This window comes from Diplotaxodon limnothrissa, linkage group LG13, assembly GCF_057381915.1.
Source record: "Diplotaxodon limnothrissa isolate DT_005_m linkage group LG13, D_limnothrissa_male_GT1.1, whole genome shotgun sequence".
Lineage (NCBI taxonomy): Eukaryota > Metazoa > Chordata > Actinopteri > Cichliformes > Cichlidae > Diplotaxodon > Diplotaxodon limnothrissa.
The window spans coordinates 12742198-12883994 of NC_140608.1; the positions used below are offsets into that span (position 1 = coordinate 12742198).

Below are 141797 nucleotides of genomic sequence, written 5' to 3' on the forward strand. Positions count from 1 at the left end.
TTTTAATGTTTTCTTTTTTGCTATCTCTCCGTCACAGACGTTAAACTTTGCAATATCTCTCTGATCCACTACCCTGTACAGTACATTCGTGGCCAGTATTGCACGTTTACCAGCCGAGTCCACCCTGATACTGCATGGCGAGGACCGTCAGTGCTGAATTTTGTCCTGCGAGTCGACACTAATCCAGTGATGAGATGAGACTGTGACCAGAGAAAAGACTGACTGGGGCTCCATCTGCTGTCACAGTTTGAGCTCGTTGGCAATTTTGCAGGCGATGTTCTTAAAGGCGATGGACGTGCCCGATATCCTCTTGAAGCGCACGCCGTTGAGCGAAAGGCGGGGCAGCTTGCACACCTCCATCTCCCACTGGACCAGATTGTCCTGGCGAGCGTCGCCGTGGACACAGAAAAGCAGGAAGCGCTCGCGCTGCTCGTAGTCGCAGCTGTTGGCGTCCAGGACTTTTCTGATCTCCCTCATCATCTCCGAGGGCTCCATGGAGGAGGTGGTCTTCATGCTCCAGGTGAAACGCAGGGAGCGAGGCTTTGAATCCCGACTGCCGTCCTCCTTAGTGTCACCAGACGCACTCCTGAGCAAGAAACCATCAGGGAGAGAGTGAGAGCGGGGACAGGGGAAGTAGGCAGAGGTGGGTTTCACGTTCTCTGTGAACTTGACATCTCACAAATTCTTACCTTGGTGTTTCTGTCCTGGCACTGGCCTCTCCCTCACTAGGTACCCTGAAATAAACCAGGAACAGACTCGTTATTCCCTTGGGATCATATCAACACATGCAGCCCCGCCCCGACTCACTACTAAACACCACCCCCATCATGACTGGACACAGAGGGGGTGTCAGGCATCATGCCAGGAAAGAATCCACACTCCTGGGTATCAGGGTTCAGCACACAATGAGGTGACTGTGACGGTCTTTGTTTTGAGGGTCATTCTATTATAGCTCACATTAACCAAATGCATCATCCCATCTACAATACGCTACCTTTCCTTAATCCCCACTGATCTGCAAAGAGCGGAAAAGCGTTTCTAGACAGTCCATTCGGCCTCTGGATTTTTGCCTGGTCTTTTCTGTTAAGCTCAGCCAAAGGATGGGGGAGAATAAGGAGAGGAAAGCTAGCAACTTGAGAAGCAGATATCTGGTGGCTTAGTACAGAAGAAGCTGGTGAGCCGTGAGGTTTGTTTAAGAGGCAGTGGACACAAGGGAGGGAAATACTGCATAACAAAGGGTGTCAGTAGGCAAGGACGTGGTGTAGTGGGCAAGTACGCAAGGGGTTAAGGAAACACGGGCCAAGGTCATAGTGGGCACAAAGAGGTTTGGTTTATTTCGGACGGGGGTGACAAGTGCAGCAAGCGTTATGTTCTCCTACCTCTGGGTCGACCTGAAAGACAGAGCTCTAGGCGGGGAGAAAAGGAGAGAAAGCTGTGAGCCTCCACCAGATGGACCAGCGTGAAGGTGCTAACTGCTGTATGGATGACGAGGGGTGGCAGTGTGGATGTGTGATATTCACAGAGGACTGGGGAAACTATGCAGCATTTATAGTAAACAGGCAGAGAGCGTGACGCTTCCTTCATTTTTATACCTGGAAAGTTCGCATAAAGGAATCCGAACAAACGTCGCAACTCCTTTAATCACTTCAGTAACTTTTACACAGAGACACACAGTATGTCCAGGGATGATTTTTGTTGTGTATCGAGATTTGAATGCATCTAATAATTTGTCCAATGACTGATACCTGCAACATAATTCACCTCACCTCAGCTGTACTTTTTATTTTGTTAAACTTACACAGTGACCATGATAAAGCTAACACCTGGTATTGTTAATGTGAGCCTGTTAGCATGTTTTTACCAAGTATAGCCTTACAGAGCTGCTAGCATGGAAGGAAACTCAAGTCCTTTTCTGAACTGCCTTGTAATCTATTTAAAAAATAACTGTATATTAATTTGGTGTCAGACTAGAAAGAAAAGTGACTTTCTGATTTAGATAATTAATGTACAGTACTGTGCAAAAATCTTGAGTTACTGCTCATTTCTTTAGAATTTGTTTTCAAGGAGCGTTTTGGTATAAATTGCCATCAATAAGTATAAAGGATGGCAGGAGAGAGTGTCTACAGTCTTCTGTAAAACATGCTGGAGTCTCCTGTTGTGGTTTAGGGCTGCATTTCAGCCAGTGGGGTTTGGGATCCTGTCAAAAATAGAATAATTTGCATGCAACAGCATCTGAAAAATGTCTGGTTGGCAGGGACTTCATTTTTCAGTGGTACAATGATCCCAAACACACAGCTAAAGAATACTACTTGAATAGAAAACAAAACACAGATTCAGTCGTGGATTTGCCACCTCAGAGCATCAAACCAAACATTATTTCTACATGGCAGGAAAAAAAAAGCAGCTAACACCCAAAGAAGAGCTCTGAATGTCCTTTAGGAAGCCTGGAGAAATATTCCTCAAGACTACTTAAAGAAATTACAAGACAGAGGTTGTGTTGAAAAAATAAAAGTGGTCAAACCAGATGTTATTTCCATGTATGTTTGCACATTTAAGTAAATCACTGCACTTGTCTTCCATTATCCAAGCAAAATAAGAAGAAACGAGCGGTGGCTCATGACTTTTGCACAGTACTGTAAGTTTGAACAAAACAAAGCAGGAAGAACGACTTCCTGATCTGGAAATGGGACTACACCAGGAGCACATGAATGTTTCTCCCTGTAGAACCTGCATTTCCCTTCAATAATAAAAGCACCTTAGCACAAAGGAAGTATAAATTAGTAAAGTATGGCTTTACATCCTGCAGTTTTGAAAGCGTTGAGCTGTTCTCAGTCAAATATTTGTTTAACATGTAGCTCTGAGTTTGAGACCACGGTGGTACAATAACTGCTGGGTGCAACGACTCTAAGGTACAAAGCACTGACCTGCGGACAAACTTGGAGGTGATCTTGCTAATGATCCCTGTAGAGGTGCCCCTGCGTTGTTGAGCGAGAGCCCCCGTATCATGAGACAATGTGGGTGAAGCTGGAGGTCCGTTGTAGGTGGCGCTGCGGCGGTCTCTGAGCTGGGCTCCGTGAAAAGTGCTGCGACTGGTGGTACCACGGGGGAAACGGTTCTTCTCTGGGGTGCTAATACTGTGTGCAGACGGAGAGGTGGAGGGGCCGCGTGGAGACGAGCTGCAGAATAAGAAAAACGCGTTGGAGGAGATGAACATCTGGCACATTTCTGTTTGTATTTTAGAATGAAGTTATGGTATTTCTCGATGAAAAGTACATTTTTAACGCCACTGCTGAATCTGAATGACTGTGTGAGCGTGCAGGGTAAAACAGCAGTTTGTGACCATCAGACTGCTTTTAAAGACACAGACCGTACATTTAATTGTTCCATTTGCTGAGTGAAATCAAAGCAATGAATATAAAAAAAAAATTAACTAAGGTGCAATCACATGATCTGTTCCAACAGATGTTTGTAATTTGTTTCTGAAGTGATGACCCAAGGACATTTGCTCAACATTGTGATTCTCATTGTTAAATGTTGAGGAGCACCTGCATGATGATCTGTGAAAATAAACATCATGATTATTTTTGTTTCATGATTATTTTTGAGCCACAGCTATCAAGGCATATACCAATTCTTACCATTGTTTGGACATACGTACAGCTATTGATTATTATTTCAGTAATCAAGTACTCTATCAGTTATTCCATTGATTAGAAATTGCAACGTTTTGCATGTGTTTAAGAAAAAAATAATCATTTATGTGCCATATTAAATACAATTTTTAAAAGAACATTATGTCAAATGCGAGTCAAAAAAAAAAAAAAGGGGGGGGGGGGGGGGGGGGTGATATTACCAAATCTCCTGAATGAGGTAGATCTGGTGTGTGTTCACGATGTCCATGTGTATCTGTGAGTGTTATATTCTATATTAAGTAACCCAGAAAATTATGTTCCTAAAGCCTTAAACTAAATATGGTCTTTGCCCCCTTCAGAGTCACAGGTATCACTCCAATGAAAAGTAGGACAACTGCCGTCATCCTACAGCAAGCTGGCTAAGTTAAACATCGCGCCAGACTTTAAAAGTTCATCTGTTCATCTCACTTTCTACACACGTGCTTTTATTTTAACCTCTGTAGAATTCATGCTGTGTAAAAGAAACGGTGGTGGATGGGAGCAAAGTTCTCTTTTCTTCACAATGGCGCTTGATGAACACATAGTTTGGTTAACGAGTGCTATCAGCTTCTTCCCAGTAAAGGTTTTAAAGTTGATTATAAGAACGAGCGGGTTTTGGATGCTAGAAAAACGTTTTATTTCACTCCACCTGAGCTCACCATAACACGATAACAGCTGTGTGTGCAGACTGATTCCGGCCCCACGTTAAACTGGTTAGATGGTGACGACTGAGCGCCATACAGTCATGGATTAAACAAAGCACTGAAAGTTTCTTTTAAAATTGAGTTATTTAAGTTACTTGAATCTTTGCAGCCCTACTATGGAGATTTATTTTCTTCCTTTTTAATTGTAAAGTTTGAAAATAAATCTGAGATTTTAAATCATCATGTTGACATTTAACTTAAAAAAAATACACCATTGTAATCTCCATCACCTACTCGGCTGCTCACCTGGCTTTAAGCTCTGTGTTGTCATCGATGGGGGGCAGTGTGCTCTTTGAAGGATGCCCTGATGATGACATAGACTTGGTGTGACGAGGTCGTGTGGAGCTCATTGCAGTCGACGGGGTACTCCCTGACACCTCGGTTAAACTGGAGACCGAAGCAGAGTACAGATAAAGATAAAATGTTCAATTCATATTATTTAAACAGCATATTCACAAATGTGAAACCACAAGTTTCTCATTTGTGGCTTTCATAAAAAAAATAAAATAAAATAAAATAAAAACAGGAATAGTGATGCTCATAAGCATGGAAAAACATGCATGCACGGTGTTTTCACACCTGCCCCGCTTGAAATCAAACTCTGGTTTGTTTTGCTCCTTGTCGAGGGAGGGCGGCTGGTGGCCGAGCCTTAGCCCTAGCCCATGGAGCCCAGTCAGGTGACACCCAAAGAGAAGACATTGGCGTGCCTTCTTGTAGACCAGGGGTGGGCAATTCCATGCCTCGAGGGCTGGTGTCCTGCAGGTTTTAGATCTCACCTTGGGTCAACACACCTGATAACTAGTTGGTTACCAGGCCTCTGGAGAACTTCAGGACATGTTCAGAAGCTAATTTAGCCATTTAAATCAGCTGTGTTGGTTCAAGGACACATCTAAAACCTGCAGGGACACCGGCCCTCGAGGCCTGGAGTTGCCCACCCCTGTTGTAGACCCACAGGAGGTGCTGTTCAGTGTGTGTCAGATGGATGGATAAAGAGAGAAAGAAAACCTTTAAGCTGAGCTAGCTACCAGGTGTGCACTGCAACTTTGGGCTACATGCCTTCCTGTAGCCAGGTAAGCCTTGCATTCTGGGAAGCAGCAGAGTGCACAAAATGTAGCAACTAAGCATAAAATGAACCCACTGCTTGCCAGCCCAGATCACAACTCTTCCATCCTGTTATTAGTTTTGTTGCTGTGCCCCAGGCACTTCCAACCAATAAGCAAACTCAGCGTTCTCATGTGGTTTCTAGTGACGCATTTTAGTTCACTTGTATCTTTAAGTGTATGTGAAGAAACCAACACAAAACAGAGCAAAGTACTACAGGTGTGAAAACTGATCTGTAGATTGATCTAAATGTTAGCACGTACCTGCTGTCTTTGCCATTGGGAATAGCTGAATAGCGGTCAGTGGAGGATCGCTCACACACGTATGTGTTCCTGCGAGTCATAGACCCGTTGGTCTGCTTGTGCAGAGAGACAACAAAAATTTACTTAAAATTACTGTGAATCATATAAAAAGGACAAAACGTTTTCTTGAGTATTAAACACGGCTCTGTCAAAAGTTGTTTATTCAGGAGTACGCAGTGTACAGTGCCCACTTCCTCACCCCCACAGCACTTGTGGTTTTCTTCCTCTCCTGCACCCCCAGGGGTGAGGCAGGAACGTCTCCTTTTGAAGTGCTGAGCTCTAGCCGGCGCGCTCCGTCCCACTCCTCCCTGTGGTCACTTTCCACGCTCAAAGCCTGGCCACGCTTTGTATACGATACCGCCGGCGGCACAGACGGACCCACTAGGAGAGACGCACACACAAACAAACGGGATTGGACTTACTTATGTTTAACCAAGCGCGTCGTTATTTCTACACCTCCAACATTTAAGCTTTCAGGAGAAAAAGAACAGACGAGGACAGTATCAAGCAAAGCCAATCCAAGCCAGGATTTATACATCATCGAATCTTTCAGAGGCAGCATCGAGTTATACAGATACAGAAGCCAAGGTGAGCACATATCAAGCAGAGCTGTTCCCTCCACATGCTTTGAGGTGCTGCTCCTGAGGGAGCTGCAGGAAAGCAGCAAGCCAGAAGATGGCGCCAAACACAATGGCCCCACAAGACTTAGGAGGAAGCTGCTACACAACCAGTGCAGTGTGCAGGCTGAGTCACTGATTTTGAAATTTAAGCGTTGGTTCACTGTTTAGGAAAATTAGACCACATTAAGCAAACAAGTTAGTCTGTCGAGGTTTTAAAGACTTTTTTCCCCCACCATAAATAAATCTGAGAGCACAAGGAATGGAAAGTTCCTAAATTAGTGTCAACGGTGGGAAAATGTTTCTGTTGTAAAGCTTATTGAGGTCTATTCAGCAGTGTACACTCATTCGGCCAATCATCAGTGACTGAGAGTAACTTCCCTCTACACAACACGCAGCACTCTCAGAGCCGGGAAGGATGAGGTTACTTTACTTGGCTTCTCTACGACACCACCACCACCACCACCATCATCATCATCCCCACCATGATCACTGTAGCGGCGCTGCTTCTGATTGGTCGAGATGCTGCGCGTGACCTTGGGATGGGCGGGAGAAATGCTGGAGCTGTTGTTGATGTCACTGGTCGGCCGCTGTCGCTGACCCAGGATGCTGTTAGCCAGAGGCTCGCTCCCTTCGAACTGCAACGTGAAGGCGGATGTGGTCACATGACTCACTGCAGAGGTGATGTAGGCGATCAATGAGTCGCAAGTCAAACAAACTCACCTCCGGGGCTTTTCTTCCCAGGAGCAGGTAAGTGGCCATGACTTCGTCATATTTTTGATTCTGCAGGGAATCGGTGATCTCATCTTTAGGGAAGCCCATCGTCACCATGAGCTCTGAGTGATGGAGTCAGTTAACATTAGCGGCGAGAATCCCAGAATTTTAAATGACAAAGAATGAGATCAACACAAACACAAACACACACCTATTCTAGATGAATCACTGAAGTCCGCCTCAGGCTCGATGTAAGGTTTAAGCTCCTCCTCCTCGTGACCTACATTCATCCAGTGGTCTTTCATGATTTGCTGACAAAGAAAGAAGGCAATTAAAAATCATGCATATCTTCTTTAACGGCTCGTAATTAATCAGTTATGCAACACGCAACAGGAATTTGACGAAAGTCTGACAACATGGCGATCAATTGTTATTATTACTGGAGAAATCTTTACTATTGAGCCTGGGTCTGAATGCAGGGATGATATTGACCTGTAAACAATGAGTGTCCAAACACTATTTGCAAAGGAGAAAAACTCATAATCAGTGATGGGAATAACGCCGTTACAAGTAATGGCATTACTTTTTTCAGTAAGGAGTAATCTAACTAATTACTTTCCTATCGTTACAACGCCGTTACAGTTACTAACAAGGAAATGTGGTCCGTTACTATTTTCCAACAAACAGAAGGTTGAAGCTGTGTTCAGCTTACCGCATCTTATATCAGTTGCACGGAAGTAGCTGTTTACGTAAGTAATCTGGGCGCTACAGCTTTAAGCAGCTGCGCGTGCTCCCGCGGATGATAATCACAATCACTGTCTAGGACAACACCTGGAGCTCAGGGGGCAAAACAATTGCATGAGAGCTGCTGTTTGACTGAGGAAGAATAAAGTAGTCGTGGTAAGCCAATCACATGACCACTTAAAGACAAAGAAACAAGGTGAAATATACCAGTTTATAAATTGTGTTGATAGGCTACGTAAAACCAGAGTCATGATAAAAATGACTCTGGTTTTTTCCTCAATAGCTTAGTCGCGTTTACTGCCTAAGGACAGCGCAGCAAGCACTCTCTGCTTATGAGCAAAAACCCCCCCAAAAAAACAGGGGAAGTTAGGAGTGACGGCGAGAGAGAGAGAGAGAGAGAGAGAGAGAGCAGAAAAAGAGAGAGCGAGTTTTGATATGTGAGAGATTTGTGACGTTTAGCGTGTTTGGAGTGTGTAGTTAATGTGTTGTCTTGTGTAGTTAGTGTGTAGTGTTGTGGATAGTTTTGTGTTGTGTGTCAGAACAATGAGGCGACTGCTGTCTCCAGGTAGAAACAGGAGTGATACACCTGCTGCTGTCAGACCTGCAGGTATCAGGCTGTGATGTTTTCCTTTATAGTGGACAGAAATTATTGTTTTGGAGTGGCACAAATCATTTGTGGCATCTTATTGAATGCAGAACAGCTGATTGTTATGTAAATAGTTTGAAATGGTTATTTAAAAAAATCAAGGTAAAAGGTAAATGGATGCAAATAACTTTGTTTGCAAAACTTGTGCATAGGATTTTAAAATTGACAATTTATATTTGCATTTAAAGTTATGAAATATGATTCATTAAACATGTTTGTGGTTGTTACAGTAAAAATAACTTTTTCTACTCAGATTTTATGTTTTTTGTCTGATTTTAAATCAATTGTGTTAATACAGTATGTCAAAATGAAATTCAGACAGGTGAGGTTGTGCTGAAAAGAATGATACCAAACAAGACAAAGTAAATAGTTTTTAAAGGTAAAATGTGGAGTAGTTAAAAATGGCCAATTATACCCTGGACCCCAGAGGGTTAAACGCTTTTTTAAAGTAACGCAATAGTTACTTTTCAATTAATTAATTACTTTTAGAATATTGTAACTCAGTTACTTTTTTGAAGTAGTAATTAGTAACTATAATTAATTACTTTTTCAAAGTAACTTGCCCAACACACGCTCATAATAATGAATGCACATCGTATAAGGATTTTGCACACAAAATTAAGGATTATTTCCATTCCATTTAGTTTTTCTGTTGATGAAGGCTGTAGTGAAATCAAATTTTAAGTCCACTCTTTGAAGAATATCATTCCTCTGACAGGCTATAAAATTAAAACCATTCTTTTGTTTTCCACCAACCAACAGTGGCAATTACCTGCTTCCATGACATTAAAACAATATCACTCCACATGGTTACGACTGTCTTTTTGACTACTTGCTGGAGAGGAAATAACTGTTAAGCTGCATCAATGCAAACACAGGTATTACCTCCAAACTGCCTCGTTTCACGGGATTGAGCACGAGCAGTTTCTTTAGCAGGTTTTCACAGTCTGTGGACATGTAGAAGGGAATACGGTACTTTCCTCGCAGGACTCTCTCTCTCAGCTCCTGCACACCAAAGTTGCAGACAGACAGGAGGAGAATTTAGCAACAAAGTTTAACAATAAAAGGAACAGCATCATTTTTCCCATGTAAGCCATTTGAAAGGAGCAGACCCCAGCGTAAACAACACAATCGCTCTATAATGTTGCTTATTTACTCATCAAGTGTGCACTCAGTAGCTATTTAGAGTCAAGTGGTGAATGCCAGTCAAATATTTATTCTCCTATGGCTCCGTTTTGGCTGGCTGTGTTCACATGCTGTACTTGTGGCTGTAAAGATATTGATCAATGCGCCTATAACACTGCAGGTCATTCAGCCCTGCTGTGAACATTAGTGAATCTGACTAAATTTAGTCCAAACTGTTGCTTTATTAAAGGAACATGAATTCATGCGCATGTCTCATTACACACAATACACAGTAAATTCCACCTTTAATTTTTTATGGTTGAAGTAACCACCTCGTGTGAACATCATAAGTCTGTCAGAATGGCTCAGATTTTTTTTTGGCCCAACTTCATTTACGGTAATCAGGCTTTTGGAGTTCAAGCTATTTCATACTCAAACAGAAGTATTCAAACTGATGAATAAAAGATCTAATTACTAACACTGTTACGGTTCAGCTATAATTATTTGGACAATAAATATTTTTTAATAAAATGCGCTGAAGTTCAGAGGAAAAGATTTGCATTTGTAGTTTTACTGTTGGTTTCTGTTTTTTCTTCTTTCTATACGACTTGTCTCTCAAAAAGCTTTTCCTCACTCTCAACTGTGATGTGGACAATTAATAAAGGAATTTGTAACTCAACTCAAGAGCAACACCACAGTTGTACTAACCATGATGAAACCTGGTAGAAAAATAACTCCTCCCTTTATGTACACTGTATCAGTGTTTTGTATTGTCTGAATGCACACAACTGAGAATATCTGCAAGACCCAAGTGCAATATGATCTTAAGATCAGATGATTACATAAGCATTTTATCTGAAACACACAGAGCACTTTATCGACATGTGGACAGCCAGAGGTGGAAAGTGCTCACAGAGAAAAAACTTTTCCAAGCTTATCACCAGTTGCAACATTAAAATTTCCAAGTAGTTCCTGAGTCAATATGAACTACTTAGAACAAACAAACAAACAAACAAAACAGCTGCCCACCTTTAGGTTCTGTCCATCAAAGGGCAGTGAGCCGCTGACCAGTGTGTAGAGGATAACCCCTAGACTCCAGACATCCACCTCTGGACCATCGTACTTCTTCCCCTGGAAGAGTTCGGGAGCAGCGTATGGCGGAGAGCCACAGAAAGTATCCAGTTTGCTGCCCACAGTGAACTCATTGCTGAAGCCGAAATCAGCTATCTTGATGTTCATATCTGCATCTAACAACAGGTTCTCTGCCTGCAGTGAAGAGAAAAAGAGGCAAAGCACACCGTGGACTGTCAACACAGACAGGAAGTGACTGATGTGGATAATCGTGAGGAGAAATTGTCTCACAAACTTTCACCTTTAGATCTCTGTGTACTATCCTCCTCTGGTGACAATACTGCACTGCAGACACAATCTGAAATATTAAAAAAAACAAAAAACAAAACAGGCATCATGACAGTTAAATACATGTACAATATCATGTACATTACATAGAAATGCACACAAACTGCAGCCTTTTCTTTATTGATTAATCAAACCGGAGTTTGTTCACAAACTGTTTTCGTAGGACTAGCTGGTGATTCTAAGGGCGCTTTCACACCGATAGCTTGTTTACTCTGAATCAGTTGATGAGTTTGTAAACTAGCAGCTTCATCCCAGGGTTTGGTTTGGTTTCACACAGACAAAAATCCAAGTGAAATCCAAGTGAACCAAAACGCATCACAACAAACCACGTGAGAACATTCAGCGCACTCATTGGCTGGGGCGGGAGCAACAAAGGTATATACAGGAAGAAGGTGTTGGGTGAGAAAACTGAATTTACATTCATTTCAGTTAGTTGCTAGCCCATGCAGACCTTTGCACATCTATAGTATCTTCCTGCAGTTAGAATAAAAAACAAAACAAAAATACGTTTCTACGGGATTTTTGTTTTTTAACTTAAACTTGTAACATACACCAGGGTAGTTGGTTCAGATCGGGGTTGGATTACGTTCACACCATAAATGAACCGTTCCAGACCACCTCCCCCCAGTTGTCACGGTGCGGTTGTTTTGTCTGATCACACCTGCACAAACTAACTGCACGAAAGGGGAAAATTAACCAGAATCAGAGTTCGATTTCCACAGGTGTGGAAACCCCTTAAATTAGCCACAGATGTGAATATAACTGCAAAAGACTAGCTACCTGATCAGGTGCACCTCGCCTCTCATGCTATGCCAGCTGGAAAAGGCTTCAGACCCTCCAGTGAAATTAATATTTGAATTAGCAGTTAAGAAAAATAGAAGGCTGGATATTGTATAAGATTCTTGCAGTGACATTGTTTATCTCAAAACGTGAGACAAACAAACAAAGAGAGCTTTCATGCAAGCAAAACATTTTATTAGTATTTGCACATGATCTTTAATCAAGCTATTATTTAAAAGAGGCCACAAACCTGCATGCACTCAGACATAAATGAACACATCTGGATTTTGACCCTGTCGACGTTACACCGAAGGAAAAAGAATAAAAATAAAATTGAATTCTGTTCACTTTCAGGCCAAGCATGAAAGGAAACTAGTAAATTCACAAACTACTGTAGATGCCTTATTGCTCCTGCAGCACCACTAGATGTCAGAGCAGCATCTAAAAGGAAGTTGTTCCCTCTTTCCTCTGCAGTCAGTGATAAAGCTTGATCTTGGTGCATGCAGTCTTCTCTCAAAAAACAGTAAGGGAATGACGACAGAGGCGTGAGCGCTGCGATACTGATGACTCACCTGTCTGAACTTGGCTCTGGCCTCCTTCTCCTTCATTCTGCCGTGAGCCACTAGATAGTCAAACACTTCACCTGTAGAAAGAAGAAATATATAATTATCAATAAGTATATTGATAAAAATCACATCAATAACCATGTACTAATGCTTGCTTTGAGGTAACCCAACAAATAACATGTTTAATATTTAATTTGAAATGGTGACTAGCTGGAGTGACAGATTTGTAAATAAGCATTTTTGCAATGAATTTTAGAGTTAAACTAACACAACAGAGTGACACTCAGAAAAATTAACAAAATGTCTTGGTGGACATGAATTAATGCTTCACTTACCACCACTGGCATACTCCATCACCAAATAAAGAGTCTTCTCTGTTTCAATCACCTCAAACAATTTCACTGCAGGAGAAAGTGGGGAAAGGAGGCAGAGATGAAGTAAATCAAAAGCTAATTGAAGGTTGTGATTTGGTGTAAGCTGAGCTTGCTGGTCTGGTCTATCCTAATGCAATAAAACTCTTAACAGAGTCTGAATGGTGCCAGCATGGTACAAAGTGGCATTAAACCATTTGCTAACTATGCTTGTACTTTTGTACAGTCAGATCAAGATGTGATCATTTCTTTATATTTTTCTAGGAAAATGGGAAGCAGGTTCTGCGATTTATTTAAACAAGTTCAAACACACAGTAGATAAGACAAAACAGAGTTTCTGCAACTCTAAGGAGCCTAAAAGTCAATATTTGGTATGACTACCTTTATTCTTTAACACAGCCTGAACTGTAGTTTAAGTAGTTGTCAGGAATAGTTCTCAAGACATCTTGATGGACATTTAAAGCTCTTCTTTGGATGTTGGCGGCCTCTTATTCTGTTTACTCTCAAGTTGATCCCACTCTGCTTTTTCACCCAGACTCTGGGGAGGCCAACATGACTGATAGTGTTCCTTTGTGTGTTTTTCTATTCCAGGTATGCTTTTACTGTATTTGGCAGTGTTTTGGGGATCACTGTCACGCTGACGAATGAAAACCTTTGCTTCAATCAGACACTTTCCAGGTGATATTGCATGGCATGGAGGAGATTTCCCTGCAGCCAATGTTCCAAGAAAAACTTTAAAAGTCCTTAAGAAAGCCTAGAGAACTATTGCTCAAGACGAGCTAAGAAGAAAAGAAAAAAATGAGGTGTGGATCATGAGTTTTGGACAGTATTCTAAGTAAAAGAATAATTTGCAGAAGGAAAGTACAATCTTATCAAAGTGTGAGATGTTTTCATGGATAAGGCAGTAACTTAATGGGGATCACTTGTTACACAGTGTGCTTTCACAGGGAAATACTAATCCAAACTCACTGAGGGTCTTGTAGGTTGCTGTTTGGGCTTACCTATATTTGGATGATTCAAAATCTTCATTATTCTGACTTCCCTGAAGAGCTGTAGAGACAGACAGGAACATTTAATGCACCCACAAACATGTCAAATGAAATTACAATCAATGAGCACTTAGTGTCAGCTCGGGCTCTGCTGGGAAAGCACTTATTAAGCACTGATTAGAGGAGTTAAGTGAAGGGAACTCAGCCACAATAAATTACACGGATCTTCGAAACCATAAGAGAACCTGAGGATGACAGGACAACTGGACTGTGTGAAGCAACATGGCGCAGCGACAACATTGTGCTAAACCCTGCCCTACACAGACAGGGTAGAGAATTACATCTCCACCGACACGCTGCAGTCCAGCAAGCCGGCCAATCGGTTGTCCAAACAGCCAGTCAGCAGCATCGCACGCACAGCCAGCCACTGCAGAGAGGCAGTACACAGGCTCAGAGCCAGTCAGACATCTGCTGCCTAATGTAATCATCTTAGCATGCAAAAAAGATGCAGAAATGATGCTGATGCCTTAGTCACATAACTGTAGAAAACAAAATGTAGAAGAAGGTTCCTCTACTGCAGAGGGAGAAAGTTTCTACCCAGCCACAGGAGGCTAAAGGAAAATCTAATTTCTCTGAGCCTCCCTGTGCAACATCTGAGTGATGAGTCAGAAAGCAGAATCATTTAAAACTCAGTCTTGGCACGGCTGTTTATGTCAGACGAGCTTCTGCAGCCACTTAGAGGTGCTGTTGAATCGTCTACATTCTGCTGATTCTCAGCAGAGCTCTGCTGAGGTTGTGTTTGAGTGTTAAATTTCAACGCCAACACGACTGGGATTTCACACCTGAGGCAGAACACAGATTTTTGCCATTTGCTGGCTTCGACTCAGTGAAAACTGAGCGACGCTTTGATCCACGGTCTTTTCTAAAAACGAGGAAAAATATGTCGTTATCGAATGTGTCAAATTAAACGAAGAGAATGGATACTGTATTGTGGTGTGTGTGTCTATATGAGCGTGTTTGTTCGACTTCTTTCAGTGGCCTTTTAGGTCTTACATAAGTGCCGGGATAGTCTATGTTTCTAGGTCATCAAACACAGCTATTACACCAGTGTGAGCAGGCCTGACTCTGTGGGACCTCTGAGCCACAGTCTGGTTCAACAACATGCAGGTACTCACTCTCACTCTAATTCTTTCTTTGGGTCCCTGTCTCTACTTGCTCACCTGCCTCACTTTTTCTTTTCTTCCTCTCATAACATCCAAAAAACACACCCACGCCCACACACGAATAATGCAAGAAAAAGTCTCAAGTTTTCTTAAACCTAAACAACACTTTTCCCCCCAAACAAGTGTGGTTTGAAGACTAGCATAGATTGTTTCCCAGTGCCACAGAGCTCCGTTGTTGTCCGGAAAATATTAAAACCACATCAGTAAGGCACACTCGGTGGCATTTTCCCTCTTTACAATGTAGATGGGCACTGTAGTTTATTCAGAGGCAAGCCCACACTCCTCCCACTGCTCTAAATGTTCTCAACAGTACAAAATAAGCAGTCCAAGACATTTTTTTTGTAAATAAATCTTCATCATAAAGTTTCAAAAATGTCCTTTTCATCGTCATGTTAATGACATTTATTGACAATAGCAAAAAAATGTAATTATATTTCATCCCTATTAAGTAAGCGAGCTTCTTTGGCGTTTCATGACAGATCACAGTAATACAGACATATCTGAATTTCATTTTATAGCTTTTCACCGTTTTAATTATCAGGCCCAAAAGAGATGCACTGGCCAGCTGAGCAGCACCAAAAGGCCCGAAAGACCACAGAAGACAACTAAACCGGATGCTAAAAGAATGATTTCCATTATTAAGAAGAACAACTTCTCAGCAATTAACCAAATCAAGAACACTCCTGAGAAGGCAGATGTATAACTGTCAAAGTCTACAATGAAGAGACGCCTTCATGAATGCAAATGTAGAGGATCTACAAGGTGCAAACCACTGGCTACACTCAAGAACAAGAAGGTCAGGTTAGACTTAGGCAGGTCATACCACATGACCTGTCTAACATGGTGGAGGCTAGGGGTGGGGGGAAAAAATTGATACTGTGTAGTATCGTGATATTTTGTTTGCTAATAATGTATCGATACAGGGACAGCAGAAATCGATATTTTGTTACAAAAAAGGTTTTTGTGCTCTGACTTCAGAGCATGTTGATCCTTTTTCTGAGCAAGAATCCTGACATTCCTTCACTGTCCAAATGTGTTTAACTTTTTCTTTGGCAGCAATAAACATGACAGTTTACTTATTTTAATTTAAGACATGTTTTATTTTAATTAAGTTTAAAACTTTTTTCCATCCATCCATTCGCTTCCGCTTATCCTTTTTTTTTTTTCAGGGTCGCGGGGGGCGCTGGAGCGCTGGAGCCACTAGTGGGGATAGGTTTAAAACTTTTTTATTTAATGTAAAATGATATTTTGTTTTAATTTACTTTCAAATTCTTCAGTTGCTGAATGGGCTGCATAGTTTTCATAAATTTCATAGTTCAAAATAGCTATAATTGTACCAGATGGTTGCATTCAGTTAAGCTGGGCTAGACTGTAATACAAACCGTTCAGTTTGTCAACAATAAAACTGACTGAAATGAGAGAAAGACTGAGTGCGAGACTTTGATATTAGATCAAATGAATATTGATAAAGTTTACCTTTATGTACAGAATCTGAATATCGCAAAATATTTAAAAAAAACTTGCAATAATATCGTATCGTGCGTTAAGTATTGTGATAATATCGTATCGTGGGATGTATGGTTCCCACCTCTAGTGGAGGCGGTGTTATGCCGTGAACATGTATTGCTGCTAGTGGAAGGAGGTCACTGTTGGGTCGCCGGTGTTTACTGATGATGTGACAGCTGATAGAAGTAGCAGGATGAATTCTGAACAAGTGCACAAGGCGATACTCTGTGTGCTCATTTCTGCTCATTTCGCCAAATGCTGCAAAACTGAATTAACAGCACACAACCTAAGAGTTTCTCAAGGCAAAGAAATTGGATATTCTTCAATGCCCAAGTCAGTCGCGTGATCTCAACTCAACAGAGCATGGTTTTCAGGTACTGAAGGCGAAACTGAATGCAGATCAACCCACAAACAAGCAGCATCTGAATGTGGCTGCAGTGACGGGCCCTCACAGAGGATCTCATGGGAGGAAACAGCGTTTGGTGATCTTTAGTGACTGACTGCAAAGGATTTTCATCAAACTATCAAAAACAGTCCTTATATTTAAAATTATGTTAGTTTGTCCAAATACTTGTGAGCAACTATGTATGAAAATTAAATGGTTAATAGGAAATTTTTGTTAAACATCTTTGCATTAAAGCTGAAAGTCTGCACTTCCATCACATGTTGACTGATTTCAAATTCACTGTGCAAAAACTTTTAGCATCCCTCTCATGGCTTTGTACCTAATCTGTGTGATCTATTTCTGTACTAATATGAAAACAGTTTACAGCATATTAACAGGCACAAATATAGAGTTCCTACAGACTGAGTGTATGGTGTTCACTTGTACGATGTACATGTACGATATATACACTCACGTTTATACATTAATGCAACTATTTTGAGATTGACATTTTAAAGGAATGTATGCATGCAGATTTTATAGCCTGAATTTGTTATGGGACAAAAATCTTCCTGATCCAAGTGCCTCAGAATAGCAGGCTTCTGCATGGCAAACCTTGCTCCATACTCATCAACTGCCATGTTGGCCTGAGAGGTTCCCCCGTGGTAACAAAGTCAATTAGAGTGGAAACACACTGACACAATAACCAGAAGATCTACCGCACTACACAAGAATAAAAAACACCCCCCCCCCCCAAAAAAAAAGTTAGAACCTCCGATACACATCCATCCATGCACGTGCTTTAATATCTGATGCATTGGTCAAGACAGAAAATCTGTAATATTCTGGATGAGTGATGAATTATAGAGGCAGTGCTTTATCTCAGTCTCTTATCTCTTCCCGTCTCTGCCTTGTTCCGCCTCTCTTTCTCTCTCTCTCGTTTGCGTCATTGCCCTAAAGCCCCTCACATGGGAAGCACGCGTGCAGCCACTTGGAAACAAAAATTAGAACAAATCTGAGAAGGGCAGTGGAAAACGACAACAACAAACACTGTGTCTGTCGATATAAGCTCAATAAGGATGTAGCCACCATGCAGGCTGACAGGAGATAATGAGTTAGCGGTCTTTGATCCAATCTACTATTAATATCAATAATATCTACAGATGCAGGAAGGGGGGGGGGGGTCACAGCCTGGCATAAAGCAGATTTTCAGGTAGACAAGGATTACAGAAAGAGCTACAAAAACAACAAATTTGCATCGCACACATCATTTGCAATGCGGTTGAATCTCAGTAGTCTGTGCCAGTGACCTACTTCCAGCCACCCAGAGGCACCCAGTCTCCCAAACTAGCCTTAATTACAGCAGTCCCCATACAGAAGGAGCAGATATCAGACTGGGAACACTTACAAGAACTGGCTGGACTATTTCAGTCACAGCAGCACAGCTGCTCATTCAACATGGAGATTATTGATAGGATGAGTAGTCTGGAAGCCCTCATCCCTCTAATGGGTACGTGCGTGCATGTTTAAAGTGCTCAAATATTACATAAAAAACCACATATCAGTAAATAACCATAGCTTTCTGTTTTTCCAAGAAAGACAGTGAGAGACAAAGACAAACAGACAGGCATCACTGATATTCAGGAAACAATCCCATCCTCGACTCCCAAGGTGCTAAAACCCAACAAGAAAAGGCACACATCTTTTTCAATCACTCTGCAACTATGAGCCACTCGTTATTCATAATCCACAAAACCAAAACACACTTTACTTACACCAAAACTCACTTTAACGCTTGTATAATATGTCTTATGGAACAGAAAATATTCACAAACATGTAAATCTGTGCATATCTTAGCCAGCGTTTCAGTTGTGTTATGATTCACCTCAAACACAAGTGCTGCCCGTCCAATCACCTTCCGCTCATCTGAACAAGACCAAAGCTTCGCTAGCCCATAGGCTCAACAGCGTTTCATTGGCTAATGCAGAATGGCAGGCACAAGACAGACATCAACAACACCCATTTACAAGAGCTTGACCCCATAATGAGCTTTTTGTAGAATACACAAACAGAGTCGCCGTGTATTGTTCGGAGCAGTTTCTCACACAGTCACACTCGGATATAAGAGTGAGGGTAAAGGTTGGTACTGCAGCTTTGAGCCATGTTAAAAATAATAACTAGAGAAGCTGCCAGTGTTTCTGGGGTTTAATTTACCCTCTTCATGCTCTTCAGTCTTTTACATGTCATGTGTAACAGAAGAGAACCACATGCCAATCATGCAACCTTCCATATTTCATTGGCGTCTTTTAAGCGATGAAAAAGAAAACAACTCTTATTTACAGATTACAAAGAGAAAGCGCTGGGATGATGGGATGAGCGCAGCGTTTGCTCGGAGGGGATTAGCGGAGAGGCCTATTTTAGGGCTAAAATGCCTAAAACCATGACAACGTCAACAACCCTGACCACAGATGACATGTGATGCATTTCCTGTGGCGAATCTCAGGAGGTGCTTTGGATGCTAAGCTGACCTCATTTCCTGTTGGGGCTGAAACCACCTCAAAGTCACATCAGGGCCAATGGGCCATAAAGAAAAAGAGGGGAGGTTCGCTGTAACCTCATGACTCATTTTGGCCTCTGCTAACCCCTCTTTAAAATCAAGTGATCGGGACACTGTGGGCTCACACAGATATGCTTAAGAAAATAAGTGTTAAAGTGCTGTTTGATGTGAAATAAAGCTAATTCTAATCAGAGAGGATGCTAGCTACACTAATGCATAAATGTGTGCATAATGTTGCCAAAAATGACAAAAAAAATCCCCAGAGATTCTGCCAGCTAGAGCCTTCTGCATAAACCAAATATCTTCTGCTTATGTCTCTGTGTGTCATACAGGTTTGCGTGTATGTGCATGCGTGTGGTAGTAAAAGATCTGACAGGGCGATGGTTGTGCCTACAGTGCCAGATGGTGAGCCCACAGCCTGGCTCCTCTGAGACCATAAAAAGAAATATTAGTAGCATTTTCAAGTTCAAGTTCAAGTTCAACTTTATTGTCACTTCAACCATATACAGTTTAAAAATACACAGTGAGGCGAAACAACGTTCCTCCAGGAACCAAGGTGCTACAAGACAAGTTAGTGCAAAAAAAAAAAATATATATAATATATCTAGTAATAATATTGTGCAAAAGAGCATTTACAGGTTGGTGTGTGCGATGGTTTGGTGGTGTAGGTCAGTGTGTTTGCGCTTGTGTTGGTTAGTCAGTCCAGTCTCAATGTTTTGAGGTATTTGAGTTAAGCTGAGTGATAATGTTAGTGTATGTGTGTGTGTGCGTGTTTATCAGTCAGTCCCTTTTTGCTGAGGAGACGGATGGCTTGTGGAAAAAAAGCTGTTGCACAGTCTGGATGTGCGTGCCCGAATGCTTCGGTACCTTTTTCCAGATGGCAGGAGTGTAAAGAGTGTGTGAGAGGGGTGTGTCCGATCAGCCACAATGCTGGTGGCTTTGCGAATGCAGCGTGTGGTGTAGATGTCCTCAATAGAGGGTAGAGAGACCCCGATGATCTTCTCTGCTGTTCCCACTATCCGCTGTAGGGTCTTGCGGTCTGATATGGCACAGCTCCCAAACCAGACAGTGATGCAGCCGCTCAGGATGCTCTCAATAGTTCCTCTATAGAAGGTGGTCAGGATCGGTGGTGGAAGCCGGGCCTTTCTCAGTCTTCTCAGAAAGAAGAGACGCTGTTGGGCTTTCTTGTGCAGGGAGCTGGTGTTGAGGGACCAGCCGAGGTCCTTCTCCAGGTGTACGCCCAGGAATTTGTTGACAGGCTAACATGAAAGAGTGGCAGGGAGTGTAGGAATAATGTGGCCCAATCAGGCATCTCAAACCCACACTGAAACAGAGTCAGCATGAATGGCTCAAATGTTCTCCATGTTTGCCCTGCGTACAAAAGGTCTAATCAAGTCCAGATTAGTTTTTTTTTTTTTAAATGCACTGGACAATCCTTCTCGATCCACGTATTTAGTGTTGCCTCCAGATATAGTTTACTTAGCTATGCAGACCAGCATTTTAACCATGAAAATCTACATCACACGATAATCAATTTGCTGTCCAGACAGCTGTGTAGTAAAAATACAAAAACTACTATGATACCGATGTCGAAAGGGGGGAATTTGTGTATAGCTGCTTAAATTTTGCATCTACTCATTGGTGAAGGGTCATAGAGCAGCCCAAACAGCCTCAAGCATTACAGTGAAATTAGGTCTAGACTTGTAATTTGAAGAGTGCCTTCAACAAAATCGCTTATTTTAATATACTCACTTTATTAGGTAGACACAAATTCCATTGCTCGCTAATGCAAATATGACATCATTAAATCAACTGGCAGCAACTCTGAGCATTTAGGACATTCAAACCCAGTATAAGAATGAAGAAGAAAGGTGATTTAAATGACTTTAAATGGCCAGAAGACAGGCGAAAAGCGACATTCTGTCTTGAGCTGAATGTAACAGTAATTCAAATAATCACTCGTTACAACCAAGTTGTGCAGAAGAGCATCTCTGAACGCACATGTCAGACCTTGAAGGAACTGGCTACAGCAGAAGACCACAGCAGGTTCCACTCCTGTCAGCTAAGAGCAGGAACCTGAGGGTACAATTTATACAGGCTCACCAATTAGAAGATTGGAAAAATGTTTCCTGGTCTGATGAATCTCGATATCTGCTGCAGTGTTCAGAACCTAGAGTTCAAATTTAGCATGAACAAATGCCACATATCAGTGGTGGTGTAATGGTGTGGGGGATATTTCGTTGGCACACTTTGGGGTCTTTAATACCAAATGAGCATCATTTAAACACCACAGCATAGCTGAGTATTGTTGCTGACAATGTCAATCCCTTTATGACCACAGTGTAGCCATGGTCTGATGGTCGTTTCCAGTGGGATAACGCACCATGTCACAAAGCTCAGATTTCTTGAACATGACCGTGAGTTCACTGTACTCAAAAGGTCTCCACAGTCACCAGATCTCAATCCAATAGAGCACCTTTGGGATGTGGTGGAACAGGAGATTCATGGATCCTGGATGTGTGCTATCATGTCAATACAGACTAAAATCTCTGAGGAATGTTTCCAGCAGCAGAATTAATGGTTCTGAAGACAAAAGAGGGTCCAGCCAAGCGCTAGTAACGTGTACCCAACAAAGTGACCAGGATGAATATTTTGTACACCCAGGAAACATTTAAGAGTGAATGAAAAATCTAAATATCATGACTGACTTTGGTAAGATCATGGTTTGTTTTGTTTTATTTTAATCTTAAATATTGTAAAGGTTTTCTTTTTTGGTTCTTTTTTTTTTAAAAAAACCTTAACTGTGTTTTCTTGAATTTTAATTATAACTGGACTGAAAAATAAATAAACAAACAAATGTGAACCTAACTGAAAATGCGTCAGCCTGCCAGGGTGTGACTTGGGGGATTTTAATGGAGAATAGAACAGAAACATAAAGGGAAATGCTAGATTTATTAGACGACACAATACAAACGCATCATAGAAAAAAAGAATCTCCATAATCTTGTTTTCATCATCGTTAAAAGCAAAAACCACGGCTGAAAATAAAATTAGATCTATGAAAAGCTCTGATAAAATGCGAGATTAAATTATCCACACTACATATTATAGCACAGTGGTGATTTCTCATTTTTGCACTCTCGATGCCCACTTGTTATTATTTTTCCAGCCTTTCAATTGATAATCAGCAGCAATACAAACCTCCAAAAAAACAGGAAACAGAGCAAATGACTGCAATGTTGCTTCTCTTTGGTTTTTCCAAGGCATTATTTGATCAGTCCAAGGTCGAAAGAGTGCCCAAGCAGAAAACTGTATATAAAAAGCACATGTTCCCTTTAATGTATTCGTGATGGAGCTTTTACAAGGGTAGCATAGGACACTCTGGGTCAATGAGACGATCGATTCAGTCCAGGAGACGGCTGCTGCATTACAAGACGAGCTTCTGCATTGCAGATGGCATATCTGTATACTATTACGGGAATCTACAGTATGGAGCAGAGGGCGTGAAAATATATAACTGTGTATATGCTCCAAATAAGGATACATAACAAGACTCTACAGTTGATACAAATACAGAACATTTGACATCATCTGCTAATGTGAATGCAAACGCCAATGTACTGTATGATGTAATATTAAAAACACTTTATCCCCTATATATTAAAAAAAGCTGTATAAGTGCTGCAGCTCACATATGAAAGCCCACTGAATAATTGATCAACTGGGCTGCACGGTCACGTGATACATCTGTCCTGCTACATTCAACACTACACAGCGGACAACCCAACCCATCCGGTATGAAACTCCTCATGACCCAATCTGGCAGTGTCCCAGTCAGTTTCTATGCAGAATATTAATCCACCACATACGCACAAAACAAAATGTTCATTACCCTCACTTTGTGCACAGATTAGAAACCACACAATAGGCTGCGACACAAAAGAGCTCAAACAACGAGAATTATCTCGGTCAGATTAGATGAGCGTGGAACTGAGAGCTTGAAACTCTCACAGCAACTACACACTGATTGGCTAAAGAATTGCCGTCGGATCCCATTAAGATCCAAGACAATTGCAGGAATATAATCGTGTTAGAAATGCCCTGATAGGCGAAAAACCACCGTGTTTTACAGATGCCAAAGAAGGACTTCGGCAGTGAACCAGATTTGGTCTCACAATAGCCCTTTATGATTACACTCTGCTTGATTAGGCCAGCCTTCACTCACTCACCGAGTTCACTCATCTCATCTCCATTCAGACCAACATAAGGTGGAAGCACTATTTAGAAGCTAATCGCAATTATTTTGTCATTAAGAAGCTTGTAGGGGGCAACATTTTCCCACCCTGGTGGCCTACAAAGACACCATCAAGTGTCATTTATGTAGGTGTGGTTGTTATAATTGTCCATTATCAAAATGAGTCAGTCAGTTGCTAGGTAATTTTTTCATCTTTTACAAAAACCGGAAAGTAAAAGAGCAGCAGCGCTGGTGAGCCGCGCTACGATAATGTCATGATCATGAAAAGAATTCCAGTCAGTCAGCTGCACACCTGATTTATTTTTAGACTCGCAGTAGGTGATGTTGGCAGCTCTTGCTTTCCTTCCACATGTTCTAATCTGCGATGATGACTGTATGTGTACCGGTCTGTGCATTTACTTGGATAGCTTTCTTTGTGAGGACTGGCTTAAGTTTAAAACCACTGGAGTGACGAAATTTAGGGAAAGTGAGGAGCTTTTGAGCACTCCTGGGGAGTGGGGAGAACTCGGGAAAGTCTATCGGAAAAGCCCACGAACACTGTAACCAAGACATCAATGTTACCATGTGGTCATAAAACATAAACTCACCTTCTGTAGGCTGGTTGGATTCAGCTGGGTTTTGTCTATTATCTTCACCGCCACCTAGAGAGAGAAAAGACAGGAAGACAGGGGAAGTAAAAGAAAGGGAGGGAAGGGGGGAGAGAGAGCGGGATGCAGACAGGAAAAAAATAAAAGATAACCAAGATGTCAAAGCTAATTCCAGTTTTGTATTTGTGCAGTTAAAACTTTCATTGAAATGAATTCTTATTATTTCACTATTGTGCGGTGAGGTGACTTTGTCAAAACATGTCACAGCTGAATCATCCATTCAGCCTGAACACACCTAAAAGCTTCTCTATTCAGTAATTCATTAAGACGTGAAGCATTGATTTGCAGAGATCAAAGCAGAAATACAAATTCCCTCTTGACTATGACTATACTGTGAATCAAGAGCCTTTACACACTGAGAAAGGCAACTTAAAGCAGGGAGCAAGAAAAGTTTGGGTAAATATTCTCAATTGGCAACCATGTCAGCAGTTATTTGCATCCATCTCAATAATCACCCCAAAGTGCTTGAGGAAACTGACATAGTCTCCTCACTTTGAGAGCTCAGCAGCTTTCACTGACTATCTGTGCCATACTGCAGAGTCAAAAGCGAGCCACTATATTATCTTGAGAAGTTTTAGTTTTTCATACACTGATATGTTGCCCCCACCCCTTAGCTCCCTTGTAGCACACATAAAGTCATCCTGTACTACTAAATTCTCAGGTTAAACACCATTTAATGTCTGAGCTGATTGCTCACACACAAGTCTAGAAAAGTTCACAGCTGCATGTGTGAAAAAAGTGCTATGCTAAGCTTTTTTTATATGCGTAAATAAATTAGAATGACAGTTTTTATAGCCTAACCACAGGTAATTACCATAAAATCTTTTCTTAGCCTGACTACAGAGAGCAAAGGGGTCTAAGGATCAAACTAGTAGCTGTTTGCTGACTTGATATTTGAAATCCTTCACGCGTTTTACAGCCTCCATATGTCTCTTGAGACTCTTCAACCAACTGACAGTATCAAAGCTCTTAAACATGCGTTTGTTCCTTCTTTTTGCACTGTACTTTGTACTGAATGGATGCTGTTGTCTCAATTCAGAACTGGAAAGGAGAAGCTGCTGTTGGCTTTGGTGCTAAGATAATATATTCATAAAATGCATTAATAAAGCAAACAGAAAAATATCGAATTAACATCTGTGCAGTTAAAAATTAACTTAGTCTGTCAAAGTTCCACTTTCCTGATCGAATAAACCAGTAGGTTACAGAACGCTGTGTTGTTTGCCCAACTTTATTGCACCAAATGGCGCATGTAAATGTACGTACTTTTTATTACATTGCACAAAGTTAGCATATCACACGTATGGGGACAGAGCATGAGTCCAGCTATAACTGTGAATGCTGTCCATGGCTGCAGTTTGGACTTAACCAAAAGAATCTGTATCTTGGATTTACACTAAGTAACAATACAGGAGAATTTAAAGATGCATAAACGTATTTGCTCGTCTGCCATTCTTATAGGGTTTAATGTGATTTCAGCCCACCCTTAGCAGCAATAAAAACTTCAACTCTTCTGGGAAGATTTTCCACAAGGTTTAGGAGTGTTTCTGGGAATATTTGATCATTCTTCCAGAAGTGCATTTGTGAGATCAAACACTGATGTTGGACGAGAAACAACCCCACTAGGGCTGAACGATATATCGCATTTGCGATAATATCGCGACATGATCAAGTGCAATTTTCTAACCGCAAAGGCTGCGATTATACTCTGGACATGTCCAAATTCATGGGCTGCATCCTCCTGAGGCCGCATTTGTAGACCGATTACGTCACAGCGACGCGCCGAAGGCTGTCCAAATTACTACCATATCCCAGAATTCATAGCGCGGCCCAGCCAAACTCCAGTTTCCAGCAATGGCGGCCGCTACTAAGTTTTAAAATTACTCATACTAATCTTTCAGGGTCACAAAATAAACTTTTAACATATTTTCAGGCGAGAAAGTAGTTGTGTAAACATCAAATATCTGCTCGGTTTATCAAGATATCCCATATTTGCAAAAGTGCTTCGACGTTTTCAGAGGCGTCTGCTACCCACCAGCTCAACAGCTAGCCGGGAGCTCGAGGGTTACTGATGCGGCCGAGAACGGCACAACTCCCGGCACATCATTTTCAGATCACCGCGGAGTTTCGCTGCTCGGGTTAACACTGGGATTTCCAGGCTTCTACCGTTCTACCTTTAAAAGCCGGAGAGCAGTCAAATGCTGGAAGTGGAAGCTAAATTGGCTAGTCATTCATATGTATATTAGGTCGTTACCTAGGAATTCTGGAGGGAGGGGAGTGGGGGTGAGTGATTGAGGGGGTGGGGGAGTGGAGTGTTTCAGTTTGCCATCTTAGGGAGAAATCAACACATGTCCTTTGTATGTCCTTTGTTGCTGACATTTATTGATGAAAACAGTACAAAAAACCAACCATTTGTACACATATTTACAAATAATGATAAAAAGTGAGTGAGTACATTTCAACATTTTCAGCAATCACTCACAATCCTGGCACTGCCACGGTATCTGTCGTCTGCATTTACCACATGTGTACCTGTAGCAGTGAACACATCGCACAGTGGCCTGATTTTTTTTGCATCTGTGTTCGACCTGACACGTGGCCCTTTTTCCAGGGCTCGGTGTGGAGGGTTGTGTCCGAAGCAACTGATCTTTTCTTGCCTTCTTCGCAGCTACATGAGAGCGAGCCAACTCCCTTGCAAGCTCCACCAATGAACATGCTCCATTTGCTGTGCATGTTGAATAGTCCATTCTTGAATGCTATGAAGCATGTCAAGAGTGATGAAACACAGGAAGCTCTGAAGGCGACTCGAGATACTTCTCCTGGCCTTAGCCGTTGGCTCTCCATCTGCAGTGTACGGTTCTATTGGGGTGAAAGGGAGACGGCACAGCAAACGGAGCATGTTCATTGGTTCATGGACCTCCCTGAACTAATGGCATTTATTGCAATTGTCATCTTGCGGGGGGTTTACAGGGTTCCATCGGTAAATGACTGCTGGTCAGCAAACCTGGGAAACCCACAGATAATTGGAACTATGGCACGAAACCGCTTCCAAGACATCATGCAACACCTACGCTTTGATGACAAGTCCACCCACAGTGATCGAGCAAAGACTGATAAGTTCGCTGCAATTTCCAGTGTGTGGGGATCATTTGTCACCAACTGCATCACGTGCTACAACCCTGGTCTACATATCACCGTTGATGAACAGCTTTTCCCATCAAAGACTCGGTGCTGTTTCCTGCAGTATATTGCAAGTAAACCGGACAAGTTTGGGATCAAGTTTTGGGTGGCCTGCGACCTAAAATCCAAGTACATTTGCAATGTCTTCCCATATCTTGGCAAGGACCCCAATCGTCCCACTGGGGAGAGACTTTCTGAAAATGTAGTAATGAGGCTGATGGAACCATTCCTAGACAAGGGCAGAAATGTTACCACGGACAATTTCTTCACATCGCTTTCACTTGCGCAAAAACTTCTTGGATGGAAAACCACCATCCTCGGCACAGTCAACAAGATTCGCAGGGAAATTCCTCAATCCACTAGACAGACAGATCGCAATGAATTCACCACTCAGGTATGTTGCAGGTCTTTTGTGGTTCTATGTTTATGTGTTTCATTGTGTGTAAAAGGGCTATGGAAATAACAATTTATCTTATTTCTTAGGTGTTTTCAACCTCTGCTGCCACGCTGACGGCGTATGCGGCCAAACGGAAGAAGACAGTCTATATTCTTAGCAGCATGCACAGCGTGGTTCAGACTGATAACACTACCAAAAGGAAGCCAAACACTGTCACCCTTTACAACAAAACAAAGTGTGGCGTGGATGTGATGGACCAGATGGTTCGGGAGTACACTGTCCGCAAAGGAACACGGCGCTGGCCAGTCGCCGTGTTTTATAACATGATTGACATGGCAGCACTGAATGCACATGTGCTGTATCAAGCATGCACCGGGACGAAGGAAAGACGGGTGGACTTCCTGGTGGAGCTTGCAAGGGAGTTGGCTCGCTCTCATGTAGCTGCGAAGAAGGCAAGAAAAGATCAGTTGCTTCGGACACAACCCTCCACACCGAGCCCTGGAAAAAGGGCCACGTGTCAGGTCAAACACAGATGCAAAAAAAATCAGGCCACTGTGCGATGTGTTCACTGCTACAGGTACACATGTGGTAAATGCAGACGACAGATACCGTGGCAGTGCCAGGATTGTGAGTGATTGCTGAAAATGTTGAAATGTACTCACTCACTTTTTATCATTATTTGTAAATATGTGTACAAATGGTTGGTTTTTTGTACTGTTTTCATCAATAAATGTCAGCAACAAAGGACATACAAAGGACATGTGTTGATTTCTCCCTAAGATGGCAAACTGAAACACTCCACTCCCCCACCCCCTCAATCACTCACCCCCACTCCCCTCCCTCCAGAATTCCTAGGTAACGACCTAATATACATATGAATGACTCCAGCATTTGACTGACTGCTCTCCGGCTTTTAAAGGTAGAAACGCAAAATGATGACTCCGCGGGGGTCTAAGGTAGAAAACCAAAATGACTGCTCTCCGGGGGTCTAAGTTTAAACGTAATATATAAGTCACTTAGACAACCTAAAAATGTTATTGTTGGGCTTTTTTCAGTGTTTTGTTTGTTCGTGAGTAAATCGGTTTGGCTGAGATTAAAGTTATTAGATTAGATAAAATAAAACTTTATTAATCCCCCGGGTGGGTTCCTCCTTGGTTTTCACACAGCTGACTAAACGTCAAACAGAAAACTTATTAAACAGAAGTATGAGACAGTCGAGAATTTACACCAGTGTCTGGTTATATTTTAGATAGCAAGAAGCAGACGGCCGAGTTTATTAAACTCCACCGAGACAGCGGTGACGCTAATCAGAAGGCTAGACCGTCCAATTTCACGCCTTTAAATTTTAAAGGCGTGTTTGTGTGTGTGTTTATACAATTGCTATTATGTTTGCACTTTATGTGTAATGTTACTGACTGCAGAGATCAGTAAGATGTGTGTATTTTTTATTTATTAGTTTTATTTATTTAATATTATTTTTTAATTGAATGACTGTCTAGTAGTTCACAGATGTCGAAAAACTGAGTGTGGTAAAGCCACTGATTTTTTTTTATGTATATTTCTGCAATCTGCACATTGTACTGACTTTCATTTTAATGTTTACACCAGGGTTCCTTGTCAGCACTTTATGCTCAGATGTTTGTAAGCTAAAAATAAACTATTGTGTATGTTCAAATATACTGTTGTGATTGAAGAAGTTAAATAAAAATGTCAGTCATCAATTCATGCATCACCTCATGTCATCATAACAGAGGTCTGTCTTCCAGGAAAGAACAGTTTAAAATTAATGTAATATAGTATTGGCCATACTATATGATGTATTGCTTGTCTTTGTTTAATAATACAGAAGACAAAGACCTTAAAAAATAATCGCATATCGCATCGCAATCGCAATATTGGGGGAAAAAAATCGCAATTAGATTATTTTCCATAATCGTTCAGCCCTAAACCCCACATCATAATTCCATCTCCACCAAAACTTAACACTTGGCACAACGCAGTCAGAACAGTACCATTCTCCTGGGAACCCCCAAACACAAACTCATCCATTTGATTGTCATATGAACAAGCATGATTTGTCACTCTAGAGAAAAGGTTTCCAATGCTCTAGAGTCCAGTGATGGCATGCTTTACACCACACCAAAACTTTGCATTCTGATGGAAAGCTTGGCTGCAGCTGCTGGGCCATTGAAACTCTTCATACAAAAATCTCCATGTGCAGTTCTTAAACTACTTTATCTTTAATAGCAAGGTCATCTCATGGCTGGACTTCTTCCACAGGTGGCATCGTATCACGGTACCATGCTGGAATTTACTGAGCTCCTGAGAGCAATTCATTCTTTCACAAATGTTTGCAGAAGCAGCCTGCAAACATGAGACAGGCGATTTTATTCACCTGTGGCTATGGAAGTGAATAACTTCTGGAAATATAGTGAATGTATCACACAGTGACAAAGCCCTAGGTTTTAACATTTTGTTGGGTATAGGAGTTGCACGACTCATCTCAAATCAAGTGATTTATACAACATTATTGTAGGATGTGTCCCCCCCCACACTCTACCCCCAGGGAGCTGTGCCTTAACCATGATCTCCAATCATAACCATGTCTAACATTAGAAGTATCATAGGAGCGGATCTTGAAGAGATTTTGTCATCATCTATGTTCATCTGCTGAATTACATTCTAGCACAAAGATTGTAACCTCTGTAGAAGACACACTGATAACATTAAAGATGAATAATATCACAAAAACATACATTTTTTCTAAAGCATTACTGTGCCTCTGGCCTTATAAGAGCTTAATAAGCATGCTTCAGTGGATGCAGGCTGTTGGTAAGCCTGGTAAGGGGGGAAACCAGCAAGCAGATGCTGAGTCATGGTGATGAGAATACAGGTTATTCATCTAAAACCACTTTCCCTAAGAACTATGGCACAAATTGTTTTGTAATTTAATTTGATACAACCCCAGAAGCCAAACTTGATAATAACACCAAGAAACAGTCTAACAGGGAGAGGATGGAGCAAAGTGAAAGACTGCAGAAAGGCCTACTATGTGTAGAAAAACACAGTATGCAGGTGGTGTCTATTTGTAGCCCTTCTTAGGTGGGCAGGTGCACAGACAGACTCCCTTCCTCTCTGCTTCCTCCTGTCACGGACGAAGCTCAGGTTTAGGCATGTATTTGCGTGTCTGCTGATGTACAGTACGCCTACAGGTGTTGGAACGGTCCTCATGTGTCACTCTGCTGCATCAACTTCCACTATTCCCTTTGCATGAGTCAGTGAGATTCATTTAATTTCCTCGACACGATGCCGGGCAAATATTTTCATTTTTGTTAGCAGACAGAGATTTGATGAATGAGTGGACGGCACAAAAATCATACACAAGGCCTCTGTGTGCATGTGGGTGCGTGTGTGTTCACGCTAATGGATTTGAGGGTAAATAATTCAGTTTCACAGTGACAGAAGGGCACTGTGCATCAGTGTTAATTATTCAGCCCAGTCGTAACACAGGGGCCATATGCTCTTCACAGTATGCAGGACTTGTGATCGTGTGTGAATATTTAGACAGCGAGGACACAAAGGGGAAACTTTGCATCGCTCGTGTGCTCGAGTGCTTTGCGCGTTTCCTCTACACTCTGATTTCCCTTTAGGCTCTGTTATCAAAACCACAGAATCATGATATCTGTGTGCTAAAGGGAAGTATTTTAGCATTGTATAAGGTCATATGCGATGAAAAGAAAGGCATGACTGTAATACAGGGAGCAGGGCTGATGTATGAAATGTACGACAACAAAAGTTATTTTCACGTCACATCTATGCAAATAAGTGCTCTGAATGTTGTATGCATATTTGCTTCTACACACTTCTATGCACTCTAAAACAAGAAGCACAGTTTATACCATACTTGCCATATAAGTGCTAATGAGTATGTCCATATTTTCAGTGCTTTGTTTTCCTCGTTTCTATATTTAGCTCTCCAAGTAAATTTGCTCTCTGCGGAGACTAAGAGGATATTGAGAGCTTCTAAGAACAAGGGTCAAATTCCTTCCATGTGTCAGCAAGAAAGCTGCAACATAGACTGAAAAAGATAAACAGATCAACAGATAATTTGATTGATTTGTTATTTACGTTAAAACTATTTGTAAACATAATTCAGAATTAATGGAAAGTGACCATTTACTCTAAACCTAATGCCTTAAAAGCATTAAATTACCATGACATTCATGCTCATATGTAAACTTGATGGATGTAGCCTCCAGGTCTGTGAAGCAGTCCTAATGGCCAGATGGTGACTCTTCGTGGTAGAAAAAGTCATCTATGGTATACAAGAGTCTGAGAAAACAATTCTGCTTCTCACTTAAGTTTTTGCCTCAGGCAAGCAGTTTATAGCCTCAACAGATAGTTTCAAATCTTCTTCATTGCAGAAAAATTTGGTCATTTTGTAACTTACTGTCCTGTTTACTGTGAAATAGGCATGTCTACCTTGTGAGTGTGCAATACAATTATCAGAATGAGTTAACCAAGCTAGCTAATGCTAACATTCGCTAACGAGTTCTGCTCTCTCATCCAGTTTTCAAAGACTGCAACAGAGAAAGCGACAAACCCAAGGCTTCAAACTTGGACAATAAAAGACAGGGTTCAACACTGGCTGCAAGTATATTTTATGTACAATCTATATCTGATTGGTTTCCCCCAATATTGCCACTATATGTATGATAAAACCACACTAATAATAAATTATATCAATCCCAGGTCACCAATAGGTGGACTGTGGATTTTGATGGACAGTTTCTATTTTACTCTCTCGTATTTACAGTAAAGGTATTTTTCATCTGTGCTGCCTTTTCCTTTGTGATGGTCAATTTATGCACACAGGAAACACACAGAAAGAAACGGAGGGTTAAAGCTGAGATGGGTTTACACGTAAAATGTGGTTAAAGAAAACGAAGCAAAGAAGAAAGTCAAACTACACTTTTTAACATTTTAAATTGAGCACTTTATTTAAAGACATTTGAATTCAAAAGTTATTTTACTTGAAACGAGAAAATGACATTCTGTCATTATTATATTATTAGACTGCACGCCAGTTCATTAAAAAAAAAAAAAGAATAATAAACATTGTTGAAATAATGTTGAACGTTTTTAAGCTACTTAAAAATAAAACGTACTGGACTGTAATGTTTGTTTGAGGGAGTTTTAACTGGACCTCCTTAAATTTTAATTAAATACCCCTGATATAGAAAAGTCATGACATTATAGGACTACGTCTTAATTTCAGTTAAGTTTACAAATAATGTTGTCCGCTGAGTAAGTTCATAGGGGCGTATGGTAGAGGCAAATGTTACCATTAGTATAGCTCAGCATGCGTGTGAATTGACGTGCGTGTTCGTTTGGGCAGACAGAGGACACTCTGTCACGTGGAAGTGAGTCTGTGCAACCTCCTTTTTGGTTCACAGGACCTTTTGTTGTTTTTCTACACAGTTAAACCTCTGTTTATCACATCTGGAAAATCTATGTCAGTAAGTGTCTTTCTAGGTTCCTGCTACGATAACATTCGTTTTAGTGGGTCATGTTCTTTCCACCTGTTTTCTCCCTTACTCTGATCCATGTCTTTGCATTCTGATGAGCCAGCAAAGGCTCTCAGGCACACAAAGTGGCGCCTGACCTTCTCGGCAAACAGTGGGTAGCACACTCAATGTGTCTGTTTTACACTTGCATTAAAGGACACAGAACAGATCAAACTGTTACCGGTTAGACCTGAGAGAATATTTATTCCCTGGGCACTCAATACCGATATGACCTGATGCTTTTTAAAACTCAGAGGATTAAAAGATGCAAGTGGCTAAGACAGACATGAGAAGGACCTCCGAGGTGGATCGGGGCTGTCAGTGAGCCCTGCGGGTCCTACTGAGTGAAAGACAGTGAGCAGATCGCAGGTCATCATTTTCTCCTTAGAGAAACAGGAGCTTTAATTACAACACATCAAAGCAGGGCATCTATCACTCTGACAAGGCAGCAGTGTATGACTGTGAGTGGGTGAAAGGGAGCGAGAGGTTGTCCTCACTGGGAAAGCTAACATGGTCAAGTACAACATTGTCATGACAGGAGATAATTCGTTCATCTGACAGCCAGAACACGGCCGAAAACTGGGTCTGACTGCAAGTAGATCAATGCCTTATCAACTAATTCATGTATAATCATTTTGAGTTGATAAATAAATAGCGATACCATCATTCTGTCACGTTGTGGTTTCTATGCGGCGAGGCATAACTTGAAAAAGATGCAAATAATTCAGCCGTGAAGCTGAAATATTTTTCTTTTAAGTGAGCCTTCTTGCATTGTTACCAGAACTGAAACTATAAATGAAAAGGTCACTCAGAGTATTTAGTACAGTATGGCTTTGTTGGTTTCCTGTAAGGGTGAATTAAATATATTCATGTTTTAAATAGGTCGAATAAAACAAGAACACTCCTAAATAGGGATCTGAACTTAAATCAACCAACAATGAAAGAAAACTGCAGTCTTAATTGTTAACATGGAGCAATGAAAGAGTCGGCCACAGAGGGCCACAGAGTTTCTTAATCTTTGAATTCAGGTGTTTTCCCATCGCCGCAGGTGCCTTTACAAGCATTTATGAAAGAATGGGTTGTTCCAAAGAGCTCACTGAATTTGATCGTAATATTGTAATAGGATACCACTGTTGGAACAAGTCAGTTCATGAACCTTCTTACCTCCAAGATATTCAACATTTAACTCAGAGTGGTACTATTGCAAGGGGTTGAGGAACCGCTCATTTAAAGTTACAGAGCGTGGTTGCCGAGTGCTGATGCACATGGTGTGTAAAAGTTACCAAAGATTTGCTGACTCGGTGACTGCAGAGCTTCAAACCCCCTGTGACATTAATATCAGCACAAACAGTTTGTGCCAGGAGCTAACGCTGACTCCTTAATCCTAACTTTTGATTTTGTTCAACATTTTTTATGCACAAACTTTAAAAGTGTTAGAGGGGGTCGAGTTTGGTGGCTTCTAGATCATGTTTCTGCATTTTGCAGATAGGTTGGGTTCGTCATACAACGACCTCCAGCTTGCCCTGGGTTCCAAGTTATAGTTCAAGTGTAAGACCATGAGTCACAGTCAGAAAAGGGTGCCCACTCTAGATTGGGAATGAGTTGCTGGCCAAAAGTGGAGGATTTTAAGTATCTTGGGGGGGTCTTGTTCAATAATAAGGGTGAGCAGAGCGGGAGATTAACAGGTGTTGGTACTGTGCCCACTTGGATGTGCACGCTATACTGGTGTGTCATGTTGAAGAGAGAGCTGAATGTGAAAGTGGAGCCGTTGATCTACGTTCCTGCCTTCACCTGTGGGAACAAGCTCTGGGTGGTGATGGAACAAATGAGACTGTGAATAGAAGTGAAATGGGCCTCCTCCATGAAGGGTGGCTGGGCTCACCTTAGAGACAGGGTGAGGAGCTCGGTCATTTGGAAGGAACTCAAAGTACAGTTGCTCTGAGAAAAAAGCAGCGGGTTGAAGCTTCAGGCTTCTGACCAGGATGGGCATATCCTACTGGGAGGATTCCCTGGTGCAGTTTCAGGACGTGCTGGAGAGATTACACATTTTGGCTGACTTGGGAACACCTTGGTGTCCCCCCAGAACAGCTGGAGGAGGTGGCCTGAGAGAGGGAAGTCTGAGTGTCCCTGATTAGACTGCAGCTCAAATGACCCAGCAGTAGCAATTTGTGTTAAATAACTAATAATATTATTACTCATTTTATTCCAGCTTAGCATCTGTTTATTGTTGTGGTAGTTTGTCCTTTTTCCGTTCTCACCTTTACCGTTCATGCACCGCAACAAAACAGAAAAAAGGCAGGTGGAGGTCATGATAACAAAAATCTGAGTCGATGACAACTCATGAACTACAAACCTACTGCACAGAGTCTTGCAGAGAAAGAATCACCGACTGAGCTTTTCAGTCAACTTAGTGAGCACAGCTTAGTCACAAACTACTTAAAACAGAGAAGTTGTTGGTGTAGCAGATTTAAAATACCTTAAACTTCTGATCCTTTGCTGTTAGGTGTCCTTTTAGCAAATAATGCACTGCTGCTGATCAATATCCCATATAAATATTGGATCAGTGCATCACTATATTATATAACACAAATAAAACGCACAGTATAAACGTTATAAAGCAAAGATTAAAAATTTGTCGCACCTCTCGTCCAGTCAGGACATGTCGTGCCAGCTTCACTTTGGCAAAATTCCCCTTCCCAATGGTTTTGAGGAGGCGGTAATTGCCAATGTGAGGGTGCTCCTCTGTGGAGGTGAAAGAGTTGCGGCATCGTGGCAGGCTGTGACGACTCGCGGACTTTGTTGGGGGGGCTTGGGGTTCAACAAAGCCGTCCACCGAAGAGTGCTGCAGGGAAAAAAAGTGGAGATCAGCAACATCCTTTGATTTACACAGACACCAATATTATTTAAGTAGTTTTGTGGCACATTTCCAAACTGATCATTTTGCTATACAGGCAAAACATACAGAAGCAATGCAGTACTGTTAAAGCTGAACTTTGAAAGAGTAGCTTTGCCCCAATTCCAGAGTTGGTTTCACAATGAGGATCTATACAGAAGTATTTGGGGGAGAATCAAAATCTCGGTGCTTTAACGCCTTAACCTAATGACCCTATCATTCACAGTGTAAGAGTCAATATCAGAAGAAACTGAACTTCAGACTGTGTGTCTTTGACAAAACCAGCAAAAAAAGTGTAACACACAGGCACATTTTGTGATAACAATGTTGCTGGTTCCACAGTCAAAACCAATAACAAGCGTCTCTGTGATACAGCATGTGAAGGTGAATTAGGAACAGCTTGCTATAAGTACTATGCTGGCACAGGCTATATGCAGTCTCCTCTGGTCCTCTCCTCTACAACAGCTGCTAATGTCAGTCCAGGTCAGAGATCCCATGATCCTCTGCTCCTGAGCACCACACCCAGCCAGAGAATAAAGCCTTGGTCTGGTTACCCGGGCTCCCCTGCTCCCATTTCACTGGGGAAACGCTACACCCTGCTGTGTGCGCAACACCTCAGCTAGCCTCACTGAGGGAGTGCTATGATGCATGTGTACATTTCACAGCATAAATTTATATTAAATCCCGACAAAGTCAGATGGTTTTGTTTGTAATGCCTCTTTTAGATCAGAGAAATGTGCATGTGTTGTTTTTGCAGCGGGTAAATGCCACACTAGTGCCTTTCAAGTCAATTTTAGATCGCACCTGTAATGAGGCCAGTTTGACCTTCAGCCACACAACTGTGTACACACACACACACACACACACACACACTTGGCTTAGGTTCTCTAAATCAGCAGTGGAATATTTGGACAGGCAAATGACTCTGGGCTCTTGTGATTGATTAATGCACAAAATTTGTTTCACTTGTCCATCCATTGATCCCAGACACTGAGATGATGTCTTCAGGGGGGCAAACATGAGGCATAACACACCTGTGCACATACACACACACATTAATAAAAAAAGATGAAGAAGAAAGCCAGAAGAGAGCTACTTCTGTTTTGCTGCACTTAAAGCCACTTGTCTTTCTGAGTAATAAGCTGTTATGCAATGCAGTTCAGCTGCAAGTGGGCCCTGGGGCTGCGTGCTGGAGTCGAACAGAGGGAGCCTGGGCTGGCTGGCTACTGCCAGTGATGCTGAGGCAGTGCTTTAATAGCCACCCAGAAGTCTGTGTCTGTGTCTGAGAGTGCAGCATTAGACAGACAGTTACATTAGCACTCCTATGAGCTGATGCATTACTGAACACTGGCAGATCATTGTTCAGTAATGTATCGGACAATGAGAGCGAGAGAGGACCGATGTCTTCATGTAAAAGTTAACAATAGGGTTTGTTAAGTTATGCAACTTTGCTGAAGAGGAAATGCATTTTCTCACTTGAATTTTAACCACCTCAACATGACAACCCGGGCAAACACGTGCTCAGAAATATAGAGGCAAAATAAAAGCCCTCTCTGTAAGTCTATGAATAGGTCAACCATTAAAAAAAACAAAAAAGACTGCCTGCAGCCTTAAAGGAGGCTTCTGTTTCCAGGAAAGAAAGAAAAAAATCAGACGAACCCAGATATGTCACAGCCTGTCAGCACACTCACACACAGACACACACACAGAGGAGCAGCCCTCATCTGTTCTGATCTCTGAAGAGCTACATTATTGTGGATGTGCGCGCCATAATTGGGAGTGGGTGGTCGTTCATAAACATTCCTCCACACGGCGCATGAGAAATCTCCTGTGATTAATTCAAGTCGTTCTTCGCCCTGTTGTCTGCGTGTTGGTTCGCTGAACAACAACACGCTGCCTCCTCCTCAGCAGCACCGAGCGTGCTCCTACAGCAGGGCCCGATAGGTTATGGATGTTACATTGCGATGCTACCGAGCCTTGCAATTGAAAAGTAGGGCAACATCCCCCCCTCTCACACACACACACACACACACCCTATATATTGACGTCGTGGACTAGAAAATACCCCCCCAGCTGCACGAGTGGAGCAACACCATTTTCTCACAGGCCACACAGACACCTCATTCTCAGTGTTAACATTCAAGCCTCGCTTGTGCCATTAAAAGCGGCATAATACTGACGCAGTGCGTTGTTCAGGGTAGCCTTGTTGTGTAGAGAGAGCGAGGCAGTCACAGCCGGGCCGCACTTTTATTCTAAGCTATTTCTACGCTCCATGCTTTCATTCCCATCAGAAGGGAGGGGGGGTGAAAAAAAGCTGCTGTGCTCATTGGTCGAGTCACTCTGCAACACTGTAGCCTCACGAAGAGCTGCCATTAACCTGCACCGGCCAGTGCGCAAAATAACCACATCCCCGGGTCGTTACCACTCCGTCCCCACGCCCGGTATCGCTCAGGTGTCTCCGGACAGCTGCACTTACGTTCTCGGTGTCACGCTCGTTCACTGTGGGCAATGGCGTTCTGGTCGACATCTTGTGTGCTTCATAGGCCGCTCAGCGATGCGGCGGGCTGGGTAGAGCAAAAGCAGACACGGCGCGGTCCGTGAGGGAGAGCGGCGCCTCTGTTCTTCTCTACATCCCCTGTGAACACCGCAAATAGCGGCCCTTTTACCGCAGCATAGCGCACACAGGGCCCCGCCGGCACGCCAGATTTTCTTATCGGCTTTGTACACTTCCCTTCAGGTAGGCTAGTGGCAGACAGAAAAGGAGGAAAGAGAGAGACTGGGAGAGGGAGCGAGCGGAAGGGAGAGAGAGAGCGAGAGAGAGAGGGGGGCAGGCCAGGAAGATGCGTCGGTAGCGGACGGGTCTGCGCAGCTCATCTCAAACCTCCCACCAGGAAGGATGATGGGATCTCTCGCCCTCTCTCTCTCTCTCTCTCTCTCTCTCGTGCACATACACTCTCTTTGTCTGCTCCAGAGCTCATCATTCAAGTCACCAGAAAGCAGTTAAGGGCACAGTTGGAACAGTCACCGGCAGATTTAGACCAAATCCAGCTACAGGGAGTGTGCTGCCTGCCAAACAGGTCTACACTGCTACTGAACAATGCCCTAAAACCTGACAGTGGCTGTACAGACGTATTTTATCACGCAGTATCGTAGAGATGTTGAGGTAGACTCACTAAATAAGTGGCTCAAATGTGGCTGGAACAATATAAATTAAATGGCTTATTTCTGTTATTTTATGCTATGGGTTTTAATTTAGTGCTTACTCCATGATGGGTTTGAAGAAGACAATGAGTTGGAGAGGCCTAGTTTAGGGATAACGCCCGTGTCACGGTATGAATTGGGCAGACTTTGCCATCTGTCGGAGAGTTACAGCACTGCACCCGTCATTGTTCTACTTAATCCTAAAATTGCAACAGCTATTTTTTATTTTAATTTTTTTTTTTGAGTGATCAGAGAGCAAATATATGAACAACCTTTAGATTCCTAGAGACATATTTTGAATTTTTCATGCTTTTACCTTTTTTTGTTTGTTTTTTAGGGGTGTGGTTGTGACAGTGCGCACGCAGATGTGCGTGCGGAGTTCTTCCACTAGGGGTCATTATACGCCTGCAGTATCCTTAATATTTCCTTCGTGCAACCCCAAACAAACGCCATGCCGTTGCTCGTTGATTTGCTTTCATCCTCCGAGTACATTAACATGTCATAATGTGATTGGGGAATAAGCAGGGCGGCAGGCGTTAAAGTCCATTAATGAGTCTCTTGTATGAGATGTCGTGGCTTCTTTGTCTCTGCAGTAATATTGTGGAATTCAGGCAGACAATCGCATCTCACTGGATGTTACACGATTGATGATTTGTCTCACACAGTGTGTCACAATAACTGATGGATACAGAACATGAAAGCCGTCGAGAACATTAAGCCTGTTTTGGAGGTTTTGAGGAATCTGTAGGTTGTTAGTTTTAGTGTTTGCCACTTCCATAACAGTTCAAAACGCCTTCCTCTGTAGTCACATTAGAATGTTCAGATAAATGTCACTGAAACATGCTTTGCCTTTAATATATTTATGTATGTGTTTTGTTAGCAGTATCCAAATAATATGCAAAGAGATAAGGCGGTTCAGTGTAACCAAATGGGTCTAACACAGAATCTTGGCATGTAGATGGGCATTTTTGGAATTCTGCATCTTATCCCAGCATGGATCCAATCCCAGCATAGCAGATCTTATCCCCTCTGAGCCTTAACAACTTGGACCAGCTCAATTATTTCAGCCGAACACATCCTCTTACTACTGATAGTGAGATTTTTGGCAGGGTTATTCTGGGATCTATTTTAGATACAATTATTGAATTTTATTTGTGTTGAATTCAATTTGTATTTATGTTCATCAGAATGACTGAACAGTTCCCCTGGAGAGTTTAAACAGGAAAACACCCAAACCGATAATAATTCATGGTTTTCTTTTTGATCTGAGCTCCAAAGTGTTTTTCTTCTCTGCGCTGAAACATCCTGGGAGCACGCTCCGTTCCTGCCTGGGATTTGCATTCTACCTGAGTTGCACTCCTGAGGAATGTAATGGGCACTGACACCGGTTTAATGAGTGCATGTACACCCAAGGCCAAATGCAATTACATGCTCTCACAGGCAACTATCAAAAAAGAGGCAGCTGTTAACAGCCATTCATCGCGGATGGTCATGCAGCTAACTGTATTTGCAGGACAGGGGGTGAGAGGAAAGAGTAGGAAGACAGAGAAAGAGGGGGAGAGAGGCTAAACTCATTATAAGAGCGATAGTGGAATAGCATCTGTCATCACTGGCAGTTTACCATATCTCCTTTTCCCTGACTCAGTCTCACCAGTGAGAGTCAAGCCATGCAGCCTCTCCAGTCAGTAAAAATGTTTGCCACACATCCTGCAGAAGTGTGGGAAATAACAGGAACTGCTTTTCAAAAAAGAAGATGTTTTATAAAGTTTTGCATGCGCCCCAGTATGTGCCTCTCATGCACTGCTATTATGTGATGTAAAAAAAAAATCAACAGCATTTTTTTTTAATCCTTAAAGGCCTTCCAAATATCTAGGTTATTGAAACTGGTAGACTTGACACGGTTCAACCTGTGTCAGGTCTTGTCCTGTGTCAACAACAAGAGGTTTTAAACTTTTTTTCCTTCAGTATATGCAGTTCTATTCCCCAAGATTTTCATGTGTAACACAGTTATATATTACTGCTTCTATAGGAATTAAGAGAATAAGTAGGAGTCATATCCTGCTCACCAAATGCACTTGATTAATTGATCATCAGCAAGTGTGACTGTGTCCACAAAAGCAAAAGTTTTGGCAGTTTGCTGGTCCAGAGCATTCAAGTGTGTGTAAACACAATGCCACATTCTTACCAGGAATGGACATCCCAGGAAATTCTCCTCAAGGTCAGAGTGTGCAACAATTCAAGCAACTGCAAAAAACCCAAGAGCTACATTTTAGACTCTACAGACCTCGGCTAGCATGTTAAATGTTAACAAGTCGACAAATACTGAACAAGTATGGGTTGTTTGGAAAAGCTGTCAAGAGAAAGCCTCTTCTTTCTAAAAGGAAAATAGCAGCATAGCTTATGTTTGCAAATTTGCATCTGAACAAACTATAAGATGTCTTTGGACAGACGAGACCAAAGTGGAGATGTTTGACCATAATGCACAACGCCACTGCTGGTGAAAACCGAAAATGGCATATGAGTTATAAAGCACCTGCCCACCTTGCAGTCACTGAGTCGACTGTGAACTTCTCTGTATTGTAAGTGTGAGGCCATCTGTCTAACAGCTTGGCCAAAACTGGCTGAGGCAACAGGACAATGATCTCAAGCATAAGAACAAATCTACAAGATAATGTTTAGAATCAATGTGCTGCGGTGACCCGAAGTCCTCAGCTCAACTGAAATGCTTAAAAGAGCCGTGCATAACAAATGCCTGCAAACCTCAATGAACTGAAGCAATGTTGTAAAGAAGAGTGAGCCAAAATTCCTCCACATTGTGGAGGAATTTTGGCTCACTCTTTATCTATTTGAAAGCCATACAGAAAACAGTTTACTTCAAGTTACTCTTGCTAAAGGTGGTTCTACAAGCTACTGAATCATGCGGTGTAAGTTTTTCACAGGAATGCATAGAGTCCTGTAAAAACTTTACATAATAACTTTATCTTCTAAATTGCTTTTCTCCCAGTGTGTGCTCTACAGTAGCTCTAATCACTGCGTTTACCTAAAACACGCAAACGTATTACAAATGAAAAAAAGTGATCTGCAGACATTCCTGCTTTAAAACCTGTTAACTGCACACCTTACAAGGCAGAGCTTGCACTCCTGCTGTCTGCTCTGACAAGTCAATAAAACCCACTGGTATGCTGAACATTTTTGGAAGGCAACAAAGATATGGGGCTGCAGTGGAATTTGATCAGGCAGGGATCCATCCTTCTGTTCATTACAGAGATTTCCAGCAGTAACACACCCTCCAGGTGAGTACACCTCGACCTGAGGAAAAGTATTACTGACTGGCACACCAAGAGCTCATGCCCACCCTTGGCCTACCCTCACCTGCCTGTCTTTGTGGCTGTCACACAAGCATGTGTTCACGCCCTGGGAAGGCTGGCAGGGAAGTAGAAATTATGAAAACAGTTGAAAATCCAGGGCAGATGTCAAGCAACACAGTAGGATGGATGAAATTGGGTGTAAGTGAGTGCAAGCTCAAGACAAATATGCAAAGTTGTGAATTTTCACAATCATGGTGAGCAGTTTTCTATAAATTTTCCTGCAGGTCTGTTTTACAGGCTCATTCGTACAGTTATACTTTAGATAATTACACTGCTCAGGTTAGTGTAAATAATAATATGTGGTCACCAGTCTACATCACTAGCCACTTTATTAAGTATACCTGTTCAACTGCTCCACGTTGAACAGGTGTACCTAATATTCAGCCAATCACATGGCAGCAGCTCCATGCATTTCACCACGTAGACATGGACAGATAACCTGGTTAAGTTCAAACTGAGCATCAAAAGGGGGGAGAAAGGTGATTTAAGTCACTTTGGTTGTTGCTGGTCTGACTGTTTCAGAAAAAGAGAATTTTTCTGGGTGCCTTGTTGATTCCAGTGGTCAGAGGAAAATGGCCAGACTGTTTTGAGCTGATAGGAAAGCTGAAAGTGATGCAGAAAAGCAACATGTTGAACCGTAAGCAGATGAGCCACAGCAGCAGAAGACCAAACTGGGTGCCACTCCTGGTTGCTAAGAACAAGAAATCGAGGCATAAACAACATGAAAGCATGGATCCATCGTGCTTTTTGTCTAAAGTTCAGACTGTTGGTGTTGTTGTAATTGTGTGATATATATTTTCTAGGAACACTTTGGGCTCCTTAGTACCAATAGAGTATCATTTAAACACCACAGCCTTCCTGAGTATTTTTGCTGATCATGCCCATCCATTTATGATCACATCTTCTGATGGTTGCTTCGAGAATGATAATGTGCTATGTCACAAAGCTCAAATCATCTCAAACTGGTTTCTTGAGCATGGCAGTGTGTTTGCTGTACTTAAATGACTTCGGTAGTCATCAGATGTTAGTGCAGTAGAGCACCTTTGGGATGTGGTGGAACAGGGTATTTAAATGTGGATGTGCAGCCTACAAATCTGCAGCAACTGTGTGATGCTATCATGTCAGTATGGACCAAAATCTCTGAGGAATGTTTCCAGCATTTTGTTGAATCAGCACCACAAAGAATTAAGGCAGTTCTGAAGACAAAAAGTGGGACCAACCCAGTACTAGCAAGGCATACCTAATGAAGTGGGTGTTAATGTGCTGTTTATTGTGATAGAGATAGGTGTAAAATGATGTGCTGTCCTAAAGATTGCAACAGCACTTACTGGAAAATGAAAGACGTGCCAATCAAGGATAGTCTGCACATGCCCACACAGTCTGCAGAAGTCTGTTAAGGCAGTGGAAGTGAAAACACCGGTGTAGATGGAGAACAGGGAGTTTATTTGAGCATTTATACTATACAGAACAAACATCAGGGGAGCTACTCCTTCTCCACAGTGTGGTAAGGGCTGCGGAATGACAAAGTGTACATCTTCCTCCAGAAAACGTCTTCAGTTTCTCCGCACATTCTCAGAAAACATAACAAGTCATATATTTTATTGCAGCATGTCATTTTTCAAATGTTTGTCTCTTAATCTTTCTATTTCCGTGCATGACCTGGTAGCTTTTTTTAGCTTTTTCTCTCCTGCCAGCAATTTAAATATGTGTGCTTGGCCAGTGTGCGTGTATACTCAGAGCATTAGCAACATATCAAAACTCCTCCGGATAAAGAAACATTTTCATGAAATTATCTGTGGCCACAAATGATGCATTCCAGGTCCAAGATATTTCCTCTTTTGGCCCAGCAGCTAATGTTAAACACTGTGCTGAGGAGAAATCTAAACTTTTCCCCTGTTATGAACTCGTATTCTAAAAGGTAGTGCCATTTACTGTTACTGTACTTGGGGATAATTATCATCCTTGCATATCATGTTTTCCCTTGTAATTATGTCATAATTCAAAGGCTTCCCTGGTGAGCTAAAAACGGTCAGGTGCGTCATCATATAACAAACTCTTCTCTGAGGACTGGGCCTATTAATTGTCAGGATATAATTACATTCACAACACCCCGAGGGCCCGTTTCATTCAGTCATCTCGGAGTTACTGCTCCAAACTATAATTAGAGAATGTAATCACACAGGTATGGACCTCCAGGATTTATTTTTCAGCCCGACTGAAGGCTTATTGAAACGACATCTGTGGTTGGGTACCAGGCAAGGAGTGTTTATGGCCTGGCACGTTTTCAACAGCCACATGCAGTGGCACTAAGCAGCATACCACACCAGCACAATTTACATAAACAGATATGCACACATTGGATGGGCGGTTCTGCTAATTAGTTTGAGTGTGTACATTCTTGTTGGATGAGTGGTTTCTTGAGTGGCATGCGTCTATATTATATGAATGCCCTTGTGTGGTTGTGCCACTCTCCCGTGGCACCTTTTGCCAGTGTTAACAACTGACCTCATCCTATTATGCGTTTCCAATCTCAAAGCCATCCAATAAACTACTCATTTCTCACCTCTTCATGCACTCGCTTTCACCATCAAAACACCTCTTACCTCTCTCCCTGGCACCCAAAACAGGCCGGGGAGAACATAAAGTGACAGCACCATATGGAGTGACTTTGCGTGATTTCCCAGTAATATGCGATAAATTATTGAGGTTCAACTGCATTTTTTCCCGTTGTGAAGCTAGGGAATACCAAAATTTGTGTAGTGCTGCTTCACACACACCATTTGTGCAGTTAGGGGTTTAGTTGTATTTGGTTCTTTATGGCCTCACTAGTGCCATGGCTTCAGTGACTTGGACTGAAATATTTGTTAACGACAGAATACCTGCAAAACAAGAGACGATACAGTCAGCCTAAGCTGTACTTTCTTTTCTTTTTCTTTTAAGGGACATAGAAAAAGTGGCATTCACACAAAGTAAAGTCCTTTTCTAAAGCACTGATTTTAGCAGTTTGTCCATTGATGTCTTTGCTTTTTGGAATTATATTTTAATGAGAAAGTGGATGTATGAATGCAACACTGAGAAATAGATGCATAATTATTAGTGCCTACTAACATGAACATCAGTTCATTAAAATGTTAAAAAAAAAAAAATGCGCACAGCGCTGTAATTATTTTTTGGATGAAATTTGGTATTGTAACCATAGAGTATGTATAAAAGAAATCTTCATATTTTGAAGCCCCAGTTTTGGCATTTTAAAAAATATTTGTTTATTTATTCCTTTTGGAGCCAATAGTGAGTTTATTTAGGTACTAAATTACCAAAGCAAGCATGGTCAGAAACATAAACTGTACCGATGCAACACATGTCTGCTAATTTATGCTCAGTAACACCAGTAGGTGGCTAGAATCAGTAAAGGTGAATTCTAGCAGACTGACAGAAACTGACTTCAGCAGCCAGTGTCAGCCCACCTGTCATTCAAAACAGCCACATCCCTAGCTTTATGCCACACATATCTATATTAGTTACTATACAACATCACCCACAAAACACTGCTGAGGGGTCCAGTTTAGTCTGATTTAAAAACATCAAGATGGCAGTGACCATGTGGCTGTATCCATCTTTTATATAAAGTCTATATGACTTTTTATATAAAGTCTATAGTCTTCCAGACCATCTCCGAGGCAAGCTTTCCCAGATGAATGTGCCTGATCCCATCTGCCGGTGGATCACTGACTTCCTGACGGACAGGAAGCAGCATGTGAGGCTGGGAAAGAATGTCTCGGACTCCCGGACCATCAGCACCGGCTCCCCTCAGGGCTGTGTTCTTTCTCCCCTGCTCTTCTCCCTGTATACTAACTGCTGCACCTCCACCCACCAGTCTGTCAAGCTAATCAAGTTTGCAGATGACACCACCATTATTGGACTCATCTCGGACGGGGATGAGTCTGCCTACAGGAGGGAGGTTGAACGTTTGGTGTCCTGGTGCAGCCACAACAACCTGGTGCTGAATGCCCAGAAGACAGTGGAGATTATTGTGGACTTCAGGAAGCACACAGCCCCACTCCCCCCCATCATCCTGACTGACACCCCCATCACCTCTGTGGACTCATTCCGCTTCCTGGGTACCACCATCACCCAGGACCTGAAGTGGGAGCCCACCATCACCTCCGTCATTAAGAAAGCCCAGCAGAGGATGTACTTCCTGAGGCAGCTGAAGAAATTCAACCTGCCAACACGGACGATGATGCAATTCTACACTGCAATCATCGAGTCCATCCTAACCTCCTCCATCACCGTGTGGTACGCTGGAGCCACTATCAGGGACAAACAGAGACTGCAGCGTGTTGTGCGCTCTGCTGAGAAGGTGATTGGCTGCAGACTCCCATCTCTGCAGGACCTGTACACCTCCAGGACACTGGGGCGTGCAGCTCGGATCTCAGCTGACCCTTCTCACCCTGGACACAGTCTGTTTGACCTGCTCCCCTCAGGCAGGAGGCTCCGGTCCATTCGCACCAGAACCTCTCGCCATAAGAACAGTTCCTTCCCCTCTGCTGTTGAACACATGAACAATAACCGTATGACTGTTCCCACCACTAACACATGACCCTACGCTGTGTTCACTGCATCATTCCATGTTTGGCACTGATCACCACCTGCACTCATGTATATATCATGTATATATCTATCTATCTACTTAGCACTTTTAATTCTTATTCTAATTTTTATTTTCATGTCTATTTAAGCTTAATTTATAACAGTATTTATAACAGTATGTTTGCACTGAAGCACTGCAGCAATTTCCTAATGTTGTAAACCCGCTCAACATTTGGCAATAAAACCCTTTCTGATTCTGATTCTGATAACATTGGGTTTTTATTTTTGTTCATGAGTGGCTTTTAAAGGCTGGAAGTTTCTGCTTGTTGTGCCATCGATGAAAAAACAAACAAACAAAAAAACATGTATTATGAACATAGCGGACTTACTGCTGCTAACACATTATTGTTGCTACATGTTTGGAAGCCAATGTAAACTCTCTTGCTGTTAAAACACCTTCAGTTCATTGTGTTACAGATGTCACAAAATCACATGATATGGAACCAACCGTATAAATTTATTATATATTCTAAAATAAAATTTCTACATTTTTGTCAGCTGTCCATTTGTGCTCAGAGGCTTTCTGGTGGATTTAGAGGCTGGGAAGACAACTGAACTCACTGAGTGCTTCTGCTTTACATTATCATGCTGGACGTAAGACATTAAGGGATAGTAAATCAAGGCCATGGAGTGATGCATAAGGTTAGCAACAGTTCTCAAATAAAACTATTCAAACCCTGACTTATTGGTATTAAGGAGACCAAAGTGTGGCAAACAAGTTATGAAAAAAACAGCAAGAAAGAGGGGGCAGCTATTGCATCACTGGAATATTGTATGGAGGAGATGACAGAGGATAACAAACTTGGTGAACTTTCATGACTTTTTCCTTTTGTGTGATCTTCAGCCAGTGGCTTTGGCTTTGATCAGTTCAATAAATTTAACAATGATTAATGAAATGTCTAGCTATATGCAAGGAGATTAAGTTAATTAGCCTGTTACCCTGAGTGGAATATTAATCAAGAACAAGAACCTGAATATGTTGCTCTTCTGATGAGGTTCGGCTCCGGTTTAGTCACAGAAAAAGTGGGTGAGCAATGTTTTCTCATGGGGGTTGAATCATGCATGTACAGCAAAAACACAACTCCAATGAGTGGGGAGCTAAAGATGGGGTTTGGGGAACAATGACACATCATGTATCATCTTACATGTCCCATTGCTGCTCTGACTAAAGCTCTAGACAGCAGCGTGATTGAGTAACAACTTACCATAAAACCCCTCCCAACCAATTTTACATCTAAATATGATGTGTGTGTGTTTGTGTGTGCAGGCTTCGTAGTCGTCCCTGAGCACACGTTTACTCAACACAGCATATTACCGTATCCCCTCTGGATCTCCTTAAATAAGATAGATATGATGGCTATGGCATCATGTTCACTGCATTTATCATTGTTAAATTCAGATGAAATCATCCTCACGTTTTCCCTAAACCACGAGGGGAGCAGCAGAGCATTTCATCCAGCCGCTGCTTTTTCCATTACAATATATGTGAAGTCAGAAAATGTTTACTTTGGTGCGTGACTCTTGCGATTAGTTTTCACACATCTTAAAGCTGTTCCTCTGTGCTGTTGGGCAAAAAAAGAGAGAACAACCTGGCCCAATTTATACATCATATTTTATTCAACAATATAACTTTTAAACTCCAGAGTACAATCAATATAAGGTACATATGACAAAATATATATTTAAATAGAAAAGAAAAAAAACATTAAGGCATCTCATGGAAGAAAGTTAACATTTTTCTTGTTTTTTCTTTTGACAGCATAAATGATAAGATTACTGTTACATTTTCATGTTTATACCTCTAAGGCACTACGGTATGATCACTGCTGAAACCACATTAAAGGGTTTTAGGAAAAGCTGGATAACTTTCTATACCTACAGAGTGGTGACAACATGGTGATTGTCCATGCGGTTTTCAGTGCTGTATATCTACAGTTTATAGTGTTTCAGCAATAAGCCAGAGTGGACACGTGGAATCATAAAAGGCAAAGCAGGTAGTGAAAGATTTCTCATTCTGCCAAAAGTCTGGTGGCATTGTATTAACACTTTAATAATCCCCCTGTGTCGCACATGAACCAGCTACAGGGCAAAACACTGTAATTATCTTTATCACGCAAGCCAGCCTGGTGCCAGCCTGGCTTCTTTGACTGGGACTGACATTAGAAAGTCCAGCTGTTCCTCTGGAGGATCACTGTGGCACCAACGAGTGGTCAATTCGCCAAGTTGTATTATGAAAACTGTCATTTCCTGTACGTGTTCTCGAGTTCAAAAACCTCTGTTATTGCCTCTGTGACCGAAAGCTGTTAGGATGGTATCACAGAAACGCATAAACAGCTCGACCACATCCACCAAACCCGGGGGCAGAGAACAAGCTCTTTCTCACTCTTTCCCTTTCTATCCCCTCTGCGTTTCACACTTACATTTGCTTGCATGCATAAACAAAGGCAATCGCACACACAAACATACACACACACACTCACACCCTCTCACACGTCAGCACACTGATTTGTTACCTAGGTATGTACATGACTTAACTCCTGGGAGTAAATTGTACGAGTAGGCCTGCTGTAACATAAAGTTAAGTATTCTCTCAACTTACAGGCTAATTCCCTCCCTTTACACTTTTGAACTGTTCCTGGACTCCTCTGGAAATTATTACTCATGAGGCAAACTATACAGAAACTTGCACAAATAGCGGGGCGCAGCAGTACTAACCCCTAACAATTAACAGAACAGAGGGTGTGATTTACAAGGTCAAAAGCTGCTCATACTGGATACGTGTACATGTACATTTCTATAGATTTTTCTTTCTTACTTACAAATGAGGCACACACTAGTTATTGTATGCAATTCTAGTTTGAACAAAGGGATATATGAAGGTGCAGCTCCATCAAAAACCCATCAGGTTTAGGTTGTGTGTCCTATAGGCCTCGTTTCCTTAGTGCCACTGCTCTGTTCCTGATTTTTCAGGAAGGTGAGACAATCACGATATGGGGAAGACACTGCATTTATTCTTCAAGCACTCCAAAACTATGTCAAAATGATTAATCTTTCAAAATACTAAAGAAAAAGTACTACGTTTTAAGATTGGTGCTTTCTTAATCAACACCTTGATAGAAAAAGATGCCCAGTGGTCATGTTATAGCAGAAGGTGGTCTGACTTGAGCAACTGGAACTGCTGTGCTGCTGTTTGAGACTGAGACAGCCTATATTATATACTGAATGTATATGAAAATGTAAAGTATGTTATGCTGATACAGGCATCTGCTGTGTTACATTGCCATGTTTACAGACTTGTGTGCGCTGTTGGGAACTGAGCCGCTCAGAAAGCGTAGGGCCCTACGATGATGGTGAGCCGCAGCAGTGAGCTGGAGCGGTAGTTCATGGTCAAATGGTGAGTGATCATCTCCAGGTCCACGACGTACTCTCTGGGGCCCGTCAATGGCTTGGTAAGCACCAGCATGGCACTCACATTGGTGGAACGCTGCAGAAAGTACAATCAATCCGTGTGTTAGCATGTGAGTGCAAATTGTATCTTTTTTGACACAGTTTTACATTAGTAATATAGACTCACCAGTCACTTTATTATGTACACCTGTTTAACTGGTTGTTTAATCTAATCAGCCAATCACATGGCAGAAACACAATGCATGTAGGCACATAGCCTAGCCGGACCATTTCTGGCTGAGAGGAAGGCAACAGTGACTCAAATAACCACTTATAGCAGAAGAGTATCTCTGAGTGCACAACATGTCGAACCTCGAAGAAAGTTGGCTTTTTAACTTTTTTAAGATCACACTGAGTCCCTCTCCTATCAGCTGAGAACAGGAAATGGAAGCTACAGTTTTCACAGACTCACTAAAAGTAGAAAAAAGAAGACAGTCATATTGCCTTGTATAACGGGTCCTGATTTCTACTGCAATTGAAAAATGTAGTTAATTTCTACCAGCTTTAGTTACTATGATAACTGATGGTGAGAATCAATGTGGATACTGCTAAGCATCAGGGAGGCTGTGGGTTCTCCAGTTTGTCCCCTTTGCCAACAGGCATCGTAACAATTATTTTACCCAGTTTTTGTTTTGTTTTTTTCCCCATCAACATACCCGAAGGAAAAACTCCCCTCCATCATTCCCAGATTTAATCCTGAAAGTGTTGTGTGTGTTGGCATATATGCTTGTGGCTTGAATTTGGAATATTTCCGCTGGCACAGTCCGCTCTGCCTGGATGCTCATGTATTTGTAGACAATTGATGGTGGGAGACCCTGGCAATCAGTCTGAGCCCGGCAGATGCAGCGACTGCAAGCAGACACAAAAATTAAGACAGACTTTTTGAAACTTCTTGTGCAAATGAGAGAGAATCAAAAGAGCCTGTGATGTTTACTGACTTTTCAGATGTTTGGGTGTAAGGTGGCTCGCAGGGGTTTCTGGGGTAGCAGCGGAAGCCTCCATAATAGTTCCAGCACATTTCATCATCTTGGCAGTTATGGGTTCCCGTCTCGCACTCATTTATGTCTGGTGATGATTGGAAGAGAGACAGAGAGAAAAGTAAGTGAAAAGTCAAATAGTTGGATAACAATTCAAAGCATTTTCAAAGAGAACTGTGTAAGCACAGTCAAAGTTCAGGTTATGTACAAGAGGTTTGGTTTTTTGTTTTTTGCTGCAGCAGCATTTGTTTTGGCAGTGGAGACACAGAAGAAGGAACCCGCAGATCCATAAGGGAGGGAAGCCCCTTGTGCAACCCCACAGAGCTCTAACTAAAGCTCTTTCCGTTCAGTACCATGAAAATAGAGCCATCAAGTGTGCCCCAAACCGCAGGGCTATTTCTGGCACAGCAACCTGGATTCATCACCAAAACGTCCCTCTGACACAACAGGCTAGATTCATGGCTCCATCTATAAAGCTTGCACCTGACTGAGGGGGAAAGGAAAAAATAACAGCTCTCCCTTTGAGAACATGCCGGACCTTCAAATAAATCCACTTCAAGAAACCAACATCATGCATATAAATTCACAGAGGTGGCTTAGCAAGGCAACACGAAGTTTGTGCGTTTGCCTTGCCTAACCTCGGCATTCTTTCCATGACAGTACTGGTGGCTTTAAGGTCTGCTTTAGAGGTTAAACAGATGATGACAGGAAGAATAACCACCAGTTATCCTCAAAGAGTTTATGTAGAGGAAGTTTGTTGTGTTGGAAAACAGAGACCGGGGTATGAGATAGATAATAAACGAATGAACACAAAAAGTAAATAAAAAACTGATTTATGGGAGGAAGGAAAGGGGTGGACTGCCATACCTTGACACAACCGGTTTGCCTGGAGCTGATATCCTTGTGGACACTCACAAGAGTAACTTCCTGGATTGTTAACACACTGGTACTGACACATGTAGCTGGACAAACCGCACTCATCGATATCTGCGCAGAAAACATGCACACACAAAAGTAGACAATGAGTAGAACAAGTCAGGCTCTGAAGTCAGTGTGCGTTAACAACCGGGAACGTGTTTGCATGTGGATGGTTACATTTATGCACGTAGTGTGCATGTGTGTGCACCTTGGCAGGAGACCGTGTCTTGAGCCAGCTCGTAGCCTTGGTCACACTGGCAAAGGAAGGAGCCAATCAGGTTGTAGCAGTGGTGATGACAGGGGCTTTCTGCATCACATTCATTCACATCTAAAACAAAAGAAGGGGTTTTACAAAGAGTACAGTGTATGGACACAATCTTATCTTCACCTTCTAGTTGTTACCCTCCAGCGTCCAGGCTCCTGGTTTTCCTTTGTTTGTAAATAGTGCTTTCTTCCCACCCGACCTTGTCTTGGTCTGTTAACTATCCTTCTGTGTTGACTGCATTTGGGTCCACAATCCTACACTTCATGACACTTTTTACCAAATCAAGTAATTTTCATAACCTGTCAAATAATCTGACCATTTTTTTCTTTGCAGAGTTGGAAATTTCCCAGAAGATAGCAGATCTGAACTGTCATAAACTTGTAATCGCTAAATCAGTTCAGTTCAAAAGAGGCAGAAAGACTGATACAGTCTGCACTGTTGCACACGCTCAACAGAAACAGACTTACACATGTTTCAGCTTGCGTATGTGTGTTTGTTAAATCACATACACATGTTTCTGCATAGATAGGAGCTGGCAGCCAGTCACAGGTTTTCTAAATATGCTTCAGAGATAAACATCTCTGTGACACACTCAACAGCTTCCTTTGACTTCAGGAGATTTACAGTGTGGATTCAGGTTGCTTGCACCTTTTGTTTGGTTGAGGTGACTTCCTCCAAGGGTCTGCATGTCAAAAAACTGAGGAGTGAGACAAACCCAGTCAGTGTGAACACTGGACTTTGGTAGCTAACTCATTCTTCTACTCACATCTACTTAGTTACCTAACTTTATTTAGGTCATTATTAGCCGTATATTTATATTAAACATCTATTAAATTGATCAGTCTAGAAGAACCACTCATCCAGTTCAAGGTCAAGGGGGCAGCAATGCAATCTAAGCAGAGATGGCTAGATTTCCCTCTCCCTAGCCACCTCCTGTAGCTCTTCTGGGACACACACACACACACACCAAGGTGTTCCCAAGCCAGCTGTGAGATGTAAAGATGTCTTTTCAGTCGTCTTTCTAGGACGACATCCCCAAAAACCATCACCCAGGAGACAGCCAGGAGATGGTCAGATGCCCGAGCCACCTCTACTGATTATTGATTGTCTGGAGGAGTAGCTATAGTTTTCAGTGCTATTAAAGGTCAGCTTGATAGCTTTTATTATATACATTACAAAAGTACAAAGTCTTGATATTGATGCCTCTGCAAATGAGAAAACGATGCACACACACACAGCATGGATTTTCAGTGGCTTACCAACACAGCTGTGGTTGTTGCTGACCAGCTTGTAACCTGTCTTGCACTCACAGTAGTATGAGCCCGGGGTGTTCACACACCTGTGCATGCAGTAGTGGGTCGTGGCACACTCATCTCTGTCTGGGGGTACACAAGAGTCATGCAGAACAAGTTTAAATCGGTTAATAAAAATCACATAAAAAAGCATTTTATATAATAAAGACTTACCGACACAGAGGTCTCCATTCCTTTGGTAACCTTGAGCACACTGGCACATATAGGAGCCTCTGGTGTTGTAGCACACCTGTTCGGGACCACAACTGTGACTGCCTGTCACACATTCATCTATGTCTGCAAAAAACACACACACATGCACACACAAACTGAGACAAAGCTGCATGCAGTCAATTATACAAGAACATATGGAAGACAAAGCAAAGGGACGTGCCTGGACCGCATGAGCTCTGTGATGTGTAAACTGTTTTCCACAGGCAGCAAAATGTGTGACCACTGACACCATCACATTACACACATGGGCATAAACACACATGTTCACACAGAGAGCAGGCGATTACATAAAGACGGCTTTTATCGAGCAGCTCTGGGTGAGGGGAAAAACACAGATCATATCTTTAACTAACAAGACAGTTATTTGAAGAGGGAAGTATGCATGCGTGTGTGTGTGTGTGTGTGTGTGTGTGTGTGTGTGTGTGTGTGTGTGTGAGTGTGAGTATGAAAGAGGGAGAAACACCTCTACTGATAAGTCATGTGCTGTCTACCATAACGCTTTTGTCATGGTCCTGGGTCGTTGACCCAGCGTTTTGTGTTTTGTGACTATTTCCCTCTGTTCTAGTTATTCTGTGTCCTCCCCCCTTGTGTCCGGTTCGGGTTCTAGATTTCCTGTTTTACTTTGTAGGTCTGTGTCTCGTTATGCCCATTAAGTTCCAGCTGTGTCCCCTCCTGTGTGCCATTTCCTCATTACCTGGTGTGTGTATTTATAGTTGGTGTCTGCCTGTGCTCCTCGTCGGCTCGTCTGCGTTCATCCATGTATCACTGCGTTCCTCCGTGTAGCTCTGCATTCTATGGTGTTTCGTTCCTGTCTCTGCGTCTCTCTGCCCCGCACCCCTTTTGTATGGTCTCAGGTTTGTCTTTAGTTTCTCCCAGTTTAGGTTTGTAATTGCTCATGTTGAGTTGCCTGTTTTTGCCACCACCACCACCTTGTAAATAAACATCACTCTGTCATCAGTTCGCTGCATCTTGGGTCCTCCTTTTCCTCCACACCACACGGCTCCCTCCGCCAGCCGTGACAGCTTTGCTCTCTCAACAGACATCCATCAACTTAAAACAGACCCAAACACATTCACTTTCTGTTTCTCAACCCATAATTCACATGTAGTGAGATGATAAAAGTACGGCGAGCTTTAAAGGGGGTGAGAATGAATTCCAGGAGCGCAAACCCAAAAATGACAAACCCACATTTACCTCCAAGATGTCTTAAATAAATGTTGTCATACGTACAATCTGCATGAGCTGTAATCTGAGCTTCTCTGTTTAATGTCTTGGTAGCAGCTCTGGCCGCACGTGCATGTTAATACATGTGAGTGCCTCCCTTGAAACTGTAGGCCTTCCTGGTGTTTATAAGGAGGATGAGAACGTGACCTCCCACACTGTGTGGTAAAAGGAAGATGGCAAAGTGCAGGCTGCGGTGTTCAGCTTCCAGAGGCGACTTTCCAGAGTTTACTCTACGGAAGAAACAAAAGCTAAAAGCGCCTTTCTGGCATAGATAAGGAGCAGAGGTATCACTGTCTAGATTTTGAGGCATAAAGAGCTACAAAAAGAGCTCAAAGTCAGTTTTGGTTCTTTTGTTTTAAGGCTGATGCTCTAGTGTGACATCCACTGGTTCTGAACATCATGTATAACACTTTAAAGAACTGATTAAACCTCCAAAATATGAGACGCCAGTGAGACGATTCTACGTTTAATGCTGATTCTACGAACACATTTCCAACTTTGGATAGTTCAGAGCCAGATCTGCTTAAAAAAGGCTTTTCTCATGGTTACCTCCCAACATACACGCACACAAACTATTAATATGCCAATGGTGTATACTCTCATCTCTGAGGCCCACCAGCAGGCCTCTTGGGTGGTCTGATGCAACCCATCATATGCAGACAGCCACTGGGAATTGGTTTAACAGCATGACAGACAGTTATCCTCAATACCACACACAAGGGAAAAGAAGAGGGTACTATTACTGCATTGCTGTTTGGCACGTGTGTAACTTAACAGTAGTCACAAGAGCCTGGAAGGTGTAAAGCTATACGAAAAACCTATAGTTGCACTGTGTCCTCTAGAAAACATGACATTAATAACCTCCCTGCAGTCTTTAGATAAAAATCAAATACAACTGAAAAACAGAATAAATGATCAGTCGACACATTCAAATCAGTGCAGGACAGTTAAAAGTTCTGTTGAACAAATAATTCAACTCATATTTCCCTGGAAATGTTTCATGCGATAGACCTGAAGAGGATCATGCCCTTCCCTGAGTGCCTCAAATGCCTTATATTCCAGCCCCACAGCTTCCTCAATGAATGGGACTGATGCTGGTGAGAAATTGGCTTGATTTGCTGCGCAAGAGCCCGTGAAAGAAAAGCCAGACAGAAGGTAAGTTGTCTTCACTCCCTAAAGGAAAGAAAGGGAAGAGGGCTGAAAGGTTCTCAGCTCTATGGGGGCGCAGTGATAGGATGAAGTACACTAGGGACAAAAGCAGGGCTTATCTAAAGGTCCACCTTAGAGACAACAGGTGCAAACTGCATAAAGTGTGGAATGCACACATAAGGATTGTTGCTCATTGACCCACTTAGTAGAGGACAAAGATGAAAGCAGTGCTGCTCTGGAAAATCTGTGTTCTGATGTGGCTTGAAAGACATCTAGGAAAAGACATTCGAAAACAGCACCAAATGTCAGCAAGAAACCAAGTGCCGGGATTGCTCAGTATCACACTTTGGGATACTGTCCCAGTATCCCAACTCAAAGGCTCAATGACACTATTGTCATTATATTCCAATGCCTCTGTCACTGCTAGTGCAGCATCCAGGTTTAACCTGTAAAAGAAATCTAACTCAACCGATTATGAACAGAAGATTTCACACATGCAATGTATGTAAACATTTGATCTTTGTGGTAATACCAGTACCAATGGTATTACCACAAAGATCCAAAGGTGATGGGTATAAATACTGGGAACAATATATAGCCTAAACCTGGCAGCCAGCTGGGGTTTGCATGAGTTCTCTCTGGGTACTCCGGCTTCCTCCTGAAGTCTAAAACCATGAAGCTGAATGGTTATCTGGTGACCTGCCTAAGGTGTACACTGCCTTTTGCTCAGTGGCAGTTGGGATAGGCTCCAAGAAAATGGATGGATGGAGTGAAAAACAATCACCTTGCTATACTGTTGAAACCTGTGCTAAGTAGCGGGTTGATGGCAAACTACGAGCCTTGACAGGTAAATATGCAAAGTAGCAACACTGTGCAAGAAAAATTAGGTTGAAGTGGGTGTCAGAGAAATAATGGAAATGTAATCTTGCATATGTACAGCACGAAGAAAACGTCTGAACAAATGTCAACAATTACTTAGACAGAAGACAGCAGTCAGAAGCCAGGATCAAGTCCCTGTGACTCATAACCACACCTACTTACTGGAGGTATTTGGTGATTCATTTAGACTGGAAATGCCTTGCCTTCTGGCTATATAATAGATTCAGACAATACAAGTCTGAAAAAGCAGTCTTGTGTGTTCACGCTACCCTACCGCCAGACATCAACAAATCCGTGATATCAGTGAAATGCTCTGCGTGTAAATACGGCAACTTGCTACGTCACCACACAGATTCACTCAAGTTGCAAAAGCATAGCTGTGTTTGCTTAGAACTAAACACAAACTGGCAATGCCATTATTTTTACAATCATTTGAACATTAATAAATAATAATAGCAAATCAGTTCACAGTTTAACCTCCTTCTGATTGGTCCACACTGCATCCCCAGACCCAAAGGTTTAATATTCAGGCCTGAAACATGCAGTTCCTCAATTGACCACTTGAAGCTGGCTCAAAAAGTGAGTTAATCACCTACCTACAGACTGCCGTATTAAAATACTCTACTTTGAGTAGAGGAACCTGCAAACTTGAACTGAAACTTCTCCAAGGGGATGCCTACTGGATATTACAGTATATCATTTGCAAACAGTGAATCCACAATGATTAAATAAGGAAATGTTGTTCTGTATTTTATAACTATTATATGGTGTGCACAAACATGTCTGTAGTTCCTTACTGGGGGCCCTAAGACGTGCATATAATTTCTGTACACACATAGTTCCATGCAATGTTTAACCTGTTTATGGGTTTTCAAATGTATACTTTGGTCATCTTTGAATGTGGATGAAGCACATTATCTCTTTTGTTAATGTTGTTGTATTGATGATTGTTGTATACATATACTGTATGTATCAGAAATGCCACGGACAGAAAACCACAGACTAAAACGCCCCCATTTTTTCTTATTGCCACGGCACATTAAATGTATTGCATATGTATTTTGGAGTGCTTAGATTCTTATTAATAGTTCCTTAAAGATCCTTGTTTGAGAGTGTATTAGAGTTTAACATTATAAGAAATTAAGGGAACAGCCACTGTGACTAACAAAGCAGTCGCTGTTCAGTATTTAATGGGAAATATATTTTATGGAAAGCCTGTTAATATCGGCATTGTATTTAACATCAAAGTGACTTAGGACCATACAAAGCTAACCACTGCAGCTAGCCAGTATTAGAACTACTTTCATGTTCAAATAATGTGACATTAGCGCCAAAATGTTAAACTAGAATCATAACAGCAGTTCACAAACTAACTTCAGGGGATAAGCCAGTGCTCATGGGCAGAATGAGCACCTCTGACTGAACTTAATGTTGACTTTCTTCTGACTTAATTCAGGACAAATCTGAGCCTGAGCTGCTCCACATGTGCCAGCAGCTTCAAGGCGAGATGGCCACTCCTGATAGCAGCATTTGCTCATGTTCTGCTGCCAACTGGAATTACATCAGTGCATTTGGACTCATTTTAGTGCGACTTAGCTGGCATGAGTCCAGCAACATCTATGCCACTGTTGGTCAGAGTGGCTCTGGCTACCTAAATCAATGAACAAGGTGTCAGGGGTGTACAGAACATATGTTTGATCTGTGTCCCAGCATTTTCCTCAGCAAGGTGTAGAGACCATGAACTCTTCTAGTAAATGGATATGACTAAGTAGTTTGAATGTGAACAGTGTAGCTCCTATGAAAATTCTGTGTGCGGAAAAGTCAGAGTCATCTTCCCTCTCCTGGAAGAAAGCTTGGAGAGGTCTAAATAAAAGCATATGTGCTGAACACAATCCAAAGGTTCATTCACAGGAATATCTTGCGGTAACTGCTACTTTGTCACTAAACCTTTAAGGAGCTGCCAATACAAAGTTCCCCAAAACTTTGTGTAAGCATGTGCGTGTGGGTGTGTTTGGAGGGGGGGGTGGGGGTGGAGGGGGAGTTTATCCCACATTGGCTGGCTCCTAGGTCCCATAAAGTCTCCACAGTTTGCCATGCTGCACACTCGACAGGAAAACTGCAACAAGCCATCAAATGTGATGATGTGTTGCGTGTGGGGAGAAGTGACTGTTCCCCGAGGTCAGATTTTTGTCAACGTTTATTCAACATAGCTTGCAAGTTTCTTCCAAGAGCGAGCCTGCTGTAACATCACAGGGAAAGATAAGGCTGTCCAGCAAGAGAGTGGAAGATGTGGAAGGAAAGAATGAAGAAAAAGGGTGGAGGCTTTTTTTTTTTTAAACAAAAACTGGCTTTTTTAAGATTTGAAGTTAGATTTATGGCCGTGTGTGCATATGTGATGTCAGAGTTAAAACCTCCTTGCTTTTCAAGGAGATTAATTCTAAATGCCTTGTGGGAGCTGGGGGAGTAACGGGAATGGCGGCAGCTCAAAGAATGTGAGTGTGTGTATGTGTGTGTTTATGGATGAGTGGGTGTGCGTGCATCGGAGGTCCTGTTTGAGGTGCTCATTAAATGGCCTTTTTTAGAGCTGCTCATGTTTTATGGAATGGAGTGATGCACTCTAAAAAGGTGTATATATGAGTTTTAGTGGGGGGGAAATTAATATATATCCAAAATGGGGGCCTAAAATTTATTTGGCTTGAATTCAGAACAATGTGTGGCGTGCTCCAGATTTATACTGACATGATAGGGCTTGTTGTAATTATCACTTGAGAGCGTTTAATCTTGTTTTCACTGAACCACTGCAATGGAAAGCAGGAGCTGATCCAAAAAACAAAACAGTTGGAGCCATCCTGCTGTTGGACAGCATCTCTGTTTCCCTCTGATTATTGGATAATTCAATCTTTGGGCAAGATGTGTGATGTTAATAGCCCATAAAATTTTACAATGTCAGATTTATCAGCATGTCATACACCATCTATTGTAATATCATCCCTCGCTGCACGGCACATTGTTTCATTTGTGTATAGTTCTCTCTGCAATGCAGTGTGAAATGCAGCTATCGCTGGCTTGAATGCAACCCCAGGACGAATGGGAGTGGTGGTGTTCCCCTTTCAAAGCAAGTCCAAACACAAAGCAGATAAGAAATCAAAGAATTCAAGACACTAAAATCATATATTCCGTGTATTTTCATCCGTATTAGGGCATGAAATATTTCTATGCTCTTGCTGATAGCACCACTCCCAAGATTCCCCTCTCATCGCTCTCATTGTTCAGGAGAAATGGGAGTTTTAGTCATGCTGACACTCACTAACTGATTTGTGAGTTTGTTCCACACGTTTGTAAAGGTCGGGCACGCTCTTGACGTTCTTGAAAATCCGTCCAGTGTGCCAGCCGTATTCCCTACTGATAATAATCCTTCCTGTTACTCTGAAAATGTCTAGAAAAACAACCAAAAAAAAGAAGTGCTGAGCAATTCTGCTGCTTTTCAGCGCGAAGAAGATCAGTCGCTCTGCTCGCCTGACATGCCAGGAGCTGGGCTGCAGTCATTTACAGCCCTTAAAGGTAATTTCCGACACCGAAGGAGTAAAGCTGCAAAAACGAAAAAAAAAACATGTTCAAAATAACAGCGGGATCATTTGAAGAAAAGCAGAAAAAGTGCGTTAAACATGGCTCGCGATTGCATGTGTGTGTCAACCAGCTGAGAGCGAAGAAGTGATTTATAGCAGCCCTGTGTCCCTTTCCATCATGAGGTAAACGGAAAGATCAACACATGTAAGCACATCAGAGGAGGAAGCATCTGGCCACTGGACAGGCACCGACCTCAGGGAGAATAATAACAACAACATTAAGCGCCTGCACCGAGGAGGCACGGCAAAGCTGCTTCCCCCTTTTCTCCTCTCTGCCATTGTTGATGTGATGGCAGCAAGGAGCCAGTAGCAAACCATAAGCAATAACAACATACTGTACAGCAACACGGCTGAGGCCAAAAACAGGGCTGCCTGCATGATGGTTTGATTATATTCACAGAGGCTGAAAGACACTCTCTGGCAGTGTAAGGAAGCTGATGAAATACTGTCACCATGGTATACCCATTAAAAGATAGAAAGGCTGGAAATCATTCTGCAAAGTGTATTTTTAGATTCCATGTGTTTATTTTTCATGGAGAAAGAGGGGGGGGGGGGGGGGGGGGGGGACAAAACTAAGGCTGTAGCTGTTTAAATCGTTTCTATGATCGAGAAATAGAAACAGTGTTAAAGGAGCTTTGTGTCATTTATCCGAGGCTGAGAAGTTGCAACATCAGCAGGCCTCCTGGCACCGTTTTCTAATGGAAAGTGAGCTTTAACTGTCAGAAATCGAGCATCTCTGAATCACTTCTGCTGACTCTGAAACATAACTTGTGAAAGTTTTGTGCAGATCACATAAATTACCTGGCTTACACATATTGTGGCCATGGAAGATCTCTCTGGTGGACACAGTATTTCATGGTTTCAAAACTGCCTTTGCCATTTCAATTCTGACATTACTTCTTACTTAATAGCCAGGTGCTGATTCGCTGAGCTTATATCCAGGATATTGCCCAATGTAGAGCAGTAACATGAGCTGGAGGACTGATCTCATCTCTAGGGAACAAATTGACTTCAGTTGTCACTCAACTTCCAGAAGAAGTCATATTTTCCCTCTATACAGCACTATGCAAGCAGATAAAGAATATACACCTATTTCCTTTTTTTCTAGGAAAATACTAAGAAATGAGGGTTGGCTCAAGACCTTTGCAGAGTAATATACAAATAATCATAAAGCTAATATGAAGTGAATAAAGTATTCAATGGCTCAACACTAAATAATCCATTTAGAGCCTGACTCTGTAATTCTGTAAGGCTGTACATCCAGGAAACACTTGCAACTGTAACAGAAATGCCAAAGTTATTACAGCTCATCCTGACAGGAAGTTGGAGCAAAATGTCTGTACCAAATTTCATGGTAATTCACCCATCTAATCTATCGCAACAACAAACTATTTTTGACCCAGAAAGCATGTGCAGTTCAAGAGCCCGAAGGTGCAGCTGCAGTGTAACAGGTGCAAAAGAGCCGGGCAGTAAAATCACAGGGCGCTAGAATAGCAGCATCGTGCAGACGAGCGCAAATCACGAGTTTGGGAACAGGTGGAAGGTATGAGCTTTGCTGGTAATAGATAGGTTCAACGGGGACAACGGTGTGCTTCAGGTGTCTTACTGCCTGAGTAAACAAAAGCGGGTATGTTTTCATTAAACAAATCTTTTGTGTTTGATCCAGCGTCCTCCTGCTAAGCAACAAAATTGCTGCATAATGTTTTAATCTAACATCTGGCGTATACTGTATCCGTTTAATTTTAGAGTTGAAGGCTTCATTCTCTGTGAAAAAAATACAAAAACAAAACGTTTTCCAAATTTCTGTCGCTTATTTTTGGAGAGGAAACAAACACTAACAAGATAACATCTAAAGGAATTTCCTGAGAAGGAAAAAAAGAAGAAAAGCATTACAGCAATCTGTTTAACTTCACATCTTTTTACATTGTCCATGGCATGGCAAAGGCTCATGGTTGGGGCTTGTATCATCAACTGCACATGCGAGGATGAGCCAACAATAAGTGGAACTGTAGGAATTAACTGTAAAGGTCAAATAGTGAAGCCTGTTGGCAGCGTTACGCTGTGCTTTGCAACCGCTGGGCTCTCTTTCTTCGCTCCGCTCCCTGCATTCCTGCTCCTCGCAGATCGATCCGATGCTTATCTGTCAAGGTGGTGAGTAATTCCTACCATCACAAAAGATGGGAGCAAACGAAAAAAACAACCACGGCTAACATTCCAGAGATATTCCTCCCAAGTGCATTGCATCTGTGTGGAAAAATGTTATTGCATGCGCTTGGCCTTGTTCGGAAAAATACACAAGTTCTCCGTCATGCGGGGCTTAACGGCCTTAATAGAACATATTTAGGAAAAATTTCCGGCCACTGCAGGTGAAGAGCGTACAGGCAAAGCTGAAATTAGTCAGGCATGCAGGTGGTAATGTGGCCTACATGACCTCAAGAAACCAGACAGGTAAACAGGAGTGGCATGTTGCTTCATACTGCAGCTCATGAGTATCTAATTTAGAGATGAAAAATAAATAGGCACCAGCCAAAGTATGTAAACTTAAGACCTGCGAGGAGAATAACACAACCCGCAAAGACATAAGGTATAATTATCTGTCAAAGATTATACTGAAGATGCAGTTAAGCTGGGATTTCTAAACTGTGAGGGTGTATTGTCATACAGTATGCTTTAACAAATCTAGAAACAAGAGCTTCACACTATTCTCCTGATTTATGACCGATTCAGCTGTCATTTGTCCGAGGAAGTGATCTCACTTGGAGGCATCACCTGGCGGGGTACACAAGTGAATGTATGTTGTATGTTTTTGGAGGGTGGGTGGAGGTCGTGGAAACGTGAGGAATCATTAAGCTGTCATACATATAGTCAAGGTTCACAGCTTCTCTGCTTGGCTGGAGAAAGGTGCCAAGTTCCCCTACACTGTGTCACTACAACAACAACAACACACGCTTAAGCCTCTGTTCTCACTCGGGACCAAAGGGCTTTATAGCCCCCTTTTGCAAACAGTTTTCCGCACAGGGATGACTGCTCAAGCTGCAAATCAAACAAAAACACGAGGTTGAAGAGTGTTATATATTCTGTGGTCTGTTTTGCTTTTAATCAGCATAAAGAATAACGCACTTAAGAGAAGCTTTTCCTTTTTTTTCAGTTTCATTTGCGCTGTGGAAAATTGGCTTCATTTTTTTGCAGCGCTGGTAGCTGACCTCTCTGCTATTCGCCACACACTCAGCAGTAAGTCACTGAAACAGCAAGCAGCTGCACAACCCATGACGCTGGTGCAACCTGGCTTGGTCAGTGCTCCGGCACTTCTGTGGTTATTTAGTCAGTGTCCGCCTTTCATCGTCCCCTTTGCCCTACCTGACTCTGCACTCCAGGTTTCCTCCACAGAGTGGTGAGTTTGCAGGGAAGGAGCCTGATGTAAGCGCTATTTGATACACTGAGGTTTTCCCCCATTGAAAGCTAATGGGAATTCCTTTGGTAGCAAGATATGTACGTAGCTGTTCGGAAAGGCTGCTGCGGTGCAAAAACGAAAAGATAATTCTGTGTCCAAGAACAATTGGCTCATTGTAGCTCTGTTAACTGTAATGACAGAGAAACTGGAGACTGATGTAAACATGGATTATATCATTCGAGCAGTGAAAATATACGCCCACATAACAGCATGAGACGCCTTCCAGTTAAAACTGCAGTCATTTCAAAGCAATAACACTGACAGCAACAGCCTATCATTGTTTAGCCCATGCACTGAAACAGCTCACCAGTGAATAGGTATTATACCCATGCCAGCTCGCTTATGTGGTTACTTTAACTGATATGCTGCCATGTTTTACACTCTAATAAACCCTAATTGGGTTCCAATTCAGAGAAACACATAAAGCACCTCACACATATCTTTGTCCCAGGTGTAAAATCAAATTTGTTACTTTCACTGGAGCGCTACGACCGCAAACCTCACCACACAGCCACACACCACATGGTGAGAGGAGTTTTTAATCACTGAACACATGTACTGTACTTTACTGCACTTTGTTTTTGCATTAGATTTATAAAGGGGCGTCTTTTCCACTTAACTCTCACACATTAAGACAGATGGTAACTAGATGTACTGTATAGGGTTACAAATGATTTCAAATATTCTCTCTCTTCTGTGTGGCACAAAGTAACAATTAAGGGCACTAGTGTGTGTGTGTGTGTGTGTGTGTGTGTGTGTGTGTGTGTGTGTGTGTGTGTGTGTGTGTGTGTGTGTTAGTGAGACAAAGAATGAATCTCCCACCACTCCCTATTTGAGAAGATCAAAGAGTTTTTCTCAAACACAAGATCACACCCACGCAGTCTTTGCGCAGCTACCAAAACCACAACCTAGTAAAGGCGCAGGGGATATCTACTGTAGCTGTAAGGGGTACATGTGAGCACATAGCTCACCAGAATTTTACAAAAGCGGCTTGATTTCCCCCCCGAAGCGCAGGACTTCAACACCCAAAACAAGAAGAATTTAAGGAAGAAGCTGAACTCTGGCCAAAAACATCACGCTGCGAGCAACCAAAGGGTTTTGAAAACATGACATCAGAGTGGAAAAAAAACAACAAAAAAATGAGAAGCTTGCAACACATCTGGCAGCTATGCATAGTTAAGCTGTTGATGACTGTCAGACAGATGGATGAACAGTTCACCTTTTGAGCTCTCAGCTTACTGGGGCTCTAAAGTCGTTAGCAAGTAATTATCAAATACCTGCGTAGCCCTGCCAAGTGTAAAAAGAGCATACTCTTTTTTAAGGAGATAAAAACACTTTGAAAAACAATTCTGCCACTACACTGCAGAACACAGCAGCTAGAAAAAGGGGGGTGGCTGAAAGTGTATCTATATTTTTAGGATGTAATCTGTCTCACAAAGGACAAAGACCTATAATATTCTGGAAGATTTAAAAACTCTTGAAAATAATGTGGCAACCATCCTTTTTAAACCTCTGGACTTTATTTCATGGTTACACCTCTAGTGCTGCTGACAGAAGCCAATTTCTCTCTTGAGGAGTATGTCAGCACCACTTCCTGAGATAACCGTGTGTTTACACCATGTGTTGCTGTAAAGCACTTTAAAACAAAAAAGGAAGCCAATTTTTCATGGTACCTCCCACAATCATATATCTGTACAGGGAGAGAGGGGGAAAAGTTTCTGGGCTGCTGATATTACCTTTGCAGAAGTTCTGCTCATCTGCAGCATGTCCTGGTGGGCACCGAATGCTTTGAGAAGGACCCCTCGGGGGCTGAGGCTGGTCTGGTGGGACAGCAGGGACAGGATTGTCTGGCAACGGCACCTGCTCACCGTCCTTACTAATATAGATGACGGCGCTCTTTGGAAGGCAGAGGTATCCACCAAAGTGGTTGATACACTGCATCCCTCCTTTGCATGCGTCGTCATACAAGGCACATTCATCAATGTCTGAAAGAAAGAAAGAAAGAAAGAAAGAAAGAAAGAAAGAAAGAAAGAAAGAAAGAAAGATTGCAGATATGCTATTTATGCTATTATTGTATTTGGATAAAGTACAACTTGCATTAAGCTTACATGGAAAAACGTTTTTTTTTTTAAAACAGGAGTATAAAAAGCTACATAAATGTGTAATTTCTCACCTTTACATTGCTCTCTGACTCTGTCGTACTCATAACCCTCTGTGCACTGTGAAGGACATACAACAACGCATTGTTTAGTATCCTTTCAGGAACTCTCGAGCTGTACATCAGTAAATGAAAAAAACTGAGCAGCATGCATATGTCAGGCTGTATTAAACACAGACTGACAGGTAGAAAAAAGGTACGCTTACTCACTGTAATAGAGACCGGCTCTTCAGCCTCCTGAGAGAGAACATGTGCAAAAACCGCACAAAGACACACACAGATCCCCAGCATGTCGACCAAACGTCGGAGAAGTACTGTAACGGGATGCGGAGACGTCAAGTGGATTGAGTGTGCAGGACCATTTTTGCCTGACATGCCTACGATTTTTAGTATCAATTATAACATTACTGATGGCATTACTCAACGAGTCCCAACATTTCCCCCTGCTGACGTGTTGTTTATGTTGGCACCGCTCCAGGTAAATCTCCGACTTCAACCGAGTGTTTTTTCTGTCGTTTCTTTCCTAAAGGATTAGTGCGTAACACGCGTAAAGATCGTGCGTAAACATGCCCCCTCTGTGCCAATCGGGGTTATGAAAATGAAGGCACGCAGACCTCGGGTTGATTAATATTTTGTACCTGCCAAATACACGTCTTTCCTCACACAAGCTGCCTAATCACACGGTAACGTGCGTGTCTATTCTTGATTTTGCTTTGTTCATCACAGTTCAAGATCCTGACACTTGTTACTGGACAACTCCCTGAAACAAGCGAACTGCAAGAGAAACAAGTGCCACCGGAGTTTTACTCACTTGTTTCAACAGCTTAACATTTTTCACATTCGATGAATTGATTTCATTGTTGGTAAGAACGATGTGTGCAAGTGCTTCGTCATCCCGTGATGTCTTAGCTACATACCTGCAGTTACCTGCGGATATCCAAATTCTCCCGGCAAGCCGAACTAAACGTCCCCGGCGTCTTTGTTGTTGCAAGTCCGACTGTGCGCGAAGCAGGGTGGCCTTTATCGTGCAAACGGTGCAGTGGATGTCAGATGCTTGGCGGAGTGCAAGCAGCGCTTAAATGATGAACATGCGGTTATTACAGTATGACACACTGGGGGGCGGTGTACCGGGCAGGTTGACTCCGGGCTTTTCTCTCACCGGGGTGCAGTAAACCATCAGCAAGTTTCAGTGGCTCCCTCTATAGACTGATGTACAGTGAGGGAAGTGGATATTCTCAGAAAAACAGATAATACGGTATTATTATCATCAGCCAGTAATCTATTAAAACTCTTTTGATTGTAAATTCATTAAGAAATGCCTTTCACATTTTAGGTTATATGCAAAAGTTTGTGTTCATGTAATAACATATTATACACATAAGGACATAGCAGTATCACCTTCATTTCTTAGTTTGTTTGTTTTTCTGAGCCAATGTGGAGCTATAAGTCATTACATTTGTAGAGGCCTGAATTATTTCTATATTTTACTCTACAATTGAGCCTCAGTTACTTTGTTGGCTGTCACATGCAAACCCCTCTCATCCTGTGAGACCTCAGTGCCAGTGTTATGTACAGAATGTGTGAGCAGCAGGTGGTAAATCAAATCTTGTGTTGAAGAACTCTGTCAGCAAGCACTACATTAGCCTCTAATACATTTCATGGTGTTTACAAGATGCCTGCACTTTAGGAACATCTGCTGGATTGGCATGGCTGCTGGGATTTCCCATGGGGGAAGAGACAGCAAGCGATTGTGTTTGTGTGCATGTATGCATGCATGTGTGCCAGGAGCTTGCTGATATAAGCAGGGCTAAAATGGACTTGGCACCAGCCCCTTTAATGCTGACCCCCAGACCCTTTCCTTAGAGGGTGTTCATAAAAGAATAGAAGATATATTCTGCATGGCACAACATCCTCATCCTTCCTTTCTTTGGAAAAAAAAAAAGTAGATTCTCCTCAACCTCAAGAAACTAATTATAGGAGTCGTGTAATCACATTAAGATGTTCATATAAGAGCTGTATTATTTCCAGTAGGTCTTTTAACAAAACTACTGATTTGTTCACAGATAATAATGCATTTGGGTAAACATTAGGATATGCATGCACACACCTTTACAAACAAGGACAATCACAAAAAAGAAACAACTGTACAAAATGTTTTACTCTTCACTAGAATTTTATTGTACTTGGTAGGCTATTCAACACATGCACAAAAACAGTGAGATAAGACATTTCATTAGTAAGAAGCATTTTGAAACCGTTTATAGAGATTAATAGAAGATTTTATCCAAGACTGATGAAAGAGAGGATGAGAGAACATTCCCTTTGGTCCTGTTCCCCACTGGAACAAAATTAGACAGTCATGCTTGTAAATCACAGAGGCGAGGCTGAGCTGGTTAGATCTCTAGGTGTGACCAAGTCTCCCTGTGAATGTTACTGAAGTCAATAAGCCCGCCCCTACACCCCCACAACCCCCCCCCCCCCCCCCCCCCCACACACACACACACACAACAAAAGTATTATTCTAAGTAGTACAGTGCACAAATGCATTAAAAGAGAACATGCTAAAAACAAGTATGACCTACATTGATGCAGGTATCCCGTTTGGACTCCAGCGAACAAGAGGGGAACATTATATGAACATAAACATACATTTAAATGCCAGAGTGATAGATTGGCCCTCAGCTTAACATAAGTACTGCTCTGAGTTTCACAACATCTCTGTGATCATTATTACCTAATCCCCAGCCCTCAGTGGTGACTAATATACATGAACCCACACACAAACATACACACATTCATTCTTGGGAACTGTGTGAAAACTACTAAGAATCTGTTTATTTTCCACATTTAAGAAGTGCAAAAAAAAGTAAGAAAAAAAAATCAAATTTAAAACCATATTTTGAGTTCATAAACCAGAAGAATATTATTCCAGGGGAAAATAGAGAAGCCAGCACTTTGTGACGTTTCTTTCAATGCTGAAGGCAATGCATCAGGTACTGTTGGCAATTGAGCATTAGCCAATCAGTTCCTGATGCAGTATCATCCACATCAGAAAGCTCTTCCTTCACTCCGACATCAGTGTAGGGGTAGCTGAAGCTGAATAATTTACAACACATTTTGATTGCACGCCAATACGTCCTAGTGGTGAGAGGAGCAATGCAAAATAACCCAAACTCATAACAACAAGCCAATTATTATTCTTTTCATCCTATGATAATACAATAGCCAATACTGTACAGTACACATCATCGTAAGTCAAGATGGCAGCAGAAGCATCTGGAAAGTGAATTCATGCAAATTCCAAATGGGCATGCATTATGAAAGAGCTGCAAGAGATGAGGCTGCACTTCAAAAGACTGTCGAAAAGAAATTTTTAAAAAGTGGGGAAGGGGGATGTGAGAGAAGGAAGAGCAGACAGAGAGGGTGTCTGTGAAATGCGCTTGTGTAATTGCAGTGACATCTTCATTGAGAGTCCTCCATCTCTTTCCTGTGTGCTCCAAAGGGCGTCGTTGACGCCGGTCGATGTGCAGAGCAGCCGAGGCGCTGTGTTTAGCATAATCCCAGAGGCCATTGTGAGAGCAGCTAGTGAACGACTCACAGTTGCCAGCTGAGATTTCACCAAAACACAGCAGAACACAAGGAGAAGGGGATGAGACAAGAAAATCAGAGGTGGAGGAGGGGTACAGAGAGGGGACAGGAGGGAAGGTAGGAGTAATGAAGAAAAGAATGCATGTGCCAAATATTACATTACCCTAAATCCAAAGGGTGTTATTGTGTGCATTAGTGTTGAGGCTAAGGGTGGTGGTTTTCTGTACTGAGCATTCAGCTTTCGCAGCATCAAAGAGGAAAAGTGTGAAACTTGCTTTCCTCCAGGTGGACTGCACCTGTTGGCCCTTATTCAGCACTGCAATTCAGTTTTTGCCCCCTTTTTTTCTTCTTTTAACCAGTCACTAAGTGTTTTGACTTGTAACAGTCAGGCATACAAAGATTAAGCTAAACTATCGCATGCCCACATCTGTTGTGTTGTGCAGTGATCGTCACCCAAAGCTAGAAAGCAAAACCTGCTTTGATCACAGGTTCAGGTAGGTGGACATTTTTGGGGCCAACCTTTGTGTAAACAATGTGGTGATTTGTGAAATGTTCAAACAATATAGAATTTTTCTTAGTTTGCATTGTTATTCATATAAGGAGAAAGATGGAACAATGACTGTTTTAGGGCTGCTTTTTAAAGGGATATTAGACAAACTGCAGAATCTCTCCAGGTGATTGTGAGAAAATAAAGCACCATCACAGTTGCCTGCAGAGATTACTCAGTCAGCCTCAGATTTTTCTCTCTTGAACACGCATGCACACTCTTCTGTGGCGGGTATGTGTTATAGCTATAAGAGTCAATTGGCAGCAGATGGTTAACACTGATCAGGATAAAGGATGAGGTTTGACCCCCCCTACCGTTTCCTCAAAGGTCTTGTGTTACCATAGTGACTAGTCCAGGGCACGTGCCTCCCATTGTTGAGCCGTATTCTCCGGGGTCAGCCACACACCCAGTTAGAGGTCAGATGTCACACAGGCCTCTCGCTCTGGTCACCACTCTGCAGCTTTCAGCCTCTGACCCCAACAAACACTGAAACAAATTAAGAGATGGGGAGAGGGGAGAAGACGATGACAAAATTAACCACATTTACTCAACAAATCTGCACAATCACATTCGGGTTCAGGTTATCCTGACAAAATCTGTTCTGAGTGCAGTGCAGTTTTCCGGGGAAGATGTACAGTGTAGTGGAGACTTCCTCTGCATCTTACAGTTTGTCTCCCTCTTGTGGTGAAGTATGATAGTTTTATGTGGACTTGGTCTACATGATGAAACAAAAATGCACAGTATGGGGACATTCTCATGGCTGAGGGGTTAATGCCTCACATGTCTCTCTTTCAGTGTTTTCCCTCTATACCAACACTGCACACACAAACAATAATAGTGATGGTGAGCTCTGAAGAAGTGTTGCATGAAAAGATGCATACGATACTTTTTGACAGTTACTTGACACTTGGTTCTCGCCATTTTACATGTAACATGACCACATCTCATTCATGCAGCCACAAGGCTGACAAGACTTTCTACCAAACCTTATGTTTAATTATCAAATAGCTATCAAGCTAATGCACATTTACTGACCAGACTGGACACATTTTTGTAAGTTTTTTGCCAGAGGTACCATTTTTTTCTGTGTTGGGATATTCAGGTCATCGAGTTGCAAAGTGTTGCTCGGGCATTGACAAAAGAAAAATCTTAAGTTTATTAAACGGAACAGGCTGACAGTCCACACTTTGTTAGGCAGTGAATGAACAGAGTGGTTTTGACAGGCCTAACCTCTTAAGCTTCGGGTCCCACTGAGCTCGGCGCAGCTAGAGCTAAATGCCATCTGTCCCAACATCATGAGGCCCCCCAACCTGTCCCCCAACAGTTTAGCATAAAATCATGCATTGCTGCTATTAAGAAAGGACGCAAGATCATTTTAATCATCTGACATCAAAGTCCACAAATTAAAGAATTTGCCCCATTGCCAGCAAAAGTTTAGAAAAAAGTTATAAGGCTCGTCAGGTTAAAAGCTTTGCATACAGCAGTGCTTGTAATCCACTTGATTTGGTTTTCAAAAGAAAACACATAAGGAATATGCACTGGATTACAAGCAAAACAACTGTCTTTGAAGAATTAAAAAAAAAAAAATCTTTCAAGAGGTCTACACTCTTTTGTAAGTTAAATAATGTTGCTGTTGCATTTCCCTCCCTGCCTTCATCTGCAGCCTGGCTTTTGGGTGCCTGCTACCGCTGCTGTGGGTTTACACCTAAAAATAAAGAGCAGAGAAGTCAGAGATGTGGAATTAGAAGGAAAACCCAATGAAATAGTAGCTCTGAACAGATACCAGTGACCCCTGAATACAGTCTGTCCTGTTTTACGACTGCTGCACAAAAGTCTTCACAAATAAATATTGTATTAAAAACTTCTTTTTTTTTTATGGACATTTTAAAAAGTAAGGAAATAAAATGCAGTTCAATTGTGTCAACTGCAAATGACTCTTTGCTTCAGTTAATCTCTGACTTTAACAGTTTTTCAAAAATAATTTTATGCTTTGCTGACTTTCACATACAGCACTGAACAATAAAATTATATCACGAGATGAACTTTGGTCCTCGTCCTTTCACAGTGTTGTCTGCTCCATTAGCTGTCATCTGATGTTAAGAGCAGAAACCAACCTTTGTGCCCTGCAGCTAGTGTGTGTGCGCTTTAGTACTTCATTAAGGTCTTGGACCTTAACTGTACAAGCAATTGTCCTCCTCCAACAAAAAGACTGACGCATTGCATCAGTTGGAGGTAAATTTATCAAAGGAGGCACATACAATAGACACAGCAGCACAAATTATGAAACAGGTCTGTAAGGGGCCTCCTGGTGAGCCATATTGTACTGATTGTTGATGGTCCAGTTTGGACTGAATGACATGTAGTGACATTCAGATGGAAAATGACAGAAATAGTGCTATACATGTACAGCACGAGTCAGTAAATGTTCAGTACGGTGAGCGGTGTGAAACGATGTGCATTCGTGTACACGAAGCCATGCTGAGTGACACAGACAACCCATAGACCTCTTATAGTTACACATTGGCTAAAAACAATTGGGATCTCCATGAACTGAAGTGACATGAGTATTTGTTCCAGCCTTTCCATTAGGAGCCCTTCTGTAGAGGTGAAAGAAAAAAGAACAAAAAAAAAACCAGCACTGAGTGAGGGAGGGTAAGAGGGATAGTAGGATAAGGCGTGCGTACAACAATGTCTGGCAGAGTAAAAGGGATCAAACTGCAATAGCACGAGCTGCACTGAATTTGAGGGTGGGTTTATCTACTTACACAGCCATTTTACTCAAGCCACATAGCAATGTTAAATATCACAAAACAGGCAGAACATGAATCATGGCACAAAAATGTAAATGCACAATTGATCAGTCCTGAGATATGTTTTTCCAGTGCTAGCTGTGAAATAATTATGTGCTTTTATAAAACACGATTACCAATTTTAGAGCCGCAACAATCGGTCAATCCCTTCGCAAGTCCATTAGCTGAAAATTCAGCAATTATTCTGATGAATCTTTTTAGTAAAAATCACCAACAGTTCTCTCCATTAGGAAGATTTGCTGCTTTTCCCTATTCCATGACATTATTTTTATACACTGTTTTAGACCAGACAAAAATAAATAAATAAAAGCAGTTAAAAAATAAAACACAGATAACAAAACAATCTACTGTGAGGCACGTTTACTAGACTAGTTACTTAATTTCAGATAAAAAATAAAAATAAAAATAAAGCTCCTGTACAGTACTGTGGAGACCAGTTTTAATTTGCCTGTCGTTCACTTGAATATGAGCCTGGCTGCCATTTAGCCCCTGCACTGCAGTCTCACATGAAATGGACCGATGGCACATCAGACTGTCCTCACCATATTTACATCCCATCTCCGTTATTGGATGCATAATTCCTCCACACATCTCTTCAATCTTGTATCACAGACACACACACACACACACAACTGACGACAATTATAATTTCATATGCCCCAGTGTATCGCCCACCCAAGCAATTTTCTGCCATTTAAATGTGAATTTATGTCTCATGTAAATGCGCAGGGATTCGATTTAGGCCCATTGGAGGACTGGCCTTTTCCCCAAAGAGTTTACTGTTATAGACTTCTGGTCATTTCAAGGTCTCTGTTCATCACCTCGATTTCACAGATTGCATCGGCACTGAATGACATCACACCACCTTATCAACTTCTCTCCTTACCCATAATACGGTTTCACCAAAAATCTGAATATTAAGTCAAACCATCTCTTACCTTGATCAATGCATCACCCTTCTGTTTTCAACCACCTGCTCTGCGGGTTTCCTATTAATGAAATGTAATTAGCTCTTATTTGTGACTGATTTTGAATAATTAAATACATTTTCATTGTCTAATATTAATCCCAGACATGTTTATGATAAAACTTTCCTGTCAACTTGAGCACTGCACTCCCTGACTGTGTGTAAATAAAAATGTTGAGTCATGTTTTAGAACGAGCCAGAAAAAAGGAGGATTCTCTAATGAAGAATAACATCTTCTCCCTCAGTGGGGATATATACTTTCAAGTCTGCACAATAAAACTAAAGCAAAAAGAAGAACAGTCGTTCCAAATCATCCGTTTATTTAATAAACTTCAAAATTATGGGCTTCTGGTCAGGTAATTTCCCAAACCTATAGTTTCACCATTTTCAAATGAGGCTAGAAGAATGTTGCTATTTCTTTAAATGCCTGTTTTCCATGCTGACGATAAAATTGGTGAAAAAACATTTCAATTAAGTTCACGTTTCACAGGCGGTAATTGGCTGTTTTATTGGCTACATCACAACATAGCAAGCAGTAATACATGACCTTTGTAAAGAGCATTTCTTGACAACGTGTTACTGTTTTACTTCAAATAAGTTTCTTCTTCATTCATTTAGAAAAACAAAGACTCAAACTTCTAACTATACACTGGGCACTTTCAATTCCTTAATAAAATGTCTTCTCTACTAACACAATACAATGAGCACATTTAAGGAGGCAGGTAATTTTTTACTTCATTTACGTATGTGTGTGTGGTTATTTTTTTCTGTGAGAGTAAGTCAGCTACTGTTCTAGTTCAGGAGATAAATATGACGTGAACCTTTCAGCTGCTCAAACTATGAATCCAAGATAAGACCTTGACCACATGATCAATTTCCTGCTCTTATCACAATAATAACTAGTCCACCTGCTGCTGATCACATGCACCCTCCAAAACCCTCACAAATACTGCAAAATGCATAGCACCATCAGTCTACATTCCCTCATCTTATCCGAAACCCAAGGTCTTTACACTCAGTTATCAAATACAGCTGGCTGTTGCGCAAACCATCAAGTGACACTTCTTTTGATGGCACCTTTAGTTTCACTGTGAAGAAGAACGTTAATATTGATAATACTGGTCAAACCTAAGAGCAAAAATAATTGGTAGCTCATATTTGAGCCACTTTTTAGGCTGATGCCATGTTCAAGCAGACAAAAAAGCAGCACTGCATGGAGGCCAATAAAGGCCTACAGCAATAGTTAACGCCCCAGAAGCTGTACTCAGAAAGCTTACAGTACCTACAAGGAGGTGATGTTACAAAGCAGACACAAGAGGTCTCCTCCATCTTTTACTTTCTTTTCAGAGCTACTGAAAGACCCTTTGGACGCCACTCTAAACTGTTGTCTTCACTTTCATATTCAATACATATTCACATGTTGCTTGTCATGTGTTTCTTTGGTGTATTAAGAGTTGTTTTTTTTCATGTGCTATGTGCAGAGGTGTTTTTTTCTGTTCTCAAACTGATCTCCCTGTTGGAGCTCAGTCTGAGGGGAGTTATTTTTTTCTCCTTATCTTTCCTCGTGTGGTGCATTTTCCATTGTTATACCTCTCTGACCTGTCTTCCCCATGTGATGTTTTGTGTAATGTATGTATGATCGGAGGGTAAGATGGCACCGCCATTGCGTGCAATAGGTCGGCAGCCTTATGAAATTTCCCCTTGTGGGACTAATAAAGGTATATCAAATCAAATAAAATCAAATTATAAACAAGAAACTGGCTACCAACTTGGGCTGCTTTAAAACTTACACCATATAATTGTTTAGTATAATACAGTGGACTTCAAACGTTTTCTGGCGAGTACCATTTCAGAAGGAAAAAAAGAAAAAGAAAACTGAGCTCTACACCAATTTTTTATCAATACAATACAAAAAGAATTCAAGATGAATTTTCCCTAAATAAAGGTCACACAGCAGCATCAAAAAACTCTTGTTTGTTTCCCCATGAATTATTCAACTTAGTTTCACTTCATATTTTCACCTGGTTGTCTGCATCCCACCTGAAGTAGCTTTGTGCCCCACAGTTTTTAGAGCCACTGGTTTAATAAGACATGGCACTGCACAAATGTGTTGCATGAGTTATGGTGCAGGGTTCAGACAATGTCCAGAAAAATGCAGTGTTGCAGGTAAAGTGCTGTGTAATTCCAACCCAGAGAGAGAGGACTTGAGGGACCAGCAAAAAAAAGCAATGCAGCTCACTGTGCATTTGTGATTGATGGTCTCTGTCTGTGCAATAGCTGACTGAGCAACATGTACATCTCTCTTATTCAAACACTTAATGCCATGCACACTTACAATAGTGTGCTCAGACGGGCATCTCAGTGTATCTGAGTGTATGTCAGCCCAGTCATATGCGTCAGGCTTGCTATAGTGGCTAATTTAGAAGAGGGACCTACTACATAACTACCATGTCTTAGGTTGGCGTCCGACTTGGGGTCTTTGTCGCACGTTCTCTGTCATCCACTGCACCCTGATTCATCGTGGTACACCACTGAAAGAAAAAGAAAAAAAAACATGGAGAAGAATATCTTTAATCTTATGAAACTCTTAAGAAATGTGTCCAGCATATATACTGTCATATTTGTTGATCTATGGGTCAACAACACTGCATACTGTAAGAGCATATTTCTGCAAATTCTTGATCCTGTCACGTCTCTGTTGTCTGGTGCCAAGACATGTTCGGTCTGGCTTTTGGCCAGGCTGGGCTGGTCGCCACCACGGCCCCAGCAGCCTAGCAGGCAGGCCTAGCTTAATGCTGACACATCGCTAACATCAGCCAGGGAGAAGAGACCTCTGGGAGATGCTGAAACATCAGCACAGCACCATTTCAGATATACAAGGAGGGATATGCGTGCTCATCTACAGCAAAATTTAAGAAGCTGCCACAGTAACACGTAGGGACATTATTTTGACACACAACATCCTCTTGTGGGGAGTGAGGCTGTTCACACTGCGTATTACGCACACTGACAGAGAAACTGTGGAAACGCACAGAAAAAGCCACACCCCTACAAATAAACCTATGATCATTCACATGAAAGCGTCCGATCATACTTTCGTTCCCCAACAAGAAAAACAGATGAAAATATTCAAAGGGACATAACCAGTCACATTTTGCTTAAACTGGTGTATTAGTGGTTTAAATTTGTGAATATTAAGAAAAGCATAATCTATTGCAATATTGTGACTTTAGGGACAAATAAACCTTAAAGATATTAACAACAACAACAACAACATATCACAGCACCTGATCCCAGAAAAGAAAATATATTTTCTTCTTTATGGGCATGTTTGGGGTAAACTAATCAAGCAGTGCTATTATTTCTAAAGGTAAAGGGCAATTCTAAACAATCACTATATTCTGTTTAAAAAAAACAAAACAAACAAACCTCGGAGCTTAATGAGGACAATATTGTGTAAACTAGAACAGAACTAAAAAAAACGGACAAGACCCAAACTCTTCACAATAGTGGTGTTTTTTTCATTCACACTAATCCTATCATAACGGCTGCCCTTTGTGCTTAGCAAGCCATGCAGATGAGATTGGCAGCAACGAGCATGTCATCGATATGCACAGATATAACCAGGAGTGCCGCTGATTGATGATGCAAACCTTCTCCCTATAGCCTTGTTTGTGACCTCTGACTTCTTACCCCTTGAGGGGTTAAACTTATTACCCTTTGACTCATGTGACCTCTTCTTTGAAAAGGGCTAGATTGAACGATGACCACAGCTTGGGTCCTATTGGCCACTCTGTCTCCAAACTGCGGCCAGAGGGCTGACCATCCAAACCCTACAGGGATGTGACCCTGGACCTGCCACACGCTCTGTGGATAATACTATTAACAGGTCAATACAAACCTTAAAAGAAGGGGGGAAGCAAATGCTGCTTTAACCTAAAGATGAGCAGAAGAAAGGGATGAGGGGGAGATATGTGGAAGGAACACATTTGCAAGACGTATATGGAGGTTATTTGTCAAGTCTGTTTGAACAAATGGTCGCCAATTTGATATGCAAACCGAGATAATGACCTCACCTGGACAAATTTTGGAAACCACTGAAAGTACATATCAGTATGGCTGCTCTGTTAAAAAAAACTGTATGGTCATTCACTGAAGGTGCGGCCAAAACTGTGTGCAGAAAAGCAACAGAAGTGAGCAAAATGTGTTCAGTTCATTAATTCTCAACTTAAATAAACCTCAGTGAAAGAACATGAGTACTTTTATCGTATCTAATTTAATCGAAAACTCGATTTTGATTATGTGTAAATTTAGGATTCAAGATTCTGTTAAAAACAAAGAAATTGTCCATGTGAACATTTAATTAGTGTATAATATGAATGCAATAATTAAATGTAGCTTGATCTCCAGCCTGAACCGAGGAGGGGCGTATTGGATGTTTGCCAGTAAACCACGCTACATGCAAGACATGTGCTCTCCCTCTCATACACACCCTCTACACAAGGATTGTTAGCTGTTTAATACCCATTACTGTTATTTCTCTCTAAGAAAAAGCATCTAAATGAGCTTTTGTAGAGTGAAGCAGTTAACTTATTGGTAAAAGATTTATTGGGATTTTAACCAATATGTCTTTATACTACACTTAAACTTTTTATGATGAATCAAACCAATATGCAGCATCGCCTATCTGAAACTGTTGTCCTTAATTAGGATACTTCAAAATGAATGCTGTGCAATCTCAAAACCATTAGCTAACTAAAGAAAATCCTCCAAATTCACCGTGTTTATCTCCAACTCTTTGGCAGTCTCTGCGATCAATATCACAACCCCCCCAAAAAATGGGAAAAAATGAAAAAAAATTAAGAAAATTTTTTTTTTTAAAAATCCCATCGCTTTAAAGACAAGTATATCTACTAGACTTGATTTGACTGAAAGCCTGTACTTAAACATAATGAATACGCATATAGAGGGTGTACACAGGGCATACATAATGCGCTTTGTCTACCTCCACCCTTAAGAGTTGAGTGCCAATAAAAATAATAAAATGCAAAAATAAATAATGCAACAAGCAGCCAAAGCCATGACCCCTATAAAATTTGTTTTGAAGAACGCATTACAGGATAATAAAATAAAATTGAGCTCAAACACATGGAGAGAATTCACTCTGCTAAACTTGTCAGACCTGCGGCTACAGTGGCGCTTGTAAACAACCCTACCTACAAGCACACATTCAGCCTCATGCAAACGCACATGCAATCTCACACAAACAGCAGAGGCTCACGGATTACTCTGAAACATGAAGAGGGGGAAATCTTCAAATGGAGAGGGAGAAAGAGGAAACCCAAAGAAAATTTAAAAAGAATTTGCTCACAAGGCAGAAAGGGAAAAGAAAAATAATCAAACAGTACCTCCTATAGCATCCATGTCAGGAGAGAAGGGTGGGACACCTGCAGAACCTCGCATGTCTATCCAGAGCTCTTCAGCGACTGCTCCCTCACGGAGCAGAGTGTGTGTATGAGCCAGAGAGAGAGTATGTGTGTGTTGGTGACTGAGGGAGGGGATCCTACCATCCTACCCCTCCTCCTTCGGACTGTGCCTCCTTAACAGGATGGAGGGGTAGGTGGGGCCACCGCAATAAAGCAAACACATACACACACATTTCTCTATGGTTGTTATGTCCTCGCATCTCTCACTCTTTCCCGCCTCCACACTTCCATCTTTCCATCTCTTTCCAAGACTTGCTCTCTCCCTCCTTCCCTCGCACACTTGTTCTCGCGCTTCTCACCTCGTGTTTCCCTCTGAGTCTTGGTCTGTCTGCCAGGCTCCTACACTCTCCCACTACCTTTCATCTCCCACCCCTCTCTACTCCTTGCCCCTATCCCCTCCTTTCTCACTGTATCGTAATACTAACATGCATGCTCTTGTTAATCTGGAGGGGAGAGGGACATATGCTGTTTCTGGCTGGTGGTCTACAACCTGCTAAACTCCTGGTGTGTATGGCATGTGTGTGTGCGTATCCTGTTGGTTTTTAGTCTCATAATACTACGCTGCTAGGATTAGGCGGGACAGTCAGAGAGCACTGCATGGTGGAGAGGTGAAAAGAGAGAAGAGGGACAGCAAAAAAAGAGGAGCGGCGCCACGATCAAGAGCAGCAAAACACACTTCTTTTTTTTTTAACCTTTTATAGTTCTTTTTCTGGGTCGCTGTGCCAGCACCCCTCCTTTCCTTCATTCATCCGGCCACACAAGTCCCATCTGATTCAGGGAGTACCCATCCCTACATAAATCATTCTCTTATTCCATTGGCCACACATTACATTCAAAATATTGATTCCCCCCCCCTGCTGCAGCACTGATTGCAAGGAAACCCTGCACACTGGTCACAAACAGGAAGTGGAAAAACAAACCACGGGTGTGTTTCGATTGACCACAATGGCGGACTCAGAGCTTTGGTCACAACACTGACAAGGGGAATCTATGCCTTTCTGCACAAATAATGGAAATCCAACAACCAAGTAAAACAGAGAAAAAGGCAGTTAAAAGGAGTTCAGAATGATTTACAGCCACATTATCCTCAAAACAACCCAGAAAGCACCACTAGGAACAATGACGTACATCTGCTTTTCAACATTTTCAGTCTACAGAGTTAATGTCTTAAGATTATTTCTTGTTACATAAACCATGCACTTTTGAAAACAAAACTCAGTTTTAAACAAACCATTGTCCTTGAATTCAAACTGACCATCAGAAGGGCAAATGCTGCTGTTTCCATGACAGCACAGCTGACGATACTTTGAACTCTGACCTTATACTCCTGCCTTTTGCTCGGAAGCAGTGACCAACCCAAAGGGTCAATCAAAACGAGGTCAGGAGAGGTCGAATGGTAACGACTTCTCTCTGGTTACGCAATCACACCATATCAACCTCCACCAAACTGCATCTAAGCATCATTCATCCTAATCAGAGCAGTGCACCTTCCAGGAGCAAAGAAGGGGGGATGCTGCATTCAGTATTACGAGACAGGTGAAAACCCCTGGGATCACACAGGGAAGAGCAAATATGAAAATCTGAAATAAGAAAAGAGGATAAAACCACGACAGAAAGTAATCACTTATACTTGTGGACTCCCATTCATTCATGCAGCGGGCCTGTATTGATGTATTAATCTGTCTGTCACAGACCACTTTATGTAGTCATTTAGAAGTAATTTTGATGTAATTATCTTATATTATTTTGCAATTATGCGCAAGAAATTGGATTAAAATAAGGGAATGAGGTCAGTGAGCATGATTCAGCTGCATTTTTAAGAGAAATATGTACAATGTAATAATGGCAGGAAGGCTCTTAACTCATGGCATGCAATGAAAAGCATGATTATTCACATTACTCCAGATGAGAAATATAAGAAGTTATAATAAGAACTATATAATAAATTATCCTGTAAGGTTCATACACAGGTATACCAGAGGCCTAAGATGAGTCAGCAGTTTTGTGTGATTTTTTGTTTTTGTTTTTTTAAAGTGTAGCGACAGATCCCAACAACAAAAAGGTCTCATTCATCAGAGAGGATGGCGGGCAAGTGCACCAACTGTATTTTATAGAGAATGTGGTCTCATCTTGAAAGACAGAGGGGTAAATCTTTAAGAAAGGATGATACCGTCTTCTGGTAGAGAAACTGGGTTGGAAGATATGGGGGAAAGACAGATGAAGGGGTGGAGGGACTGATCAGAGGGGTGCCAGACACAAAGAGGCCAGGCCATGGCCAGTGGCACGCGATGGGCAGATTAACCAGCGTTTCCTCCCCTAACTGAAGCATTAGGACACCTGACTGAGTCCCGCCAATGGCAGCCAGCCAAGGATTTGTTGGGGGGGGAGACAAGCTGAGGCTCGCCTTTCAGCACTCAGGCTCTGCAACTGCACAAAGACGGGCGGGGTGGTTTTCGCTTGGGGGGGGGGGGGGCGGAATAAGGGGTGATGGGCTGGTGGCTTGGAGTTGGGAGGGGGGCCTACAAGCCTAACCCCTCACCATCTGCTGAACAGGCTAAGTGAGGACAGGGGTAGGGCCAGAGTGCGGGTGGAGTATGTGAGCGCGTGCATGGAAACTACGCGTGTATCTGCATGCACGCACCTGTTAGTGTGTCAGTGGGCGGGTGAGTGGGATGGCAGATGGACAGGGCATACTCCTGGCACTACAGCTTCAGTGTTAGTCATCCCAAATTAAGGAGTATCCCCCCTTCCCCCACATTCCTAACCCCTGCTACCTAATACACAGTGCCAGCCAATTCTTTATGTTTTGCTCAGTTTGATTAAGACATCCATGATTAGAGACATTATGAGCTGGGTGAGAGGGTGTGTGAACAGCTTAGCCATGCGGCTCTTTACTGTAATCAAAGCCAAACAGATGCAGTCTCATTGGTCCCCACGCCACTCAGCAATATCTCATATTCTGACATTGCAGACACATTTTATCCAAATTTCATCTTGAGCAAAATGCAGCAGAAATATGGATATATTTATACACACACACACACACACCACTGCTGCCCCAGACAACACATCTTCATACCATAATTTGATAATCCCCCTACCAACCCCCTTGTTGTTTGCCTGAATTTACTCTCACACATTGTGATCTGTTTATCCCCCCCCCAATTTAGGGGAAAAAAAAAAAGAAAAAAAAAAAAAAAAAAAAAAGGGGGTCAGAGTGGCAGACAGTTCAGTCTTGCTGAGCAGTAATCTGAAAAAAAAAAATGCCTGTAATCCTCCATACAGAGCCCTTCTGGAGACCGTGGTTATATGTGGAGGTGTAGCCTCGTCTCAGTTTAGCAGCCATGTGTCTGACCAAGCCTGACACGCAACTAGGTCCTTACAGCTGCCAGGACACACACTGAGAGATGAGGCACAGTAAAGCTGCCCCCGGTCACTCACTGGAATAATTATGCTTTTTTTTTTTCCCCCCATACAATGCCGAGGTGGCGCAGGTCACTGAACTTAATCATCTGTGTTGGTACAAGTGACATAAATGAGAGCCAATGAAATCATGGTTTATGATCATGCTATTATAAATTTAGAGTGGGCACAGTACACCAACTGGCACTCTTTCTGAAAGTTGAGATGATCAGACTAAAACAACGCTCACTGATAACTCTTTACTTGGAAACACCAAAAGTGACAGTATGAGTGTATTAGCTTTTATTTTGGTGGCACTCATTTTTAGAGAGAACACGTGATTTCTCCCAGGAGACTTCTACAACGACGAAGTGGCACTGGTACTCCTGAAAGAAATGGCAAATTAGTACATTTAACTACTATGCAATTTGAAAATATTTTTTTTAAAAAGGGGGGGGGGGGGGGAGGGGTTAGTGGGGTTATGATGCATTTACCCCCTCGGTGTGTTATGCACCACCCAGTTCTTGAACTTGCCTTGCGTCTAGACTGGAAAGCACATGGCTCGCTGTCCGCAGCAGCGTGGTTTCTGCTGCACACAGTCTGCCCCAGCAGCATGTCCAGAATGTACTTTATTCCCGCAACTACCTGCAGAAAACATCACCACCTATTCGTATATTTTAACTGAAAATTGGGTTGTGACTTCTGATGAAGTTTTACCTGAATTTTAGCCGATGTTATCGCCACAGTTTTATAAGCGAACATCTCTCCTGCGTTGACTTTGTTGAATTCAGCCACAGCAAAGTGAGCTGCCGTCAAAACCCTGGTGTCGTTAACCGGAACACGTCGGGGCTCCCCGGTCATGGTTTGTTCGGCGGCCGAAGCACAAACAAAAACAAAAACAAAAAACCAGGCAAACATCCTGAATCAAAACATGTGGGTTCAAAGTTTATAAAAGAACGTCTAGGCTCTGAGTGCCTAACTTCGCATTATATGCCGGGTTAAAACTTGCTCGGTAAACGCACACCTGCGTCCAATCTGCTGATTAACTGAACGTAAAAGAGACACGCGCCACTCAGAACAGTAGATTCGGTGTTGCGCGGCAACCACGTTGCTGAGCTACCGAGAAACACAAGCTACTACAGACTAAAAAATATATATATACAATGAATTTAAGAACTAATGGCATGTTTATTATTTAAAACAACAATGTCACTGCTATAAAGACAAAGTATCAGTGATTATTTGAATATATGAAGGGTGACAAGGGGGGAAAAAATAACAGAAACGCCAATAAAAGGGATAAAACCCCATTCTTCTTAAAGTTATTCACTCATTTTGTGTTTTGATCATGTGGGTAAGCCTAAAATCTTTCACAGGTGTTTCTCCTCAGATCTCTCCCCTTGAATCTGCAGGTCTGGATCAACTTGATCCTTATTTTCACAAGCTGACAAGAGATTTTATATTAGAACTACTGACTTCTATTTTTAACATTCTCCTTTCAAACAATGAGATCTCTGTCATATGGAAATCTGCCTATGTTTTCCTTTTATTAGAAGGAAATTACCAATCAGTTACAGGCCAATTTTAGCAACGGTGTTTTAGCAAAGGTTTTCCAAAGACTTATCAATGAACAACTAACTGTTTTCCAACATTAGTCAAGTTTTAGAAAGCAGCACAGCAAAATAACAGCTGTTGTTAATGTGGTGAATGTATAATGGTGCAATGGACTGCACAAAACATTGTGCTGTTCTTTTTCGTGATCTGTTTTGACACAATTGATCATGACACCTAAATGGACAACCCAACATTGGCTTGTCTGCAAATGCTTAAGTTGGCTTTTACATTACTTGTCAGCTAGAACATAGTACGGCCCCTTTACTGCGTTTTCTTCTTCTTTTCTCCCAGTATCCAGTGAAGTTCCCGAGGGCTCTATATTAGCACCACTCCTCTCTTTCTCTATGCAACTAACATTAGTGAAAAATGTTGCATTTTCTTTTATGCTTATATGACTCCTTGAGTCATATAAGCCCTCAAATTTCTGATGCTTGTTAAATGAAGGCAAATCCAATGTGGTGATGTTCTCAAATAGCAAAGAGTTAACAAATTTGCCTAAAATCAAAACCACTCAAGGGGGTAAAATTGAAACGGTCACAATTTAGGCAAGTATTTAGGCATCATTACAGATCAAAAAATGTCTTTTAAACCCAAGCTGAAAAGCTTGTGACCAAGCTGAAATATAATCAAGTTTCTTTTAGGAATAAATCTTATTTCTTGCTCCTCGTGTGGAAACACCTGATTTCTGCAACTTTTTTTGTGATGGTGAGGTGTTCTTTATGACCAGTACCATTGTTCTTTATGTTTTATTATTAGCTTGGAAATCATGGACATCACTGCTTGGGCTAGTTATACACCCAGTGCACCTATGTCACTTTATCCTGGAATAATCTACAAAAGGAGCTGAAACAATCAGAACTGAGGGAGTTAAAATCAATTTTAAAGGACCAAGTTGCTCTTGTAATGATCTGTTATTGTGTATGTTTAAAGATATTAGTGTTTGCCATTTTTATCTTTGTTATATTGTTATATATTTCTCTTGCCCTCTTTGCCAGGTCTCTCTAATAACATTTACCTAGGTAGATCAAGGATATATACATAACCAAGCTGAATGATAGTCTCTTGTGCAACATTTTACTGGTGTGGTAAGCAATTTTAGTTTAAAGACTGCAGGGTCAGTTACTGGTTTCAAAAACTACTAAACACAAATTGTCAAACTCCTCTTAGGCCACATACAGCCCAGTGTGATTGCAAGTGAGACCAACCAGTAAAATATTGCATTAAAAAAACAGTATTCCAATGTTTTTTCCTATTTGTTTGAACAAGTAAATACTAAAAATGTAAAAATAAATTAATAAATTAATACATTTAAAAAAATAAAGTTTTAAAAAGAAAAGAAAAATCAATAAAACCAACCCCCAAATGTAAGACACCCTTTATCCCACTCCTCTCAGTTTATGTTATTGCATAAGCCACAAAATATTGACATTTGGAGCTTTTATACCTAAACAAGAACATTATTTTATGTCTTTACTAATACTTTCCATATAGGTAAACTTCTATGTAGTAAAACTGGCAATACAAAATGAATAAAAGTGTTTTTTATTGAAAAATTGAAGTAGGTAATGACTGCACGAAGTTTTTACAATTTACAAAGCTATGCAGTGGGCCAAACTTAACCAGTTTCTAGCCTCTGGGTCGCATATCTGACGTGACTGTACTAAATCATTTACACAACAAGGTTATTAAAACGCAGCCTCACCCAGGCACAGAAAATTCCTTGAAATGGGGATATCAAAGAGCATTGCTGTAAATCCATCCTCAAAACTTTGAAGTCTGTGTGAGAAAGGGTACAAGCAACTTTAAAGGGGTTGCAGGGTTACCATGTTAAATACAATATCGGATGGAAACACTGCAAAATAACGCAAAGCACACCTTGCCCAACCCGAAGCCTGGCAGCAGCATGTTCATGCTATGGAAACGCTTCTATGCCGCAGACCCTGTAAGGGTTTGTGAAGGTAGATGGATCCAAAGGATCAAAATATGGGTAGTAAAATATGCTTTTTTTGGTAACAGGACAATTTTAAACATAATTTTGTATCCTTTTGCAAAGGTGTGTTTTAAAACCGAATCTATTTCTACACAATTCAGCCTGAATCTACTGCCAACTGTGACAAAAACACACAATAAATTATTTTCCTTAGTTTCCCAGCCTTATCACACACACACACATACAGACACACACACGCAATGTAAACATGAACTCTCACATAATTAGGCTTGCAGTAAGTCACCAAATTAAGATGAGAACAATATCAGCTAAATTGTAAGATGTGTTTATTTGCAATATGAATGGACATTCTAGGGGTTTTATAAATCTTATCATGTAATGTGACATAGTTTTTGAGTTAACTGCAGACAAATATTGAGAAATGTCGACTCATAGTTGCAGAGTCACATTCATGAGAGGATCTTTGCCCAGAGAGTAGTGTGGTGCTGTAGAAGACATTGGGAGGGGGGCATAAATGGACATAAACTACAGCGTTTGTGAGTTGCATTTAAAGATATTACCAAATTAATACCAAAATGTAAAAAAAATATTCCTTTGTTTCACTGTGAACTTCCCACAAGGCTGCGGTAATCCAAAAATGTTGAGACAGTGTGTAGTGTGGGTGGGAAAACAGCATACTGAAGGTGGGTGCTGAGTTTATTTCACAGAAGCAAATGATCTTTTCAAGGCCAATATGAAAAGGATAAATAACTGAATTAGTACTGCAACTAACCAGTGTTCCTATTTCCAGTTTATCTGCCGATTATCTCCCTGTTAATCAATAAAGGTTTTTTCTTGATAAAATATCCGAAGATGGTAAAATAGTAAAGGGAACAGAACGTGGAAAATCCCGACAACCAAAAACATGAAACCAGATAAAGAAAACCAGAAAAGTGGCATCTTTTCTTGTTAAATAAATGATTTAAATGACGAATTGCTTAACAAAATGACTGCAGAGTGATTTTCCTCTTGAACAACCAACCTCTTATTCCTGTCAGCTCTACATATATTGTATTAAGGTTCACTCAAAACCCAATCTATCATTTAATGAATCTCTTCTCCTCCTTTTGAAGGAGAAAATGTTTTGCAGCTGAACTTTAAAAAGCTTTTAAAACTTGAAAATACTTCAGCAATTAGTCTCCAGAAAGAAATCATCCTGAATCAAAAGCAAACATAAAGTTAGGATGTTGTGTAAAATGTAAATGAAGCAGTTATTTTCAGAGCATTTAAATACTCTAATTGTAAATAGCATAAAAGATAACATTTGAAGGTGAGAGCAAAAAAAAGGGAATAAAAAAAATGTATTTGATGCCGGCAACATATTTGTTTAGATAGAACAAGGTTGTGTAATGTTTAAAAATAACCACTGGCTGGAACATATCACAGCTAATCAGGTTAAACAGTAACACGACTGGGTGAAAAATTAACATGCCAGAGAGGCTGACGATTTTCAGAAGTAAACATGTGGAGGGGTTTACCGTCCCATGAAAGAGTACTCAGAATTTTTTAAAAATTAAATTTATAACTCAATTTAAACTTGCAAAGAATTCCCACATCTATGGTTCTCAGATAGCATCTCACAGGCAAGTAAATAGTGCACTTACTCACATTTTATTTATTCGTACACGCACTGTTCACTTTGTTAGGTTCAATTGCTTGTTAAGGCAAATATCTATCTAACAACTCAGTGCATTTAGACATGTAAACGCCATGATCAAGATGACCTGTTGAAATTAAACGGACTATCAGAAAAGTGATTTGAGTGATTCTTTACTTAAGATGGTTGTTGGTGCCAGATGGGTCTGAGTGTTTCAGAAACTGCTGATCTGCTGGGATTTTCCCCACACAATCACTCCTAGGGTTTATAGCAAATAGTCTAAAAAAGAAAAAAAAAGAAAATATTCAGGGAGCAGCAGCTCTGTGTGAAAATACCTTGTTGATGCCAGAGGTCAGGAGAATGGCCCGACTGCTTCAAGCTTATAATTAGGACACAGTAACTCAAATAACCACTCGTTATAACCAAGGTACGCATACCATGGTTATAACGAGCATCTCTGAACACACAACAGTCTGAAATCTGAAAGAGATGCGAACCATGTCCGTCCCATGACCACAGCGTTACCCATCTTCTGATAGCTACTTGCAGCATTTCACAATGCTTAAATAATCTCAAACTATTTTCTTTTTTGAACATGGGAATGAGTTCACTGTACTCAAATCATGTCCACAGTCACCAGAGCTCAATCCACATCATGGATTTACAGACAGCACATCTGCAGCGACTGAGTGATGCTATCGTGCCAATATGGATGAAAACCTCAGAGCAAATTTTCCAGCACCTCGTTGAATCTATGCAAAGAATTAAGACAGCTCTTAAGGCAATGCAGTACTAGTGTGCTGTACTTAATAAAATCACCAATTAATGCATACTATGACATAGCAGCATGACATGAGTGACAGTTATAAACATAAATGGCAATCATCTGAAGAGGCACATTAGCATTTTAAAAGTGTGGCTTTTTTTCATGTTTCCTTGCTTCGTTATTTGGCATGTGATTAAGGAAACACATGAAAAAGACAAGATAAATAAATGTGTACATTCCCCTGATACACGCCATGTTAAACCATTAAAAAAATTAAATAACTCACAGACTGTAGAGAGAACTCTATGTATAAGGACAAGGCCTAAAACCAGTATCACATAGCTGTGATCTCGGGGTACTCAGAAGGTCCTGCATCAGAAAACAGATATAATTCTGTAGTGGAAATCGCTGCATGGGTGCAAGAACACTTTTGAAAAACTGCATTTACCTTCTCATTGATTGCACTTTGTCCCTACAACAAATGCAAGTTAAAAGCTTCATCATCATCTGATGACAGAAAACATAATACAAACATAATATAAACATGAAATAGAGCTCATTTAAGATGGACAGACACAAAGAGGAACTCTTTCATGTGGTTTATCCAAAGTTTTTTGTTTTTAAAAATCATGGACAAAACATCCTTGAGACTAAAGGAGAGGGACCATCTGGCTTGTCAACAGCCTTGGGTATGGAGAGGCTTTAGTGAACATGGGACATTTAACTTGCACATCTGTGAAGGCACCATTATTGCTAACGATGTACAGAGCTTTTACAGCAACATATGCCGCCATCTACATTATGTGTTTTTCAAGGATGGAGGCTGATTCCCAGTGACCCATTGAATTAGCCAAAAAGAATCAAACTTTAAGCAGTTAAAAGAGCAGAAGGGGTGATACAGCACTGGTGGTTATCACAGTGTTGACATTTAAATGTGTTGCTGGTATTAAATAAAAAAATGTGCATATGTTATATGCACAAATAAAATACATGCCTTCAATGTTAAACAATTCAAAACTCTCTCAATAAATGCATTCTGTTTAAGCTGCCAATAACAGTCGAGCATGATTGGATTTAACCTGGCCAGCACCACCACAGTGAATGCATAATCCTGACAACAAAGCACAGAGGTGGCAGTGTGATGATCCTGGGTTGCATGAATGCAAAAGGTGTTGGGGAAATGCCGTTTAGATGGTGCCATGAATCGATAAACCTCACACGCTTCTGTTGGTCTACAGAAAACAAGCAGATGACGCATATTCAAGCACCCTAACGGTCCAAAGCGGACGGTTAAATTCATGAGAAGAAAAGTGAGAACTTTGACCTGGCAAGTGTGCGCTCTGCATGAATCCAGCAGAATGCTTATGGAGAGGAAAACAGAGCAACACAACCTCTTAAGCAAAGATAAGATAAGATAAGATAACTCTTATCTTATCAACTGAACAAGAAGAAATCTGTCATCAAGAATAAAGATGGACATAAAAAGTACTAAAGAAAAACGGAACTGTTGCCAAATGTGTGCTGACCTTAAAATAAGTTTCTGCTGTGGAGTTTTACAAGGAAACTTTTTTTTAATAGAGCAGATATCCTACCTCTCATTGTCAAATTTTGCCATAAGACTTTAAAAGTAGTTAAAAATAGTCACGCAGCAGCGGAAGCAGCTCTTTTAAGAGTACATGATCATATTTTAGCACCACCAGCTTACATGTCAGCGCGTCACTAATGGTGACGGGTTAGCTAGCTGGTTTAGTTAGAGGTAACTCTGACTAAACCGTTTTATGTAGACATTTTATTGTATGCAAAATGCTATTCTGTAAAGCTGTGAAAGAAAAGGAAGTGTGTTAAAAATTCGCTATGAAATTTAAAGGAGTGGAAGTATGTGAATTAATGAAATAAATGTAAACAAACTTTTTCAAAACTGTTTAACGACGGTCTCGTGACAAGTTTGAGAAGTTGTTTTTTAATATATATGTTTGTGCGACATTAAACTCTTGGTGGCACAAAGCAGGCCTTTGTGCTTCTCCTGACATATTAAGCCCAAGTACGCTTATTTGTTCATTCCCAACAAACCTCATCAAAACGGTAGAAACCACAAAACGCAATGGGGCGGCTGCCATCGATTCTTTACTGCTCTTCTTCTTTCCTCCTTTTTTTTATTTTTATTTTTTACGGCAATTGCTGCTTTACCACCCCCTACCGGTCTGAGCGTGAACTGCCTTTCCTTAAGCTGCTGAGGCCAGGTGGATTTGTCTAAATGTGATCGCGAAATCTCTCCCGAATTGAATATTTCTCCATAATACACGCACCAATAAGATTAATATAGCGACTGATAAATGAAGATGTTTAGGCAGTTTTGAAGGACTATAAAAGCAATTAACCTGACCAAAACAGTTTGATGCAGAATTGAAAAGTACAGATTTGGCAATATAATGCGATTTGGGTGATTACAGTGTCTCTCTCTCTCTCCTCCTTGTGTTTTGGAGGATTAGACTACACCTGAGCTTATCAGCCTGCTTGTAAAAATGTGTAAAAATCTTACACATGTTAAGAGCAACTGCTAATAGTATATTGTAGTTTAATATGCATAACAGACATAAATGAAGGTCTAATGGGTCAAGTTATGGTCAATATCCACATGATTAAAATATTTGCAGTATTTGTTCACCTCAGTTTACTGCTTTTGATACTAGATTTGAACGGGAGATTTAATTTAAAAAAAAAAAAAGATCTTTAAACTTAAAGCACAAAGAATATGGGAGTCTGAAAACATTCCCCATCTTTCAAGTATTTTTCACCCTTTCGAGATTTAGATTCAGTTTTCAAAACTACATCCCCATTAAGGTCATTCTAATGTTTTAGATGCTGCATCTGGAAATTAATTCAAAGAAAAATATGTGAACGTGCTGTAATTGATATATTATAAATAGAGGGGGGGGAAAAAAAGATACTGTTTTTTTTTTTTTATTCAAAACAAAAATATAAACCACACTACACTTTTAAAAAGCCTATTTTCTCATTTGTACATTACATTTTAGTGTTGAACACATTTTAAAAATAACCACATGTGAACAATCAGCACAAAGACAGGGGAACAGTTTGATGATAAAAGGAAAACAGTTTTGATAACTAACGAAGTACTTCAGCTTGCTTTAGGTTCAACAGCATTCAAGATGTAGAAAAAGGATGTGAAGAGTTTAATTAAAAAAACACACACACAAAAAAAACAAAAAAACAAAACAAACTGCTTTGATGGCTCCATAAGAGCAAAACTCATCCAACAAATTATCCTGAAAAACAATCCCTTGGACAATAAAGGAATGTAGTGATGGTTCACCTTTCTTCCTGGTTGGCAAAACCAGTATTGAAAAAAATAAAATAAAAACAAAACAAAAACCAGACAGCAAGAACACAACAGGAACACTTGGATTAAGCTACACATTAGTTGAGTTCACTGTTAAATACTCCTTAAGTTACGTGTAATTAGATTTGTCAGACAACTGTCTGCTTACAAATTTACAATGAGTGTTTTGGCACAGACTGCGGTTGTATCATTTGTAGCATGATATGTGCTCTGCATTAAATTAACAATTCGAAACAGTACATGGGCTGTTTTCACATGTGGCGATATGAAGAACTGGCAAAAAATAACTGCAAAACAGACCGCTGTTCTGTTTACGTCTACAATAAATCATTCATATAATCCATTACTTTTTCCTCTCTTAGTTTATACATAGACAGAGGAACTTTACCCCATTATAAAGAACATCACACTCGAGGTACCATCAGCACATCCTTCAGAATCAGAAAATTAATTCAAGCTGGTCCAGTCAATAGAAAAAAACAACAACCCCAAAACAAAACAAAAAGTGAACAGAGAAATGTGCACCAGCAGTTTTTCCCCCTCGGGTCTTTCTTTTCGACGCGGGATGCAACAGCAGCATGGGTACCAACGTATCTGCCAACACTAACCTCCAAAATGTATTCTTTATTTTTTTTTGTAAAGAAAAAAAAAAAAAAAAAAAAAAAAAAGTCCACCTGTCCACATGCCATAACACAAATGCACTCTATCCCTCATCGTACCCCAACAGGCTAACTGCACGCCGACCTGCTTTACTTGCTTTGCTTACTTGGATACGATTAACTGCAAGTTGCTACACTTAATAGTTCCTCTTGTGTCCTGATGTTGGGAAATGGAAAAATACAGCGACTAAAAATGAAGAAGCACAAAGTAAAATAAGAATGCAGAAAAGTCTTAAATAAAACTAGTCTTGTGGCTCTTTACAGCTTCTTCAGCTGTGCAAATATTAATGGTTAAATATTAATTAAGAACTTCATTCTGAAATAATCCCTACAGATTCTGTAGAGTCTACAAATCTCATTTATGCGCAAAAGGAACTTAAAAAAAAAAAGTCCCCTACTTTGTGATACTTGACTGTACAAATGACTAGCAGTTATAAAGCATGAACGGCGGCATTGCACGATGTAGGTTAAAAGAAAAGACAACCTACTGAAGCAACACCAGTGTTGACAGATATGTTAGGTAGCGCCACACTGCCCCAGCTGGAGGATGTTTAGGAGAGACGGTGGTCCTACACACAACTCCGTCTTCAATCAGCGTGAAGTCTTGACTTGCTTTGTGTTCCTACAGGGCATCATTCTTGGGAGAGAAGAGAGCTGCCAGGCCCAGAGGTTCATTGTTCACTATATCCTTATCTGGCTTCGGCTTTTTAAAGAGCGATGGAAGATTCCGGATATGAACCTCCTTCCTGAACTGCTGGCACAGAGCTTTCTGTTGGCAGGGGACAGGTAGAGGAAAGGTTAAACACAGCTATCCCAGACCTGCAGGAAAGAATTTCATTAGACTGTCCGGCCCTGTTGAGCTGCTGAACATTTTTCTGCTGCGGCGAACAGAAGATTTACAACACAGCCAGAATCACTCTGCTGAGTAATGACTTGCACTAAAACGCCAGCGTCTATGGTTACTCCTAATGAGCCATCTACAGTCGGATATACTAGAGAAGCACTGCTCTCTAGTGGGGAAATGTAGCATTACCCCAACAGTTCCTGCAATAAGCTTCCTGAACTGGTCTTTTCTCTTCTTTTCTCCAAACTTCTGGGCACTGGGGTCCATGAGCCTGTGGTCATACTGGTCCAGAGCCTCCAAATTGATGTTTGGGATCTGGGTCATCACTCCTCTCAGCTCCATATAGCGAGGCCGCTAACAGGAACACAGACATTTAAAAAGGATACAATATAAGGAAGCAAGATGATATGAAACTTAAATTTTGGGAATGTACACCAGTCTCAAAAACAAGTCAATTTTACTTCATCCCAAAGACAGACATTATTTGTCATGCAAAACTCTCAAATCTTCGCCGATTCCAGCTTTGCAAATTCTTGTTTGTTTTTTTGTAAGTTTACATCTTGAAAAATCTTTCATTCTGATCAAGACTTTTTCACTATAATCTGTCGTTTTATAGGTCAAAGCAGAATATAGACAACAGATTGATTAGTAGTGAAAGTAAAATAAGTCCTCTAAAGGGCAGGGAAAAAAAGAGCAAATATGTAAATATGTCAGATATGTTCAAAATTTGCCTCACCAGGTTTTCATAGATGAGCATTGCCAACTGAGAGAGGGTAGAGCTGCAGACCTCATGCTGCCCATGAACTTGAAGGCCCCTGAGAACGCTGGTAAAGAACCACGTAACAGCTTCAGTAAGAAGATTACCTGCAACAACCTGGAGACAAGAGAAATATAAAGCTATGCAAGACACTTATTCAGCCACCTCCCAGATCAAAGATCGTTAGATTTTAGGGTTGTGTTTGTTAAATTCTGCTTTCATACGGATGCTACCTGACGCCAGTACCAATGTCTTGTGTATTTTGTTTTGTTGACATTTGTTTTTGTTGGTACTCTCCTCTTTTGTTACAGAGAATCAAAGAAGTCTTCATTATACATGAATAACTTGAAGGTACTTTAGCCTTTTGTCACACCATCTTCAAGCACCCAAATGCAAAACTGACAGAAAAACACCAGATTAAAACATGAACGTGAACATTTGGCCTATACTGATGTTAAGCTGATAATTCATCACATCTTTACAAATCCCTTAAATGACATCCATAAATATTGCTATTTAAAATCTTGCAAGGCATTTTTTCGTAACCTCAAAAGGTAAAAATGTAAAAAAAATGTACTGTTGATTCCAACCACCGTTTCCTGTGTAAGCCTATAGCACTTCAGTCCTCTGTGCTATAAACCGCCAATGTTACCCAAAAAATCTTACTTAATAAAATCTCCTTAAATACACTAAGCACAGGCTTATGTTTTGGGTCATATATACACACTGTGATGCTGAAATCAATCCTAAACAAATGCACAACTTATTCTTGCTTACGTAGCATTTCATTATAAAGTACAGTCCTCAGGAACCTGTTGTGCATACTTGAGTCCCACATTTAAAGACATCTGGGTTAAATATAGCCAGACAGCTTGTGCATAAAAGCAACGTGTGTGATGAGAGCATCAAAAAGCTGCTGCCTTGTATTTAGGTTAGATTAAATGTGCTACCTGCCGCAGCAGAGTCCAGCAGACCAGTGAAGCAGTGCGATGACAGTTGGTGGCATCCTTCCAGGAAAGTGAGGTAAAGGACAGGGTCAGCAGGGACATGTAGAGGTTCTGAGAAATGAAAAAGAAGCATTACGTTTTTAATAATGTACAACTGTGCTTTCCTCTGAATGATACGTGATGCGTTTTAGGTCGACCTCGTGCTTCAGGAGACATTTCCCCAGCTCTGTCAGCTCCTCTGTGGGCTGAGCAGGAGACGCTGACTGCACTGAATCCATCATCATATCTTCCTCTGCAAGAGCATGTTTCAACAACAACAACAAATTTTAATTAAAAATAAAGAGATACGCCAGAATAAAAATCATCCAGTTAATTCAAATTCTCCAGTTTAACTCTTACCATCCATTTCCTCCTTATTGGCTGCAGGTTCAGATACCTTTCTGGAAATACAGGTCACAGCTAAAACAAAAAGAGACAATTGTGATGTTTTGACAACTGAACTTCCATCTTTAAAAGCTAATCAGACAGCTAAAAAAAAACCAAACAAACAAACAAACCCACTACATCGACACAAAACCTTGGATATTCATTGCACAATGCACAGTAACCGCAAAAATCCTTAAACTATTTACCTAAGCCGCTATCAATTCACAAAAACCTTCATGTTCAAAAAAGAAGCTCTCTTTGAATTACACTTCAAAATTACCAGCATTTCTGCACTGATGAGTGATCAAACTAAACCAAACTAAAATACATGTTAAGCAGTCACTCACAATGCAGGCTGAAAAAGAGTGTGCACTCTTAAGTTTAGTGTCTTGATTAGATGCTCAATCATCCAGGTAAGGAAATTCCCAAAACCTGATTCTGTTCATGTGGATGTAGCGTTTTCAGTGGGAGAAACTTTCCTTGATTCAGAGATGGTCTTTCCCTTTTTACTGAAAACTCTACATCCAGATGAACAGATTCAACTCTTGGAGGGGATCTTAAATTTCGTACTTTAAATACCACTTTGGCAGCAACGTCCTCAATCAAATATTATCTGCCAATCAGACTTTGTATGACTTTTGTTTATAAGAAGGTACAATTCTCTGCAAACACTTCCACTTTTAGCTTCTTAATTGGAGCACTTGACTCCAGAGAGCTCAGGGAGAAGTCATTAACGCAGAGTTTCACATCTTTTCTGCAGCCCTTCTGTGACTGGCTCCTTGTTTAATAATGCCATAAAAAGTACAACTGTTTGTTATGTATGTATGTATTGTGCTTTTATACTTCTCATAATCTGGATAAACTCAGACATAATCTTATCACTCACCAAAGACAAATCCTACTGGATAGAAAAATCTACCACAAAATGTAGAATTACAGCTTTGCCTTTGTGGCTGAGATTTGCACTTTTCTGATGTGCTCTGAAACCAACATTAGCTCCAAAAGCTCAACTTTCACAACTTGGCAATAGTGCATTAGAATGAACATGTATGCGAGTGGGAAGCGGTACTAAAGACACTACTTACTGAGAAGTTCCAGCACCTCCCTCGTCAGCAGGCGTACTACTTGCTCTTCCAACATCTCCTGGGTCACTTGGGTTTCCTGACAAACCAACTCCTCCTCCTCACGCTCACCACTGAAAAAAAGAAAGAAAGAAAAAAAAACACACACACACACACACACACACACACACACACACACACACACACACACACACACACACACACACACAAAAGGTGAATTATGAGGAAAAACTAAGCAGTGATTTTTTTATTTTATTTTTTCAAACTGCAATTGAGAAATTTCCATTCCAGATAAGAAAAGTCTTCATTATGGTCTATATTTGGGGTATGTGCGTGTTATTTTTGTCTTATGGACTGAAAATTCATTTGATCACAAACACTGTGCCAAAACTTACTTGATAGATGTCCGCTGGTTGATGACCTGCCACCTCATGTTGAGTCTCTGAAGCAGTAATAAGAAACACAGCCATGATATTTAGCACATTTTAGGCTAAAAAGTTTAAAAGAAGAGAACAGTGGGTGTGGAGATCCTGACCTGCAGCATGTAGCCAAACAATGGTCCCAGCAGAGGGCAGAGTAGACTTTCATAGTACTCCTGGGGACAAGACAGCACCAGCTGCCTCAGAAACAGACGTACACTTGTCAAGGAAATGTAAAGTTTACGTAAAGCTTTAGCTCAGTTTTAATTATGTCAGGTCTTGCAGGCCGGTGTGCATCACTGAATTGGAGCATGGAGGAGAAGGGGAAAAGAAGCTGACCAAATCAAATGGAAAAAAAAAAACGCAAATAAGGATATGAATCATTGGGCGAAGTCTGTGATCGGGCACATGGTCGAGGGAGACGAAAGCAGAGCCAGCCATTCCTTCAGCCAACTTGTCGATGTTGTAGAACTCCTGCTGCAGGGACACACCTGCACTTCCCAGGATTTGGTAGCTACATGGATTAAAAACAGCAAAATTGGAGGTAAACTTAATTTAACAACATGTAAGGTATATAAAAAGGCAAGAAAAATTTGGGTTAAAGCTGTCAAAGCCACAGTTCTCACCAGTTATCATATAATGTGCAGAAAAATCCCTGCATGCGCTCTATCGTGGTTTTACACACGGGAGAGTCGTAAATATCCAAAAGATGATGAGAGAGACCTGTAGACGGGATGCACTTAAGTTTGACCACAGTCTTTTTTTAAGGTGATTGCCGACTTCTGGTAAAAAGTGTGGACAAAACTCATCTTACCAAGAACCACTTTCTTCTCACTATCCATGATCTCATGAGCTCTGCTGAAGGTCTCACTGAGACGGGCCATGTTCTCAGGCAGGAAAAGACTGTTGTGAGTCCTGCAGTGAGGAATAACAAGAGGGGAAAGTCAATAATCAACATATCAGTACGGTAAAAAGGATAATTAATCATTTTTTACAAATTTCTGTAACATCATGGTACAAGCGCACCTGATTAGTGCTAGTAAATTGGGCATCAAAATCAGAAACTGGGCAGTGCAGGGGTTTCTGTACATGGGAGCTCCAGCAGGAGTGTAGCCCACAACAAAGCCACCAGCCTTGGCCTCCTCCAGGTCTGCAGGCCAGTGTGCCCGCTTCACCACCGCCAATATAGCATACAAACAGAAGCTCAACTAGAGGAGGATTCAATTAAAAAGAAAATACAAAAAAAGGATTAAACAGTTACCTTGTTACAACTAACTACAAGCAATTTTTATCCGTTCTTATAATGCGACTGCCTTTGAAATTTTGTGTCATATCTATCACCAGCATTTTTAGTTTGTCAAATAGTTTTGTTTATCATCAAATAGCTAAAAAAAAAAAAAAAAAAGTTTTTCCATTTGCCACAGCTGCACTCTGTGTTTATTTCTAATCAGCAAATTTAACCATGCTGCGTTAGATTAGGTTAAAAGCCTTGCTACACCTAGTTACAGTCACATAGCTGCTACAAAACCTCAGGGCCTACACCCAGATGGTTTTCAGCTTTGTTTATTAATAAAATATAAACTCCAACGACAAGCCAAAAACTGCGTCAGAATTTGAAATATGAGCTTTTGTGGCTGGTGCAAAAAAAATAAATAAAAAAAATTGGTGACATGGCACATTCTGTCTGGAAAGTTTTTCTTTGCTTACGTAATAAACAACTTACACAACGCAAAAAACAAGTTTCGTCAGTGAGCACACGTCCATGTGCAATGCCTTTAAAAGGTCAAATAACGTCCGTTTCCCTTACGACATTTTGTCATTACACAAAAGTGAGACAAGCAAACCTACAGTGATCTCCAATGGCAGTATCCCTCCACATAAATGAGTTCACGCATATACACTTACTCTGCCTCTATTAATGGCTGCTGTATCTGCATCTTCTTTTTGCTCCGTGACCACCTTATCTGCTCCAATAAAGGACAAGAATGTGTCTGGGTTCCACAACACACTGAAAAACAAAGAAGAGAAAACTATCATTTATCGCTATCGTGTTAAATTTGAGGCACACTGAGAGAATTCAAACTCACTGCCTAATCTCATTTGAAGTCCACTCTGCAACCACTGAGGCCATCAGTTCATCTACAAACGCCTTCTGCTTCTCATAGTCTTTGAACTGGTTACTGATGAGAACCAGAGCTTCCATCAGGGCGCATTTCTCCATGTGAGTGAGCGCGACTCCGCTCGAAAACAGTTCCTTCACATGATTGTAAAACATCTCAAAACAAGGCTGTAGAAAGAAAAAAGGGCATCGTTAAAGACACTGACTTACTTCTATACGGAAAAGTGTACGTCAGAAAGACAAATTATCATTAGCTATTAAGCTAACTGGAATAGAATAGTCCATTACCAGCATATACTGTGGGTAATCCCGGCAGATTTTTATGATGGAAGAACAGGCGTGCCTCCTCACATTCTTCACAGCTCGAGTCCAAGGTGCCTGAAGACATCAGGAGGAGAATACATTTGTTTTCCACAGTTGTCATGAAGATGAAGTAAAAATGACTCCGTGAAGGAAACTTACTTTGGGTTCGTGATCAATTTCAAATGTGACGGCCTTAAAGAGCTGCAGGACAAAACAAAACCATTCAAAATCCACATTATTAAAACAAACTCCTCCAAATGAGCTGAAGGTGTGAATACAAGAAACATCCCCACCGAGCAAAAATATGTGACAGGAGGAACTTTCTGATTGATTTGTGACAAACTACATTCACATAGTAAATGTTATTCAGGAACCAGTAACAGCTCAACTTACCTTGATGAGGACCTGTGGCAGGAAGTGTGGTCTGTGTATGGCCAATGGGAAAAGGGCAGAGACGTTGGTGAGCACACAGGACAAAATGAGCGGGTCTTTGGTTTCGTAGTTCAGCACGGCTTGCAGGAGCTCCATGCTCTGATCAATGGGTAACTTCTATAAGGCAGAAGGAGCAAAAGCCTTCATTATTAGTTTGACTACGATTACTTTTACACTGCTATTTCCATTCTGTTACAGAAAACTTGTTCCTTTACCTCCTCATCCACACTTTTAATGATCTGCGAGACCATGCATTCCATGAAGACCGTCATTGCATCCCACTGGACCACTGAAGGGGACAAGAGGGAACACAGGCCCTCTGCAGTCTTAGCTAGAGAGATGCAAAGGGAGAGGCGCCCATTCACGGCAGATTCAGCCATTAATATGGAAATGAAACTTGTGTTTAAGGTTTTGCTAAGGATGCGCTGCACAAAAAAAAGTTGGCATCAGGGTCAATATCAGCCAATAATATATCAGCCCTTCCCCAATTTTCCCTTAGTGTCCTTAAAAGACTCGAAAGGAAACTGTAAAGCTTATATGTTAGTAGCAATATGAGTTTGCTATTCCCCAAACTGACTGCTCTAGTTTCCCAATTAACTCCAGGCTTAAATTATTGTAATATTATTACGTATTTTACATGATGAATTAACTATCGGCATATGGCCATAAAAATCCCTTCAAGCAGTAAACCAAAACACGTGTGAAAACAGCGATCATTTCCTCTTTGGTATTGTGTCAAAGACTACTTACATGCGTTATCTCCAGTATCTATTGGGCTAGTAATCTGATACTGTAACCATTCTGCTCCTATCCGGAAAGCCTCTAGAGGAACAATGCGGCATGTGCTCCTCAAAACTTCCCCCTGCTGCGCTCGGAAAGCTGCAAAGCACCAAAAGAAACAATGAAAACCATAAAGGTATGCACAAAATAAAAGAGTCAGAACTACTGAAGCAAAACTTGAATCCCCGGTACTTACAATTAAAAAAAGAGTTGAAGTCCTCATCACTGTCAAAGTCCACACGGGAGTACTCGCAGTTTGGGTTATTGTCTCTAGACGGGAACCCAGTCTAAGGAGGGGAAGATGAAAGTTATTAACACTTTGTTTGGCTTTAGGTCACACTGTGAATGATATTGCTGTCACCACGACCTCACCTTAACTAAGTTGGTCATAGAGGCTCTAAGAAATTTGACAGCCATCTTGACAACAGCTGCATCCTTTGAAAGAGCCTCATGTCTGAACAAAGCTCCCCATGTCGCCATGGTTGAGGACTTTAAAAACTGCAGTGAAATAAAGAGAAAAGTCGTTTTCTTTACACGCTGTTCACTCAAATGAAATTTTACTTCAAAAAGGGTCCAATCTTTTTCCTGAGGTATCTCACCTGACTGGAATGCGTAGTGAAGGCTAAAAGGGCTTCCATGTACTTGCTGAGGTTTGCAGGTACTTCAACCTCTACGTCTGAACCCTGGGGAGAAAAGATGAGAAACTGTTACCTATCTTCAATCTTAAAACGAATATCTAAAGTGCTTAAAAATGGCCAAACTTACCACTAATGAGCAAAGCTGACCTCCCAAAGCACACAGGACCTGACAGAGCCTCTTCAGGAAGATGTAACGCCGCTCCACCACCTCCACTGCTCTAGAGGTACACATAGAGGGCTCTGAGTCACGGCTACTTAATGATGATTCTGCGGATTTCTGATATATCGAAAGTCCATCTGCTGTCCTGTAAGCAGACACACAAACCATTAAATTGCAGTAGAAGTGCTAGCATGAAGCCTGCAGAGACGTGGAGAGAAGCAGCTGTACTCACTGGGCTGCAGAAAGAATATACTGGATGGCCACATCATCAAACAGAAGCATGAATGGTTTCCTCTCTTCCAGCTTGCCCTGTGGCAGAATGACAGATTATTAACTGGTAGTAAAAAAACTATAGCTTACCATAATGTAGTATTACTGGTCTGATCTGCAAGACTACTCTAAATCCCCAAAAGAAAGCCTCTAAATTATCAAAAATAGAGTTATTTTAATAGTAAAATTTCTCAAAGTGTATAAGGATTTTTAAAAAGACAGATTAAACAAATATTTCCCATCTTCAACACTTATTTACTCATTGTATTCCCATTTATCCATGGGGAGGATTGTGTCAAACAAACATCCCGCGTGAAATTTCTGCCAAATCCAACATGCGGTTCTATCTGCTGCGAGGACAAAAGCACCTTCGTCATTTTCTGTGCGTTTCCTAATTTTGACTGAGTTATTGCTGAAATTATAACACTATTAATATGATCATTAGAAATTCTACTCAAAGTTCTATTATGGCAGAAATTTTATGACTCTGTCCAATAAAAGAAAAAAAACAAGTCAGTTATGATGACTGGGATATGAGCTCTATTAACCCTACCTGGAACCTAGAGGAAATGGACTCATGGACTTGTTCAGACTCATACCTTGTTGTCATTGCATGATTCACGTGTCCTGATTAGACTTGTGCATTGCTCATGTAATTATGGTTATAATAGCACAATACATATAAACGTTAAAGCAATTTAACTGCAAAAAACACAATTCTGCAGGACTTATTAGTATATTCAGAGGATCACACTGATGAAAGCTGCTGGGAAAAGAAACTGGAAAAGCTTGTCTGGCAATTCTATCATCTCATAAAAGAAGGTTGCATACAGCAGTGCCTACTTGACAAACCGAGACAAAATCTCTTGAAAGCCATCATGAATACTGTCCCAGCGACTCACCTTGCGGCTCATAGCAATGAGCAGACACTCCGCTGCCTCGAGCTGCAGCTCCGGCTCACTCAGCAGCAGACACAGAATCTCCAGCAGATGACAGTTTCCGGAGGTTATGTACACCAGAGCGACCCAGTCTATGTAGCCTGCGAGTGTATTCAGCGTAGCCACGGCAACTCGACAGTGAGCTCTCATCTGTGTGGATGAAAAATTATAAGGGGGCAAAGTGAAGTAATCAAGTCGATTAACAAAGTTTAGAATATTAAAGCAGGCACACGCTGACGCTTTCTTACCTGCAGTTCATTTCCAGGAGAACCTTTCTAGATGAAAACAAAAAGAAGACCAATATTGTAAAGTCAGTTTACTCTTCAATTTCTACTTTCTTGCAACACAAATGAGGTCAGGACTCCACTAACCAGTTTACGATAGTCCTCCACATTAATTTGAAGAATGCCCATCATGAAAGTGAAGATGCTTTCCATGTTTTGGGTGAGTGTCTGCTGTATGTCTCTGCGTCGCTGGGTAGGCAACGTCTGGAAGGTGATCACATCCTCAGCCAGCCTCAAAAGGATCAGCATGACCAACTCTGTCTGGGCCTCCTGTGAAAGCAAAGAGGATGTTTTTTTTCCTTGATTTGCTTTTATCTAGCTTTAAATGGCTGTAACAGCAGTTTTAAAGAAGTGATTCGTGACAAATCAGCTTGGATTAATCAGAATCAGAATACTTTATTGATCCCTGGGGGAAATTATTATTATTATTTTTTTTTTGTTACAGTGCTCCATTTTAAACCAACATTAAGACAAGACAGACAATACGCCAACTAAGAATAGTACAATATATACATATATATACATACATACATACATACATAAGTCACTTATAAATAAATATTTGGAAAAGAAACATGTGTAGCTGTAGCAGCAAACAGTGTGTTAAGTGGATGCGTTGTACAGGGAGATGGCCACAGGCAGGAATGATTTCCTGTGTCGTTCAGTGGTGCTTTTCGGTAATCTCAGTCTCTCACTGAACGAGCTCCTGTGACTGACCAACATGTCATGGAGTGGGTGGGAGGTGTTATCCAACATTGTCTTTATCTTGGACAGCATCCGCCTCTCCGACACCACCTTGAGGGAGTCCAGCTCCATCCCCACAACATTGCTGGCCTTACGGATCAGTTTATTAAGTCTGTTGGCATCTGCGACCCTCAGCCTGCTCCCCCAGCATGCAACAGCATAGAGGATCGCACTGGCCACAACAGACTCATAGAAAATCCTCAGCATTTTCTGGCAGATGTTGAAGGACCTCAGTCGCCTCAAAAAATAGAGACGACTCTGGCCCTTCCTGTAAAGTGCTGTGGTGTTTTTAGCCCAGTCCAGTTTATTGTCAATGTGTACTCCAAGGTATTTATAGTCCTCCACAATGTCAACACTGACCCCCTGGATTGAAACAAGGGTCAAGTGTTTCCTGGTCTTCCTGAAGTCCACGATTATCAAGAATGTGTCTGAATGCTCACTTTTCCATAAAAGATGCAATGATAGTTTTATCAAGTCAGACCTAATAACATTTAAGCATCCATGAAAAACATGGTACAAGTTTGACTGCTTGTCATTACATTAAAGGATAAGCACGCACAAGGTAACAAATGCTTACATCTCTCTAGCATTTTAAGTTGTTCACCCCACTGAAAGAAATTATGTTTTAAAGAACGCCCCCATAAATGTGGGGACTGACAGATCTCAGGAAGCCTCAAAGCCATTTGCCGTTTCAGCATGAAAGAGTTGTATACATTTATCAAGCAGCGTATGGTGTTTATATGTGCTCAAGCTTTTTGGAGCACTTTTAATACTTTTTAAAAAAAAATATCTGGAAAATATACAGTCTTCAATGTGCTACAGACAAAGTCTGAGTGACATATAGTATTTTATTCATCTGTTACTTAGCACTAATAATGAGGAATCTGTTTCCTTCTACTGCAGCTGTAAGGTTTATAAATGCATTTTGCTAACCAAGTTTCTTAACCTCAGCTTATAAATAAGCACTCTGCCCCCTTGTTCAAATATGATTTTTTGGAGCTGGCTCCAAAAAGGCAGTATCCAAATAAATGAATGTTGATGTTTTTAAAATGGTATTTTATCTTACTTTATTTTATCTAAGGTGTTAGAAAGAATCTTGTTTGATAGAGTTAGTGTGTTCATCTCTTCTCTGGATAATCAGTTTGGCTTCAAACCAAAGCACGGCACTGACGTGCATATATGCACTCAAGGAAATAGTCAGTTTGTACAGGGCTAAAAATTCATCTGTCCTCATGTGTTTCATTGATGCCTCTAAGGCTTTTGATCGAGTGAACCACAGAAAACTTTTTGATAAAATGAAGAGACGGGGAGTTCCTCAGTACATCGTGAGGATTCTCTCTTACTGGTACGCTCATCAGAACATGCAGGTTAAATGGGGAAGCAGTATTTCTGCCCCCTTTGGTGTCAGCAATGGTGTTAGACAGGGTGGGATTTTGTCTCCAATTTTATTTAATTTGTATGTTGATGATTTGTCCATACAACTGAGAGCCTGTAACACTGGGTGTATATTAGGTAAAACATTGATAAATCATCTTATGTATGCAGATGACCTGGTTGTTTTTAGTCCAAGCAGTGATGGGTTACAGGATCTTCTTAATGTCTGTACTGAATATGGTGTGCAATATGACATTGAGTACAATGCTGCTAAAAGTGCTGTTTTGATATGTAGAACCAAGCAGGATAAACAGCTAAATTTCCCTTTGTTTAAACTGGCACAAAAAACAAACAATGTAGCATGCAGAAGCTGCATGTTGCATATAATGATGCGATGAGAATCCTTTGCAGGATACCTAGAAGTGGTAGTGCCAGCCAGATGTTTGTAGCTGTGGGTGTTTGGACTTTTAAAGCACTTTTAAGAAAGCTAATGTTCAATTTTAGAGAACGACTGGATGGTTCGAATAACAGTATAATTGTAGCACTTACAGATCCAACAGTGAGTGGTTCCCGTTACTCATCCAGTCTGAGAAAGCACTGGTTAAAGTGTTTGTGTATTTATTGATTTATTTTAAGTAATTGTGTTTTATGTATATTATGGTTTTATATTTTTACAAATGCTTTAGATACTTATTTATATACATATATATATTTAATGGTTTATACCTTGTGTTGGGGGGGGGGGGGGGGGGGGGGGTGTTATGTGTGTGTTTTTTGTCTTGTTTTTATAGACATGAAGTCTGCCAATAAAGATTGAATTGAATTGAATTGAAATGACAGTGTGTACTCCACTTCATTTAGGTGCGCTGACACACAACACTGCATTAAAGCAACTGCTTAATCAGTCTACCACATTCCCATAGCTACACATAGGATGTAACTGATTTTCTAAATATACAGCAACCAACTAAAAAAAAACTTTTCTTAAGAATTGTATATCCTTTAATATACTATCACACTTAGATATTATTGTAATATTGCACAAGTACTTTGTTCATCCCTTCAGAGTGGGTATGTATTAATGATAAAAGTAAAACCAAGCTTGATCTGAATGTCTGAAAAGGTCTACAGTTTAGTGATAAAACAAGGAAGCGGAAAGAGGGTTGTTAGGTTCGTATTTGGAAGGTGACGTTATCCCAGTGCCCAAGTTTACATGATGAGGCAATGGGGAAATGAATGAGTAATCCACAACTGGCCCTTATTTGCATGCAAGTTATTCCATTCTCATATTGAATCCATGTTGGCTGAGGAAACAAGTGAGATGAGGAAAAATTGAGCTTCCTGCACCACACAGGTTACTTACTCCTTGGCTAGTGAGAGTCTCCATCTCTTTCAGCATATCTGGCCAATGCTGAGGCCATTCTCTTTTTATCATTTCCACAACTATTCGTGACAGGGCATCTTTGATGTGGCTCTCCTCGTCCAAGATCGAATGAGTACCCTGAAAAGAGACAATAGAAGGCATCAGAGCAGTACAACTGTGAACTGTGAAGTGAAGCGTCTTTCACAAATCACACTTACATTTGATAACAGCTGCATGGCGCACTCCTTCAGGTGGACTTTCTCCTGTTGCTGCATGTCGTTCCATCTGAATCTGCAGGGAGACATTAGCTTTCTGTCAAACATGGATTCCTTATCATGCTTTTTCCCTATTACATTTACCTTAGTCACCTTCAACTTACTTGATGATATGCTCCAGGATTTGCAAACCAAAGTGTCTCACTACTGCTGGCTGGGCTTTGTCAGCTAATTGTAAGCCACATGGGACACACAAGGAGCTCGTCTCTTTAAACTCTTCACAAAACTGAAGAGAAGAAAAAAGAAACCGCGTAATTTTAAAGATTAGGAAATGTTATAAGACTTTAAATGAACAGTTTTGTGAACCCACCACTACCATACACGTGTAATATGTCAGATAGCAACAGCTAATTCACAAACATTCATATAAATACTTGGATAGCAGAATGCTAATCTAGCAGCTAGGGTTAGAGTTATTCTTGGGGGCAGAATTACTCGGAATTGGTTAACTAGCCTCATTAAATCGAGCTCTGTCTTTTCACCATGTGGTTAATGGCATGAATATGAGTCCACAGTGGCTCTGGTGTTGAGGTGATAATTGTGGCATGCCGGCTAGCTCGTAAAGCATATGGCTATCATCATTGCAGGTTAAACCAACATACATGAACCGTATAAACAGCGCTGTTACTAGGAAACTACGTATAATAGCCCAATTTATCTAGCTAAGCCAGTACATTATTCTCCTTTCACAAATGAATGACAAGCTCAGCAAACTTAGCGGCTAGCTAGCAAGCGTTAACGAAGCTACCTTTAGGGCCTCCAGTCGGTAAATTTGACTTGTTTCTGCGTCCATAATCACATTCACAGCTTTCACAAGCTGATCACACATGGCGGCCACCTGGTCAGCCATGACTTCAAGTAGCGTCTAACACACTGTTGAGGCGAAAGCAACTCCCTTATGCAAAGCACCTGCAGTACAGTGAGACGAGCGATACACTCAGTGAGGTACCAACGTGTACAGAATGTGCTGCCGTTGCTTCTCCTGCCGCTACTCGCGCGTTTGAACACTTTGCTCGCCGTTGAGTGGGAATTCTGGGAGTTGTAGTCTAAGATTTTTTTTTAAAGATCGTCTATATAAATCACCTCTGAAACTATTATATTCATTAGCTACTTGAATTAAAAAAAATGTAAAAATGAAGCAAACAGTATAGTTTACTTACAAAACTAAAAAATAAATAAATAAATAAATCAAAGTACAGGAAATGTCTTCATCTCGCATTAGAAGTCATTACATATATGTTTAATGAGACCAGGATGTCTAAGATAACATAAAAGACCTTCTATTAGTCCCACAGTTGGGAAATTCGCATGATGACAGCAGCAAAATCAAAAGAGCAGGAATACAACAAATAGATTCCGTAATAAACAGTAATTAATTAATTACAAAAAATAATCTTTAACTATAATTCTACATAAAAGTACAGGAACATTTTACACGTGTTTGGAAGTATGGCGATATATAGGAAAGAAGGGAGTGGGCTTTTTAACCAGAAAACACAATCCTGGAAAGTGTGAGGATGCCCGAGGAGTGGGGAAAAAGTTTACTAATACTGAGTTTCAAGTTAAAGGGTGATGTGCAGAGCTGTAGCCGTAGACGGATAAGGTTGATGAGCTATAACACGAAGTTATAGGAAAGAGTTGTTGAAGCTAGGGGATGGGGATGGGATTACATCAGAAATGTAGGAAGTCCCAGTGGTAATGAACAGGATGACAGATGAGGTCAGGCAGGAGTCTCTGTAGCCTATAATGTTTGCAGACGACACTGTAATCTGAAGTGAGAGTATAAGAAGAGAAGAAAGAACTCTTCTGATTCATGATATACAGTGAGGCCATATGGGGTTTAGATGAAGCCAGGTAGAAATTTTTATTTCAGTATAAATCCTGATTACAGCTCTTATCTGAAGCAAGTTACATTTTCCCAAGTTACATTAGGTGTTGCTTGTTTATATGCTCTAATTCAGCTAACTGGTCATATTAACTTTAATAATTATTCTTTTTTCATTCGTTAAGTTGCCATCTTTAATAATTAATGCTTTTACTGAACCAAACAGTTTCGCAGCTCTTTCACCTTCACCTTTCAGTTTGTGATTACTGGCGGAGTGATACATCTTAAGTATGTCCTGGCGAGGAATCATTCCTACCTCTGCTCTTTTAAGTTTAATCTGCTGCTGAGAAACTGCTGAACACACTGAATGTTTGGTTTTGTTTTGTTTTTGGTTTTTTTTGCACATGGTTTCAATATTAAGCGTGCGATTCTGATATTAAGACAGAAGTCAAGGCACAAAGTATACAAGTCTAGCCGGTGGGGGTGTTTTATGCTCCGGCAGGGGCGGAGCTTGAATTCCAAAGTGGAATGAGTTTCCTCTCGCTACGTCACTCTGGGATAGGCTGCCTGCGGGCGACCGAGCTACGCTGTCATTCTACTGGGTTTCGAGACGATTACCTACGTATTTTCTTGGTGAGTAAAACCTTAAAAAAAATTATTATTAAGTATTTCCATTTAAACGCGTGTGTGTATTCCCACTCACAAACCTTGTTTTTTTTATTTTATTTACGTCGATCCTCGCGCTCGCTTTTGCAAGCATTACAAAGTTTTAAAGCGATGCTCGCGCAACCACAACGGAAACTTTTGCCGTGAAGGCCTCGTTATCTGGTGCAACAGGTCTACGACACGAGATGCAGTTAACTTTAGTGCTATTTGTTTTTGTATTCTTTTTAGTTTTTGTCGAATTTTAGAGCGTAACCATGTTTTGTTGTGTTGTCCTTTTTTAACGCAGGACTGGATCCCCCCCTCCCTAAGAAGGAGAAAGTAGCCTTGCCTGTCGCGGCTTTAGGCTCTGGGATTACAGCGATCGCCAGTCCCAACAGCCTTCGTCGAAACTGCCAGCGGGGATTCATGCTGTGTGCGTTAGCTAAATGCGGTACGAAGCTAAAATGATGCCGGTGAGTTTTATTTTATTTTCATGGCTACAAGTTTTAACCTTGTCCCATTGCGCAATCCCCCAGTTTTCGATATTGTATCACGCTGCGGCGCTATCATTGTGAATTACCTGGGCATTTAAATTGAGGTGGTAAGTTGATGCGGTTGCTACTTTGTGTCATTACTATGTCGACACAGCCGTCTGTTGTGAAGTTTATTGGCTACCATAGATGCTTGCGTTTGCGTTAGTGTGTTTCCCCCATGTGATTTTACACTCATACAAGACTTAGTCACCTATAAACCAGTCGTAATCTCAAGTATTGTCGGTATATAGGCAGGATTCACCTGTCAGTTCTTGGCTGGCACTGGACCTATCCTCAGCTCTGGACTCCTGCCATGTCAGCCCCATCATCTTCAACATCATCAGAGGTTCATTGCTTTTGCTGCAGTGCAAGGCTCTCTCTCTTTCTCAGCACTATCTTAGATGTGTGGATAGGGCAGCACACAGCAGTCTGCCTGCGTGTGTGCAGTGTAGAGAAACAACCTTCCTAACAAATAGAAATGGTGATTAATGAGTAACCCCCCCCAAACTAGTAAACATTTAACCCTGGCATATTTTCTAATTACCCAAATGTTTCATGGAAAATGGAGCTGCAACTAAGAAACAGTTTCCCAATCAGTCTGTGGATATTTGTTTTGATTCTTGCAAGCTGAAATGATTATAGACTTTTTCAATATTTTTTTCATAGCAAAATACAATACAGACTTTATAAACCAAAATAAGAAAACAATTAACCGTACTTCTCAAACCTTGCCCACTCTACCCCTGTAATACCAAATCAAGGATATGAACAGAGTTAGAGGTCACTGACATATTTTCTCAGTAAGGTATAAAAATAAATGGTAATTTTGTGACATACATGAAGTAAACTAATAACATTACAGTTAGGTGTTAGTAACAACAGTTGCCATGCTTTCAGCAGAGGATTTAAATGATTTCCAGGTAGCATAGGAAGTTATTTAATCTTTTATCAAAATAGTTTAGTTTTCTTTGTGTTATTTTATGAACAGACTGTTTTAGCACTGTCTACCACAATTTTCTTTAAAATTTACCATGTTTCATTAAAAATAAATTCTACTTTATTCATTCCCAATTTTGGGAGAAGAAAACTTGAGGTGGTAAGTTGATGCAAAATTGTTTAAGTAAAGTAGGATAACTGTAAAGTAACTACCATATGGCAAAACAAAACACCTCAGGGAAAAGGGATGATATAAAATAATATTAATAATAACTTTCAAAAAGTAGCTAAACCTGTTATTTCTATATTTTTTCCTTTAGTTTATGTCTTTAATTCTGATTTGAATAATTCAGATAACTATGATACATGGTCATATTTTCATTTTGTCTTATTGTGAACAGCTGATGACAGCTGTTCACAATATGTGTAGGATCTACTACTGTGGCCCTTCTCTCCTCAAACCTGTGCTACCTGTGTTCTTTCATTGAATTAATCATCTTAGCAGTGGAGAGAGTCGTGTTCGGACGACTCTTGTCTGGCGCATGACCTCAGTCTGCTACTGGCACATACTTGTTTGTTATTGCCAAGCTTGTTCCTAGTGGATACTGATATAAACTGTCACCCTTACATAACAGAGCTGTTTCTTTATTGGCCCTTAATAATTACCCCGTTTGCTCCATCTCTGTCACCTGAGGATATCTTTCTATGTCCTTTTGCTGTAAATAGGATACGGCTCCTGCTGCTCGCTGATAAACACAAACTGGTCTTTATGTAGATGTGTCTGATGTGAGGTATTGTTTTATAAATTACACCAATAGCCCATGACCCTGCTCGTGCAGGCTAGGGGCTTGTGGGGTAGTGAGAATGGAGTGTCGTAATTGCTTGCTGGGATGGTAAATAGGGGGTCACTGTTTCCTGAGCACAATGGGCTGCAGGGACTCTTTAGCAGTGTGCTGTGGTGGGTACATTGTGTGTGTTTGCCTGTGCTGTGCCAATACCCTGATAAGTGATGTTCACCATTAATTAAACCGTGGCATGGAATAACTCATTTACTCCTGATTTACTTTATCTCTCCTGAAACCAGCCTTTGTTCTGCACACATGAATTAATGTCACATTTAGGCTTGAATTCTCTGCTGGTTTATTAGCCCATATTTTCTCTTTGTCCACTTTTTGACAAGATTAATTATACTCTATTGACAACATAAAATAACAGAAACCAAGCTGGAAGAATACATTTTGTTTGTTTTGTTGTGGGTTTTTTGTGGGTTTTTTGTGTTTTGTGTTTTCGCTTCACATACCAAACACTTCCTCATTCCTCTCCCATGATGCATGTTGCTTCGATGTGTAGATTTTCAAACAGATACAATTTTGTGCACCTGGCTTACATTATTTAGTTTTTCATTCTTTCACTGCTCACATTTGTACCGTGTCTTGGTTCCACATCATCAAATCTCAGTGTGCCTAGACTTTATGGTGGTGCTTTGATGGTGGAAAAGTGAGCTAATGCTGTGGGAAGCCTGATTTTGCTGTATGTGTCAACAGAAACCTGAGCAGGCTTTCTCTTTGAGTGCCACAGGCTTTGTGTTTACTCTGTGGGAGAGTTGTGTTGGTTACATAAGCAGATAGTCACATGTGATAGACAAGGATGTTCATGTTTTGACTTTATCCTTAAGAAGAAGATTGATAGGAAGACCTTTGTTAGCTGAGAACAGTTGTGTAAAAACACAGTAGGCCTGTAATATTTTGTTTTTTCATCAAAGGAGTGCACAAAATAATTTCTAAGGTGAAGAGGAAGTTCTTGTGAATGGTTGAATGCTCTGGTGACCATGTTGTTTACAACCACAGGTCTTATAGAGAAGCTGAATAATCTTCTTGAATGCATACTGTTAGATTGTGCTGTGCACCAGTGCCTCAACAACAACTCTACATTCACCTGGTTTCTGAGAGGAATCACCTGAGCTGGTGTCAGATTACAGTAATTGAATACAAAGTCGCTCACTGGGAATGATCCATTTGAAAAGGATAAATGTACATTAAAGTGGTGCAAAATTTCAGTAGAACTCACTTTCACATTAGACAGTTCTCTAACTAATGTTGAGCTGCTGAATGAACAGGGAGGTCGTGTGGGGTATAGGTAACGTCAGGAAGCAAAATGTCCTTTTGTATAAATCGTTAATATAGCTGACCCCTATCTCAATGATAAGGGAAATGAATAAACAGGATGCAGTTCCTTTTTTTTGACACAGGATGTTTTTTGTTTGATGGCAAACATTCATTTTGCTTTATCACCAGTACGGTACATAGATTTATTGATAATGGTAGTTATGACATGTGTGAAGGAACAAAAGATTTAAACTAGAAGTTTTGGTCAGTTTTCACATTGCATTTACTTAACACGGGAAGAGACTAGCAGCGAAGCTAAGACTGTAGATAATCAGTGACATTCAGTAACTTCAAGGAGCAATGGGTGGAGAAAAAAAAATGGTGACAACCCAGATTGGGTGGATCCAGCTTTAAGGGCAGTCTACACAGGAAGCTATTTGTCATGCAATTGTCCCTGACGGTTGGTTGCTATGTAGATACCCCCTATATAATGTATTTACCACCCCATCATATATCAATCACTGGTATTCTTTGCTCTCAAAATTGAACAAAAGTTTAGCTCGGGAATCATCCACTGGCTTTTTGGTCTATCACTGCTTGAAGTTGATGAATACAAGAGATGCTCTTTGGTCTCTGGTTGCCAAATTCCTGCTAGTCATCTACTTTGTTAAAGTAGTCAAGTGTTGACCAGAGAACGTACAACAACTTCAAGTGTTGATGGGCAAAATAGCTGATGACACAAAGCTCTCCGTTATTTCCGTTGCTGCAGGGACTTTTTGGTGGAAACAAATTGTATAATTTAGTCCTGAAAAGTTCCTCTAGTAGCAAAGGTCTTCTGTACTGGTAAGACTACAGTCATTCACTCTGCTGCTTCACCAAGGTTTCATTTTTACATATGACTGATTAAAGGTCACAAAGGCATCATTCACTGCTACATTTTGAATCGCATTTGTTTTTTGCATAAAATAAGAGTTGATAAAGGGTAAGTTTTCTTGCAGTTAAATCCCACACAGTGGGCATTTTTATTCAGTTTTTGTTGCACTCTTCATATTTTAAGTATCTGTATTTTCTATAATAACTTTCAGGCTGTGACTAGTTCTCGGAACATCTTCATCCAAGAGTCATGAGGCATTGGAAAAGGGGGAAAAAAAGGATGCATCCTTTCCTTTCTGCTTAATTTTGACTCCCATTTCCCTTATCTCCCAGATAAGCCGAAAGTAGGAACTCTCTCATCACGTAGACCAAAAATAGAAGAGCATTGCAAGACCGCAGATTATGAAGTGATAGGCTAAGTACTGCAGTGCAGACATAGAGAAGAGGCTTTTGTGATGGAAGCTTTCTGCAGCTTCATGTACTGTAAAAGCTGCTCCCCCCTGAATGTTGCAGCTGAATAAGACTACTGTGCTTTTTGCTGTTTGTTACCCCTGACCTTTTCTCCCGTGCCACCTCATCCCTCTAATGCAACACAGAAAATGAGGGAGAGGGAACACGAGATGAAGAGATATAATGCATAGAGCTGTTTCAGTTTCATAGAGTTTTATGCTGCCTCGCCTTTTTGAAGAACTGCTAATCTGGAACTGTGTCAGGCAGAGAGAACTAAGGCACGCACACACAGGAAGATGCTGCTGCAGTGTCTTACAAACCTTTGCTAATTAGATTCAGAGGTGACTCCGTCAACAAGACTTAGTTGACTCATTCGCTTACTACAGCAATATCTGTAATTGAAAGTGTGTGTGGACAGAAGGTCCAGCACCCCTTAGGTGAAGTGCCCTCGGGCATACTTGAAGATATGGCTTCTGTTATCCTCTGCTGCTATCATACTATCCACTTTCCCAGCCACTCCATTTCCCCTAAGGCATTGTGTTACATGTTCCATATGTTTATAAGGAACTGGTATTGCGTCTTAATATATTTTTTTAACCTGTCGGGCAGTGTATCTTATTTATTTACTGATTTCATCCATATGAAATCAAGTCTTATACATGATTTTTTTTTCATAACAAATCTTGATAACAAATCTGATGTACTAAAGTATGACGCAGCTGTTCAGCTCTGTGTACAACTGGAAAGGGATGTGCTAACAGTTCTCTGAGAGAAATGTTAGATTAGATTAGATTAGATTAGATTAGATAGAACTTTATTAATCCCTCGGGTGGGTTCCTCTGGGAAATTCGATTTCCAAAAAAGCACAGCACCGACAGAAGTTACAGAGTTATACACACACACATATATATATAAATACAGAGACAATATAAATAAAATATACGAAGGGGATAAATAGAATAAATAGGAATAAAAATAAAAATACAAGTGAATTGCACATTTCAAGTATTGAGTCTATTGCACCGTTGACTATTTACAAAAGTATTGCACAAGGTATTGTACAGTGAGGTGAAGAGGCACTACAGCTTAGTTGTTCCCCCCTCCTTTGTCCTCCTGTTTCCTGTTTCCCCTCCCTCTCCCCTCCAGAGAGGAGTTAAACAGTCTGATGGCGTGTGGGACAAAGGAGTTTTTAAGTCTGTTAGTTCTTGTCTTTGGGAGAAGCAACCTGTCACTGAACAGACTCTTCTGGTTGTTAATGGCCGTGTGCAGAGGATGCCTGGCATTGTCCATAATGTCCATCAGTTTCTTTAATGTCCTTTTCTCTGCCACTGTCACCAGAGTGTCCAGCTTCATGCCGACCACAGAGCTAGCCCTCCTGATCAGTTTCTCCAGCCTGGATGAGTCCTTAGCACATATACTACTGTCAACTGTTCCTCCAACACTGAGGGCCAACCAATCCTGATGTTTTTCTAACTCTGTTCCAGCCGTCAGATTGGTTCAGCACAGCACTATTGTCATTGCCATTGGCCTTTCGTGCCAAAACGTGGATGGAATGAATTCTATTGACTTTATATTGACCGCGTCTCGTTTTTCTATCAAGGAAAATTTACTTTGTGAAAACTGTCTTTATCTTTTTTCACCTAGCCCTATCCGAAGGCTAACCATGTCCAGTGTTTCTGTTGGTTTTTAGTTGTGCTGATGTAAACAAAATATTGATTTTTGAAAAGTAAACAATCTGGAAGTGGAGACGCTATGCACGTTTTCATCCATCCATTTTCTTCCTCCATTGCACGAGAGATGGGGGTTACACCCCAGACAGGTCGCTTGTCTGCAGGGCTAACAGAGAGAAGAAACATTCTTGACTCTACTAGAGTATCTTTATATGAGGAGCAATTCAGAATAATGGCTTCATTTTTTATACTGGGCCCTTCTGCAGCTTCTGTCTGAAACTTTTTTTTTTCTCTGATTGGCTCCTCCTCTCAAACAGAACGCTTGACCAGCAGGTGGGTAGGGCTGCTGTTTAAGGAAATGCTGTGTGTCCAAGATGACCATATTAGGGATATCCAATTTCAGTGACACCCTGTAGAACCAAGCAGTAACAGCTTTTGACTCTGGGATTACTTATTTAAACAATGACCTTCTTGTATACTTGCTATGTTTAATTTGGATTTCTATAAGTGTGACAGTTAAAATACACGAGCAAGGAAAGTATTAATAGGTCCTTTTAATACTTCACCCATTAATAGTCATCAGGGGATGGGTGTGGGAATTTAACTTTGGTTATATGCTACTCTTTGCATTGACAGTACATGAGATACTGCGTTTTCTGTACTTGTCTATTGGAAGCTAATTATATAATAAATTCTCTGTGACAGGACTGACTTTTATTTGGTAGTAATTGTTATATTGCAGAGTCATTGAATTATAGTACAATCTCGTGTGTTATTCCCGGAAATTGGAAACTGCAGCGGCATGCAGTTTTGATCACTCTTAACTCAATATGTGAACAACTGCATCTGGACAATTACCTTAAGAGACTCTTGCAGGAGGATTGACCCTCAGATGGAGAGAGTGGATTTTCAAGGTGGGACATGAAGAATGATATGCTTTTAGGAGTCAAATTATCTAAGGAGTATTTTTCTAACTTCATTTTCCTTTGACCCGTCCTAACCTAACACATTGAACATCAAGAGACAAAATGCCTGTAAACTGTTCTCTCTGTTGCATGAACCTTATCTTAACAATCAGTGGGAGTGCCACAATCTCTCTCTCTCTCTCTCTCTCTCTCTCACTCACACACACACACACACACACACACACACGCACACACACACACAGAACATTCCTTTGTGCAATTGGCTACAGGTAGAGTGCTGATGTTTAAACTCAAGTCATCTCACAGTGCCCTGTCTGAACTGGAGAGGCTTGAAAAGCTTGTTCAGGTCTGCAGCCGGTGGCATCTGCTTTAAGGATCCAAATCACGCTGCAAAAGGCAAAGAAAATCAGCATTTATTTTTTAAACTTCATAGTTTGTCTGTTCAGTACACAGAATTTGACAGAATTGTCCTCCACCGCCCTAAAGGGACTGGAGCTCATTTAACTTGGATATAGGAGAATCGCAGACAAAGAAGCCACTTTCAGTGAAATAACCCAGGATAGCATATCTTTGATAGTTTTTTCCCCTCTGTCTTTCTGAACCTTTTAGCTCAAGTATTGCCAGCTGCAGTCACTCTCCTACTCTTAGATGTCTTCCTCTTGCAGTGTCTTTTGTCTGAGGTTTTGATGTTACAGCCTTTCATGTCAGAGAGAGACACAGTCTTGTCAGTGTTATTGCATCTTGAACAAAGGATCCTACGCCGACTCTTAAAATTGTGGCAGTTTATTATTATTTTTTAATTTTTTTTTTTTTTTTTTTTGGAGAATACATGGTCAGACTGTTTTGCACCTATTCACTGCAGGCCACTGTTCAACCTCCAAGAAAAAAACATGATCCTATAATATAGTAAGACATAATGGCCATAGCCTAGCTGCAAGCTAGTGTGTTTCAGCTTATTATTGTCCCCTGAGCCAGCAGGCTGTTAAAAGGCTATATTTTTATACAGCGGATTAGCGTAATCCCTGCGATAAAATGACCTAACCATATAGCTGCCCTGCTTTGAGGGTATCTACAGTGTAGACAGCAGTATTATGGCCATATTTCTTTGCATTGGCTATAATTGTCCGTTTGCTATTCTGAGCTGCCACATCACCCTCAAAACCCTGGGAGACAGGTTTGACTTAGCTGATGCTATGATGGAAATGGAAATCTTTTGCTATAATAGTGAGCCACAGCAGCCGAGGCAGCTTGTCCCTTCTCCTTCCCCAGGGCTCTCTAAAATAAAATAGGAAGGGAAGTGCAATTCAGCAATTGCCTCTCCATACCTAATAGAAAGCAAGTGGAGCATATTTCTGTCAAACATTGTCACATAAAATCATGATATTGCCAGCTCCCTTCGAACTATATAAAGCTACACAAAGCAGTATTTTCTGGTAGGCTGTTGAGCTACTGTTTGTCTATTTTGCATTGTACCTATCAGGCTGTTACTGAGCTACCTAATTTTACTTGCTGCTGTATCAATGAATATTTAATGAACACTCAATTTGTTTGGCTGAGTCAAACACCTACTTATGGTAATCTTGCCTGTCTGAGTAGGTACGTTTCTTAAAACTTGAAGAGGGTCTGCGGTGTAGTTGCTTATTGTTGAGTAGACCATAAATTATAAAGATGAAAACACTTTTCTGATATTTACTGCAGCACATAAAATAAATTCCTGTAATTTACCTTGCATGCACTGCTTTGTTTGTAATGAAAAGTCTACAAGACCTATCATTTTGAGACCTTAAAAGGTTTGCAAGGATCAAAGACAAAAAACGAATTAAAGGGAATGTGTTTCCACACGTCATTTTGAATGTTTCAAAGTTTCCAAAACAATATGAAAATTGGTCTCATAGATTTTTGTATTTGTATTTGTAGTTTATACAGCTTTTGTACCATGTGTGCTATATCATAGCGAATAAGCAGTGACCACATGCTTTAGGTGGATGAAGGTCAACTGCAAAGTGCTAAGTCATCTAGATGGATAGTTGAAGTGAATACTGGTGGTCTTGGATCATCAACTTTAGTGCTGCAGCAAACTGGATTTTAGTGGGGGCGTTGCCAGCGCCCGAGATTATATTCTCTTCCCATCTGTGGTTCTTTCTTTTCCTACTATCTGTCAGTGCTCTCTTTCACTCTCCAAATATTAATAGGTTCACTTTAGCACTTTGGATTTCTGGGAAGTTTTCATGATGTCACCGTCTCATTCTGAAAGATCTACGAATTGTTTTTTGAAATAATTTGATGAAGGCAGACTATATGAGTGATTTTAATTGTTTTAGCATGAATGTTTAAACTATTCTAATTAACAGACACAAAAAGCCCCCATTTTAGTTTTACTTTCCAGGGTAGTGTTCTGCCACAGAGGGTGGTCTTTGGTTAGAAACACAGCTTTCTGTTTACAGCTTTCTCTTCTCTACATTACTGACAGGCATGACTCACAGCTGATTTGCTCTATTCATGAGAATCTTTCATTTGCATCCCCATTGATTCTGGCAGTTGAGTCAGGTCCTCTGACTCAGGCCAGTGCCCGTTGATTCCACCTTCTGTGTGATAAAACAAACCTCTGGTTGTAGATGTTGCTTAGGAGATCTTCAGAGGGAGCGTTTCACCTGCCCACTCACTTAGTAAGCTTCATTTGAGGAAGAAAAGGGGAATAAAGCCCCTTATCCTAAGGCTGTTGCTCTTTGGCGCAGTACACACCACAGCTAAAAAGCAACCCAAATACTTTTGTTTCTGCACCAGCTGCTCTGCATGATTACCCCCTTCAAGTTTTTTGTGCCTGTGACCTAGCTGACCTCATGTTTCCACCGTAGCCCCCGTAGGCATGGCTATTCACAGCAACTCAGAGTACAAAAACCTGGCAGTGTAACCTGGAGGTTCTGGGCATTTAAAATAATACCGCTTTTACAGTTACACGCTTTTCAGGATACTCTGTCTGAAGTCACTGTGAAGGCATGACACTGTGCAAAAACCTGGGTTTGAAACAAAACAGTTCAGTATGTTCAAGGCATGCAATATCCTAAGACACCTTAGAAAATTGGTTTTATTGCTGCCTTATCAACTCCTCTTATGTGCTCATATTACAGATTGGGGGCATATTCCATTACGAGCCTTAAGCTTCTTAGCGCTTATCTTTTTATGAATGTATGATACTCGTACACTGACTTTTGATGTTTGTGTTTCCTGTCAGCGATTATATAGATTTTGGAATATCACAGACATTTCAGATGCATATTTTTTTAAATCATCTGTGAAGGCTTTTGTTTGACTCAGCCCTTCTTACTTTAATTGTTTTGACAATTGTTGCCTATTATAGCTATAAAGATGAGTAATATCCCATATAAGTATTGATTTTTAGAGTTTATTTTAAAAGGTTGTAGGTGACTGTCTGCATTTGGATCCTTGCTGATAGACAGCTCAATTTTCTGCTCAGTGTCAGTGTGTTTATTTTCTGCAGTAGCTGGAGGCATACAAATTCCAATTTATTACAAACTGCTTCATTGAGATTGCCCATTTCTGTGTAGATTGATATAAACCAGCCTTGAGCAGCTGTCAGTCACACACTTGCATAAGAACCTAGCGGTTTGCTCATTCAGAGTGCTTGACGGGGTTTTTTAGTGTGTTTACATTGGGATGGAGGGATCTCTCACAGTGGTGACAGCACTAGTTGGTGAGTGAAATGGAATTTCAAGATCTGGCCTCTGGTTTTTCTGTTGACACAGAGGTATGAGACCTGGGAAGCAGATCTGCTATCAGTGAAGCTCACATATTATACAGTCTATACAAACAATGAACCAAGAGGAAATTGGACACCAATTCCAGAGAACTTTTATGTTTACCTTACTTCTACTAACTCTAACAGGATCCTCTCGCTTGTGATCTTAATTAGCTCTATCTAATCTACTGGGTTATCTGCTTCTCTCGCCTGCTGTTCCAGATGTTCCTGACTGTATACCTCAGTAACAATGACCAGCATTTTACTGAGGTTCCTGTTACTCCGGAGACGCTGTGCCGGGATGTGGTGGACTTGTGCAAAGAGCCGGGGGAAACGGACTGCCACCTATCTGAGATGTGGCGTGGATCTGGTGAGTGACAGTGCTCTTTTGTTTGTGGAGTATCTGAAGGAACAGGAGTCGGTGTGTGGACACATTAGTTCTTATTTTATTTAGACAAAAAGTGCTTTTTCTCATGTTGACCACTTTGTGGTTTGTGATTAGCTTTGTAGTCATCTGCTTGGCAGTTTTTAAAGTGTTTGTCTCTTTTGAATCTACCATGCAAATAGCGTAGAGCCCTAATCTCTGCATCAAACACAAGCGCCTAAACATTTCTTACATCTCTCAGGTGGGAGGTGAGGAGTGACGTTGAGATTTCATGCCTGCCTCATTTTCACCGTTTCTAAGAGTCAAAGAGTATACAACATCAGAACTCAAGGAGCCAGGCTTCATAGCCGTTTCCATGGTGATACTGCCATAGTAGTGAAAAAGTGCCAATTATTGTGTTTGAGTACTTCCAGGAGTGGTCTGAAAGGAGATTGATGAATACTGAAGAGATTGTCTCATTTTGTACCCATTCACCACAGGCCACTTTTGAATCTCCTTGAAAACACAGCAGTGACATTTTGCATCCAAATTAGATGTAAAGTTATAAATTATATTTATAATATTTTACTTAACTGCTTCATTTTGCATTTCTACCATTATTAAAAGATCAGTTTCACTCACCTCTACTTAAGCATAATGTGTCAGCTCATCTGTGTAATGAAATGCTCAAAGACAATGTCTGAAGAACAGCTGATGAGCTCAGTGCCAAGAGGCATAATTGACAGCACGTTATAGTTGTTTCCCCTGAAGTCATTGCTTAGATAGATCAATGGCATGCAAACTGTGTTGACAAAATGAATCATCCTTCAATTTGGGTTAGACTGGATTCACTGAGTAAATGGCATGTGCAAACTTGACATGCATTCGTGTTTTAGCCAATCCAAGTGAAATATTATGAAAACTTGGGCTAAAATGTTTTATTTCGACTTGCAGAGAGACCTGTAGGTGATGGGGAGAGGATGCTGGATGTGCTCCAACGATTGGGACAGCACAGATCAGAGGTGCGCTTCTTTCTGCGTCACAACAGAGCTCCTAGCAGGGAATCAGGTAAGCAACTGTTTGCAATACACAACAGATAGTGAAAAGAGGCTTTAATGTCTGATACTGCTCACACACAAGAGTTATGATTGGGTGAGCACTGTCTCCAGAGGTGCCTGCTGTCTTTATAATGCCCTATTCACTCAATAAACACTATGGTATTTTTCAAACGTTTATCCAGAAGAGGGCTTTATATTTGGAGCCCTCAGATCCTTCATCCTTGCTGGAATCAGAGTGTCCGAGTCACACTATCAGAAGTCTGTTACTTTTCAATTTTCTTATTAACACAGAAAAGTCTAGTATTTTTTTCATAGACTATCCTCTCAACCCCGACTTGCATAACTAAGCCCTTTTTACCTCTCACAGCTTGAGTCTGGCCCAGGGATTAGGTGACTGTTTTCCCTTTGTGTTATCTTAGCCCGCTGTTGTTTTCCCACACTGAGAGCTTAGCTCTGATCATTATTTGCAACACAGCTCTGTATTAAATTTTTCAGTTACTGCATTTTTATGCGGGTTTATTTAGTCCTGTTGCCGTGTTTACATTAGTTACGGCAGTACGGATGTACTCTGTCCTGCCCTCAGGTTGCAGTTAGTTAAATGTTTATACTTCCCCGATACTGTTCGAGCATGCTCTTTTTATCCTCCGAGCATGTCGGAGGATAAAATGGAATGTCACCAATCTATTGGACTGCCAGTACATTTGAACTTCTTTTCATTAATCTAATGTTATGCCTGTGTCATGTCTGAGTAAGCAGCCACACTAATTATACTTTTTATAGACCTTTACTTTCAGCATAGCATAAATATGAAATGCAATCATTAACAAACAGGCACAGACAAAATTCTCAAGTTACTGGGCAAAAAAACATGATTAGTTTGAAGACTGCCCTAAACATGAATAATCTTACTTTTCTTCTATACTATTTTACTATAACACACAGACTCGGTAGTTAGTGACAAAGAACTAAACCTTAGAAAAGAAGGCCGAAAGAACTAAACCTTCAAAAGAGTTGTCACGCTTCACCAAATTCAGTGCCATGTGACAATAGTCAATGACACATAGGCAACAAAATGCCCCAGAAAATCATGGGTGTACTTCTGCTCTGTCATTGACTTGATCTATCTAAATGAAGTGAGGAAAATTAACGGAAAATTAATCACTGTGTGAATGTCTGAATGCTGTGACTATAACAGTTTGCGTCACTCTTGAGCTTAGCAGTGTCTTACATTCCCATCAGCGATTAACCAGCATCTATTAAACCAGTTATTTAGCTTCTGGAGCTGCAACCCATGAGGCTTTGATCTATGGGCTTGCATGAAGCTCTAATCGTGGTTGGTCAATCCTCTTTAAACCACATAAAGCTTCCTGTACTAACAATACTGAATGTTAAATTTGTTGATTTTCAGACATCTGTTTATAGCGATTAGTTTGTATCTAGCATGCATACTGTATGCTAGCAGTTAGACTATATAGTAAAGCTATTATGGGCTTTCATCATGGGATAATACTTTAGGGATAGGACCCAGATTATCAGACATGCATGCCAAATGCCAGTAAAACGGTTGGCTATATGGTTATATCTTCCTAGACAAGCATATATACATGCAGTAGTGTACCCACCCCACTAATAAGTCATTATTGATGAGGTTGAATCCCAAGAGATTTTTTACAAGTTACAAAAAGCACTGGGGTAAAGAAGTTAAAATAATTCAGCACTAGCCTCTCATTTTTTCAGCTGGTATACACCCTCCTCTATAGCATGTCAAGACAAACCTATAAATCTAAATGTGTATGACTGTTTGACACTGAAGGGCAAAAGGACAACAGGACGTTCCAGCCATTTTTTTTTTCTTGTTGATCCTTCATTTCTTTTAAGGTGGTCTAAATTTTAATGTCTGACGAAATCTCCACTTATTTTCATTACTTAGGAGGATCAAGAGGCTCAGATTCAAAGAGAAATGGAGTGAAGGGTCCCCCAGAGAGAAGGATGGAGAATGGGGTGAGTTATTAACTTTTTTTCTGACAAGTGGTTGAAATGGTTTACACTATTTTACATTCATTCACATTGAATGGTAGCTGATGTGAATAATTAGAAACATGTCAATTTGGAACAAAGTCTATTTTTTTTTTTTTTTTTAAATTTTACTAATAAGGGTCATGCATTTAGTATCGGCATAAAGTCTTCTCCCAAAATGTAATTTCTTTATACTTGACGAGTTGAAGTTAATTGTGTGCTCTGGGATACTGATTAGTTCCTTTCAGTTCTCACACCCTGCAGTGTTTTTCTGCAAAATTAATCAGTGCATCATAACATGGATATGACTGCAAAATGATTATTCCGCTGAGGATGTCTCCTTGGGGAATAAATATTGTACAATGAATTCTGAAATCTCCCCCCCCCCCCCCAAAATGCTTAAACTGCTCCCCCTTTTAAGGAGTATAACTGAAACTACATCTGATGTTTCAGTAATCTCCCCGCATATGTTTTGCATTTTTTACTTTAGGCCTCCTGTTGTAATTTTATTTTAGACTTTTATAATGGGAAAAATGCCTTCAGCTTGAATATATATTTAAAACATGAATGTGTTTCTTTTTGTTCTTTCTTTCTACACAGGTGGCAACGCCCCAGATGGACATGACGCTGGCTGAGCTACAAGAGATGGCTGCCAGACAGCAGCAGCAGATAGAAGCCCAACAGCAACTTCTTGCCTCCAAGGTGCATAAAAAAGTGCAGTAGAAAGAGATGGGTGTCTATAAGAGATTAAGGAGTTAAGTGGAGACAGTATTGAAGTCAGTACTGGACTAAAAATGAGTTCATTTAGTATATTAAATGAGTACATTCTATTGTACTTATATAATGCATGTTTATGTAGAGTTTGTGATAGACAGGTAAGGCATGGGTGGATGTGGGCATAGTTTCATTTGAGAAGCCTGAGACAGTTTACTGTCTCAGGCTTCTCACTCTGCGGGACACATCTGATATCTAAACTTGTTTTTTACTTTGCTCAGGATTGATTGACAAGAAGAAAGATATGATAGAAAATAGGTGTGATATAGTGAAATACTTAACTGAGTGCTTATTCCTTCCATGTTTTTTTTTTTGTTGTTTTGTTGTTTTGCGGAAGCACTTTAAAATGTTTTTGTTCTTCTGAATCACCCACGCAGTATATGCAGTTTTATAGTAACTTTAAAAACTTTGTGTCTTCTTTTACTTCCTTAAATATGCTCCTAGGGCTGTGGTTTAGGTCCTTTAGGCATTTAAGCATTCACTTCCAAGCACTGTGTATACATCAGCACAGTATAACAAGTCCAGGAATGTGACTTCCAAGCAGTCAAGTACAAGCATTACATGTATACTTGATTGCTTGGAGTAAATAAAGGGGCATTGTCGTCATCATCACCTGACCCGTGGCTGGGATGTGCTTATCTTGGAACCTGCTGGGAGAGCTCTGTCATGTTTACAATATACCATGTGACACCTGAAGAGCGATGATTGATTCTGAAACCAACCAATTTTTAAATACCATTGCTAACATTTAAGCTTTCTGTAGTCAGAATTTGTTTGATTTTTTTTTCTTTTTCTTTTTTTTTGCTGGATCCAGTGGAAGTAATGCAAACTATCTCCCTCTCAAGCTCCCTCCCCCCCTTGATTTGTTTTCAGTACTTTCCACAGTTGCATCTGTTTCTGCTATTTAACTACCTGGGAATAGCTTCCCAAGGCTACCAGGGAAAGCAAGTTCCTGATTTTCATTACAGCCAAGGACTTGTGGCAGGAAGTATTTTGCACTGAAAGCAAGGGTTATAGGCAAGCCAGTTATCAGTGACTTCATTTTATTTTCAGTAGCATTGCATTGTGCGAACATCATAGAAGGAAAAATGTACCTATTGTCTGTTCAGAGGAAGATGAACCAGGAAAAACTTCTATCAGTGGCCCTTATATGTGTAGCCCACAAACATTTAAGCACTGTACATAGTGCAGTCATGCATGAGGAGGGATGTGTTTGTTTAATTATATATTTTTTTAACAAGTGCTCTGCTTCCCCTTTGCTCTTTCTTGTCTCTAGGAACAGCGGCTGCGCTACTTGAAGCAGCAAGAGCAGCGTCAGCAGCAACAGGCATCTGAGCAGGAGAAGCTCCAGCGCCTCAGAGAGAACATTGAGAATCAGGAAGCTCGGCTCAAGAAGGTCCGGGCCCTCAAGGGTCAGGTGGAACAGAAACGTCTCAGCAATGGCAAACTGGGTGAGTTCGTTAACTTTGAATTCACGACTGGATGCCTGCTAAGAGTATGGTGTGAACCATTAAAGTTTGAAATTTATTTTGGATTAAGATGCGCTGTATTTCTGTGACGGACTGTCAACATTATATTGTTTGTCTCTCTTTGCTTTCTTTCTTCTTACCTCTGTCATCATCACGCTCAATCCCTCTCCCTTTCCAGTGGAGGAGATAGAGCAAATGAATAACCTGTTCCAGCAGAAGCAGAGAGAACTAGTGATGGCTGCGTCCAAGGTGGAGGAGCTCAACCGGCAGCTGGAGTTGCTCAAAAATGGCAAAATGGATAACTTCCATGACAACCAGAGCTCAGTTGCAGAGCTGGACCGCCTCTACAAAGAGCTACAGGTGTGAAGTAATAAAGGAAAATTCAAGTCCAAACATATTACTTGTTTAAAATTAGCACAGTTTTTGATTTGTGTTTGTGCTGGTTGGTCAGCTGAGGAACAAGCTCAACCAGGATCAAAACTCAAAGCTCCAGCACCAGAGAGAAAGTCTGAACAAGCGCAACCTGGAAGTGGCTGCTATGGACAAACGGATCAGTGAGCTCCGAGACCGGCTGTGGAAAAAGAAGGCAGCCCTGCAGCAGAAAGAGAACTTGCCCGTAAGTATTATTGCACCAAAACTACATAAAACAACAACAAACAAATAAACAAAACAAAAAAACATCGCTTTAATTGTTATATGGCACCCTGACAATCTTTCAGGGTACTAATTTTAATTTCTGGTACTAACTAGTAGAAATGCTTTTGATCAGAACTCCCCCTAGTGGCCTTGTGATAAAAAGCTGTTTGTATCTCTACGTCTGACATTCTGAGCTCAAGCTTCTCACACTTTCTTTCCTCTGTTTGGAGATGGTCAAGTGACGCTCCCCCCCACCCCTCCTCACTCACTTAGAGCAATCAGTTCCTATCTGTCTTTTTCCAATATTGGATCTTGGTGGGAAAGGAAGGTTGTTCTGATCATATAAAGGAATTGAGTTTGATTTTTCACTCCCACTCCTTCACTCGGTTGTGTTTTCAGTCCCATTTGACAGAAACAAAGCCAGAAGATGAGAGAGGAATAGTATGTGCAGACTTCCTATCACAGACACGCAGGAATGTCAGTGAAGATACTATCTGTTTCTGGTGGGGCTTATAAACATGAAAAGTGGAAGAATTCAGTTGCCTTTTTAAACCGTCTTTTATGCAAACATTTATGGCAAGATTCAACACACATTAAAAATCAGAAGGCTGAGTTAAGGCAGTCTGTGGTGGTAATCCTGTTTAGTGTTGAGGTATCAGTTCTGATCTCAGTCTCTGGTGTCTTTCTACTCCCCTGTTGTTATGTTTTATCTGTGTTTTTAGATTCAAAATACAGCCTCGTGAGTATTTGGTTTGCAGTATTTACTCAGCCAAAACAGTGTTGAAGATTAAAAGTTAAAACATAAATAATACATTTTAGAAGGAAATTTAAATCTGTTTTAATTGTTTAGATAATGAGCAACTCGTGCCTTACTTTATAGCCTTCTGGCCTCTTTATTTAATGTCATATGTAATAAAGGAGAAGCAGTACATAGAAAGGTGTTTATGTGTGCATGTGTGTTTGAGAGGAAAGCTTGAATAGGGGCTCGTGAGGTGATTTACCCACACCCTGCCTAGAATCATAATGAGTGAGCCTTTTTCTCACCAGCACAAAGACACACTCCATCCAAGCTGCTCTCTCCTCCTACTAAACAGCAAGCGTCCGGCTAACATCACCCAGCAAACACGTCTGAACATACTGACCAAGAGGTAGTCTGAGAGCTGCCAGCTGAGAGTCATCTCACACCATCTTAGTCACATACTTCAGAAAACAGTGAAAAGGGCCAATACTGGATAGGGGGGGAAAGGGGGGATTATTTGGTATTTTGAACTTCTGTTGCATGTTTGTGCTTTTGTTTTCTCAAGAATGGCTATCCTGGTAAAGAGAGGGCTTCAAAAGAAACACACCTTCAGGTAACTAAACTAGTATTGCAGCTATACATACGTACCTGTTTGATTTCTAAACTGAATGTGATTTGGCTTCAGACTTTGTTAGTTTTTGCATTTGTTTAACTTTTGTTGCTCCATTCATTTGATGGATAAAACCTACAATGATCATTTTTTTTAAAGGGAAACGATATAGGACCAGCTTTTGTTGAGCTGTAAGAACTCGTGCCAACTTATAGGTGAACATTGATCAGTCAGTTTTCTAAATGTGGATAATTTTTTAAAAAAAGGCATGAATTGCTGTGTTTATATTGAAGGTGCTGTCCTAACTTAATAAAGCAACAACATTTAGGAGACTGCTGCGCTGCTCTGGAGTCATTAGATCTTAAAGTGTGTGTGTGTGTGTGTGTGTGTGTGTGTGTGTGTGAGAGAGATAGTAGTTCAGCAGTAACTTAACAGCCATTGCTGAGAAAGTAACTGGATATCTATGAAAGTGTTTTAAGACACTAAGGTTGGAGATGTCAGTCGGTTATTCCAGCATTTTTGTTCTAGATTATAACACCTGCTCTGCTGCACCTATTCTTGGGTTTTTGCCTTCTTGTGGCATTTATCAACATTTGTTTCTATATGACAAATCCTACACACTTGGACTCCTTGTCTGGCCATCTTTCGGTTTATACACCACCAACTGGCATAAATACAAAGGTCCCACACTAAGGTTCTTGAGAGTAAACTTCACAAAACAAATGATCATTCTGAAAAAGGCTGAACACTTCCTTGCTCACAAGAGTTAATCCATGTTTGTTTTGTTTTTTTCTATCTTTGAGTGGGGAGGAATAAAAACATGGCCTGCTCTGGCACCACGCACAGGCTAAAGTGAACTTTTCACCCACCAAGTAGAAAAAACTTGTATAGGAGAATTTTCAAGTTTCCCATTTTTTTTCATCCACTGTGTATTTGTTTAAGTAATCGACTTAGGTGCCTTTCATTTTTGAAAACTACATTTTTCAAAATTGTTGTCAGCGTGTTTTCTGTGGACTCATTTCAGCAGTTTACAGTTTTGATTACCATTCTGTCATTTATGTTAATTTGTCTAAATATTGTATCCCTTTCTGTGGTTTACTGTAATACAGGCTCTTTAAATTGCTCTCACTAACCAGTCTTCTTTTTACTTTCTCTACCCTTTCACTGTACAGTTGCCCTCCGATGCCCAAGCCGGACAGCAGTCGGGTCCGTCTCGTGTGGCAGCGGTCGGTCCGTACATCCAGTCGTCCACTATGCCGAGGGGCCCAGCGAGACACGATTTGCTTGTAAAACCTGCCTACCCAGACGGCACTGCCACCCTCCCAGCCCACGAGCCACAGAGCAAAGCGGGGACAGGTGAGCACCCAGACTGTGCAGTCTGAAGTGCTGCTGCTCTTAAAAGTTTTTCCTTTTCTGATTTTGACTCAAATATCAGGCTGTCATCTTTACATCACCAGCTAAATTATGTTTCTTGGTTTTTTTTTTGTTTTTGTTTTTTTTTCAGTTAAATACGTTTTGTTAATTTCAGCATGATGATAGGTAAAAGTCTTTTCACTCTTCAGTAAAGGAGTAGAAAAGTGCTGTATAAAGAGCAGTTCGTTAACCATTTACCATTTACAGCAGGAGCAAAGGAGTCTGGGACACCTGCTGGTTGTGATGTCTTTTTGAGCTCAGAAGGTAGCTAGTTACTGCCTGGGTGCTGTGCTGTGATCTAGCATGGCTTAGCCTGAGCTTCATAGTCTTTTGTTTTTTTGGGATGTTTTTTTTTTTTTTATAAAACACTTTTTTAGGTTTTGAGTAAAGTAGTTTGAGTTTTTGTTTTGCCAAAGTGTGTCTCGCATGCCTTTCTTAATATAGATTCAGAAACAGCTATACAGAAAATTATTTATACCATAAGAAATTAAAACTCCAAACAATGCTACTTACCTTTATTTTATTAAGGCTGCAAATTTGTCCCTAATGTAGTTGCTCCTGTGCTGCTTTAAAATCAATCTGTTTCACATCTTGTTACATGGTAAACTGGGGACAGCACTAAGGTATGTTCTATGTAATGGAAGTGAAAGTGTGATCCAACCAATGAGACCAGAGCAACATATTGTTCTTTCTACCATCCTCCACACTGTAATTCCTTCTTATGCGCTTCATCTCTATCTTGTGGGATGAGAGAGTTACTCTCTCATCCTAAAACTGGTCCGTCAGTAAGACTTTGTGCCAGCAGTATGCTTCAGGTTATTAAAAATGAATGATCCAACACCAAAATTAGTCATTACAAAACAACAACAGAAGAAATCGTCATCTCATGTTTTGCTATTTAAAGCAATTTCACATACCAAAAGTGAACGGAACAGGCATCTCTCCAGTCTGTTGTGTTGTTGCATGCAATTATTTCTGCATGCTGAGTTGATTTGCAGTATGGAAAGAAGAGAGATAGGGATGGGCGGGGATGAGAAGGGATCTGCTCTTTCTATACACCCATTCCCATTTCCTCTCTATCAGGGACGTTGTGCACAGTAACAGGCAGGCTCCTGGGGGTTGTGCTGTGGTCTGCATGGACCCTTGGGGGGCCCAGACTGGGCCCATCCAAAACCATGTTTAGAACCAGAGGAGATCTGGAGCTTTAAGGCTACTTTGTTTTTTGTTTTTTTTGTCTTTCGAATGCATCTTCCTCAGAAGCCATGTTCTTGCTTAAGCCTCTGAAAGAGCTGCGGGCTAAAAGAAAAGGTACACACTTGTGTTGTGTGTGTGTGTGTGTCTGCACATATGCGCTTCCCGATATCTTTGCTTAGATGTTTTCATTTTTCATGACTGTTATCTTCACCAAAAACGAGTTTTTTATCATTTTCTTGCTGGATCGTTGATCCCGTTTGCTTGTTTTGCTGCTGTTTGTTAAAGCGTGCTTGTTGAGTTTCCTCCTCAGTTCTTTTTCTGCAGCTCTAAATGGGTCAGTTGGAACAAACACATAACCTTCACTTGAACTGACATCCTGGGTGGACTGTGACCAACCCAATCTGGTCTGGACTGGTCTAGAAAAATATATGGGGCTGTTGGTGTATTGGTACAGCCCTTCTTCTAATGGACCATTTAACTAAAGTGTGTAGAAACTGTGACGGAAGTCATGGTTTTGCTATGTGTTGCTACTTTTGCTAGTTGTAAGATACCCCTCCATGCTTTTGTGGAAATCTGACCAGAGATTTTCGCAGACATGGAAGCAAATGAGCAAATGAAGAGCAATGCAAAATGCCACAAAATCTGTTGTTTTTCAAAAAAGGTTTGTTATGTATGACACTGCACAACACAAAGCTCTATGAACTTTGTGTTTATAATGAATGAATTTCTGTGTTGATTCTTTAGTTCATTATTTCTTTAAAAACCGATTGCATCTCATTTTATACTTTATCTTCTCTGTCCTCTTCTGCTGGCTCACCAGGCCTTCAGCCAGGGAAACTGGCAGAGTGGAGTTCTTCAGGTCCAGAGCCCAACACCAATGGTCACGGTTCTGCTTCAACACTGCCACGAATGAACTCTCACTCCAGCTCTAACACAGACCAAGGTAAAGACACAGGCACATACTGCACACGTGCAGAAATAAAGTGTAATCCCTTCCTGTTCCTATAAAACAAGATTTTTTTTTTTCTTTTATTTTTTTCCTCAAACTGTGTTGAAACTAATTTCTTCATCATCTTCTCCGTTTGTTTTGTGGCTAGATGATTCAGAATTGAAGAGGGACAGGAAAGTGCGTCCATATTCCATGTTTGAGCCAACAGAGGCTCCGGCTACCTCCCTCCGCAAAAACCAGAGCAGTGATGACCTTGTCAGGGATGCTCAGGTGAGGGGGAATGAAAACACACTTTTTATATCATCATGAGAAAAAAAAATACTAGAAAGATTTGTTAATACCTGTAGAAAAAACCCTAGCTTATTTACTATCTTTCTCTTTCCTCAACTTCCATCAGTCGGCTCCCAAAGCTCCAGTCAAGGTACCTCCCCCTGTCCCCAGCAAACCGAAAGGCCCCGTTATTGTTCCCTATGGCAAACCAAGCCTCAACACAGGCACCTTCCCTAAAGCCAAGCCCCACAGCCAGCAGCCCCACACCGCCCAGAGCCGCAGCCCTCACCCACCGTCACAGAGCCAGACACTCCCTCTACCCTCCAAGCAGGACACTCCACCTGCAGCCACGGTACGGCCCTTCACCTCAGACCTCCCCTCCTCCAAAGAAGCCAACCTGAGTAAACCGCAAATCGTAGCTGCCAGCTCCATTTACTCCATGTACACACAGCAGTCGGGTTCAGGAAAGCCTTTCCTGCCTGTTGTGCAGGGTTCTCTCAACAGGGCTCAAAACCGCACCAACGGATTTGTCAGTGGTAAGAATATACATTAAGCATCTTTGCATACACAGTTGATGTAGATGGATTCATATATAAAAATTGAAAAGGAAGTTTATCAAAGTCCTGAATCTGTCCTCAGAATCTTTTTGTATTCCACACTAACTCTGTAAAATAATATAGCCCATTCATTTAATGAGGAAGACGAAACGGGAAAAAAAACCCTACTTGTTGTAATTAATGAATTAAAATAAATACAAAAAATAATCAAATACATTGTTATTATGAATTGCAACTTAATAATAGAAAGCATAATGATTATGCTGTGACATGGTGAAGGCTGCTGTAAAGAAGCTCCATCCTCTGAATATCAAGTTAGTAGAAGTAGAAGGGAGAGAAGTGGTGAAATGTGTCCAAAAAAGAGCTATGCACCAAAAAATTTCTTCTTTTTTTCTCTCTCGCTGTCTTAAACACTTGTTTCCCGTTTTTTGTTTGTAGTGTATCGTAAACCACTGATCTCCAGTGGAGGCTCCCCACATCCAGAGAATCCATACTTAGAGCGTCGCTCCCCAGCCCCAGAAACTGAACTTGACAACAATGGAACCAACAACACAGGCTCCAGCTCATCTGAGGGGCAGCAGCCAGAGACAGAGCGCATCCCCCGGCCACTCAGCCCTACCAAGCTGCTTCCCTTCATTTCCAACCCCTACAGGCAGAGCGATGGTGACCTGGAAGCCCTGAGAAAGAAACTCTACAATGCCCCTCGGCCTTTGAAGAAACGCAGCTCCATCACTGAACCAGAGGGTCCGGCAGGGCCCAACATTCAGAAACTCCTTTATCAGAAAACTACCCTGGCAGCTATGGAGACCACTGTGAACACACCAACCACTCCCACGTTTACTGGAGAAGCAGCGAAAGCGGTGGAAGGATCAGCCGGACCACATGGTCCAAGCCTTCCGACTGGCACCGAAAACTACCCATCAGAGAGAGGACAAACTCAGGAACCCTCACAGACCACAGGTATCAACACTCCACTCCCAGCCTTTACTGAACAGCCCTACACACCACCGGCCATCCTGGAGACTGAGGAAATTATTCCCCCTCCTCCACCATCCCACCCAGCCCCAAGGCCAGATGATGCTCTTTTCCCACCGCCACCACCTCCTGGTCTGGAGGACACAGAACCTAGTTTGCCCCCTCCACCTCCAGAAGGCTTCCTGGAAGAATTCCCCCCATACCCACCACCTCCATACCCCAGCGGAGCAGAGCAGGACAGCTTTGGAGAGGACACCTTCAACATGAAAGCACCTGAGGTCACTGGACAGGTCACTCTGCCACCGGTATGAATCTTAATCTGTAGAATCTCAATTATAACATGGCTGTTAGCTGTTTGTTTTTGAAAGAAGAACTAGTCATTGCAGTCCACAGGAGACACTACCTGTGTTTGTATTTGTGCTGCGTGCATTTTGTAAATCCTCTCACATGTTTGTTAGGGGCACATCATGAGTTACACTTGGCCCTGCTGAACACCAGTGACCTGCTCTGGTGTTATATAATTGAATAATCACCATCAAGTACTGCTATTGTTTCAGGAGAAAATGGGCTTCATTCTGCTCTCTTTAAGCCGATATCCACCCCGCTTTGCGCAGTTTACACATTCTCTTAAAAATAAACACCAGTTTACTTTTTCTTGTTGCTTAACTCCTTAAGCGGTTTTGATCTTAAGGTAGCAGGTTGTAACACTGAGAAATCAGTGTTATGACCCATTTTCCAGCCCAGTCCCCTCCTTTTGTCACCTCAATTTGAAAGCTAAAGAACCTTTTTTCCATATCGGGTTGCATAATCGTGGTATTGGAGGAATTAATTAGTTTTTTTCAGCTTGCGTTCATAAACTGGATTAGCTCGCTGGAAGCACAAGTCCCTCATTTGCTTTAAGCCCACACTGAGGGCAAGAGCAAGTGGACGTCTCCTCTCTCTGAGATTTATATTTTTTTTCTGTGCTGTTCAAGATCGTTTATGTGTATGTGATACACTATTATGGTTGTGTCTTTAGGGAAAGAGGACCAATCTGCGCAAGCCTGGTTCTGAACGTATCGAGCACAACATGAGAGTCAAGTTCAACCCACTGGCTCTGCTGCTGGACTCTTCTCTGGAGGGAGAGTTTGATCTGGTTCAGAGAATCATCTACGAAGTAAGAAATCTCTCCCACAAGCTTGTTATATATTATATTGTCACTCCTGCTGGTAATCTGCTCTGGTATTATACTAGTATTTCACTTCTTGTGGTTTTTGAATCACAGGTGGAAGATCCAAGTCAGCCCAATGATGAAGGCATCACTGCTCTACACAACGCTGTCTGTGCCGGCCATACGGAGATCGTAAAGTTCCTGGTTCAGTTTGGTGTCAATGTTAATGCCGCTGATAGTGACGGCTGGTAAGTTCATGCTCGCTGCTGAGCACATTCATTTTATTTTTGCTTTACTGTTTTTCTTTTTTCCTAATACGTGTCACATTTTCTCCTCTTTGTTTTTCCATTTTTTTCTTTATTTTTTCAATTAAAATAAATAGGACACCTCTTCACTGTGCTGCATCCTGCAACAATGTGCAAGTGTGCAAGTTCTTGGTGGAGTCTGGAGCAGCAGTGTTTGCTATGACTTACAGCGACATGCAAACGGCAGCTGATAAATGTGAAGAAATGGAAGAAGGCTACACCCAGTGCTCTCAGTTCCTCTATGGTCAGTAAAAGCTGTTTTGTCTCTCCATTATTGTTTCCTGTCTTGTGAATGTTGTTTTTTTCCCCCCTCCCTCTTTCAACAAAAACTCAGTGTTTAAAATGTCATTTTTCCTCAGGCGTGCAAGAAAAAATGGGTATCATGAACAGGGGTGTGGTCTACGCCCTTTGGGACTACTCTGCTGAAAACCCTGATGAGCTCTCGTTCCACGAGGGAGACTGCATGACCATCGTCCGCAGGGAGGACGAAGATGAGATCGAGTGGTGGTGGGCGCGCATGGGCGACACTGAGGGTTACATTTCCCGCAACCTCTTAGGGGTGAGTTATGAATCAGCGTATTATCAGTGTAGTATTCTAGGTGTTAAAATGTGGATTATTAATATGTTTTTTGTGTTGTCCTCTACAGCTCTACCCCAGAATAAAACCAAGACAGAGGACGCTGGCTTAAAATACAGGAATCCCTGCACATTTCCACTCTGGCAGAACTTTGAACACACACATATGCACAGGCTTTAATAGACTGGTGAAGAAAAGGACACCTTGTGAGATGATAAGATGAGGACAGACCAAACAATATGAAGGATCAAATGTTTCCGGCACTTTTCTGTATCGACAAAAGAGAGGGAGTCACCCTTTCTTATTTTTTTCTTTTCCTTTCTTCTTTTTAATTACAGGTCACACTGTGTACTGTGTGCTTATGACACTAAAGGCTTTCTTTTCATTTATTTCCACTGCTTTTGTATTTAGTGTCTGGAATGTTGTTTGATGTCACAGTGGGATGTAAAAGGAACAAACAGTATTTTTTATTCATTGAAAGTGATTTTTACACATTGGAGTAGTCTTTTAAATCTTATGTCTGGAATACTGGTTATTTTTTAACAAACCCTACGACTCTGTGTTGCATGAGGTTAATGAGTGGAGGGTGATGATGATGCTTTTGAAACACTCTGTTACTGTGACAATCTTTCAGGGCGTATTTGTCATCGCCTGTGTTAAGTCACTGTGCCTCTGTACAACTGCCCTGGAGCTGTAAAGTTTCGGCCGTGACCACTGCTGTTCTGGCTAAACAATTAGAAGAAGAAATAACAGCTGGGGGGGGGGGGGGGGGGGAATACAGCGCCGAAGCTGTTTGCTTTATCTCTTGCTGTACGTTCTGTGGTCAATGACACCTCAAAAGCTGGCTTGCTTTCCTGCAGTTGCACGTGGTTGAGATGCCACAGATGATGTGTATACATGTGTTTCTGTCATAAAAGTTAGCTAAATGTCACTGTAGTAGTTATTTTATTACAAAACTTCATAAGAGGCTGTCTGAGGACACAGGAGAATAACATGCAGTATGAGTTTGATACAGCCATTCTGTGAAGACAAAGCTGTCACAAACCTTTTCCAAGTAAAATCGATTCCTAAAAGCAAAAATAATTAAAATAAGATGTAGCTTGAAATATCTCAAGACTCAGCTCACCACATATCAATCAGTGCTGATGTATTTATTTTTTTTGTTACGTTTTTTTTCCCTTAGCCATTTTGTCAGAATTGTAACCACATATGTATTGTAGTATTTCAAACATTTACAATAAAAACTTTGTACTAAGTCGCTCTAATGTAATTTCTTTTCAGGTGTCTTACAATCAAAAGGAATCAAACATGAATTAACATTAAGCCACACATTTATATGCACAACAAAAAAAATTATATAATCAGTGTGGGGGGAAAAAAATTCTTATGGCCTTGTTACAAGTTATTCGCTGCCATCTGCTGGACAGTAGTTGACACTACATAGTGATTTTCTCGTCTTCACGGGCTCTGTTAGTCATTATAAAGCGTGGACACAAGATTTGAAACTGACGTTAACACAAGTATGTGCAGTGGTAAATAGATGAAGGATGAGTAACTTTCGCTGACTTGAGACAGAGACCTTTTTAGTGATTCTTTGTGAAGATGCCAACGAGGAGCTGTTTGTGTACATGCCCATCTTGCATCCATATCAACACACAAAAACCGGTGTACCAAAGTGCTTACCTATCTAATCAGCCAATCACATGGCAGCAAGTCGATGCATTTAGTCATGCAGAAACAGCGTCACAATGGGGAGAAAAAGGTGACAGAAGGGAAGAATGTGGCATGATTGTTGGTGTCAGAAGGTGTCAGCCTATTAATATGATGATTTTTTTTTCTGGGTATTTTCTTACTAAAAGGCAGATGTGTGTCATCGGTATTGACTCATCTTAGGACTGACAAGAGAACAGTGTTCTATATCACATTAATTATTCTACTGTGGAAGCAGCACAAACAAACATTATTAACAGTAACAAGACATTAGGGACATTGAAAATCCTTCTTATATTACACTTCAGTGTGTTTAAAAAAATTACTGAATGTTGCAGTATAATGACTTCATTTCCTTTTAATCACCTTTCTCCAAATGAGAGCAGAGCGTATGGTCCCAACAGAGTGGAGCCAAGGAAAGAGCATTATAGTTGGTGTATCAAGTGCTGTGTGTGCTATTTCGTCTTCTTCTGCAGGGTGAACAAATAACAGGGCTGATGTACTGCTTATGAGGTAATGTTAAGCCTACAGTGCACTTATATAACGTGCTATTGAGATGCTTATTACATGTTTGTTACCTGATTATTACAGTCCAAAAGGGAGGAGCCATCAGTTCAAATTTAAACGGATGATGCTATTCAGTTTCGCTTTCTAAATTTCTTTATTGCTAAAAGTTGGGAAATCTGTCACAGTACATGTAAAACTGTCACATTACATTAGAAAAGTGCAACTAGTTAATTCCACAAAGAGAAGAAAACTTCAAAGCCACTGCAGCAGCACAGTTCAGCTGATCAAACAGCCTGTCCACAAAGAGAACAGGTCCAGCAGAGCTCAAAGTGCAAATCAACTTTGGTCATTAATTTGAGTCATTTTTTTACCCACAGTATTGGATTTTAGGTGCCTGGTAAATCCCATTTTAACAGTTATAACTCAATAATGTCTTTGGAAAATATTATTATAAAATATACGTCAGTGATGGGCTTATATGGTATAATATACAGCCAGATCACCAGCTTCTTCAAGTAGCATGTGCTAATGACAGATAAAGATACCTGTTGAACAAAAACAAAACAAAACAAAAAAATCTGCCCTGTTTGTCTGCAGCTCTCTGAAAGGTAATTCCACACATAGTGAGGCAATTTCCATTCAAAGTCATATTTCTAAACCTTAAATAAATTGCTATTGTAATTACTTAGTTAAACATGTTGAATCTTTGGAGTTAATGGAGCAGAGTGTGCAAAATCCTTGCTGAATTAAAACAAGGAGTTGAGATAAATGGCTGAATTCAGCAGCAACAGTGCCCTCTGAACATGACAAACTGCATCCATTATCAATGCATGCATTCATAATACATTAAAACTTCGGTATAAACAAGTGTATTATGACAGATAGCGTCTGCAGTTTTCTTTCATAATTCAGCTCCAATTGATCTCTGCAGTCCAGCAGAATGAGCCCTTTGTGTTTTTATATAAAGACCTACAGGGCTCGTGCATTAGATTAAATACAGTCCTATGTATATCAATTCTTGGGATAGCAACAGGGGAGAGTGAAGGAACCGGTTTTCCTCAAAGACGCCTTCATTAAGTGTATAAAAAACATTTGTATTTCAGTTCTCACAAGAAGTGAAATCCTGCTCACCATGAATATTACCACATCTAAAAATGCTATTTTTAACCAGGGGTCTGGATGGGACCAAAAGCTATAGGCATGAGAGAAGAGATGGGGAGTCACAGGAGCAATTGCCTCTGCATGCCTGGATGTGGGTAATGTGACTCTTCTAGTAGCACACAAAAAGGAATTTATTAAACGGGACAATTGTAGCAAAGACCACAGGAACATCTTTAGTTTCAAACACATGCTGTTCTCTGCAGTATGCAAATATACATCTTGCACAGCCACACAACTTTTAAAGGTGGTGAACCCACAACATATACTCAATGCACACTTTATTAGGTACACTTGTTCAACTGCTCATTAATGCAAATAATCATCGAATGCATCTAAACAGCAGTAATCAAATATATTTTTGCATGTATATTTTGCGGGTATAGGAAGAATGAGGAAGAAAAGGTGTTTTTTTTTTCTTTTCTTTTTTTTTTCTTTTTTTTCTTTCTTCTTTGCATAGTGTCGATCAGGTGATCTTTTTTTTTTTTTTTTTTTTTTCTTTTTTGGCCTGTCCCGTTTGGCTCTTTTGCCATCAGAATTGTTGTCTAAAGGCAAAGAAAGATGCCCAACGGATTTACTTTACCAAACTGACCATCCTGGCCTTGCCGTAATGGTCCATTTGATTCACCTTTTATTGTTTCTTTTATTTTCACTTACTGAATACGGGACAGACTTGACTGGGGGAAAGAAGGGGAGAAAGAAAGAGGGAAAGAGAAACAGCTGAGAAGAGGGACGGGGGAGAAGGGCAAAAGACAAAAACCAACAGAACGGGCAGAGAAAAAAAAATGCATATATCAATCACCTGGATCACCTGCTGAGAAAGAAAAAAGAAAGCAAGCAGAAGAGAACAAGAGTAATAGAATAAACAACATCACAATGATATATGGGAATATGACAGTAAATACTAAATGTTAAACATTATTGTGCAGCACATAAGATCAACAGAACACAGTGTGCTTTGAGGTAGGAGCCAAAAAGGGTGTAGTTTGTGGGTGTGATCACCCGTGTGTACACCTGTGAGCATGGACGCGCTTGTTTTTTGAGGGAAGGAAGGGAGGGGCAAGTGACCCCTCCCTGGGGCCAGCTCCCCCGCTGACCCCAGTAGGCACCCCCATACTCCGCGACCCGCCAGGGAAAGGGGGCCCAGGCCCATCCAGACCGGGGCCCAGTGCAGCAGCGCCGCCCGGCCCCACAGAGCCCGGGACAGTCCACCCAACCCCACCACAGAGAAAACTGCACCCACCCCACCATCCACTCATCTTCCAGACTACATAAGACAATAAACACCCAGGCTGAGATCTTCCGCCACCTCTCCTGTATCTCCCCCTCCTGCAGAGGGAGCTCCTGAGGAGAGGAAAGCTCCTGCAAGATGTGACAATCTCCCCCACCAGTTGAAGAGCCCCCCAGGTGGCTCGACGCACCGGCGGCACCCTGCTCCAGGGCTGGGCCCCCATGCACCCACCCGCCCACAACCCCGGCAACACACCAACCAGGACCCAAGCCCCCGA

General features: G+C 41.1%; 5 protein-coding genes across 10 annotated transcripts; 1 reads left to right on the forward strand and 4 right to left on the reverse strand.

The window, feature by feature from the left end:
- Window positions 1–240: 240 nt before the first annotated feature.
- Window positions 241–39062, reverse strand: mark1 (MAP/microtubule affinity-regulating kinase 1). 4 transcript variants are annotated; one of them, XM_085369233.1, is made up of 20 exons: window positions 38834–39062; window positions 36106–36306; window positions 24264–24317; window positions 13762–13810; window positions 12725–12790; window positions 12396–12466; window positions 10997–11053; window positions 10654–10890; window positions 9385–9504; window positions 7321–7420; window positions 7119–7231; window positions 6829–7033; window positions 5978–6159; window positions 5740–5831; window positions 4622–4762; window positions 2925–3176; window positions 1380–1406; window positions 995–1015; window positions 690–734; window positions 241–586 (listed from the first exon to the last, which is right to left on the reverse strand). In XM_085369233.1, the coding sequence occupies exons 1-20, from the start codon at window positions 38882–38884 to the stop codon at window positions 241–243; spliced, it is 2430 nt and encodes an 809-aa protein (XP_085225359.1). In that variant the 5' UTR covers window positions 38885–39062. The 4 variants fall into 4 exon arrangements, with proteins under 4 accessions (XP_085225359.1, XP_085225360.1, XP_085225358.1 ...); XM_085369234.1 differs by lacking the exon at window positions 995–1015; XM_085369232.1 differs by lacking the exon at window positions 995–1015 and having other exon boundaries at window positions 5740–5834.
- A 10229-nt stretch (window positions 39063–49291) lies between these two features.
- Window positions 49292–68258, reverse strand: efemp1 (EGF-like fibulin extracellular matrix protein 1). Of its 2 annotated transcripts, none has more exons than XM_085369237.1 (11): window positions 68124–68258; window positions 67407–67510; window positions 67212–67257; window positions 66775–67023; window positions 54650–54772; window positions 54443–54562; window positions 53127–53246; window positions 52868–52987; window positions 51962–52088; window positions 51680–51872; window positions 49292–51060 (listed from the first exon to the last, which is right to left on the reverse strand). In XM_085369237.1, exons 2-11 carry the CDS (start codon window positions 67485–67487, stop codon window positions 50899–50901), a joined length of 1341 nt encoding a protein of 446 aa, XP_085225363.1. In that variant the 5' UTR covers window positions 67488–67510; window positions 68124–68258; the 3' UTR covers window positions 49292–50898. The 2 variants fall into 2 exon arrangements, with proteins under 2 accessions (XP_085225363.1, XP_085225362.1); XM_085369236.1 differs by having other exon boundaries at window positions 68114–68258.
- Window positions 68259–84292: 16034 nt separating this feature from the next.
- On the reverse strand, window positions 84293–84914 carry LOC146619943 (cystatin-like). The gene is made up of 3 exons (XM_085368795.1): window positions 84714–84914; window positions 84531–84641; window positions 84293–84382 (listed from the first exon to the last, which is right to left on the reverse strand). Exons 1-3 carry the CDS (start codon window positions 84912–84914, stop codon window positions 84293–84295), a joined length of 402 nt encoding a protein of 133 aa, XP_085224921.1.
- A 9428-nt stretch (window positions 84915–94342) lies between these two features.
- Window positions 94343–109092, reverse strand: xpo5 (exportin 5). Its single transcript, XM_085369238.1, has 32 exons — window positions 108887–109092; window positions 108243–108364; window positions 108082–108154; window positions 107864–108001; window positions 104470–104652; window positions 104347–104373; window positions 104063–104248; window positions 103123–103199; window positions 102858–103035; window positions 102692–102775; window positions 102465–102590; window positions 102289–102379; window positions 102063–102191; window positions 101528–101643; window positions 101274–101429; window positions 101040–101081; window positions 100866–100955; window positions 100546–100745; window positions 100364–100466; window positions 99485–99666; window positions 99273–99373; window positions 99085–99181; window positions 98836–98972; window positions 98575–98672; window positions 98435–98481; window positions 98043–98152; window positions 96931–96990; window positions 96729–96823; window positions 96535–96642; window positions 95564–95701; window positions 95017–95181; window positions 94343–94752 (listed from the first exon to the last, which is right to left on the reverse strand). The coding sequence occupies exons 1-32, from the start codon at window positions 108986–108988 to the stop codon at window positions 94606–94608; spliced, it is 3708 nt and encodes a 1235-aa protein (XP_085225364.1). The 5' UTR covers window positions 108989–109092; the 3' UTR covers window positions 94343–94605.
- A 1437-nt stretch (window positions 109093–110529) lies between these two features.
- Window positions 110530–138112, forward strand: LOC146619945 (apoptosis-stimulating of p53 protein 2-like). Of its 2 annotated transcripts, XM_085369843.1 has the most exons (20): window positions 110530–110596; window positions 110916–111081; window positions 122081–122228; window positions 123177–123290; window positions 125211–125281; window positions 125897–125998; window positions 127347–127521; window positions 127718–127899; window positions 127991–128155; window positions 129480–129527; window positions 130697–130880; window positions 132952–133074; window positions 133229–133350; window positions 133478–133886; window positions 134346–135187; window positions 135901–136038; window positions 136147–136280; window positions 136415–136581; window positions 136697–136896; window positions 136985–138112. In XM_085369843.1, the coding sequence occupies exons 2-20, from the start codon at window positions 111055–111057 to the stop codon at window positions 137024–137026; spliced, it is 3393 nt and encodes a 1130-aa protein (XP_085225969.1). In that variant the 5' UTR covers window positions 110530–110596; window positions 110916–111054; the 3' UTR covers window positions 137027–138112. The 2 variants fall into 2 exon arrangements, with proteins under 2 accessions (XP_085225969.1, XP_085225970.1); XM_085369844.1 differs by lacking the exon at window positions 129480–129527.
- The last annotated feature ends 3685 nt before the right edge of the window (window positions 138113–141797 follow it).

Excerpts from the sequence above, each read along its gene's own strand:
- mark1 (XM_085369233.1), bottom strand. The coding sequence starts at position 38,884 with ATGTCGACCAGAACGCCATTGCCCACAGTGAACGAGCGTGACACCGAG. Across the intron at positions 24,318-36,105 it reads ATGTCCTGACTGGACGAGAG|GTGGCGGTGAAGATAATAGA; the intron begins GTGCGACAAATT and ends TTCTCTCTCTAG. Across the intron at positions 6,160-6,828 it reads TGGTGTCGTAGAGAAGCCAA|TGGGTCCGTCTGTGCCGCCG; the intron begins GTAAAGTAACCT and ends CGTCTCTCCTAG.
- efemp1 (XM_085369237.1), bottom strand. The coding sequence starts at position 67,487 with ATGCTGGGGATCTGTGTGTGTCTTTGTGCGGTTTTTGCACATGTTCTC. Across the intron at positions 54,773-66,774 it reads TGAGCAGAACTTCTGCAAAG|ACATAGATGAATGTGTGACA; the intron begins GTAATATCAGCA and ends TGTTTTTTGCAG. Across the intron at positions 51,873-51,961 it reads TACACCCAAACATCTGAAAA|TCGCTGCATCTGCCGGGCTC; the intron begins GTCAGTAAACAT and ends GTCTGCTTGCAG.
- LOC146619943 (XM_085368795.1), bottom strand. The coding sequence starts at position 84,914 with ATGTTTGCCTGGTTTTTTGTTTTTGTTTTTGTTTGTGCTTCGGCCGCC. Across the intron at positions 84,642-84,713 it reads TAACATCGGCTAAAATTCAG|GTAGTTGCGGGAATAAAGTA; the intron begins GTAAAACTTCAT and ends TGTTTTCTGCAG. Across the intron at positions 84,383-84,530 it reads CTTTCCAGTCTAGACGCAAG|GAGTACCAGTGCCACTTCGT; the intron begins GCAAGTTCAAGA and ends CATTTCTTTCAG.
- xpo5 (XM_085369238.1), bottom strand. The coding sequence starts at position 108,988 with ATGGCTGACCAGGTGGCCGCCATGTGTGATCAGCTTGTGAAAGCTGTG. Across the intron at positions 108,002-108,081 it reads CCATGCAGCTGTTATCAAAT|GGTACTCATTCGATCTTGGA; the intron begins GTAAGTGTGATT and ends GTCTCTTTTCAG. Across the intron at positions 102,591-102,691 it reads TCACTACGCATTCCAGTCAG|TTTTTAAAGTCCTCAACCAT; the intron begins GTGAGATACCTC and ends ATTTCACTGCAG.
- LOC146619945 (XM_085369843.1), top strand. The coding sequence starts at position 111,055 with ATGCGGTACGAAGCTAAAATGATGCCG. Across the intron at positions 128,156-129,479 it reads AGCAGAAAGAGAACTTGCCC|AATGGCTATCCTGGTAAAGA; the intron begins GTAAGTATTATT and ends TGTTTTCTCAAG. Across the intron at positions 129,528-130,696 it reads CAAAAGAAACACACCTTCAG|TTGCCCTCCGATGCCCAAGC; the intron begins GTAACTAAACTA and ends TTCACTGTACAG.